General features: G+C 41.3%; 9 protein-coding genes across 11 annotated transcripts in view; 1 reads left to right on the top strand and 8 right to left on the bottom strand.

Moving 5' to 3' along the window:
• cyp21a2 (cytochrome P450, family 21, subfamily A, polypeptide 2) overlaps positions 1 to 2,886 on the top strand; it is a gene marked incomplete at both ends in the record, with an annotated part of 3,537 nt that extends 651 nt beyond the window's left edge. The window contains 10 exons of the mRNA XM_079227325.1: positions 1 to 60; positions 139 to 293; positions 469 to 564; positions 784 to 894; positions 996 to 1,082; positions 1,359 to 1,442; positions 1,584 to 1,697; positions 1,787 to 1,953; positions 2,444 to 2,547; positions 2,633 to 2,886. The exon at positions 1 to 60 is cut by the window's left edge and continues 30 nt beyond it. Of these exons, the coding sequence (XP_079083451.1) occupies positions 1 to 60; positions 139 to 293; positions 469 to 564; positions 784 to 894; positions 996 to 1,082; positions 1,359 to 1,442; positions 1,584 to 1,697; positions 1,787 to 1,953; positions 2,444 to 2,547; positions 2,633 to 2,886 (1,232 nt within the window). The remainder of the gene's footprint in view (positions 61 to 138; positions 294 to 468; positions 565 to 783; positions 895 to 995; positions 1,083 to 1,358; positions 1,443 to 1,583; positions 1,698 to 1,786; positions 1,954 to 2,443; positions 2,548 to 2,632) is intronic.
• Positions 2,887 to 13,811: 10,925 nt separating this feature from the next.
• On the bottom strand, positions 13,812 to 16,529 carry smpd5 (sphingomyelin phosphodiesterase 5; the record flags this gene model as incomplete). The annotated part of the gene is made up of 7 exons (XM_079227786.1): positions 13,812 to 14,179; positions 14,315 to 14,474; positions 14,604 to 14,667; positions 14,757 to 14,846; positions 14,944 to 15,084; positions 15,221 to 15,296; positions 15,408 to 16,529. 7 exons carry the CDS (start codon positions 16,527 to 16,529, stop codon positions 14,081 to 14,083), a joined length of 1,752 nt encoding a protein of 583 aa, XP_079083912.1. The 3' UTR covers positions 13,812 to 14,080.
• A 2,860-nt stretch (positions 16,530 to 19,389) lies between these two features.
• On the bottom strand, positions 19,390 to 23,867 carry grinab (glutamate receptor, ionotropic, N-methyl D-aspartate-associated protein 1b (glutamate binding)). The gene is made up of 7 exons (XM_079227938.1): positions 23,752 to 23,867; positions 22,575 to 23,153; positions 22,359 to 22,462; positions 21,860 to 22,060; positions 21,312 to 21,440; positions 21,071 to 21,214; positions 19,390 to 20,942 (listed from the first exon to the last, which is right to left on the bottom strand). The coding sequence occupies exons 2-7, from the start codon at positions 23,122 to 23,124 to the stop codon at positions 20,790 to 20,792; spliced, it is 1,281 nt and encodes a 426-aa protein (XP_079084064.1). The 5' UTR covers positions 23,125 to 23,153; positions 23,752 to 23,867; the 3' UTR covers positions 19,390 to 20,789.
• Positions 23,868 to 25,642: 1,775 nt separating this feature from the next.
• On the bottom strand, positions 25,643 to 33,602 carry rbm24b (RNA binding motif protein 24b). 3 transcript variants are annotated; one of them, XM_079227569.1, is made up of 5 exons: positions 33,473 to 33,602; positions 30,526 to 30,722; positions 30,043 to 30,214; positions 29,853 to 29,907; positions 25,643 to 27,182 (listed from the first exon to the last, which is right to left on the bottom strand). In XM_079227569.1, exons 2-5 carry the CDS (start codon positions 30,694 to 30,696, stop codon positions 26,825 to 26,827), a joined length of 756 nt encoding a protein of 251 aa, XP_079083695.1. In that variant the 5' UTR covers positions 30,697 to 30,722; positions 33,473 to 33,602; the 3' UTR covers positions 25,643 to 26,824. The 3 variants fall into 3 exon arrangements, with proteins under 3 accessions (XP_079083695.1, XP_079083696.1, XP_079083697.1); XM_079227570.1 differs by having other exon boundaries at positions 30,091 to 30,214; XM_079227571.1 differs by lacking the exons at positions 30,526 to 30,722; positions 33,473 to 33,602 and having other exon boundaries at positions 30,043 to 30,269.
• A 41-nt stretch (positions 33,603 to 33,643) lies between these two features.
• kif13a (kinesin family member 13A) lies at positions 33,644 to 67,579 on the bottom strand. The gene is made up of 40 exons (XM_079227568.1): positions 67,477 to 67,579; positions 67,152 to 67,242; positions 55,306 to 55,318; positions 53,263 to 53,323; positions 52,372 to 52,464; positions 51,517 to 51,697; positions 49,719 to 49,806; positions 49,107 to 49,241; positions 48,865 to 48,977; positions 48,654 to 48,765; positions 47,979 to 48,191; positions 47,787 to 47,897; positions 47,562 to 47,696; positions 46,356 to 46,486; positions 46,006 to 46,092; positions 45,744 to 45,919; positions 44,664 to 44,883; positions 43,884 to 44,046; positions 43,632 to 43,775; positions 43,391 to 43,537; positions 42,755 to 42,919; positions 42,471 to 42,644; positions 42,230 to 42,381; positions 42,014 to 42,146; positions 41,432 to 41,578; positions 40,833 to 40,865; positions 39,764 to 39,863; positions 39,522 to 39,648; positions 39,377 to 39,432; positions 39,161 to 39,285; positions 38,732 to 38,908; positions 38,528 to 38,620; positions 38,254 to 38,406; positions 38,081 to 38,158; positions 37,930 to 37,980; positions 37,141 to 37,228; positions 36,887 to 37,038; positions 35,817 to 35,972; positions 34,160 to 35,309; positions 33,644 to 33,788 (listed from the first exon to the last, which is right to left on the bottom strand). Exons 1-40 carry the CDS (start codon positions 67,529 to 67,531, stop codon positions 33,655 to 33,657), a joined length of 5,913 nt encoding a protein of 1,970 aa, XP_079083694.1. The 5' UTR covers positions 67,532 to 67,579; the 3' UTR covers positions 33,644 to 33,654.
• A 1,120-nt stretch (positions 67,580 to 68,699) lies between these two features.
• LOC306745227 (E3 ubiquitin-protein ligase NHLRC1-like) lies at positions 68,700 to 70,103 on the bottom strand (the record flags this gene model as incomplete). Its single annotated transcript, XM_079227981.1, has 1 exon — positions 68,700 to 70,103. One exon carries the CDS (start codon positions 70,101 to 70,103, stop codon positions 68,859 to 68,861), a length of 1,245 nt encoding a protein of 414 aa, XP_079084107.1. The 3' UTR covers positions 68,700 to 68,858.
• An 870-nt stretch (positions 70,104 to 70,973) lies between these two features.
• On the bottom strand, positions 70,974 to 79,239 carry ptdss1a (phosphatidylserine synthase 1a). The gene is made up of 13 exons (XM_079227490.1): positions 79,055 to 79,239; positions 78,429 to 78,520; positions 78,113 to 78,157; positions 77,899 to 78,023; positions 77,629 to 77,787; positions 77,239 to 77,390; positions 76,511 to 76,652; positions 73,731 to 73,843; positions 73,499 to 73,564; positions 73,235 to 73,334; positions 72,982 to 73,050; positions 72,648 to 72,705; positions 70,974 to 72,504 (listed from the first exon to the last, which is right to left on the bottom strand). Exons 1-13 carry the CDS (start codon positions 79,234 to 79,236, stop codon positions 72,389 to 72,391), a joined length of 1,419 nt encoding a protein of 472 aa, XP_079083616.1. The 5' UTR covers positions 79,237 to 79,239; the 3' UTR covers positions 70,974 to 72,388.
• A 2,908-nt stretch (positions 79,240 to 82,147) lies between these two features.
• LOC306744641 (uncharacterized protein) lies at positions 82,148 to 83,442 on the bottom strand (the record flags this gene model as incomplete). Its single annotated transcript, XM_079227324.1, has 4 exons — positions 82,148 to 82,267; positions 82,726 to 82,782; positions 83,057 to 83,155; positions 83,281 to 83,442. 4 exons carry the CDS (start codon positions 83,440 to 83,442, stop codon positions 82,148 to 82,150), a joined length of 438 nt encoding a protein of 145 aa, XP_079083450.1.
• Positions 83,443 to 87,422: 3,980 nt separating this feature from the next.
• plekhg4b (pleckstrin homology domain containing, family G (with RhoGef domain) member 4B) lies at positions 87,423 to 109,572 on the bottom strand (the record flags this gene model as incomplete). Its single annotated transcript, XM_079227111.1, has 24 exons — positions 87,423 to 87,794; positions 89,263 to 89,332; positions 90,344 to 90,570; positions 91,331 to 91,609; positions 92,040 to 92,156; positions 92,269 to 92,446; positions 92,542 to 92,712; positions 92,944 to 93,168; positions 93,871 to 93,960; positions 94,269 to 94,518; positions 94,875 to 95,746; positions 95,936 to 96,100; positions 96,207 to 96,329; positions 96,430 to 96,568; positions 96,693 to 96,835; positions 97,083 to 97,181; positions 97,556 to 97,672; positions 97,811 to 97,897; positions 98,406 to 98,499; positions 98,869 to 98,992; positions 99,590 to 99,793; positions 102,466 to 103,699; positions 104,701 to 104,898; positions 109,504 to 109,572. 23 exons carry the CDS (start codon positions 109,570 to 109,572, stop codon positions 89,288 to 89,290), a joined length of 5,250 nt encoding a protein of 1,749 aa, XP_079083237.1. The 3' UTR covers positions 87,423 to 87,794; positions 89,263 to 89,287.
• Between the last annotated feature and the right edge of the window lie 4,161 nt (positions 109,573 to 113,733).

Genomic DNA, 113,733 nt, shown 5'->3' with positions numbered 1-113,733 from the left:
TAAGAGAAGCACTAGTGAAAAAATGGTCAGACTTTGCTGGGAGACCGGTTTCATACACAGGTAAACAACTCAAACTTGTTTTGCGGCAACAGTATGAATAATGTGTTTGTCCTTATTACCTGTACTGATTTGCATCAGGTGATATTGTGTCTGGGGGAGGGCACACTATCTCTTTGGGGGACTATAATGAGGAGTGGAGGGCACATCGTCGTCTTGTCCACAGTGCTTTGCAGCGTTGCTGTCAGAAATCATTGCATGATGTGATCGAGAGACAGGCACTGCATCTAAGAGAGGTACAGAACACAAGCGGAACTAAATGAACACCAATGAATTATACCGTGCCTAATCTTAAAATATGTAACTAAACTAAAAAGGCCTGTAATGTGCTAGCAGAGATCCAAACCAAATGTTGGAGAATTTCCACAGTGGTCACATACAAAGATAAAGTGTGATTCGCTCACTGTTTAGGTTTTGATGGGCTATCAAGGCAGTGCTGTAGACCTCTCGGAGGATTTCACAGTGGCAGCCAGTAATGTCATCACCACTTTGGCTTTTGGAAAAGAAGTGAGTATCTCTCAGTGTCAAAGATGGATTACAAAATATGCTTTTCATCAATCGACAGCTGAGCTTGTTTGCTCTTTATCTTGGGGACTGGGAAAAGGTCACTGTTCATGTTGCTCTTCTTAGAAGCTGGCGTTACGTTCGTGCAATCATAATGTACTATTCTGGACAGTGCATGTCATTGCAATGATATGTTAACATATGAATATCTGTGTTTTCTAGTATGAGAAGAGTTCTTCGGAGCTGCAGCAGCTGCACAGCTGCCTGAATGAGATTGTTGCTCTGTGGGGCTCGTCCTGGATTTCTGCTCTGGACTCCTTCCCATTTCTCAGAGTCAGTTAATTAATATTCACTGTCTTGACTATAGATCAGAGAAAAGACGGGCAAACATCCTTTGAATGACATTTCACACATTGTCATTTGTTTTCTCAAAGAAATTACCCAATCCTGTATTTGCCCGTCTCCTGAAAGAAGTGGCCAAGAGAGATGACATTATAAGAGAGCATCTCAACAATTACAAGGTTAGTGAAAACAAATGCCAAAGAATAAAGAGATCAAATTATCCTAGATTGCTGCTTGGATATGTTACTTTAGAGTCAAACAGAAAGCAAATCAATTCCCATTGAAGATGCCTTTCAAATCCAAGTGAATCGTCTTTGTGTATGCATCCAGAAAAGGGATGAATTTGTAAGATGTCATATACGCACCGTTGTTTGTGGATATGTTAATCTCAGCTGCCCAAATCCCATTTCCTGCTGTGCCGATTTTAATCAGCCGTTGCTTTGTTGTCTGTGCAGTCACAAGACAATAAAAACAAGGACGCCATTACAGGATCCCTCCTCCAGGGCCTTGACAAACATCACAACACAGATCATGGAGTGGTAAGTACATTGAACAGTAAACACCGGGGGAGATCCGTTTTGAAGTAAATTTAATGGCATTCAAGACTAATACTGGAATTATACATTTAGTATACTGTAAGTAGCACTTCTGTACTAAATGATGTGTATTCATGTTTCCAGCGCCTGACAGATGTTCATGTTCACATGGCCATTGTGGACCTTCTCATCGGTGGAACAGAGACCACGGCAGCCTGGCTGAACTGGACTGTGGCCTTCCTCCTCTACAGACCAGAGGCAGGGCACATCATTTACTATAAAACAACCTATTTACAAACCCTGAAGTTTATCTCAGTGTCTCTCTCCAATTTCACTTTAATCTTCAGGTGCAGGGCAAAGTGTACGATGAGTTGTGCACAGTACTAGAGGGACGATACCCCAAGTACAGTGACAGACACAGACTTCCTGTCCTGTGCTCCCTGATCAACGAGGTGCTCAGACTCAGGCCGGTCGCCCCGCTGGCGGTGCCACACAGAGCCATCAGAGACAGCAGGTCAGCTGAATGGCAATATGAAGTTAGAATGAACGAATTAGAGGATTATTGGCTAACTTCCACTTGTCTAAAAGATCAGATATGGTTCAGCCAGAATTGGTACTGGTTGGTACTGAAATACTACACATTTGGCACTGCTTTGATGCAAATACCTACCTTGAACATAGCTGTATAGAAAGAGTTTCTTTAGAAACATTTTGCATACAATAATTTATGCAAAAAAGCAAATATGTTAATACTGGGAAAGAAAACAAATAAACAGCATGAACTGTTGCTCCGCATAATGAACCCCTGCTCTGATAAATGCTTGCTTCCTGCAAATCAACAACATCATGATTAAAAAAATAAACTAGACTAGAATTTGTTGTATAATGTTTATGTCTATAAAGTATGCTGTATTGATATACTGCTGTTGGTATCGGGTCTGTCAGTCAGCAGGTACACACAAACTTTGCATTAGGGAAAATGTATAACCCCCACCCATGTTTAGTATTGCAGGTTACTTCATCCCTAAGAACACAGTCATCATTCCTAATCTTTTTGGAGCACAACATGATCCTGCAGTTTGGGCCGACCCATACAGCTTCAAACCAGGTACAGCGCTAACTGTGAGGTGAAGCGCATTCCTTTTAGCTTGCTCAGCAGATCTCAAATAAAGTAGCTACTCTCTGGCTTTCAGAGCGCTTTCTGGAAGGAGGGGGAAGCTCCACCCGAGCCTTGATCCCTTTCGGAGGGGGTGCTCGGCTCTGCCTGGGAGAGTCTGTTGCCAAAATGGAGCTCTTTCTGTTCACTGCCTACTTGCTGAGAGATTTCCACTTCATCCCCCCTGAGAGCGAGGCCTCTCTGCCCGACCTGAGAGGAGTTGCTAGTGTCGTACTCAAGGTCAAGTCCTACAAAGTTACAGCACGTCTAAGGCCTGTGACTAATTCCTAAAATACAGAAGGTGTACTGCGTGTACAGCATTTATGTGCAAATAAACTTCTTTTTTTTTGTTAACAGAACATCCATGTGTATGTTTCTCATCAAGACTTCTTTCCATTTGCCTGAAATATTGGTTATCCAGATAAAATAGGCTGTTAATCAGTTACTTAATTTATACAATTATCTCTAAATAACATGTAACCCAGGCCAGATCTATATAGTTGTTTGTTACATAAAGGCAAAGCAAATTGCATTACAGTTAAATGAAAATAACAAGCCTCAACGTCACCAGTGTTGGGCTGGAAGTTACAAAGATGGACTGAACACTGTTCAGGTGGAGGTACATGCATAGATCGGGTTTGTCCAAGTTACCATACACTGAAACTGGTCAATTACTGGTCATTTTACAAGATGAATATATGCAATAGAGTCTGACAGCACCACCTAGTGGATAAAGACTGAACAGGCTCCAGAAAGTGAAGTAATGTTCTACTTAGGAAACCGTTCAAAGGCCCACAGGTTATCTATCGCTCTTCATTGCTGGTTTAGAAGCCCTACTTGTGAAAGTTTTTGCATTTACAACACCAATGGTCATCTGATGATAGGCGATAACAGGTGTTACTAGAGGGTATTATCATTTGTACATGTAAAAGACAGGTACTAGGCCTTCATGTAAAAGATTACATTTTCCAACATCGAATATAATTAAAAGGAAATGCGTACAGTACAATAATTAATAAAACAAAAGAATAATTCAAGATAAATTTGAACAACAATGTGAAAATAATGCATGAATATCAGGTGTGGTTATGAACAGCGTTGGAAAGAGCACCTCAAAAGTATACTCAAGTAAGAGTACTATTACTTTTAATAAGTTTTACTTAAAGTTAGATACAAGTAGTATGTTAAAATGCAGGCCTACTCTGTGAAAACATTTTTAAAAAGGGAGAGAGGGGGAGGTATGCATGATAAATATATTAAAGGAACAACAATTTTGCACGGTGTGTAGAGTGCACACTCGCACACAATGCTACTTTGCCTGGTGATGTTGGCGCTCTGCTCTGTAAAGAGTTGTTTTGATTCATTTTACCTCCTTTTTCTCTTTAATTGACATATTGTGTTTGTTACGCTCAAGCCAACAAAGCTGTACTGGATAGAATTAAATTACAACATTCAACGTGTTTGTTTTTGTACTCACCTGTCTGAGCGTTAGTGTTATGCACCACAAAGTCCTCCTAAATCTGCTCCAGCCAGGGACAACTACTCAGCTGGTTCATCCTCAGAGCATAAATATAACCAGTCAGCCCAGTCCAGCTTCTTTGTCCCACTATAACCAGTCAACTCTTTTGTTTCTCTGGTCTCACCAAAGGAAGAAGGTCATTTGTGAATGCAAAGGTCAAGTCACTCCACTGGGAAAATGTCAGCATCTTTACATGCTAGCCACACCCAGCATGCATCTGCTCAGGTGTGTTTGATTTGGGACAGGTCGCGTCCTCGCCGGGTGGTGCATTAAGGTAGCTGCCAACCTATTTTCTTCTTATAATTCAGTCCATAGTTCTTCATTATATTGTGGATGCAGATTATATTGATGTGACTTTAAATGCATCAAAGTACAATAGGCAATACAATATTATAATAATAATAATGACTGAATATCACATAGAAATACCTTGTTACAGTAACAAGAGTAAATGTAACTTGCTATTTTCACTCTTAGTTATGAACATGTTCAGTTAATGATGTAGGGGCACCAACTTTTAATTTGACAAAACTACCTCATGACTTGGAAAATTAAATAACTACGTTTAAATTGTCTATTCGGGATGTTTGCATTATTTCCTAGGAGATCATGAAGAGCTGAAGAGTTTCAGTCCATCACTAAAGTGGCGAAGGCTGGACAGGTGACATCTGCGAGTCTGAACGGCCTCAGCCTCGGCCTGCTAAAGGACTGCTCTCTGGACTCAACAATTTAAAGTCAATATCAAAGTGTCACCTGACTTAATTTTTTTAAGAAAAAATGCAGTTCCCTCAGTAAATCCCCACTAATACAAGTTTATTGAACATCATAAGTCATATACAAGTGAAATATAAGGTTTGCTACATGAAAAAATTCAAATGTCACAGATGCGCGAAAATATGCGCCAAAATGCTAATTTTGCATTCTCGCCTGAATTCTCTCTGTACTTTACCCAATCTGACTTTGTTCTGCTTCACTTTTTCAAGTGAAAACAGTGCAGAGAGACTGTTCACATATTGTGCTATGATTTGGGAGAGCCTCAGGGTTCTTAGTGAAGCATCATTTCAAGGAGATAATCATCCTGAAAGTGCTTTTTTCTATAGGCGGACCTGAAACTTCTATTTGTTCTGTGTTTCAATCTTTATTTACTCTTAGCCAGCAACATATATACTAATATTTACACATCTGACCAAAAGCTCACAAGGGTTGCCTTTATTATAACACCAAAATTATTCAAATAGCCCTTGTGGTTGCAGAGATACACCCTTTTTAGTTTGGGTATGCTATTTCGAGCTAAATCCTAAAAAAATGCCTTGGTGCTTAACGGGGCTTAAAAGGTTAACATGGACAAACTGCAACCAGTGCTCCCTTCCCCTCAGATAGCATAGATAGAGGAAGTGTTTGCTGCAGTGTGTGAGTCAGTGTCACTCTCTTGCAGCGACACTTCCTCTCTTGGTGTGAGTTTCAGAGTGAAGTGGGCTGTAGTGAAAGAACACTGACAGATGCCATTCTGTTACAACCTCATAAAGGCCAAGCAGAGGCATTTCATGTCAATGAAGATGCATCACTGGTCAATAGCAAAGTGAGTGCTCTGCATGCTGGGGACTACCAATGTTCAGACCCCACTGACCAGGCAAAGGTGTTCAACTAAATCAAGCTGCACACGCTCGATGGTAGCAGAGCATGAATTGTCCGATATCTATGTGCGTCACTGCTATTACAACATTTCCTCTCACCTTTTCTTTACAGTTACTTCAGAGCGTGGGCCAGGTGGAGACAATCTCATTTTGACTTGTGTGCTTACCTGCACTGAAGAATGTGGAAAAGATATAGATTTGACTTGGTCTGGAGGTAGACAAAATAGCTGGCAGAGCAGTGAATGTCAATAACTCTCTTATAAACAGGCTGTTTCTCCCACTTAATTAATTTGCTTTGTGCATTGAGAGAGTGAAGTGGCAAACTGTTAAGTGTAAGTATGCATAATACTATTGTGACGTTTTCTCTTTAATAAAACCAAAATGTGTAATGTTTCTGAGCAAGCAGAGAGGAAATGATTACTTTTTAATGTCAATAGCTCTGCAAACACCTGCATGGGTAGTCCTTCCCCTAAGCCGTCCTGATATGTATAACTGCTGGAGGAACCTATGCAGAGATGGGCAAAAATACATCAAAATGTATTTTGATATAAAATACAAAATACCCCTCAAATAAATGTATTAAAATAAAATACAAAATACTGTTGCCATAAAATGTACAATTCATGTATTTTGTATTTACTTTTTTCCTGGATTTTCCGTTTTCTCACAATTTGGTATAGCAGAGCATTCAGGTTTGGTATTATGTATATATTTTATTTTATTAATGGGACTTAACAGCCCATACATTTTGGCTTCGTATCAACAAGAAAATATTCATCACATATGAATAGCATCACACATTAGGCCTATGTATACTAGAAAAGACAGAAAAAAAAGAAAAAGAAAGAATTAAAACCAGTTGTACACAGGTAAAGAGCCTAAATAAATTACGGTACATCAAGTTCTGCACAGAAAAAATGATAAAAATAAAAGGTAAATAGTGAACAGGTAACTCAGGAAAATCGTCCATCATAGTAGCCTACTTATTTCTCTTTTACTGAACCTTGGCCAGTGGCAAAGTAGCCTACTTATTTCTCTCTTACATTGGCCAGTGGTGTGGTAGGCCACATAGTTCTATATGCAGTGTTAAGTGTCTCATACAGGTTCACACTAACATATTCATGACAAAATAATCCTTCATTTTGGTTCAGTTGAGACCCAACCACTGAGTAGCCAGTTTAGTTGCCTTTAAGAGCAACTAACTTTTCAAATATTTCTGGTGTTAACCGCCTCCTGTGCAGATGGAATATTATTCCTGCAAATGGGAACAGTCTCTCAACCGGAGCTAAAGAGAGGAGGGTTGTGTTAAATCAAACAAAAAGGAGCTTGATAAGTGGGTACTGCTGAAGAGAAAGCAGGTCTTTTCTGGTGTTCGAAGATCTGCAGACTGAACTTATGAGCTGATTTTTGATTCGATTTGTTACAAATTACGTTCGATTTTTTTATCGGCCCTATCAAATACAAATACTATACAAAATACTCAAAAGTAATTGAAATACGTATTTCAAATAAAAGTAATGTGTCCATCTCTGCCTACATGTACACCAAGAGGAAGCACCATAAGGATGCAGGTAGTGAAAGTGATTAAGGAACTAAATAAAAGTGTCTTTTAACTTTGCTTTCAACCATCAATACACTAAAAATATGTTATTCAAAGTCAGTTTCAAATGGAACATTTTCTTGGAACAGACAGAACAGTATCAGTGTTTATTACGTCTTCCTCAGATAGATATTTATTAAAATTGGATCACAGATTTTATACAAAGATTACACTGTAAACTCAGCTCCATTTCTTTTAAATAGTAATGTTGATGAGACACTGATGAACACAAACATATAAGGAAGACTCTTTTGAATAGAAGTAAAAACAGACTAGCATTTTCTATGTTGATCCATATAAGTCTTCATCACTTTACAGGTGAGTTCATGTTACATGTTTTTACAAGATTATACAGTAAGGACTTTGATTTTACGAGGAAAAATCTTCTTCTTTGTCTTGAGCAGACTGAATATTACTAATACTGGACTGCAATGACGGAGAAGAATTTGTTATTCGGCTATTTTGATATGTTCTAAATGAAAAATGACTTTATAATAGTAGTAGTACTTACAAGTACACAGGCTTTCATCCAGGAATTGCTGGTATAGACAGTTGACTTCTGTGTCTGTGAGATAAAGTTGAGAGTTTATCAGTGAAGTGGTAATGAAAGATCACAGTCGCTGGACTAAAGAAGATAGTGAGAGAGTATAATGTGGTGCTCACCCTCGAAAGGTGTACGATTCACAATCTCATAAACATCCGTAAGAGCATCTTAACAACAAGAGAAGACAACGTTATTCTATTGTGCCACTACACTGCATTGCTCATCCAGATTAATGAAGATCAAACCTGCTGTGTGCCTCTGGGTTTGCTGTGTAACTCTCTGAGCGTTACGCCTGCGGCAAATGAATAGTCCTATTAGTGCGACCATTATGACAATCCCCATAATGACTGAAGCCACAACACCAGCAATAAATGCTCCTCTGCTTCCCTCCATCTTGGTTTCCCAAATATCCTCACTGGTTGTCAGTCCTGGGCAAGACAGGAAGCAAATCTAAGCAATTACAACATCACATTTTAGCAATTGAATTAAGATATTGTAGTTTTTTGCTGCAATACCTGGGACTGTTGGGGTCACAACAACCTTTTCCACTTTAAAAAGGAAATAGAAAAAATACTTATGAGTTATGCATATTGTCATTTGTTGTCAGTGATGATACAAGATAGTTTAAAATCTTACCTTGGATCGACAGATTAATGTCAAAGCAGCGCTGAGTTTGTCCAAGCTCGTACATACACCTGTACCAACTACTGTCGATGTCATTCACAGACTGGATAGCTAATGATGTCCCATTCATTTCAAACCTTGTAGAGTTGAGAGAAACAGGGTTGCCTCCTGTCAGCAATAGCCAGGAGATATGTGGGGGTCCTTGTTGTCCTGGTGTTATGTCCACTGGACAGTTCAGGTTAACAGGTGTGCTGGGAGCTGCCTTTACTGCTTGAAGGATTTTGCAGTCTGAAATAGGTGAGATTTGTGTCATACATGAGTGGGATTTCTTTGAAAAAAAGAGTGAAAATTAGGAGACTATAATGTGTAATCTTACCTCTCACTTTTAAAGAAATGTTTTTGACATGAACACAGTCCCAGCCTTGCCAGATTTCACATCCATACAGTCCCTCATCAGATTGTTTTGTTTTTGTCAGAACAAGAGACACCCGTACATTTCCATCAGCCTCCCATTTCACACGATTAGCATCCTGGAAATTGGGAGTTTTTGGCCTGGCAAGGATAACCTCCATCTGACTGGCATCTGTGGCATACTTAATCAACTTGACTCTGGAGCAGCCCTTTGGATCCATCTCATATGAATCAAAGCACGGGAGAACTATATCTTCTTCTTTAGAAGCAAACACAGTCTCAACCACTGGTGAGGTGTCTTAAAAATGATAAAAGATAAAGAATGCCTTTAAGAATAAGACCCAGAGTATATTGTGTATAGGGGTTTAGATAGCATCCAAGTATAAGGCAGATAATTCAAGATGTTACAATAAACAGCAGATGATTAAAATATAATTTTACATCCTTTATTAAATAAGTGTATGTATGCCATCTTTCAAGTTAAATAAAAGTCACGGTTGGCATAGCAAATACTTCTTCGGTATACTGACTATCAAAAAATAAATGTGGTAAAGTAATACACATCTTTTTCGACTACACCTTGAATAAGGAAAGTAGCACTGTAGTGGCACTTTAGTAGCACTTAAATGGCACTTACTGATAGCACTTTGTGGTTTAACTTTATTGAAGAAATTGTACTTTCTTGATTCTTCTTGTTCTGAGTTTGTACTCATGGTTGAATGCACTTATTGTAAGTCGCTTTGGATAAAAGCGTCAGCTAAATGAAATGTAATGTAATGTAATAACTCAATGACCTACTCACCTCTGCATTCTGATGAGACTTCTAACAGAACAAATACGAGGAGACCGTGGAGATAAAAATGTGCCATTTTTTAAGTACTGTAGCCAAGTGAAGTGACAAAATATTATTCTCTTCGATACTTTTTTTTGGGTCTCCACCTATTCTTAGTTCCCTGACTCACACAGAAGTCTGAACATGAAACTACCTGCATAGCCAAACAGTTTTGTGTTCCGTTTACCTAAATGTGTGGTCAATAGAGCCCCCATGTGGCAAGAACATGACATTACATCAAATAGACAAATGGAACACAAGTGCACAGAGCACTAGCGCTCCTAGTGGTAGCTATTGTGTATTACAATGTGTTTACAGGTTAAAGGTCAAGCCAAAGAATTAACACTGAATGTATTATCCAAATATATTTATGATGTAACACAAAACAGCTTTTCTAGCGGACTATCGAACAGACTATAGACAACGGTGGTCTGCGGAATATTCTTTGTCGTACTTCAAAGCGCTATTCAATCTGTAATAGTGTTTTCTATACTTTTTATATCAATCCATTTGATAATAACTGGAACCATCGATTCGGCTCGATTTTGTTGACGGACCTCTTAACCAGGGAACTCTCCAGTGAGAAGGCCGGAGACCCCACAATTGTAATGTCAACTTTTTTTCTAAACTGGTGGAGATGCATCACTTTTCCACATAGACTGTATTAGAGCTCATAAATTACATCACAGGTACCCTGCATGACAACTACTCTCATTGAGTAGTAAAGCCATGTTTTTCCTATTATGTCGGGTCGATTTGAGGCTGTGTGAGTGTTGCACTTTGCATTCTGAGCTTTGTTTTGCTGTAGCCTTAAATACTACTGAGGAACCTCACTAATGCCAGTGGTGTATAAAGTACCCAAAAGCCGTACTTGAGTAAAAGTAAAAATACCTTACTGGAAAATTACTCCAATAAAAGTAAAAGTCACCTATTAAAATACTTGAGTAAAAGTCTTAAAGTATCTGATATTTTCTGTACTTAAGTATCAAAAGTATTTTTCTGATATAAAATGTACTTAAGTATTGAAAGCAAAAGTACAAGTACGTGATTTTAATAAAAAAGCAAAGGGTCTGAATTTTGAGAATTATGAAGTTTATTCTTTTAAAGCTATGGCCACCAGGACCAAGGACCAAGGACCAGGGGTTGTGTTGAAAATAACTGGGTTGGCTGTGATCCATCCACATATATTATGTTCAACATAATATATTGTACCTAAGTATACTTTTGCATCTACTATGAACTTATCATCATAATTCTCCAAAAAGCAATATGACACTATGAAGGCGTTGCAACAGTGTGGTTATAAGTATACTCATTCCGCCCGGTACCGGGCCGTGGGGCCCTTAGTACCGGGCCGCACAGAAAGGATGAATGAAAGATTAAAATTAAATTTAAAAAAAATCAAGGCCGGAAAGATGTTTTATTGTGAAAAAGGACCGGATACATCCGTCTGTGGTAACCTCAGACGGAACCTATTGACACATGTCAAGATGTTGCGTTACTCTAAAAATGAAATTTAAGTTTGTTTCAACTTTGTCGGTGTTCTGGGTTAAAACCAAGGCAGAGTATCCTGAGATCGCCAAAAAAGCACGAAAACATGCGTCCATTACAACATCCTGTCTTTGTGCAGCGGGTTATAAGTTAAGCAGTAGACAGGACAATAAGGTTTAGTTAGGAGTAGAGTCAGTAGACAGGACAATAAGGTTTAGTTAGGAGTAGAGTCAGTAGACAGGACAATAAGGTTTAGTTAGGAGTAGAGTCAGTAGACAGGACAATAAGGTTTAGTTAGGAGTAGAGTCAGTAGACAGGACAATAAGGTTTAGTTAGGAGTAGAGTCAGTAGACAGGACAATAAAGTTTAGTTAGGAGTAGAGTCAGTAGACAGGACAATAAAGTTTAGTTAGGAGTAGAGTCAGTAGACAGGACAATAAGGTTTAGTTAGGAGTAGAGTCAGTAGACAGGACAATAAAGTTTAGTTAGGAGTAGAGTCAGTAGACAGGACAATAAGGTTTAGTTAGGAGTAGAGTCAGTAGACAGGACAATAAGGTTTAGTTAGGAGTAGAGTCAGTAGACAGGACAATAAGGTTTAGTTAGGAGTAGAGTCAGTAGACGGACATAACGAACACACGCCGGGTGTCGTTGTCTCCCGTCTCCTCGAGGTCGGACCCGGTCCGTGAAAATATTGTCTTCACGTAATTGGTCCGTGACGCATAAAGGTTTGTGACCGCTGGGCTAGAGGATGTAGAGGGAAAATGCAGAATATTGTGATTCGCAAAACCTGCTTGGTGGAGTCTGTGTTCCTCCACTTTTTTTTTTCTTCTAAAGATAGATTTTATTTTGTAGCGAGTAACGAAGGTTTCAGGGGAAATGTATCCGAGTAAAAGTACCAGTTTTCTTTGCAAAATGTAGTAAAATAAAAGTAAAAGTAAACAGAAATATAAATAGTAAAGTAGAGAACAGATATCCCAAAAAACTACTTAAGTATAGTAACGAAGTATTTCTACTTCGTTACTATACACCACTGACTAATGCAAACCGAAACTTTGACACTTCACTTCCTCTTGTTGCTGAATTTAGAGAAACACCATCATAGTTTCATTAAATATAACTGTATTTTAAACATTATTTTACTACACACAAAACCATGTGACCTCTATGATACCAATAATAATAAGTCTGATTGATTTGTAATATTTGGTATCAATCCCCTAGGCTTTTCTCTCAGACCCCAAGTATGCAGAAGAGGACGGCCTAAATCATACATTTTGGTTACATTTGCTTGTATTACGGAGAAATTCATGGAGTTTGATCTTTAGACAACTTTGACAATTGAACACTTTAAACTGAACTTGGTCACTTTATCATTCACCTGGTGCAATATTACGTGCAATATTACGTGTAATACGTTTAAGTACTTTTTTATATATACTTTTTCTATTCAGTCTGTATATTAATATTATTCTCTACTGTTTTACTGCTTATTTATATTTATTTATATTAATTGTTTCTATTTTATTATTCTTTTATTCACTTGTGAGCAATGCTGCTGTAATCATGTAATTTCTCCACTGCGGGACTAATAAAGGATTATCTTATTTTATTTTAACAACAAAGGAAAAATACAATTTGCAATCATTGTTTTCAGTAGTGATTCACAACATCATCCCAGACTTTATATAGATCAGCAATTTGTACTTATTTTCTGTCTTTTAACTTAAAACGAATGCTGGAAAAACTCGGATTGGCCAAGACTCACTTACAGCTGAAAAAGATGATAGTTGAGGTTGTTGGAGGCACTTTGAAAGACACTATAGGTTACAATGACTTCCTGAATATGATGCTGGGAAAAGGAAATTCAGTTCTTAAGCTGTAAGTAAATAGATTTAGAGAATGGGTGGAGACCCAAAGATTGTTGTTTCTCAATCTCAATTAATACCTGAGAAACTACAATACAGGTCATATTGGCTCAATCATTAAAAAATACCTGAAAGTAGACTACAAGTTATGCCAATGTATGATTGTACAGGAGACTTTAAAGTGATGTTAATTAAAAAGTGATGCGTCAGGTTTAATAACATGAACGCTGTTCAGGTCTACAGGTATATCCTAAAAGTGACTTCAAGTATGGGGTTCAAATTAAATGTTGAATTGATCATATTCCAGATAATTATCAATAAGCCTAGACTGTTCTGGGCTTAACGACTTGCTGCTGAAACAACTTTTCTACATGAATTTAAAACAGTTTTGAAGATCCAACGACTCTAAATTAATGTCAAATCAGTAATCTAATCTGGATAATTTATCTCTGCATGAAGGGCGGGGCCCTGGTAGTGGGCTAAAACACTGTAAACCCAACACTTTCCTTCTAAAGACAATAAGTGAAAAGTATTTCATAAACCGGAATTGCATTAGACCAAGTTAATATGGCAAGTGATACCATTACTACGTGGACATTATGATAAATGATTAAAAAGTGTAACAACGTCAGAACATCACATGCGCATAATTGATGGGAATTAAAAGCAAGGGACACAGTGTAACATGTATTATATACATTTATTTCTGTAGGAAAAATATCGGAATGAAAAATCCTAAAAATGCTACAAAAGCAATGCATCTCCCTTTAATTGGGCATTATATATAAAATTGTAAACATTATATAATTTCAATAAATCCTGAGGCATAATTTAATTGGTCAGCACATTGTCATTGAAACCACAAATTCAAGTAAGTTAACAAACCATTGTTGTGATGGTATAGATAATTTTTGTATATTTTGGTCCCTTTGTTTGTATGCAATTGCACCTTTATTGTATTCACCATTAATCAGCAGGGTCCATAATGACATTCAGTCTCAAGCCCACAGGAATATGGTCCGTAAGGCCAGCCAGCTGGGTTATGAAGGTAACCTCTTCAACTTCCTGGATGGAGACAAAGACAGTGTATGTTTTTTTGTGGCATCTCAAAGTAACTTGAAACTTCAAGCAGACAGAAACAATGGAGAATAAGGAGAAGACTGGGTAGAGGAAAGAGTGAAAACACACACGGACACGTACTGTTCGGCAGTGCTTTGAAATGGAGTTTTCGCGGTATAAGATGTAGTCGATCCGACGTCCGATCCACGGCTGGCCAGTCTCAGGGTAAACCAAGGGGATGTCTTCTGCAGGAACAGGAGGGGAGATGTACCGCTTTCGCAGATCCTCTCTCTCCAAAGTTCTACACACATACAGAGAAGACGAGTTGATCTTCAGATCAGCTTCAGTGAATAAACCAGGAGTGAGAACTTCTGATCATTTCATGGTAGTTGTGCTATGCAGAGGTTTGAGAAAATGGAACCGAGGGTACCTTTGTAGATTTTCTGGAGTGTTTACGTCATCGTCATACAATGTGGGCTGCTCCAACAGAGTACCTTTTAGATGCAAACCAATGAAATACCAAATGAGTTGTCATTATTTGTCTTGTATTTGCTGTAGTGTCATGGTTTAAAATGGTACGCACCTATGACCCATGGCTTCTCTTTTCCAGGCCCTGCCCTGCAAGGATCTTTATATTCCTCAAACAGACAGTGATTTTGTTCCAGGGTGTCATCTAGACAAACATGTATGAAATACACACAAAAAATACTTTTTGGTTAAGGTGCCATCAGAATTTTTTTTAAATAAAAAACTAATTGTCGGAGACCCACCAGGTGAGCAGTTGTCAAAGTTGAAATCTCCACAGAGCACATCAAAAGCAACGTCCTCGTCGGGCAGTTTGTTGGCAGCTTGAAAGTCACCAATCCACTTGGTAACAAGGTTTAACTGCTCACAGCGGATTTCCCCTTCTCCTGATTAAAGCAAACACATCACAGACATCACAAACCTATCTTACATTTGTTTTTGTAAAGGAAAACACTAAACTTTAAATTAATTAATACATTTTGTATTAATTAACCCAAGTCCAAATCAGAAAATTTGTCTTGCCCTCTGGTGCATGAAGATGTGTGCAGTTAAAATAGCCAACCACTTTCTTCTGGTTCTGATTCTGCCCGATTAGCACCTAAAAATAAACAAGCATTACATATATTTTCATCGTGTTCATACTGTGACAAAAACATTATGAATATGTATTCTGCAACACAAGCCTAATACATGATATTAAGCAATCCACCTTAGCAGAGAGGAGGCCCTTGGCAGCTAGTGCGTCTTCCCCACGGCTGTTGGGAAAGCAGTGGTACTGGGCCTCAAGCACAAGGAACCGGCTGGCTAAGAACAGGCCACTGTTGAAGAACTTGAAAGAGGAACACCTGCATGGTGGCTGGCAGGCATACACGCCAATGTCATACAGTATGTGTCCAAACACGGGTTTTAGTGCTTGGGTGAGCTTCTGGGCCGCCCTCTTATCAAACACCTCTTCTAGACACAGTATGTCCACATTGGCTGGAAACAATGACGACACTTCCCAGGGTACATCGTCCTGTTGGCGGAGACCCTGCGACAGCAGAGCTCGGGGAGCACTCCGGTGACCTGCTTGGCCCTGCTGGTTGGAGTTGTGATTCATATTTAAAAGACGCGAAGGGGCGTCAGTCGAGGGTTCCTCTGTGTCATCACATGGCACAGAGACAACGTGACTATTGGATTTTGGGATTGAAACATGCACTTCAGCTGAATCGGAATGATAACTCGCTGGGGGCTGTGCATGTTTATCAATAGCTCCATATGAAGATGAGTTAACGGTGGGAAGTATGCTGTTGGAGGGGCTGAGAGTTCCACAGCTGCTGGGGGAGTCAACAAAGATGCGGATATTGGGTCGACACACACCCTGCACAATGTGCTGACCAATCACAGCCGCCCTGCGCTGGGTGTGCCCCAGGTTGTTGAAACGAGCCAGGCTGTCGGGCAACAGACATAGGTTGGCTGTGGAAAATCCAAATGATGCCTTTCCTCCCAACTCAAAGCCCCTGTGTGTCTCCTTCTCTGGTGAGGATGGCGTCTCTCTGTGGTAGTAAAAGGGCCTGCGGCAAGCCTGAAGAGGTGCCCAGAGAATAAATCCCAGGAAGCCCAAAGGGGCCGTTACAAGAAAAAGAATGAAAAATATAATGGAGCCAAAGAAGACCTTGAGGGGGTGGAGGTAGCATTCCTTCTCTAGTCGCTGGGTTCGCTCCGGGGTGGTGGACTTGATCAAAGCGATGATACGATCAAGAAACCAGAAGCAAGGCAGGATGAATGCCCATCCCACAGCATGGATGCCGGCAACAAACCCATTAGGAAATGGAGATTCCTGCAGGGCCATGCCTCTGCCCCTTTTCTAAGCAACAATCAGGATGAGCAACATCAGGACTTCTGTTCTAGCCTCATTCCAGTGCAGTCTCTCTCATGAGCTCCAGTGGACCCTAGTGGACAGAGGAAAGAAATTACAATGTTATGACATGGTTCTATTCTTACAAGCCATATTAACATTTAGATTGTGGGTAATCAGGAATAACTGCCTTCTCACATTGACTTCATGTCCGTACATGCAGTTGTGGAAAACATTAATCAATGAACAGATGCACTGACATAAATGCAATACAGTAAAATGCAGTCAGACCGGCTCACTGCTCACTTGTGCAATGTGATCCCTTTTAGGGAGGCAAAGAGGAAAAAACATGGTGCAAATAGCCCATAATCCAGGTGTCACCCTCTGCGACTGGCGATATGAGTCAGTCTGAACACCACACCTTTGTGACCAAGATTAATAACAGTGTGAAGTCATCGGGTGTGTCAGCATTAACACTAAACACCGATATTTTAGTTTTAGAAATAATGTCTAAAATAAAATAAAAAAAGATGTAATGAATACTATACACTTTACAGTGAAAATCCAAACAGAATGTCAACCTTGTTTTAGTGTGGATTTGCCAAGACTTTGGGCTCTGACTTCAGGAAGTTGCAAACCCCAACACCCTGACTATACATGCAAAGTCCTCATTCAAAGCAGGACAACCTAAATTGTAGTGATGTATTGTTAAGTGATGCACTTTCTGTGTCATAGTGCCTCGTCAGTCGACACCATCCCCCACCTACCTGTCAGAGACACTCAAACAGGTAGGTGGGTCTCAGCTATATCGGATCACCTGAGCATAGGTAAGCTATGCTAACAGTTTCACTTGATGAACGGTTCAGAAAAATACTGTGTGTATAACCGTATAACGTTGCTGTATCATTGCAGCACGTGGCTATGACACGACATATTTAATACATGCTGAATACAACATCAGTCTACGAACATTTTAGTTATCACACATGAAAGCTGTCACCTGTCCCGTTGCGTAACTTTAGCTAGCTTAAAGCACTCGGCTAACGTGGCAGCCGAGATGATCTCACCTGAGCATGAACACAGCAGACACTCGGACCTCCGCGGTCAAATCAGTAGACGCTGAAACGTGTGTGCACCGAGCAATATACTGATATTAATGGTAAACGCTCTCAAACGACCCAGATCGGTAAGATCCTTGACACATATCCGGTTTTCAAAATAAGATGTCAACAAAACGTGTACTTATATGAAAATGAGATTCGCACAACATCCGGATTTCAAAATAAGATGACAACAAATCACATACTTATGGAAATGATATATCCGACTGACTGACTCATATGTATGTATTCATGATCAAATATCCTAACTTTAGCAATTCAGATATTTTACTAAGTTAAAACTAAACAGATTTTGTACCTTTCAAATAGATAATTTCTGACATTTTTACGTAGTATTAAGATCATTTTCTCAATAATTCCATCCAATGACTGATTCACATGTGTTCAGGACGCCTCTCTAAAGTAAGAGATTTTTCAAAATCAAAGTCCTACTTTTGTGTGTTCAAAAAGCTTATTTCTGAATATTTGAGGTGCTACAAACATGTTTTCTCAATAATTCCAGACAATGACTGATGCGTATGTGTTCAGGACGTCCCTGACTCCAATCATTGAGGAACTCAGACATTGAAAAAACTCAAAATGGGACAGAAAACAAAATAAAAGTCCTATATTTGTACTGAGAGGAATATCTAATAACTGAATATTGGATGTGCTCTGAAATGTCTTCTCAATTCCAAATAATGACTGATACATATGTGTTCAGGATGTCTGATTCCACTCATAGTGGAAATCAGACATTTGTACTGTACCAAGTAAGAAATTCTTCAAAGTAAAAGTATTACATTCGTAACGAGGAACTGGTAAGTTAAAATAAATGAAGAAAAAAAACATAGCACCTGGGTAGCCCTATGGTTTTTACCAAAGCATAAGAGGCAGCATTAGGAGTTTCTATTTTTTTTAATTAAATAAATTATGAGAAAAACTGAATGCTGTATGGAAAATGCTATAATCATGGCCTTAACATGTGAGGGGCCTCATATTCTGCAGAGTGATCGACAGTGGAATTTCTCACCGTGAGATGTTTGAGGGCCCCCTACATACACTATTAAAAAAGAAATCATTCGAATAGAAAAGTACCTTGGCTCAAATGTGGAGCAGTAAATAAAGAGGTGAAGAGGGTAGAAATTGACACCCTTCCTGTGAAACGGCTTCTGGCAAACTCAACATTAGTTGTATGCATAATAGATATTAGGGTTCTTAAGTTTCACGAGCAGCGTTGTATGTCTGTGAATTAGCAGCTATACAAAACATTGCCACACATGACTTGTGTTTAGAGGATTGCCTTAACACAACCCACTACAGTCAAATTTGATTAGACAAATGTGCATTACAGCATCACTGTCATCATAGAACAATGCCACAAACTGTCAATTCCCTTCTTTTTTTCCCCTTTTCTTTTTTTAAATGGAACTTGTCATTGTAATATTGGTTGCTGGTAATTTCTCTGATGTCACAATACTCCCTTCTAGAAGCCTCAGAAAGTCTGGATTATTATAGTCAATAGCCGTGGTTCTGTTTTCACCAGGCCTCTCCTTCAGGATCCTATAGGTGTTGAACATAAATTCAATGAAATGAAGGTTAAGTGCTGTTTTATACCCAAACTGGCTCAACGTCTCAATGAGGTCATTATACCGCTGAGTGAAACAAAGCTGGTAGTCTTCCCTGTCAGTGGGTGTATGGAAAACTGCAAAAAAAGACAACAGCATGTTACTGCTTGTGAGAGTGGGTGAGAACTCACCACTTGTCCCCATATTTATTTATTGAGTCGGTGTGGCATTTCATTACTTTATCATATGTTTTGTTACTTACCATACCCACCATGTGTTTCAGAGCCTAAAAGGAGGAGGCGGCCAGCCATTTCCTCTATTTTATACACTGAATGTGTCAGCTGTGACATCCTGGGGTTAGTCCAAATAGTTTAAATAGGGGGGAGGTAGGTAGATTATGTAAAAGTATATATTTAGGTTGATTCTGATTTGTTATGAATGTTTGCAAGGTATACCATATGTTAGGAGTATGTAAAAGTGTTTCTACCTGAAGTCAAGTTTTGAAGTATAGCTTTTGTAACTTAACATGTATAAAGCAGTAAATGATTTCACCTACACTTATGGTGCAAACCAGATCTTGCTGATTTGAAGGCGGTATTTAATCAGATACCTTTGGATGCTACAGGGAGAAGAACTTTACTGTGTAGCTGTGTGCATGTGAGGCTATGTTACGTTAACTTTATTATACTTAACTTTTACTTTAACGGATTATTTTCCTGGCTGAGTTGTTCATAAAGTAGCAATGGTTTGCTTTGGGTTCATTTTGGAGTTCCCAGTTTCACAGCTAAGACACGAAACACTGATAACTTTCTGTCAGGATTCTTTCACCCCAAAGACGACAGAAATCAGGTTTAGAAAATAACTTTATACATAGCGTTAAAGGTTATTTCATGTTGGACATAGAAGTTTGACAAAACCCCCAAGGTCTGCTTACAGCTTCGTCTTTCAAACACATCACAGTCTTCAACTAATTATATTTGCTCAATTGCCATGGTGATGGATGTTTTTTTAAATGTTTTATATAGTGATAGGAAAAGTTCAATCTTGACCCTGGAAATAGTGGTTTCACAAAATAATCCCAACTCAAATTCCATTTAATAGCTTTTTCCCCAATTGTATTAACCACATAAATTCTTAATGGGCTAAAATTGCCAACCTCGCCAGATTGTCCTTAAAGTGCAATGTATGACATTGCAATGTTCATGTCTCCTGATAATGAAGAATGTGTGACACAGAGATTGTTGTGTCGAATCTTTATACCGTTTAATGATTTTGTATGGCATAAGTTTCTAAATTAAAATTAAGTTTTGTACAACACGTCAAATACCTGATAAAACCGTAATATCCCCCCCACCTCCAAACTACAACGTAGACAGTATGTATGTGTGTGTATATATATATATATATATATATATATATATATATATATTTATTATTTAAAAAAAAAAAAACATTTACAATGGGTGAAGCTAAATATTCTCAAACTATGTGATAAATGCACACTACAAGAGAAAACAAAAATATATTGTAACTCAATTCTAGACTTGAACTCAAAGCAGGATCTCTACCTGTGTTTTTTCTACTGCTTAGCCCCCCCTTGCTCTTCCAATGATAGCAAGAAGGTAGAGAAAGATGTTGATGATGTCTGTGTACAGGTTGAGAGCAGCAAAGACATATTCTTCTGGACTCAGGGACAGTTCCTTGTTGCCAAGCAGCATCTGTGTGTCCACTGCCAAAAACTGTAACATAAAGACATTCACAATGGGTCAAACGTTTGTCTTTTTCTTTAAAAACAAATTGTCGTAACTCACTTTCTTTAAATGTTTCAGCGCTGTGCTGTGGTCCAAATGGCAACTCAAGTACTTACACAAGTGAAGAGCATAGCTCCCAGTCCAGCATACACAATTTGCAGAATCTTGTTACGGATGAAGATGCAAAGGATGCCGAAGATGATCAGGACAATTAAGCAGACGAAAAGCACACCGTAACAGGAGGTGAAGTCGTACTTGGTCTGTTGGAAGAGGCCAAGAAAGACATTATGATCAGATTAGAGTATGATCAATGTACAATACATGCATACAAAGAGGCCAGAACTGACTGATACATACCTGCAGAGAGAAGATGACCACTGTGAAGCACACAACCGCTGTGATACCTACTGCCATGATCACTGTTTCAGTGTCATGGAAGCTGGCGATCATTCCCACCATGTAGGACATGCTGAGAGTCAGGACTGACTGAAAACAAGAAACACAAATACATCAGCAATCTTGGACGTTTGAGTAGAGGGCAGTTTCATGGCATAGCTAGGAAATGGCATTTCATTTTGTCGTAACCAAATCATTATTTATGAGGCTCAACCTGAATCTAATCCATGTAAACGTTTAAGAATAGGACTTTTATTGTAACAATAGGCTGAAATGTTAACAGATCAAACATGTAAGCTTTTGAAAACTGAAACAGCTCATCTCCCTGTACCACACCAGAATTCATTGTTAATTTGATTTATTTTAAAACAAAGGAAATTATAAAAAAAGACAGTTGCATGATTTATAAATCAGAAGGACTACAATTAGGTAGTCCAGATACGCCAACACAGTACTTCCTCCGCTCTCCATCTTTTATTTAGAAAAAGACTAAATCTGAGCAGACTTACTAATGCGACAAGGTTCCATGGATGTCTTCGGCGAACGCTCCCACAGCAGCTGATCACACAAACTGACACAAAGAATATGGCATATGACACCAAGTAGGTCCAGGCGTTCACCATGACAAAGCTCTTGACTTGATCCACAAAGGTGAAAACAGCCACAAAGGCAAATGTCACCATCAGCTGAGCCGTCAACACCAAGAATACCTAGGGAGAAGAGTAAATTATTGGGCAACAGGTTAATATTTCTAACAAAGAATATCTATTGTTTTATCTAAGTTATATCAAAGTACATGATTCCTTTCAAAACAGAGGTTATGTTTTAGGTTGTGTTTGTTTGTTAGTCAGCAGGTCAAAAACTTGATTTCAATTAAATAAAAAAAATACACAGAGAATGAATAATTAAATATAATAATATAAATAAAAAATATAATGGAAATACAATCCTGCAACACAGCCTGTGATGCCTCATACTCCCAGCTGTATTACCACACTAGCTCCTTACCTTTCGAATAAAGGCTCTTCTTATGGTCTTGTTATCTAATCCAAAATCAAAGTCTTGATTCTCATGAAAGGGTGGTGGGTCCTCCTCACTGTGGTAAACATCATCTGCAGCGGTGCAAACCAGAAACATCAAATTGATTCAATTACGCTATGAATGTTCATGTACAATTAGAAATATAGATATTCATATATGTGCAACAATGTTAGAAATACTAACCACTGAAGTTGCCATCAAAGCCCTGGCCTGGTGGAGAATACGGTGAGGATGAGGGCTTGGTCATTCCGAAAGCTCCAGGAACACCCGGTCCAAAAGCAGTCGGTGGAGGGAAAGGGAGACCACCAGGAGCAGGGAAACCACCAGGAGCAGGGTACCCACCAGGAGCAGGGAACCCACCAGGAGCAGGGAACCCACCGGGAGCAGGTTGACCACCAGGACCAAGGTACCCACCAGGAGCAAGGAACCCACCAGCAGCAGGTTGACCACCAGGAGCAAGGAAACCACCAGGAACAGGTTGACCACCAGGAGCAAGGAAACCACCAGGAACAGGTTGACCACCAGGAGCATCGAACCCACCAGGAGCAGGTTGACCACCAGGAGCAAGGAACCCGGAGGGAGCAGGTTGCCCACCAGGAGCAAGGAACCCATCGGGAGCAGGGCCCCCAAACATGTTCATGTCAAATGTGACAGGAAACGCGGCCTGGCCGTGATGCGAGGGTGGAAATGGTACCCCCTCTGCGGGAGCGTATGCGGTCTTCTCGGTGGTCATCTCTGGCTTAGATCGGGAGCACAGACCCGCTGGTAAGTGAGAAATAGAAAATAAAAAAGGCAAGGGAAAGTTATCCAGTGGAAAAATAGACAGCACTGTTTCGATGATAATGGTTGACAAAAGCTCGGCGTGATGAAGTCCATAGCGAGAGACGCTGTAACGTCACCGAGGCCACGTGACACGGGTCTCTTCCGGTATATATCATAACTCATAACCATCGACGGCTGAATTCAAACAACTATTTAGTTACATGCGTTGTGCAAACTGTGTGCTCCACCACTCACATCGCCGCTAATTTGAGGGTCAAACGAAGGCGTTGACTCCAGGTTTAATAACCTCACATATATTAAATTGGCCCGAGTTTCTGCCCGTTTCCTGAATGTAACGTTACGTTAGGCAACAGTAATTTCGCTCGCCTACTTGACACATAAATTCAACGGCATATTTGAGGTTGACACAGAGTTAACTAATAACTATCATAAAGAAAGAGTGCATGTGTTTTGGGTTACATCGTTCAACACAAGATGGCCATGTTTTTTTCCCACCAAACAATAACGTTGGGCAATACGGTTGGACAACTGAGATGCAACACAGTTGGGATAGTTTCAGTTTTTAATAACTACTCACATTGTTCGAAGTGTAATGTTTTAATCCCAGCCGAGCCTCTCCAAAATGATTTGTGGTATTTATTCCGTAGGTTTTTTCCCACTTGGATTTTTTTGTTCACCCTAACTGCCAGTAAACTGCTGTCTCCTCTCCGCCCCCACGATGCGGATGTCGCGTTCAGGACACATGGGATGGTTGGTAGAAAAGGGTATCAGAAAGAGATCGCCTTCTCTTCATCGGACTACTCGTGGTTGCATTAATACAAATTGGACGTGTGGAGAAAACAAACGTTACCCCACTTAATGTACGTTTGAGGAACATACTTTAGCTGATGTAAGACAGCCATGTTTTCTTAGTGTTCAGACAGTTTCGTATTAATATGGCAATGACTTTGGAGCGTTCAGAAAAGTCGCTTTTATGAAATCTCAAATTGTTATAATCCCGGTATTATTTGAACGCAGCACAAAAGCTTGTCTGTGACGTCCTGTCTGCTCGAAATGCGCAAAACGAAAGTGAAGAGCGAAACGTTTTGTTATCTGAAAAAAGAGGAAGATAATACCTCAGCTGCAGTGGTGGGAAGCATATTTACTGAATAATTGCAATTAAGTGAACATTTTAGGTGTTTTTCTTTACTTGAGTGTTTCTATGTTATGCAACTGTATGCTTCAATTCCACTACATTTGAGAGAAAAAGAATGGAGCCTACTTGTACTCCACTACATTTATACGACAGCTTAGTTACTGGATATTTTGCAGATTTATATTATGTATACACAATATAATCAATAAAACATCTTGATGTATTATCATAGACTAAGCTACTCAACTGTAGCATACATAACTAAAGGCCTTGTTAAAGTGAGCCCTCATCATTTACTAGCTGCAACTTTGAAGTGATATGAATGACTTTTACTGGAGTATTTCTATGTAGTGGTACTACTTTTACATGAGTGAAAACTTCTTCCACCACTGCTTAGCTGCATAATGCTTGGCAATAAGAAGTGTCTGGCATGAACCAGCAGGTGTCAGGAGGCCACCACAGCTATAGTAAAATGTCCTATGAGGGCCATCAGAGCATCACAAAACAGCTTTATTTTTTTATGACACATAAGTGGTTGGACTAGTGAAGGATTGTAAATGTGTCGGTTGTGAATAAAACAGGGAATGGACTGTGGGGTCGCAAACAACCATAGGCCCCAGAGAAGAGTTTGTTTCCAGTTGTTTAGGTCTGCTCAGCCACAGAATAGCCAATAAAGCGCAGTATAAAAATAAAAAAAATTAAACAGAATTTATCATAATTTGTACGCTCTAGAAATATTGAAAACATGTCCACTACTTTTGAGTTTTTTTATTTATTTCATTTCAGCAAGAAGCTTCTTTTCAACTGGTTGTAATGTGGGGTGAGGGACTTCACCTACTTACTATTTTAGAGTCACAGCAGGCCGGATTCATGTTACGCAAAATCTGAGTTGATTTCAAATGTATAACAGAGGCAAGCATCAAATTATGCAACAGTGTTCAAAGTGTAATCAATTACCTAAAAACAGGTCTTCACGGATGCATATCTTGCCCATTGGGCTTTGTGGGTGGTTTCTATCATGGAATTAGTTACGGATTTGACTATTTCATCCCGAGAGATGTCAATAAAAGTGAATTAGATTATAGGACTAAACAAATAATAGCTATGGTTTACATTCTAGTGTTACAAACGACTACTCTTAACAGTCCGACTGCACACAGACTGAACACTAAAGGCAGTTGTTTAGATGTACTGTATGAATGAATTATTTGGCCATCTGTTACATATTCTTCCTCCACAACAGAGAACATCACATGACATGATTTCACCAAAACAATTATGGTCTATGGGCAACAACTATATTTCACAAACACAGAAGAATAAAAGAGTTGAAGGTAAATTTCCTTTTATTTTACATATTAAATGTTTGCATTATTTTGAGTCATGCGTTACAAAATGCAAGGTGAAACAGGTGATGTCCTTGCATTAGAAAACAATTAATGTCAAATGACATCAAATGTAAAGAATAAAAAAGTTAACAGTTCTTACGCTGTCCTTTATGAAACTGGTCAAGTATAAAAAGGGACATTTAAGAATTAAGCATCTATTTGAGACAACATTAGGTCTACAGAAAATGCATTGTGACTTATTGCTACTTTTCCATTCATCTTTTGTTCTTTATACACAGTGTATCTTCAAACATCCATCACATGCTCTTGATCATTACGCAGCAGCACATGTGGACATGCTCTTTAGTAGGCTTCATACTAACACATGGACACAAAATATAGGGTTTATTACTGTAAGGCTCCAAAATAAATACATAAATAGCATAATTTAAAAGGCACATTATGAAACATTTTGTCAAAATGAAAGATTCACATTCAACAATGTTTCTTCCCTTATGCTGAGTTCACTTGAGGTGCAATTTAAGGAGAAGAAAAGACAGTGCTTTTACCAGCTTCAGCTGACATTTTGTCTGACAAACTATCATGAAAATATTTTTTTAAGGAAACTAGTTGACAGTGTCTAATCTATCTCACTCCAAACAATTATTTAAAAAAAGAGAACAATCTTAACAAAATGTTTACTTCTATATCAATGTCTGCATAGCTTTACCAAACAAAATGCTGGTCCAAAACTATGAAATACTGAAAACTGCATAATGACCCAACAAACTGTTTTTTGGTTTGTTTTCAAACACGTGGGGAAGAAACCTGATCATAAGACGTGAATGCACTTGGAAATTGGATACAAATTCCACTGCAACATATATACAAAATCCAGCAATGGTTGAGTGAGTCAACTTTAGTTAACATTAAATATTTTCCTGCTGAATAAATATTAAATATTCATACATGTTCAACAGTGACAAAATACTGATCTCACTTGAATAAAATATACAGTGATCCCTCACTTCTCTCCACATTGTTGCTGATTTTCTTCAGGCTCTTTGGTAGAAGGATTGCAAAGTTAAAATCTGGGTGTGACAACCATCATTCACCCCTTAGGATCTTCCCCCCCATAACTTTGTGACCTCCCTCTGCTTCCCTCCTTTACGGTCATTTTCATGGTTTTACTGCATGCGATCTGTCTGGAGCTGCTGAGGTTGGTACTGGCTGAAGGCGGCAGCAGCGGCGGCAGCTCCTGGGGTGGCAGCAGCGGCGAGTGGCTGCTGGACAGCGTATCCATACCCCGCTGCAGTCATGTAGCTCGTTGGTGCTGGTGAGGCTGCGTATGGATACTGCTCATATGCAGCAGCAGCGGCGGCAGCGGTGGCAGCAGCCGAGTACTGGGCATACGCTGCTCCAGTATAGTCAAGGTATGGGGAAGTTGCAGCAGCAGCTGTTGCTGTAGCAGCAGAAGGTTGTACATGAGACATCATCATGCTGGGTTGGACAAAGGCCTGAGGGTAGACGTAGTGTGCTGGGACTCTGTAGGACACAAAGACACACAGGGTAAAAACACAGCCAGTCATTCTTTCCTATGCTGAAATTCTGGAAAACTGAAAACCAAGCGCCTCAAAAACGTCAATCCAGTCCTCAGAACACAGCAAATCCATTCATTAACTGAAAAACCCTACCTAGAAATGAAAAAGTTAAGGAAGCAGCAAAAACCACAAAGAAACACAAGCGCAGCTTTTAATTAAAAAAAAAAAAAAACCTGAATCTGAAAGACGACGAGGCATTAAAAGAAGACACAGCCCAGCTCTGCACCCAATGTTCCACTGAAAACGGTATTTGACACAAATGCGAGCTTATCGCACAACACAACAACACATCAGGAAGAGAAGTGGACACTATTATGTCCACACCAACACCACACTTACAGGCATGCCCACACATGTTAATAGATCCTCCTGAAAATGGAATAAACTACAATGTAGCTGCTGAGTTAAATAATATAGTATGTATGTAACTACGTGGGTGGTTGGTTGTATTAGCTTCTGCCGAGGCCCTGTTTGAAAAATACATTTATTTTGTATTTCAAAAACTTGATTAGATGGAAGCTCTCCATTAGAAGAGCAATATTCCGTATATATAGACCAGGCAGGGTATTAATGGATGAATACAAGCTTGGGTATCTGGGTAAATATGGCCCCCACTTTAAAGTTGTGTTAAAGTCACCCTCTGTAAATATACAGAGGAGCAGGTGTGAAACAGTTATATCTGGCCATAGACAAGCTCCCCCTCCCCCGCTTCCAGACATACTCCCCCACACAAACATACACACGCCAACTTGACTGACAAGGGAGGCTGGAAGCATGCTATTTTTGCTCCCCTTGTCATCTCCAAAGGACAAGCTGATCTTCTCCTTCAGTAACACATGGCAGGGCACTCGTCAACTGTCATGGCCGCCTACGACGCTCTACTGTCTCAGTGACTTTCCTGAATATACCTCCATTATCAGACTGGAGGCGTCTTGGCGAATCAAAAAGTGGTGCTCTTGTGACAAAGTGGGACGCAAGAGCCACTGTTGTAAACATGAGCTCACCGTTTTGTGCTATAGCTGCATAATTATCACAGAAAATGTTACAATTCTTGTATTAAATGTGACAAATATAATAACAACATTTGTGGTTTTCAACTTGACAAGTCAGGAACCAACATGCTAGTTCACTTTATTTGTCATTTGACCTTATTATCAATCGTTCAAGAACTAAAAAAGGGCACAGCTGACTTAAGCGGAACATTTTTTGGTACTGCACGTCGAGTGCTAAATAAAGGTGCTTTGTAAATCACCAGGACACATGGGTAATCCCCAGCACATAACCGAAAGGCTTCATGGGCACATGGCTCGGCCCACCTGTTGTCCACAGCCGAGCGGCCCCGTCTGTGCCATACATTATTAACAGCGCTGCTGAGTGACTCCCATTTTCCATCTGAATTTGAGAGGCCGTGGAGATCACTGTAGCCAACAGCTGCTGCCGAATAGACCTACTAAGATCTCTGTCTCCACCCTATAGGGCAGTGAACATTTGAGTTTATTGAAACTAAATAATGAATTCATAATCACGTCAAAAGTTAGTTAAGATCTTAAAATTGCTGAAACAGAAATTGAGCCAGCTTTTATTTTAAGTTTCGACATTTTCAATTAAGTTACCGGTAGTTTAAATAACTTGAGCTATGCTAATAAAGTACCAAATGGGGGCAATTTAACTTATTCTTCCATTCTTTCCTTGTGGTGAAAACACAATGTGTGTGTTTAATGACAACCACTGAGCGAAATACAAGATAAAAAGTATGCTCAGTAGCATGTACCTGTAGATATAAATGACAAGTGAGAGCAATGGGTTAATGAAGAAAAAAACACAGCATAATGGGTAAGGAAACAGAAAAACTCCCACATGCAAGGCAGTGTTTGTTTTGTTGCGGGGGATGGATTTTGAAATTAACACTGTGAATGATCAACAACCCCCCTTTGACAACAAAACACGATCAATGTAATGTTAACAAGAAACTGGGAAAATAAAATAAACCACAGGCTAAAGCACAAATCAATTATTAAAAATGGAAAAGAAGCAACACCCCGTTGCAGATCTCCCTATCAATACACAAAGTCTGCACATAAACCTCCTGCACCCCCCCACCTTCCCCACTGCAAATAGAAATGAGCACACAGTTAAGCTGAACACCACGTCATACTGAAAACAAGGCACACACCAAATCTATTTACTATGAAAAACTGGGGGGAAAAAACAGAAGACTTCCATGCATCTAGTCACCATTTCAGTTCAGAGTATACAGGTAACACTTTAGCGCTCTGCCCAATGCAGACTCAGCTATTCCTCAAATCATCATGTCCCTTCATCAGCTATTTTAACCGTAACCGACCCTGTCAGATCAGAGAGAGATAGACAACATGAAGTCAAGTCCTGTATTGGCTGGGGACACATGTTTACTTCCTTCACCAAGCATAGGCGCATACATTCACAGTCACATGTCCTCAATAAGGATTCAATAGGTGGAGGCAATGCTGAATTACATTTTTTTACAACAATAAAAAACACTTTATATAAAATCATAAAAGACAAAAGCAGATTTCCTTACTTTCAGACGGACATATATTTGTGAAGGAAATGTAATTTCTGCATCTTAACATACCCGTAAGGCCTTTGGATGAATGCTGGATGGATCTGAGGCATGCCAAACGCAAATCCTACAATGAAAACACAGTGGTTATAGTTTCGTTTGAAGCAACTGACACTTTTATATTACAATGGAGATCATTTTCAATGATACTTTGCAAGATTGCTAATCATTTACAAGAGAAAATACTGTCTTTGTATGCCACCTTGATTATCTTGAAGTTGGGAATAAAAGCTGTGGTCCAGTCCCTCACCTGGCTGTATGACCCTGGGTTTAGCCCCCAGGTAGGCCAGGTTCACATTGGCTTTCCTGCCATCTATTATGGGGTTAGGGTCCTTGCAGGCTCGGTCAGCAGAGGCCCGGTCTGCCATGGTCACCTGGAGGAAACAGCACATTTTCAATTGACCTCATGGAGATTTCTTGGGGCACCTACAAATTCTAGATCTTTTTTTTTTTTTTTTTTTTTTAAAGGTCCATCTAGAGGAGTCTGCCCATATTTCACTGGGTGACTAAGGGTTCTGCAGTAAGAGCTACACGTCCTATTTCTAACTTGGCTGTCACACAAGGAGCACTACAATCTTCCAGCCTACAGGTGCCGACACTGGATCAATTGACCGTATCCCCGACTGTGCACGTGTGCAAGCAACTTAAAAAAAAAAAAAAAAAGGCAACTCATAACTATACTTACAAATCCATAACCTCTGGATTTCCCCGTCTGCCGATCGGTGATGACAACAGCCTCCTCGATGTCTCCAAACACCTCGAAATATTTCCTGAGACTTGTGTCCGTTGTGTGATAAGGAAGACCTCCCACAAAGATCTTGGTGAACGTGGTGTCTTTCTGTGCCGAGTGCATCATTTGGAGCTCTGTGTGAAAGCGATTTCCTGGAAGTAGTGAGGTCAGATAAAGTAAAGAGCAGCGTTCAGATCAGTGGAGGGAGAGAGCGAGAGAGTCTGCGGCGTGGACAGGCAGCCCCCCGGTGATGTGACTGCGGCTCTGAAGGAGGAGGACACCTGTTAGTTTGGTGCGGGAGGTTTCCCAGTTGTCAGCGTGTGACACAGATAGCAACTTAACTCCACCCAGATCCAGACCAGGCGGCCTACCGGCGCACAGCTGCTAAAACACTGGCCGGGACACTGACAGAAATGCGCAATTTGCCCAATAAAGTTTGGTAGAACAATATATTGGTTAAAGCAAGCTTGAGGAATACTTTTATGTTTTGAAACTAGATGGATCTGCTTTGTCCGGTATGTGCAGGCTACACTTTATTTTTCTTTTTTTTTAACATTCAGTGTAAAAGCATGTCATCCACAGGGTGGAAACTCCTGTAAGTTTCTCATCACTAGTAGGGCTAAATCCTGATTTTTACAAAACTCATAAAGGCTCCTCAGTGCAAGCCCCTGACTCCCTTTAAAAATATTAATTTGATCCTGTGCCTTTTGTACCCCAACACGAGGGCCTAAATGCTGTTTCAAAACCCCACACTGACAGAAATAAAACCCTGTTTGGGAATTCTGAATCCATATGTTTTGATCTGAAAGTGGTCAAATGTAGAAGTCTAAAAGTACTGGAATCAGTATTTTAAAATACTCATAATGTATTATTTTTGTAATTCTACAATATAAAGCTAGAAAATATACCAAGAACACAACCTCAGCGTCCTCAATAGTAACAAGTCTGAGCAGTACAGCAGTATCTGTAGCCTACATGTTGCTATGCCCACCCAAGCTGACACATGATGATTCATTTTTGTAATGTAGCACAAAGTTTGAAAGAAATACACCAGTTGACCCCATGGGGCACTATAATTAAGTTAACTCGAATGTGACATCTTGTGCACCACTGGCCCAATTATGAGGCAACTTGGAAGGACCATGCATTTAGTCATGGGTTTGATTGGCATTACTAATAATGGGTCAAGATTTGAAAGAATGCATCATGTTTAGGGGTCACCATATTTACATGTTTGTGTTGTTAACCTTTACATCAGACACAGACAGGACGATAAGTTCAAGGAGACATGAATCAGCCGGTGACAGGAGACATTTTTACCACACAACATGGGCACTATTGAGAATTGTGTTATGAAACACAATCTGTAATATAACCCTATTTAAGGTAGGATATGTTTGGCTACATATACAAAATAGTTGTTTTTTGAGAACTATCACACCAAACTTTGAAAGGACCTCAGAAAACAACTCTGATCATAAAACATGAGATTTGAGTAGATTTAAAAAAGAAAATGCATTTGAAATGACTATGAATGAACAGGTTTGTCAGTGGGACAGACAAAATTACTAAAATATGCAAACACGGTGAACTTGAATTAGAAAAATGAAGAGTCAACACAGTTTGCTGATTGTAAATGTTCTATTCTGGAACATTTTGTACCAAGTAAAACAGTTTGTGATACATTATAAATACAATTCTGTACATTATAATAGTGTAAATACTATGTTCAAATACATTTCTATTTACAACTCCTTATGAGGGAGAGCAGCTTTGTTCTCTTCTTTAAAATAAGGTCCTGGGTTTGTTTCAATTACAGCTCGGGTATATGACTAATCAGTTCCACAGTTCACCACTTCCATAAAAATAGAAGTTCATAGGACAGCACTTCTTCAAAACTAAACTACTTTTGCTCCTTCTTCTGTAACCTGATATCGTCAATCACCCATTCATCCAATCCTTCTTTTAATAAAATGCATTATTAAGTACCTTTAACATGTAGTGTTATATATCAGCGTACATATAAAATGCAGATGGACAGTCAATTAAACAGATAGTCTGTCAGTCAGCAAGCCTGGGTGGCATTTTGAATGCCTCCGGGCATCATAATATACATACACAGGTTTCAGGTCCATACAGTTAGTTTAAAACTCAGTGAACTTGTTATGGTGTTCATTGAGCAGTCTGGGGTTTATGTGCCTGCCTTTACAGAAACAGGGCTTTAAGGCATCAGTACATCCAGGCCTTGATCAAAGCTCAGCTGCTGTGTCCCCCTGATGAAAATGACGACACATGCTTTCTCAGTCACTTGTGTTAAAAACATCTCATCAGTCCAATATGGAAGACAGTCGGCGAACTCTCCAAGAATCCTTTCCAGTGCAAGCATTCAAACAGCAACAGTCTCAGGGATTATTTCCTCCACAGTGTTACAGTATTTCAACAGGATAATTTAACATGATACAACATGAAAGCAACTCAGGTTTAGCAGATTTATCCTCTGCTCAGGGTATGTGGCATTACTCCTAGAGATATGGCACTAAGCTTTACTTGGACACATAGATATATAGTGTTTAACTCCACATACACGCATTAGAAAAATAACATAATACTCATAACAGCAGATATGGAACCGTAGTTCTTTGGTTACCCCTGACTGATCATATTGATGTAAATATCAATGTTTATAAACAGTAGTACATTCTTAACTTTCATATCCCAGATAACTCCAACATGAGCCTCATGGAGGATGCTTTGTCTTACAAAAATATTATTTATAATGTTCAGAAACCAATGTAAGAAAATGTATTTGGGTAATATTTAAGTTCTCTATCAAAAATATCCCCTTATAGAAAACTCAGATATGTGCATAGTGAATTTTCAGTGAACAGTAATTAGGATATACCTTCATGAAATGCAGAGGTCAGATATGCAGGAAAGCAGACACGCCCACAGAATACGCAAGCATCTCCATCCCAAGGAGCGGAGCCACGCTGAAGTCAGTCTGCGGTTCACCCATAGGCACTGGATCTGAACAGCACCCTCGGGTCCCTGCCTTTCCTCAGAAAGCAGGTCCTTCTTTGGGTCCTATCTAATCAGAGTCTGGGGTTCTGTGTCCATGCAGGGCGATCCTCTGGTGAGACGGGATGGCTTCACAAATACACCGTGACCTGGGGGGCAGCGGAAATACACTCTGCCCTGGACAGTCCCATTGTGCTTACCTGTAGGAAGATCAATCATTTAGATATGTATAATAATTGTAAAACCTTTCAATTATGTCACATGTTGGACCTCTCATACAACAGGGAAAAATCTGCCTGAGCAATACTGGACTTTTCAGGGTGATACCTGTGAATTGGTTGCCCACAGTCATTTGGCCCCATTATGGGTTAAACTGGTCATACTGGTATTGATATCTATACGTGAGGTCTGATACTATTTTGGTTGCTATTGTTTTTTTCCCATGACAATTTAGATATTGGAGAATTGTGACACCATTTCTATATTACTTGCATGTCAAGCTAAAATTGTACCATGATATATATGTATGACAAATTGGGAGCAGTTAGACAACATTTTTAAAAGTGCTTACCCACTGCCATGTCAAGCTTCACACCAATCCAGATTCCCTTAGCAAACTCCACCCCTCCGACATAGTGGACTGTTCCTCTCCTCTTCCCCACCCACACCTGCTCGCCTGGTGCCATCCAGTCAGGAAGCTGAGCTACAGGGGTGCTTTCATCTCCACTGGAATCTCCGGAAGGCTCTGCGCTGCTGGGGTTTGGGCTGGGACAGGGACTCCCGTGGGGCAGGTCTCCCTGGGCCGGCTCCTCGATCGGAGGTTCTCCTCCTGCTCGCAGACTCGGGCCAGAGGATGGGGCTGTAGATAAAGGTGCGACTGGGGATGGTGCTGCTGTACATGGAGCTGTATCTATGTCAGGCACAGATGCTGGGGCTCTGGTTGAAGTGCAAACTACAGGTGTGTTAGGGCAAGACACGGCTACACAAACAGAGCCTGCATTATTTGGAAATGTGCATGTAGCAGTTGAATTGTCTTCAGCAACAGATGTGTTGGTAATACCAGAGACATCAGAGGAGTCTTGATTGCCAGAGTCGCATGTTTCTTTGTCAAAAACCCCCTGCACCCATCCACCTGTAAAATGTGGTAAATTACTATCTCCTATACTATCATCAGCCCCTTTAAAGTCAGTGAACTCCTGGCTGGCACCGATAACACAGTTGTTCGGCAGTAGGCATGTTTGCTGCTTGTCTCTGTGATTAGGGATACCGACAGGCGAGGAGGCAGGGTGGATGAGCACCTCCTGAACCCCGCCTGCTGAGAGGAAAGGCAGCTGGGTGTCACTCCCTGCAGAATCACTTCTGGTTTGTGTGCAGCCTCTTCCAGCAGGGCAGCCGAGGGGGTCGTGGGGGTCTCTGGAGGTGCAGCTGAGGTGGTCCGAGCTCTCACTGGCACTGAAATGCATGTCAGACAGTGTAGCGTTGGAGGCGCTGTGTGAAAAGTAGCCACTGGTGCAACTGCTGGCCGTGGGGCTTCGAGGCACCTCTTTCTCTCCACATCGGCTTCCCTTGAAGTCAGGCCGGGAGGATAAAAGCCCCTCGTGGTTCTCCAGACTGGCGTTGTAGATCTCGAAGTTTGCAAAGTCCTCTGGGATGTAAGGCTGAGGGGACTGGTCGAGATTCAGAGTCATGTCCACATGCGCCTCCTCGTCCTCAGAGTCCTGCTGATCAAAACAACAGCAGCAGGACAAAAGATAGATCCCACCAGACATGATGTCAGACATAGCCTGTATGGGGCATTAGCATACATAAACACTCTTTTTGAAGTAAAGGGGGAGAATGAAAAATGATGAAAAATGTGATAATGGAACATGGACATAGTGTATGAATAATGTGGCACATTTTCCTTTTTTTTTTTTTACTTAACTCAAAGGTGTTTGCTACTGTACCATTGTACTCATGTGTGGGTTTACACTTTATACGGGACTTTGTTCCCACTTTTTAAACACTGCAGAAACCACTTCCACAAATTATACAACATAAACACACTGGTCTCAAGGCATTGGTGCCGTTTGGGTTTAGAGAGGTATATATCATGTGAGGGATGTACAAAGTATAGGCGCTCCGAAGTAACAGCGTAAATATTAAAACAATGATATGCTATTTAGTACGCAAAAACAGCATGTGAGATATTGTTTTGCATACTATTTGTGGTGAAGTATCGCACTTACAGCAGTGTATGGCAGTGTGTGGCAGAGCTGTCTGCTGGTGGGAGTGGTGGAGGTGGAGGTGGAAGGCTTGCAGTGGCCCTCGCTGCCTGCCCTGGGCCGGCGCCAAGGGCAGGGAGGGGGGAGCAGTGCAGGGCTGTCCACACATGAGCGCATGCTCTGTGGATGGGTCAGAACAACACTTCACACACACACACACACACACGCACAGCATGCATGGAGCTGGGCAGGCTAGTTACACAGTTAGTGCCATGCAGTTTGATATTTCACAAAAAACAGTGCTTGAAGTGTCCTAAGTGTGAGCAACTGTACTTTTTACTGGGCCACAACTTCTTGTGATATATATTTGCAGGCTCTTGACCCTTGTTGTTCCATATCTACACACAAGTATAGCCCGTAGCAAACATCTAAGCTCTTGCTACATTTTGATATCAAATAGAAGATCATTTTTATCCAGACTGCAGCTATTTATGTTCAACTGCAGTCATACAATATAACCATTTGCTACTAGCTCTAGCTACCAAAGCTAGCTACTAGCTCCTGCTAGCAAAGAGACCCCTGCCTCTCAACACATGGACTGATTTGTAAAGTACCTGCGCCTCTTTAAGTCCACTTCAAGCACGGATGAAAAACATATGTAAGGTTAGTTTAAATGGTTGAAACAGCCACAAACTATCAGAATCCAATTATCACAAACAAAGTCCGACTTGAGACATAGCTTTGTCTAATTTAGCATTGTGGCTCTCCCCAGTTGAAGTCATGCTCCTGTGAGTCGGGCTCTTTCATTTCAATTCAGTGACATAAATACAGTGGATGTTTTGTTATTTTGGCCAGTCACACAAGAGCAAAGCCATTTTCACAATAACCTCATTGGGCAGCTTTGGGCAATTAGTAATTGTTGTCAATGTCAATAAGTTTATTATGTTGTGGAAATGTAACTTGATTTGATAAGTGACATGCAAAAATGTAAAAAAAAGAATGAGGTTTGACAAAACAAGAATATCTAACAACTCGGCAAAAACAAAGACATAAATTACTCCCCTCTTGAAAAAGAGTGACTTCATCCTCCTTACCTCTTGTCCCAGCAGTGGCCGGGCCTCCAGGACTTTCTTCACCTTATTCTCTTCTTTAACAGGCAGCAGGGACTTGAGGAACTTAGGCGGCTGAGGGGAGAGGACTTTGAACGGGCTGGAGTTGAAAAACGTAGGGCTCTCTGGAACCAAACCTGTGGAGCAACATCCAGAGGGAACTCAGTTATATTGTAGCAACACAGAAAGATGTTGAGAAATAATGCAGCTGCTGTACATTTGCTGTTTCTGTAGTTTACCTGGATTTTCCTTGCCTTTGATGGGTGTGGTACAAAGCGAGCCCTCTGGGGGATTGCAGTTGGTGCTGTCAACTTGATCACAGTAGCCCTAGACAATAATACACAGGTTCAATTGGGAGGTTTTGTGAAGTAAAAAGGCGCAAGAGGGCGATCGTGGATCAGTGGTCGTCCGTCAATCAAAGGATCGGCGGTTCGATCCCCTATTTCGTGTCATTGTGGCCTAAGGCAAGACATTTAACTCTGATTTTCCCCCGTAAGCTGTGAATGTTGTATGAATGGCTAGATAGTCCTGATGGGCAGGTGTACCTTGCATGGTAGCTCCTCCCATCAGTGTATGAATGGGTGTGAATGGGTGAATGATGACAAGTAGTAAAGCACTTTGAGTGGTCGGAAGACTAGAAAAGCACCATACATTACCATTTACCATTTAAAAGTAAATTTGCAACTAAAAGACTTAACCCTTTAAGCCCACACCTTAACCCTAACCCCTAATTCTATTTATTGTTTGAGTTGTGTTTAGAGGTTGTACATCGGGATTATATATTATTGTAGCCCTGATTTTTATGTTTAATTTGATACCTAACATGTTAGTTTTTTTTGGGGGGGAGGGAATTATACCATGATTTTTTTCTTGATTTTTCCTGATATAAAAGGCCTTGTGTGATTTTTACGACAAGCAGCATTTAGCTGCGATGTATTTTGACAAGACTATTGCAGCCAATACTAGTACATTGTAATTCAACATTGAAGTTTTGTGATAAACATGTTGTTAAGGCACACCTGACTTACCTTGCAGTCTTCATCCTCACAACCAGTCAGGTCCGTTTTACTACATGAAGACTGAAGAGCAAGAGACATCATGTTAACAACATCCTATTATTCAATAACAGTTATTTCCATATGGTCCTTTGGGCAGTGCAGTGAGTAATGTATTCATTACATGCTGTACATTTGGCGTGCTGATACTCCTTCTTAGGTGTCGTCCCTTGGTAGTGAGCGTTTCCTTCACTGTGACAGCCTTTAGGAAAAAAAACAACACAGGTGCATCTTTACATGTGAAACCAATCAGATTGTCTGTGTCTCAGTATGTCAGTGGGCTACTGTGTAAAATACCTGTCGTAGCCTCTCCAGACTAAGGATGTTCTCCACTTCCAGAACTCCCCGTGTGTACTTCTCTATGTAAGTTTCTCCATCGTGAGTCTCCTCGCTGTCTGCCCGAGCAGCCATGAGGGCCAAGGTTTCCCTTTCCTCTGGCTCCTCTGAGGCCTGGGAAGGAAAGAGAAGAAACTTACAAAGGGCTGTAGACAATACACACCAAACTGGTTATTTGTCACACGTTCTGAAAGCAGCAATTGTTAGATACAGAGGTAGTATGAACAAATTGTACCTTTGGTATGTTGGAAACAATCTCATAAGTCACACTACAGGAATAAAGCAGGTTCTTTAAGGACATTCTTCTCTTGAGACTCTGAGTGAAACTCTGTTGGAAACAAAACTACGTCAAACATCAAAACACAATCCATTGCTGCAAACAACCACCTCTGCTGTGGACTGACCCCCTCGGATTAAATCTGACCCCTCCTTTATAGACCTGTTTGTTGTAGATGTTGACAGCGATCCTCTTGCGGAGCACCAGCTCCATGGAGGCCGGGTGGCTGAGCTGCACAGTGGCTTTGATGATCAGATAAATGCGTTCGTTAGGAGACGTGATGCGGTTGAGGTGCACAGAATCGTGGATGGACGAGTCCCAGGAACACACTGCCGACACCTGGTGAATTTGGAATAGTTTTGTTATGTTACTGTAGCTCCACATGTGTGGGCAGAGAGAGAATCTGTGCAAATCGGCTGGGACTGAATATACAAAAACATGAATTACAGTCTTGTAGCTGGGCTGTAGCTTTGGGTTTGCAGCAGTTGGCTAATGAGTAGAAAACAAGCTATCTCATGACACTTAAGCACATGTTTCCCAGAGTTCCCTTTTTGGCCACAGGAAGGCAGTAAAATCAAACACATCGCTTACCTCCTCATCACTGTGCCTGATGATGGGCAGATAGAAGAACTGGCTCCCATGCTCTTTGGGCAGTATAGAGTTGAGGCCTGCAGCATGTGGGCCGGTCAGCTGCTCATTTACTGTCAGATTATCCGCTGGTGGCATGAAAGACAGTAAGTTTTTGTTTAGGCCTGAAAGGAGACCATGAAATATTAGTTGATATTATAAAGGATGTGGCTGCTTTACCATTTAAATCGAGGAAGAGTACAGGGACGTGAGCTTCCACTCCTGCAGGTGGGGTCCTATAAGGGGTTGAATATGATTAACTGTGAAAAAAGTGCTGCAAATGAAGTGAGTCTGACACATGCATGGCGGTGTGTTGGTGTTTTACCAGTCTGCAGGAGCTCCAGGGATGCCACTGCCAGGTGCAGGTACCAGCACTGCGTTTCTCTCTTCAGTCAGACCCACCCACTGCTCCACTAGTCGAGCCTCACGCTCAATATCCTCCTCTGACTTCTCTAATTTCAGAAATGTGGAGAAAGGTTTCATCACAACAAAATCACAAAAACAAACAGCAGTCATGCTTCAGGTCCGACAGCAAGTGGTAGCTGTAACACAGGACCTAGGACTCACCTTGTCTGTTGATGATTTTCTTGATTTGTTCATCAAGGTACTCCCGACGTTTGATCAGTGCCTCCGACCAGCGCTCACGGACAGAGTTGAGATCTTCCTCCTGCAAACAGGCAGAGACTAAGAGCTGGCTCGGTAAGGCAAAGGATGTGCTCCAGGGCTCAGTGTTGTATTAACAGGGCAAGGTGACGGTGCACAGGGCTGATCTGTCTGAGGTAGTATCGTAACTGCTCCTTAATACACCCTCTAGCCAAGCCAAGTGAAAGCTAATTTAAGCTAATTTAAGTTCCAAAGTCCCATGGTGCATTCTTTTCGTGAAAAAGGTTTATAGTCAAATTATATAAATACACACACACACACACACACACACACACACACACACACACACACACACACACACACACACACACACACACACACACACATAACACCTCCTTTTAACCCCTTTGCAACTCACACACATGCATTCACGCGTACAGTCTTGCATGCACACATCAAAATGTCCTCACATGCAGCCACCGCCACCCCAAAGTCCTACCTGGAAGTACAGCAGATCACTGTCCACAGTAACCAACAGACCTCAAAGCCGGCCTTATTACACTTGTACTGATGCTAGCACACATCCACCATGCAAAGTACTGTAAACCATGCAGTCATGCAATGCCCATGTAATTCAGTGAGGCTTATTATTCCTGCAGCTCTTCAGTAGTGAGGGGCAAACAGCAGCATTAGTGTGCAGCAACCTGAGGGGGAAGGCAAGGGTGAGAGCGGGACAGGATCCCTGGCAGACAGACTGCTGGCTGGGAGCTCAGCCATGGGTGGAACTGGGTTTTGCATAGTGGGTTGCCAAAGAATGGTTGGTTGGTGAGATTGATAATTACAGCATCAGAAATCGCTCACATGTGCAGCTGCTTTTTAATAAAGCACTAATTTAGTCGGCACAGCCCTCTGCCTCCTGCCTCACATGCCCTCAGCAACAGGCCTAGTCGCAAACACATGATGAATTTGGTTTCCTTCATGCTGCAGAGTGAGCTACAGGGGGAACAGCAGCAGGAGGAGACTGAAAAGGTACCTGATAACTATCCATATCGTCTTCCTCCTCTCTCTGGCAGGAGAGAATACACTCAGTCAAATGTGGGGAACCAGAAAAAGGCCCTGACATGACAGCTCATCGCTTACCATGCACTGCTCATGTAACTTTCTACAATTTCAGTAATGTGAAAGAACAATTTACCTTCATGTTTATATGCTTTTGACGAATGAATGTCTTTAGAAAGCTATTACAAACCTCAGGATGTACTCTCTTAATGATTCTGAATGTGGCAAATTAAAAAAGGAATGTATCAAATTGTCGCGTCCATTCTACATCAGGGCACATCAGTGCATGTTAACAGAACAAACAGGGCACTAATGAGTTTGTGCATTCCTTGGCCTTCTTTAGACTCACTGCCAGCAACCCAGATGAACCACTCATGGCACGAAACCAGAGATGGACTAATTTGGCTAAATCAGCATAATATTGTATATCACTGGCCTGGCACAAGCACACTGTTCCCAAAATGCAGAATCAAATTACATACAAATCATCATCCTATTATTTTTAATACAATAGGTTTATAGTCTAAGTTGCATGTGAGTATATGAACAAATGTGTATGTGTGTTTTACACACCTGGTAGCTGTCGAGTGGTCTCTGTAGTTTGGTGGAGCGAGCAGACACACAGCCGATAGAGACAGACATCAAAGCCTCCACCAGCAGAGGCAGAGTACCTGAGTTCTGGACCGGCTTCACACACACCTGCAGCCTCCTGGAGTGACCCTGCTTGTACAAATCCCCATAATTCAACATCAGAATAGTGCGGCCAGCGCTGCACTCTCAAGTTACAACATGTACACGAATGTTTATAATGACATAATTAGCCATGCTCCTTTTGAAGCTACAGTTGGTAACTTCATTGAAAATGACTTTTTCTCATATGTGCTCAAACTGTCACTATATCCTGTCAGTGCTACATGAGGCAGATACTCTGACAATATCATCCTTTGCCTCCTTTTAGTGGCATTTGCTAGATTTCACCGCGCCAAAAGAAAAACAACCAATTAGAGCCGAGGAGTCTCCAACGCAGCTGTCAATCACTGCTTGTGAATTCCAATTAAACTGTCAAACCAGAAGGAGGCAGAGAAGCCTGATTTTTTCACAGATAATCTGTCCCATGTATGACTTTCATGATGTATATATTAGTTTTTCTCTGACCTGTCGGAGTTGGAAGACACCTCCTGTGCTGATGTCTTTCCCAGGCTGCAGCTCCACAGACGAGTACTCTCCCTGTTCATTCAGCTCCTGGATGGAGATCACCAGCTCGATCCTGCGAGACACCTCACTCCACCTAGAACCAGCAATAGCCACATAGTTAGGTGTGAAATGTCAGCGTGTGTGTATAAAAGTCAGTGTGACATGTGATACATGTACCTGTCGCGGAGCGTCTGGGTCTTGGCCTCCAGTGCATCTAACTCCCAGAGTGACTGTCCGTTCCCGGCACAGCGGTGACCCCACACTTCTATGGCCAATGCTCCATCTGATATAAACTCCAAAAACTCATCCGCCACATGCACAATGTAGTCCTGCACAAAGACGAGAGGTTTGTACTGGAGTTAATTTGAATTAGAATTTAATTTCCAATGCTCCAGGGTAAATGATCCCTTTCATGTACCTTGCAGTGATCAAACTGGACAGTAAACTGAGCATCTGGGCTCCGAGGGGAAGGTATGTCCGGGCTGACCATGGGAGGAGCCACAGTGGGCTCGCCGTGCTCCCAGAAGGTGTACTGACAGAAGACAAAGTTGGACAGGTTGAGTGGCAAGCCTGTGGCCTCCCTGATCCGCACCTGCAGCAAAGAAACAAGTTTGTCTTAGAAAAATGTCTCCCAGTTAAATGCCTGAGCAAACAAAAATAAGTTCAACAATCCCCAAGGAATTTAAAAATTCCTATCTTTACCCTGCAGGTCAGCCTCTTGGCTATGTGAACGATCTCCCCGTTGGTGTCCATCACCTCATAGCAGCTACTCTCACTGGAGTTCTCTGACGAGTCGTCTCCCCCAGACAGGCGCTCTGGGACGACTCCACTGACTCGCATCAGCTCAATGTGCAACCTGCCTGCCACCTGTACACACAGAGCAAGGAGACATCATGTATTGTAGACTCATATATACCCCGTTACGAATCCCCAAAGGCAGGGCGGGTCGATATGGGAAAAATTTAATAACACAATATCTTTTACCAAATACCTCAATATCAATATTTCCGCGATATCGTAGGATGACCATTGGTGCTTTCACAAAAATATTTACACAATGGGATTTTTAATCAATATTATTGTGGATGTATTACAGAAAATAACATCACTTTATTGTAATGCAGCTTTTAAAACCAAGAAAAGACACTCATATATGCCAGATCTAAGACGATAGCTAGTCTCATATCATAAAATCAATATATTGCCCAGCTCTACCTAAATGTCTACATTTTAAATGTATGTGCATCATCATTTCATTTGGACCTGATGTAACACAAATATAAGAAAGCGGCACCATGACTTATTTATCTGTGCATTAATCCGTTCATGTTTCCTTACCTCTCCTTGTTGGCTGATGATGGGGACTGCATATTGCAGTTTCACATCATGGAAAAGACACTCCAGAAAAATGTTGGCCACTCCTATCAGGTTGTGGTTCTCTTGTGCCTCATAGAATGGATCACAGTGCTTACTGTTTGCTTTGTTGTACTGAAAAAATACAGAACAACACCTGAATAATCCAGTTTTGTTTTCACTTTTATACTTATCTCTTCCTGTTTTCTGATCCTCTGTTTCTTACCATCTCCTCTGTGCCTTCCTTCCAGTCCCTGTAGTGGTCCCTCATATCCACCAGTTTATTTTCCAGCCTCTCAATGGTCCACACCTGGGTCCCCTTTCCTTTTCTCCGCACCTGAATTGCCGGCTCGCTCACTATTGCTCCACGCTATATAAACACAGGTTGACAGATTAAAACACTCAGTTACACCGTGACATAATACAATCTGTACCGAGGTGAGGTGAGGTGTGATTGCAGGGGGTTCAGAGGTCTGACCTTGCGGTTGGCGCTGAGGTTGGCTGCAGGAATCTGAAGGGTGACCTGATAGTCAGTCAGTTTGTTCATCTCCTCTCCCAAAAAGTTGGCTTCTCGCACCAACGTGTTGGCTTTCACGACCTGCTCCCTGAGTCGAGAAAGACTCTGTCGAAAAAGCTCATCCCTGAGACAAACACACACACACACACACACACACACACACACACACACACACACACACACACACACACACACACACACACACACACACACACACACAGCAGAACACAGAGATCATTCATTCATGAAGATGACAACCTGCCACCTGTTATGTACCCTGAGTGTGGACTTAAAGAGGCACAACATCCTTATTTACAGGAACCGCTAGTGTAAAACAGACACAGAGTTGAGAAGGAAGTTACTGATTGACAGAAGTAGGACTTGAAACAAGATGTCAAAAAAAAAAAAATCAGTAGTATACATCCGAGAACCAGTCATGTTGTAGTTTACATGTCTGTTCAAAATGCCACTTCATCGTTTGATCTAACTTAAGTTGTGTGAGGTCGCAGTGACCTTTAACCCTCAAATCATAATCAGTTCAAGTGGCCCAAGTGGACGTTTGTGCCAAATTTGGAAGAAGACATTCCTTCAAGGCATTCCTGAGACGAGAATGGACCGAAAACAAAATGCCTGCGGCCACGGCGGTCAACGGCGAGGATAACGTCTCAAGCTAACTAGCTATCAACCAAACAAGTATCAGCTCTCTGCTTAGGGTCGAGAACACAAACACATTCCACTGACCGATCCTCCGTCCACAGGCGCAGCTTGCTGTGTGGCGTGTGCGTTGGGAAGGCGAGGCGCTCGCTGCTGCTGCGGTGGTGTTGCGGCATTTTCTCAGGAGTCAGCTGTTGCCGTAGCGACTCCAGCTCTCGTTCATACATCACTCTCTGCTCCTCCAGAGCCGTACGCTTCTCCTCCAGGTACTGCTTCTCCAGCACCTGGACCACATTCTGCATGGGGTCTAGAACATGAGACACGACACGTTTCACCATCCAATACACAAGTCCGGATTATAACTAACAGGATCAGCGCTGGTCAAAGCCTCTTCAGTAAAGGAACAGGACAAAAAACAACCACCACCGCTGGAATAAAGTTATTACATTATTGTTATATTGTTTTAATAATATTTTTCCACAAGAAGCTAAGGTCTTCATAGTACATTATTATTGTGATGGGTGTTGTCGCCTACCGGTATTTAAAAAATACCCCACTAAAATAATTGCTTGAACAACCATTTAGTCAATAAATTGGAGATTGACAACAACAAAAAAGACAAGAACTTAGCTGTTTCCATTATTTTGATTCTTCATTTTAGTCTTTTATCGAGCACAAATGCCAAGTATTTGGTGACTCCCTTCTCTGGATTGTAAAGGTTTGCTGTTCCTATCTGGATCATATTATTGTAGATCAAGCAATTTGAAGATGTGAACTTGGGCTCAACACAATTATAATGTCCAATTATCACCCTTTTCTGACATATTTTCTTATACATTATTGTGTAATCAAAAAAACTAATCAAAAGATGAACTGTTATGATTATAACCATTATATAACCAGTATTTTGAGCCAGATCCACCCAGGTTGCAACAATCAGCTGACAAATCGGTCAGCTGATTGTTGCTCTAGTGTTAAATACAACACTAGAGCCGATCTTTTTTTAATTAAAAATAAACAGAGCAGACTGAGGGCCTTTCTAAAAGATGTTATTTGGTCAGAGCATGCAACAAGCTGAAACCTAAGTGGAATACATACTGTACACAGCTGTGACCTAAAAGCCTTAAAGATCATGCAGATTGCAAAAACTGATTATCCTAATCATACCATTGTTCCCCAGAGTCTTCATTATGACCTCCATCTGAGCAAACTCATAGCTGTAGTCCTGCTCAGAAGACGCCTCGCTGGCGGTCTCCACATCTGCCTCCACAAAGCTCTCTCTGGGGGACACTCTGTCCAGCTCCTTTAAACGGTCCCGCCGCTTTCGTGCTGGCAGGTTAATCCTTCAGAGCAACAGGACTTCCAGTCAGTGACATTTTCATTCCGTGACTCTTCATACATATACATGTGGCCATGTCACGTTTTATACCTGAAGAAGTGATTGTTGCCCCATAAGATACGATCTCCATGCCACAGGTGCACCAAAGAATCAATCATTGATCCGTTCACACAGGTCCTGTAGAAAAAAAGAGTAATTCAATTCTGATAATGAAGATGTCAGATGGCATTAAAATCCGAATCTTTAAACAGGGAAAACTAATTGAGAAGGAACAATCCTTTTATAGTGGGAGGGAGACATGGCTCTGATATCAAAGCGAGGAGCTCAGATCATAGATTCCTGTACAGTGAGGTCATGTGAAACACTGAGGTCCAGTCATCCATGAAGAAGAGAGACACACAGAGATAGATAGAGAGTGTTGGAGCTGTATAGCAGCTCACCTGGCATTCCCTATGGGCATCAGGGTGACATCACCATCTGGGCAGAGCTCCAGGACGCAGTGCTCCGGCTGGATACCGATCCCAAAGAGCTGGATGTCCTGTGACGTGTCTGCGCCCACACGCGTGTGCTCCTACACACAGGTGGAGGACAGATTGAGAAAAGTACAATGACAGATCTGAAAATAATTGTTCCAACTCTCAGATCATAACCTACAAAATGTTGTTTACTGAACCAATTTGCTCAAGAGTTTGGTCATTTGCAGAAAAAAGAAGGGGAAAAAAGCCTCAAATTCAACAACAAAACCAACGAAAAATCCAGCCGAAGTGAAACAAACTTGTGTCTCTCTCATGTTGTTAAACAAACATCCCCGTTTCTAGAGGATGTCCTACCCTGCTGCACACTAACCCATTTCACATTCCCGTAGTCATTCCACACTGATATGCCAGAATAGCCTGCAGAACCCAGACAAAGGCCTGTTGTTCTGTCCGCTGCACAGGCTGCTTTCTCACATGCCTCTGCTCTTACAGGTCCAAGTAGCTGGTTGGTTGTTCCCCTTCGGTGCTTTGCAAAGACCAGACATGCTCTTACTGGACTCATCTGGATCACTGCGTCATATGTGCTGTGTTTCAGGGCCTCAGTCTATGGTAAATATTACCACGGTAATGGGCCGGTAGTGTAAACTATATGCTGTAACATCGGGGAGTGCATAAGCAAGTGAATAACCAGCTTTTTGGCAGCGACTAATCCCGAAAATGGCCTCTGTACAAACTTCAGCCATTACGAGGTGTTTTGGATTTGCAACCTTTCCAGCCACTATAAACAGAAAACCTCCGGCGTTTGCCATGAACAACTTTGCGACACGTCACAAAGTTCTTCCAAACTCCTCATGGCCTTCAACCATATAATTCTCTACACACATATACGCAGCTTCTTTTAGAGCTCCTTAGGTTGAAACATAAGGGGAACAGATGCAGGTTCAGACGTTAATAGAACCATTTAAATTAAATGCAGACTGGTAAGTATAAACTGGGAAATTCCTCACAAATGCATTGAACGGTTCATGTTATTTTTCCTCCCACAAATAAGTATAAATACATAAATGCTAATGTAAAACTTCAAAGGCAGCAGGGTGACGAGTATCAGATAGTATTAACTAGTAGTTATCTAGCCAGTATTGTATCATCACATTGTAAAAACTGTATTACCTTCAGATAGTAGACCAGCAGCTCATTTAGGGCAGGATCAGCATTGAGATTAACCAGGAAACACTTGTCTTCACCCACTTTAATCCCTGATGTTTCCAGAGAGATGCCCATGCTCTCCAGCTGCTTCTGGCGTTCCTGTAAATATGGATAATAACAGTGTTACCGTACGTATAAATAGGAATTAGAACGGAGGTTTTGGAGTCTGTTTATGGTGGTTGTGCATACAGTGGCAATCTCCTCTGTCTTTCTTAGTTTCTCCTCCCAGGTGACAGTCATCTCCTGAATGAGTTTCTCAGACTCGTGCAGTTTCTCCTTCAGCTCAGGAGCCTTCAATGACTGATGGGAAATATGGAAAAATTTATGACAAGATTGGCATGAATTAATTCATATAAATTGTGAGTCTCTTTGGCCTCTTACCTCAGCCTGAGAGAGTTGAACTTTGAGCTTCACCACCTCTTCCCGGAGCTCTCTTATGATGCGAGCGTTGGGATCTTCGTTCACCACGGCATGGTTGACGATCCTCTTGGCTCGGTCTGCATAGCGTAGCGTGGAAAGAGTCTCCTCGTAGTTATCAGCTGCTGGACTCACTGTGGCTAGCATGGCTGTCTTGCTGTTGCCGCCAAGGTTGTCCTGAAGAAAAGAAAACATGTCGCAAGGAAGCACAGCTGATACATGTTTCTTTTACTTTATGTGAGTATTTTCATTTATTTCCCACGTTATATTTGTATTTATACTTAGACACTTCAGAGGGAAATACTGTACATTTTACTCCACTACATGTATTTGACATCTGAAGCTCCAAGTTATTTTGTTTGTGAATATTTTACATTTAAATCATGTGAACAGTTTGTAAAATATGATATTTTTCAGTGCACTTAATCTGCTTATTGCGTAATTTTTGTTCTTAATTGAGTCTTTTAAGTCATTTTGTTTTAAGACCTTTGATACTTAAAGTACATTCTGCCGATAATACTTGTTGTGTTACTTTAAATGCAGGACATTTACTTGTAATTAAGTATTTTCTTTTTTTCAAGAACAACCACATACCATGATAACAACCAGTTATAAATATGTGTAATTTGTGGGTCAAACCTTCAGCAGCCAGGTGAGGACTGAGTCTCTGTACGGCACAAACTTGGCCTTCCCCTTTCCTGCAGACTGATCCGCCAGAGCAGAAATCACACAGCCTAACGTAGTGAGAGACCTACAACCACACGAAAAAGAATCAGCTTTAACCTGTCAAATGATGATTTTTTTATATATATTTTTGCTTGCCTTTCATATGGGAAAAAAATGTACCTACCTGTTAATATTGCTGCCCTCTTTGAGTCTCTCTCCAGCAGCTCCAGTCTTAGACACTCGCTCACTTCCTGCCAGGTCAACCAGGCTCATCTTGCTCACTTTCTCCCCTGAATTCTGTTTACCATCACAACACGAACAAATAGCCAGGCAGACCCATGATAAGACAGGATACACACAAATGAGGTAATATAATTCAGGAAAATCAAGGAACAATTCATTGTGAATGTTGGAGGAAAGACTGACCCCAGACTTTAGATCATACAGCGTTTGTGTGACAATGATACTGAACACGCCATGTGATCGACTGCTCTCCTCATTCATGTTGGTGGCCGCAACTGTGCGAGATTTGTTCCCCTCTGACATTAACACCTCAATGTCCTAAAAAGATGGAGCGTGAGATAATAAAGGGAAAACCGTTTGAGGAGAGTTTGGCATAAAGACACAATGTGAACACATTTCAGTGGATTTAGGTAAAGCGTGCACATTGAACATTATGACAACAGTAAAGTCAGCCGGTATTCAGATATGTCTGAAAACCATTGCACAAATATCAGGCAGAGCAGATCAGAGGAACAGGGTGGGGATGTTGAAACTTAATTAAGGAAGGCCCTGCCCAGGCTTGGCATAACAAGTACCCAAAACCCCATGACTACATCCCACATCAGGAATATGTGCACATGAGAGGATGTGAAACTAAATAGCTATTCTGAATGTAAATTAGCGACATGACAACTGGGGATATGCTATAAGGCATTTCTGCTGCATACTATAAATCATGTCTGGGCGTAAGTGACATATGAGGCCTGTTGAGGTTGTTGATACGAATTCAGCTCGACAGGAAGGTGAAAGACGCACCTCAAAGTTGGTCACAGCCAGCTGAGACAGACCATCCACGTATGGACCCAAGACTTTGTGTTCCCGAACTTTCAAGGACTGTCGGCTCCTTCAAAGAAAAAAGGGAAAGCAACAAAATGAGTGAAAGAGAGAAGAAAAAAGGGAGGAAAAAAATTAGGGACATATGTGCAAAAATAAAGACTGAAGAACATTTTCAACAGGGTTTTATAGCACACATTGTATTGGACATTTCTCTCTTTATGAGGTACTTGTGATGAAACACTTATTACTCATGACAGCTCAACAAATTCTCTCTGACCTTGAGTACTTGATCAGAATTAATTTTTCCATTTAAATGAATGCTTCAGGGTTTGGAGAAGCTCACGAGTTAATTACCCTTCTAATTCAAATTAATTTCTGAGAAATAAGAAACTGGTATTTGGCAAAAATGACATTTCAGAATGACTTCAATAGCATAAATATTTCTTCGTGATTTTACATTTTATAAAGTTGCATTATTCTATCACTCCCTACTTTCCGAAATGGAATGGCCTACATGTTTTTGCAATATTTAAATAAGTAACTCTTTGCATGTACCACAGCTGCAATAAAATGTTAACAGGAGTTTGATGCCAAGATGACACATGAAATAAATCATTCACATAAAAGGTTTCTGAATGTCTTAAAAGGACAAGGAAGGCCCTTTCTTATTGTCAACAAATCTTCTTAAAGACAACAAAACTCTTTAACTATCTCACCTCCCCAGCCTTCCTTTGGCTCTCAGCCCCAAGACCCCACTGATTCCTTCATCTTTAAAAACATTCACAAATTATTTTTAAATGAAAAAAGGCGTTCTCAAACAGGTGAAACACTGCTATAAAGGAATACAGAGTATTTGTAGGTGATTATTTCCAGCTGCGATTTAGGAACTCTAATGTATATTCAGGGCAAAAGGAATTGACTGAAAATAATCTACGGTGTTCATCATAATGGCTGCCTGACATGTGTTGAGGAGAAATCCTACAAATCAGAATGAATCACTGAATCCCTCTTAATGTTGGCACAGGCCAGGTTCCCGGCATCCACTCTGGTCATCTACCACCCACAGCAAACAAGAGGATGTAACCACTAGAAAGACCATGGCCACCTCATAGTGTGGGGCTGAGATCCTTTTCACGCTCAACTCCAAATCTCGTGTCTATAACAGAGCCAGTGTTTGAACCTAAAAATCACAGAGGCAGATAGAAGAGCAAGAGAGTGTGAGGCTTGTTATATGAGCGAGAGGAAGTTGCCATCGAAATGGCTCTGGCTTCATCTTCAGACATCTGCAGCACACAGAGTCCTCCCCTGTTGTCCTTCTCTGGGGCTCGGGCTCACAGGCTGCTCTGACTGCTCTCCTGGTCCCAGCTTCACGAACAGATGTCCCTGAAACCCACTCTTTCACAGTTCGCTCTCCCTTGCAGTCTGTCTGCCAACCCACATCAGACCACGCAGGACGAAGAATGCAGCAGTGTCAGAGGACGATGCTGGCCGCTGCTCTGCAGGAAATGACTGGGTTGAGCTTCCTACTCGCAGCGTTCTGCCGCCGTCCCCCATTCAGGCTACTAGACACAACAGAGCTATAAACAGAGACGCAGTGGGAGCTGACAGAGAGGTCACAGCGTGTGCTGGAGTTGGAGTGAATCAAGACTATTAGAAAATGTCGACACAGTTCGTGTCACCAGCTTTTTTCAAAAGCATTACCAAAGCATTGCATTCAGCGAGGTTGCACAGGTTACATGGGCTTATTCTGAAGAAAAAGTACACCCATCAGACTTACCCTTTGGGATCGAGCAGGTCACGGACCTTCTCGTTGTAGATCTCCATAAAAGACACCTCCACCTTAAAAGTATGGCCCTCGTTCTCCTCCTTATGGACCCTCTCGAACAGCGAGCAGCAGAGTCGAGGGATTAAACCCGGCTGCTCCCCATTCCCCATCATGGAGAAGGACTTGCCTGAACCTGGATGGACATCGCAGAGTCACACATGACTGTATCCACTTCACCGAGAAGCTCATACAATGCAGTGCTTCAATTACAGTAACAGTTCATTTGAGTGTCTACTATGACCTGATGATGGTGTTAGATGAAAAGTTAAGGCATCACCAAAGTTTCAATCCATCTTCAGGGGACCATAAATGCCCAAAATGTCATGGCAATCCATCAAGTAGTTGTCAAGACATGTACTAAAAAGTACATACATGTCAACCTTATGGTGGCGCCCCAGTACAAGTCAGATGATGACCAAATCCATCAGGGTGCATCCTATGGGAACCATGATGACTGTACAACATTTCGTGTCAATCCATGCAGTAGATGTTGAGATGTTTCTCTCCAAACTTTTCAGTAGCTGTGTCTCTTTAAGGAGTGATTCACTCTAAAACAGGAAGTGGGATAAAGGATCCCACTTCATTTGATCCAGGGTGAAGGAAGGATATGAGTTAAGTGATTCACCAGTGTGAATAGAAATACAAGTCTTCCTGTTTAAATTTTCTATGGACACATCTGGAGACAACTCAACCTGCAAAGATACTTAAAAACGTACGTGTAATAGAGGTAATTCATTATTTAGAAATGCTACATAGACTGGATGAAAAAATGGACTCAATGTAAATTTAATCTGGATTTTCAGTTACCTGTTTGTCCATAGGCAAATATGCAGGCATTATATCCTTGGAATGCATTTTCGAGTATTCCCTCTCCAAGGCATTTGAACACCACCTCTTGACCTTTTAGACAAAGAATCGCCATGGAGATTTTGGTAAACAGATAAACCATTCAGTTATACAAGTACTACTAGTTGTCTGGTTTGTATACTTAAATTAGTGCAAGCACATTAACACAGAGACATGTATCAACAAGGGACACTAAACAAGTAACAAGGGAGAATGAGAATTCATGAAAGATGACAGATTCCTGTCTGGTCGTGTGGAAAATGCAGAGCTGTGTAGAGAAATCTTGTGTGTTGCTCCCGTCATGCTCCGCTGAATGGGACAGCTGTTTAAAGAGCTAAATAAAGCCTCGGCCCGGGCCCTTGAGGCAGCCCTTCATTGAACAGATTGCCTTGTCGGTTCAGAACAAAGCCGAGGCAAGTGTTACATTTCCATCCCAAAATAAGTGTGATATGACAAGGAAAAATATCTACAATAACTATGGAAACCTTCATGGACTGGCAGAAATAACCGATTTTCTCTTGATGTTACAAAAACCGTAGCTGTGACCTTTTCTTTGCAGCTCTCATTTGAAAAAATACACATTTCCAATATTTTAGCATGCATTGTACAAACCCCATGGTAGTGTTATTGTTTTGAGACAATACAAAGACAACTAACTTCATTGCATATTTAAATGTGTTCGCTCAAAATGCAAATGACCTTACTTTGTTTTGCATGATGCAAAAACAGCTTTCCATTGAGGAGGGAATTTCCCTGCACTATTGCTGCACAAAGCTCAGCAGTCTTTACATGGGACGGGATTTGAGTTCTTTGGTGATGAGTAAAGGATCAGTTTCAGTGTTTATGACTCACCAGCATATTTGGGAACGTTGGACTCATCCATGGACCAGAAACAGTGGTCAAAGGCGAACACCTGCAGAAGAGTCAGTACAGAGAGCGTAAACACACAACTTCTCACACTTGTCGAGGCATGTACAGTACAACACAACCCGCTCTTTCTTAGTAGTGGTCTTATGTCTTACTGTGGTATAAAAAAAACAGGCTTATTGTGCCGTACCGTGCCACCCTGCAGTAAATCAGTAAGACTGAGCTTGTCTGAGTGAGTAAGATGAGGTCTGACCGAGTATTGTTCGGGGTAGTGCTCGTTAAGACCGCACCAAGACTGTCTGTACAAATCCACAGTTAGCTGGCCCCAAGTTTTGTCATAGTGGCTGGATTTAAATGAATTCATAAATCAGGGTCAGCGCTCCCCAGAAGAAATTCCAGCACCCGGTGACCCTCGTCTCCAAGGAAACGGGGCTCTAGCTGTTCCCGGTGGTGCAGGCTGGCTCTCCGCCTTCAGTGCTGGGTCTCACAACACAGGCTTCAGCAGCAGAGACCCCTTGTGTCCCCCAGGCACCTGTATGAGTGCTGGATGGATGACCACAAAGAAGATGCTCTCTGGGAAAGAGCAGTGGCCTCATTGACCAAGGACCCCTCCTCCTCCTTCTCCTCCTCCTCCTCCTCCTCCTCCTCCTCCTCCTCTTCCTCCTCCTCCTCCTCACAGACAGAACAGCTCCTGTTACTGTATATGTATATATGCTCTTTTCAGCAGCTTCAATTAGTTAGTATAGAAATGTATATATATGTATGTCATATAGATTTGGTTTCTGCTTATTCAAAACACGGCCCATGTTGATAGGAGATAACTTACCAAAGTACATGCTGAAGGAGGTAATAGGCTTTTATGTATGAGGCTCATGCAAACAATTGCTGCTGCACTGCCATTCTGCAGTGCAAGCACATCGCTGCTGCACATCACCGCTACTGGCTTTCAGTGCACTAGTGCCAGAGCACTTTCCCCGACACAAATAACCCAAATAATTGAACTCCCCTCTAATCATAAGAGGGGCTCTTGGCCAGGGAAGCACTGGTTGCACAGTCAGCATGGGAAGCACTGAGATCACTGCATGCTTTGAAAGCAAGACCTCCTCTTGTGACTTCAGACAAGTGAGTGGGTGCCATTCAAAGGAACAAAAGTGCCATCATTCCCAATTAGGGCTGGTTTGGTAACTAGGCCTTCAATCTGCTCTGGACTGCCTCTTTCCAGCCTAAGGGTGTGACTGCGCAACAAATTGTTCATGATTGGACAATTACTATTAATCAGCAGTGCAAATAATGATGGAGCTGAGAAACACAATGTCCTTTTTGTCATTTCTGGGATGAAATCTGGTCAAACGTGATTGGACTGCAACCCCCGTTTACCCTTCAGAACGCAGGGAGACTAATTTGAGTGCCACTATAACTTAGCAGACAGCCACGTGCTCGTCTAGTTGAAGGGTATTACGGGGGTAACTCAGGTTCACGGGGCCCCAGAAACCTGCGCACGCCTATTGCCCGCGCTAACGCTCCCCCGGTCCCGTCAGCGGGCCGAGTGCACCGAGCACAAAGCCCGTCCCTGGTGTGTGAAGCATCTCTGAGCCAGTCACCAGCGTGTTGTCAAGGGGGGAGGTGGGGGTGCACTCCAACAATGCAGCTTTGAATGCGCACACACACTGCCCTCAGTGTCCGCGCTCATCCCTCTCTCATTGTAGAGCCTTTGTGGGTAATCACAAGATCTTAAGAGTGCTGACACATTCACACGGACATCTATCCGGCTCCTGCTGGATTACCAAGCTACTAAATTATCCTCAATCACGTCCCTAGGAACAACGCCTCAACAGTAGATCGACCTGTGTGTGCAGGATGCTTCTCTTCCGCTCATCCCCTTGTGCAGCATCCTGCTTCTGGATGATTTCAGTATCGGTGACCGTCAGTGAGAAGTCAAGACAGACGACTGTTTCTGCTGACACTGTCAGCTCTGTTGATACTTTTTTTTTTTTTTTGTCGTAACAGAATGAGCTGAAGGTTACATACCTTAGATTGTTTCCTGTTGAATGAGAGGGGCAATCCATCATAATCAGGAGAAACCCACGAGTGAAGCGGAAAGAAAACCAAGAGAGAAGAAATAACATGTTAGGATTGATACAATGCAAGTCAGACCATGGTCACTGTACTTCACACAGTAGGAAACTTCCCATTGCCTGTGTCGACACAAACAGCATTTCTGAACTGAAAGGTGTGCATTTTAAACCGAATTCTCAAATTCCTGGTGGGACTTCCACATTCGCACATTTTTTTCCACACAGTGGTGTTTCCTGGTGGTATGTGCTGCTGTGATTTGGTTCATAATTGGGCCAGTGGAGCATGAGGAAGGGAAGAGATTTAGAATTCAATGTCCCACTGACTCTGTTGAGTAAATAGCTCTTATGCCTGTGGACTTAACAGAGAGGCCAGGTTGGGGAAGCCGCACTCAGCATATGCAGCTGCCGGAACCAAGGACAAAAGGGTAATATATATGGCACTAAGTCATGTCGGATTATTCTCTTAACCGAAGAGGGAATTCCCCAAAGCTGGTAAACTATAACAATAATGTAACAGATCTAGACAAATTATACAGACATCATAAAGCACGGCAAGGAAATTATAGTTTTTGGTACGTGCATGTTGCAATATGATGCAGTACAACATATACACCAGCCTAGTGCTTCTACATCTGCAACAGTCCTGTCCTTTAACAGTCAGCAGATCCCTCCTGGCACAGAGACAGAGGTGGACATCACCTTCACACAGTAACTAATACAGGGCGAGACTGAAACGCTGCACCAAAGTGTCTCACACACACTGAGCTGAGTCACCAACAATAGCATGCCTGGGGAGCTGCACGGCAACACCCACATGGAAATATTCTTCAGCACTTCATGTTAAAAGTTAACATATTAAGAGATTTGCTTTGAGGACTATACTAAAACCATAAACTGTGCTCAAGCTCATTATGATGAGGGACAGAAAGAGAGAGAGGAGTACAAATAGAAGAGGGCCTCGTTTGGGTTCACACCCCTAATCTGAATCTGGGTCACTGACAACCACTGCGACTGGGTCTCAATCAGAGCAGACAAAGACTGCAGCAGGGCCCCGTCCTCTAGTCGGGTCCTCCTTGCTGCAGAACAGAGAGAGAGTCTGTGAGGAGCTACGAGGTAGATTAGCATCAGACGGCAGGGAGAACACATGTAAGGCTTCCTATTGGCAGACCAGGAGGACCACTGGCCAGGTCACAAAGCTAACTCAAAAGGTAAAACTAAATCATATGGCAGTGCGACAAAGAGGATATGTGAAAAACATGTGGGCGAGTTATGACAACAAATAGACAGACGACAGTTACAAGCGCAGAATGAGAAATGGACGAAGGCAGAGAACAGACGTGTCCCGATGTCGAACAAAAGGACAACAGACACAAGACCGGAAACAGAGACAGACTAACAACCAAGCACACAGACAAAAGACGTGCAGTTATGGAATGTGTGTAGTCTAGAAACTATCAGTTTGGCTCTTGCTCATTGTGTCATACTGTATGTACAGTCCATGGCATGCTGAAAGACAATGAGGTGATAAGACCTCCCCCTCAATAAGTTAAAGCACTTTAGGCTCCAGTTCACCCACAAATGTGTACCTTGCTTTATATTTTTTTATGCTTTATATATATTTTACGCTTATGTTATAACATTTACTAGTAGTTGCAAAAAATCATGTATTTTCCAAGGTATTATGGTAAAAATGAATTGAGACTGTAAGACTCATTTGAAAGATTGACTTTCTATCAATACAAAACCATGACTATGATTAATGCAGTGGGCGTTGCATGTGAAATTAAATTATTTAATACTGTCAATGCGGCTGTAGCTCATGGGGAGAGTGTTTGTCCTGACAGCACAAGGTAGCCGGTTCGATCCCTGGTCTCCCCATAGTTTGCATGTCAAAGTGTCCTTGAGCACGACACTCAACCCCCGGTTTCTCCCCGGGCGCTTCACAGCAGCCCACTGCTCCTTAATTACTAAGGGTGGGTAAAATGCAGAGAATAATTTCCCCACTGTGAGATTAATAAAGGATTATAAATCAAAAATACTCAATATTAATGTGGATTGAATTTACCACTGCAACGAAGAAATTATTTTTTTCCAGAACAGAACTTATACAATGATTACACATGATAATTATTTGGTAATTACATATCTTAATTCACCCGTTAGGAAACGCTACTAGTGGAAGCTCGGCCACAAATGCTGCACAGTGCAGCTCCAAGTGATACAAGCATGAAGTCTATGGGACATTTGCTAAGTAATCAGCATGCATGCCGAGTCATGGCTTGAGGGCTTATTACAGGCGGTGTTGTGGTTGACCAAGTGTGTGACACACATGTACTGTATAACACAGAAGTGCCAGATAACATCAGATCCTTCCCTCCTCAGAGGCAGATACAGGCAGACCCTGCAGACCCATTGGGGGCTAGTTCTGCATGGCTTCATGTGTGAGTGTCATCAAGGGCACACTCAGGCTCCCACGCCTCCAGCTACCTGATGCCAAAGCACCCATGAATGGTTTCAACTTGGCCGACGGCGGACATCGGCCTCTGCTACACTACTACGACTCACCCCTCCGTTCTGGTACACAGATTTTTTAATAGGAAATACCGCCTCAGAGCCGTCATTTAAATTTAAGGTCAGATTCACAAACGAAAACATGTCATCTTTGTGATCCATGTTGCAGCTCAGATCCATTTAAGCTGGTGGCCAAAAGGGAGGTATGACGGATGGGTGAGCAGCAGTGGAATCTCCCCCCCCTGGTCATGGAGCAGGATTAAGGCCACTGGGTTATTATGCCACCAAAAACTGCGCTCTTCTAGCCCAGTAGGCAAAAAAACCCAGAATAATCCACTGTATCATCCACCTACTGAAGCATCCATCTACCCTTGAAAAAACAACATTGCACGGCCATGCTTACAGAGGTATAAGACGAATGGCTATTTCACATTTCCATTAATCACTTCATTTTATCTGACAAACTGACAGATCTGGAGCAGACTGGTTCAAATTATCTTCCAGAAATTATGCAAATGTGGTTATCGAAAATGTGTTTAAAGTCATAACTACAAGGAATGAGTCTAAATCGAGAAACACACATGTTGTGGCTCCCCGTTTTCCAACACATGACGAAATTTACTGTCAGATTCATCAGTGGGATTTAGCAGGCTCTGTAAGAGTTTCTGATGATGAAATCCTGCTGCTCAAACGGGATATGTAAGTCACATGGATGAGGTTAACCCCCCCGTGGAGATGACATTCATAACATTCATCTGCCCTGTGCAAGCAGGGGTGCACACCCCATGGATTAAAATACCTCTTCTCGACCTGTTGCTGAAACTATGGCGCCCCTCCACTCTTTTTACCTCCATTAAACCGCACACGTGACAATTACAATTCAAGAAGCTCCAGAGCCAAACACAAAGTTCAGAGCTCTCTGTGTGTGTGTGTGTGTGTGTGTGTGTGTGTGTGTGTGTGTGTGTGTGTGTGTGTGTGTGTGTGTGTGTGTGTGCACGCGTGTGTGTTTGCGTTCGAGAGAGAGCGAGAGAGAGAGTGTTGGGTTACAGTGCGCAGGCTAACATTTCAGATGGTCCTCCAGTATGTTTAGAACTGAACACGCTGGTCCCCACCCACTGGAAGCAGAGGTCACCCTGCTGCACAGACAGACAGGAGGGAGCAGGGAAATGCAAGCAGTGAGTTACAGTAAGAGAGGGCGGGTCTCTTGTCGGACTAATTCAAACTCAAGATGACATGACAAGTGGTTGAAGTCAGAGGTTTACACCTAGGACATTTAGATGAATTTAAAACAGCAGTGTTATCTTATTGATACTACCAGTATGCTACTTATTTAACTACTGAGACGTCACAAATGATTGCTGAAGCTTCTTCAGCTGGAATACGTAGCATATCCACTGGAAGTATGCAACGTCTTGGCCCGTGGCGGAAGAAGTATTTAGATCCTTTACTTAAGTAAAAGTACAAATACCTTCATGTTAAACTACTCCAGTCCAGGTGAAAGTCCTGGAATTAAAATCAGGCATTGTGCTTGGACCGCTAATAGAGCATGTGTATCGATTTGTGGGGTTCATTTATGGAATGGGTTTGATGAAGAAATGAAGCAAAGTACAAAGTTAAATCAATTCAAGAAAATAGACAAAAAAGAAAATGTTTTTGAGCAGTACAGGGATGAGGAAGGGACCATGTCTCCCTCGGCACTCGTTGATGTTGTAATTGATTTGTTCTTTTATTTATGTTTTATATGTTAAGATACTTATTTAGATGTATATATGATAACATTAAGTCAATTACTTGTGTTATCTAAGTGAGAGAAAGGGGTAGGTTTCTTCTGCCTACTCCTTTTTGAACATGTCATATGTATTTGCTGTTTTTAAATGTATTTCCTGTGAGTTGTATTGGTTATTTTAGTTTGTTACTGAAGCATCATTTTACTGATTTTACTACCTGGAGCTAGTCTTAACTACTATATTTACGGTTTGGTGGTTTAATCCAGTGGTCCCCCTGCAAAGGCTCACAAGGTCACTGGGAAATGAAAGAAGAAGAAAAAAAAGTTCTAATTCACAAATCTGTTTTCATTTTTTGAACTTTTCCCTTGCTTTTTTGAGAGATAATGAATCATTTGAACGGGTATTTTAATTAAACCAATGCGAGAAGTTTCGAGGGGAAAGGGCTCTTGAGCAGCTAACACCCACAACGTGACAGCGAGATAGACACAGCTTTTTGTACTGCAAGAGGACAGTTGGGGACCGACAATGTAATCTTTATATTATATTCTAAAACATAACTACACCATAAGTGTAGTGGAGAAGAAGTATGAAGTAGAATACAATGGAAATACCCACATAAAGTACCTCAAAATTGAGCAAACGTACTTTCCACCACTGGACTTGGCAAGTTGAACATTTTTGGAGCAAATGTGTTCAGGGTTCATTGTTCTAAATGCTAAACTTAGCTTCCTATGAAAATATGTGAGGAGTGGCTGGGGGATATCACTCATTAGGTCATCAACATAGCTCCAAAATGTTTCTGTAACTTGGCAACTGCTCTCGCTCGACAACAGTGGTAAACATGGAGGAGAGACAACCGACCAGCCTCATGAGTCAAAGTTCCAAAGTGAAAGCCAAGCTCAGGATCTCAAAAACAGCCGTAATGAACTGCACTGCCATCATCAAGCGCACATGATGCTCATACCCACTTCTGTGTGGGACTCTCCAAGTTTCCATAACAAATGTTAACAACACATGATGCAGACGGGGACTAATTTAATCTTCTTAGGTATTTCTGACACCACTGTGACAAGCCAGGTCAGCAGCAGGCTGTGGGTGCTAAAACACAGAGAGGGCTACTGACCACATTTGCTCTGAAGCCGTGAATCTGGTTGGGTTCAAAGGCAACGAATAAGACAGAAAGAAGTGAAGTTCATCAATTTGTTCAATATGGGAAGGCTTCCTCCCCGGGGGAAATAAAACGACACATTTAGTACCAGGACACACCTCCTTTGACCCGGTCTGTCACTTATCTGAATGCATGTGCCGTGTGGCTGGTAATGAAAATAGACAGCAGGAGCAAGAGCATGCTCATGAAGCGCAAAACATATCACAAAAAGTCTTGAATTGCAAAGCTGCCAAAAAAAGATGTTGGCAGTGATTACGTGCTTGGATAATTAAAAGTAATGAGTATTTATTTCCAGAGAATGAGGGAGAGAGTTAAAAACTTGTTTTTAAGCTGTTTTAATGTCGCTTGACTCCACTTTCCCTGATGGAAACTGAAAGTGAGGCCACAATAAACCTTCAATAAACCTATCCCACGATGACATTCAATTCATGTAAAAAGAACAAGCAGCCTACAAAACTGAAAAAAAGGCCTGATATGAGAGAATCACGCAAGAAGGCGGAAATCCAGTACCACTGTAGAAGAAATGTCAAGAGTGAATTTTCACATAAGCTGCCCTGAATAAGGAGCCACATCTGAGATTAATGAGACAAGCAAAGAGGGAGGGCGCCATCTTTTCTCAATTCCGGATCAAGATGTAAACAACGTCCCACCCTCTACACAAACAGGGAACAGTCCTGAGAGGAATACAATCGTTTCATCAGCCACACACAACACTTTCTCCTTATTACACGCATGAACAAAGCCGTATAGAGGAACAATGGTCTGATTTTACATCGACCTCTGAGAACAACATCTTGCAGAATGGAAAGGTTGATTATTGGCACATAGGGAGCGAAATGGAAAGACTAAAGGGAAACATCCTGTGGGCCGCCATTAGACAAGGCAGCATTGTCATTCAGTAAAGGCTTGCTGTGGAAGGCATGATGACACTTGGTCATATGTGACCAAACTTCAACAACGCAGAAGAATGTCATGGCAACATTAAACAGATGTGAAATCTGTGTATCATAAGGGTTAAAAGACGGACAGCATTTAAAGGCTATCTGTAAAGGCATTAACAAAACACATGTTGAACTCATTGGGTTGATCTCTGGCAATCACCAGGGAAAGACTGCAGATGAGAGCGCAAACTAATTTAAAAGGAATAGTTCAACATTTTGGCAAATATGCTTGTTTTCTCTCTGGCAGAGAGCTACATGAGAAGATTGATACCACTCTGTACGGTAAATTGTTAAACAGCTGGTTGCAACAAAATGTCCTACCAGCACCTCTAAAGCACTAAACCTCATAGTTTAACATGTTTGAAATAGCTTGCTTAAAAAGTGTAAACATTTTGAAAAAATTGCCATTTTACAGAGGTTATGTGCTGAATTGTTTCTTAGCTGGGAGCAGCCTTGCTGTTTGTCTGGCAACTTCCTCCCAGTCCAGAACTTGTGTGGCTCATAAAACAGTGAATTTGAATTGTTACACTTCTGTTATTGCACAGATTCAATGCATGTTAATTTTTACCTTTGGACATACAGTCATGTTTCCAGTCTTAATGCTAAGCTAAACTAAGCTAACAATCTGCAGCTTCATATTCAACATATAAAAGCGGTATCAATGGCTGCCATCAAAAAGCAAATTAGCCTATTTCAGACCATTTCCTTTTAACAGCAGCATTCAAATTACTTATTTGTTTAATATACAGTACCTTTAAGGTTGTAAGAAAAAGACATCGAGGACCTAACCACACAGCTATCTCTGAACATACTTCCCAAAGTATTAGTACAAGATAATTTAAAGATGAGGAGGCACAGTGCAAGTAGCACCATCCTCGGTCAAGTGGAAATGAACCCAATTGAGCTCTCGTAACCATTAGTGATAAACAGCCTGGTCACGAACATGATCAGATAAAGGCATACTTCCACTGATCCTCTTGAAAGGCTGGACTGCAGAGCTACAGTAGAATCGAGGAAAACTAAACAAATGCAACATTTTGACACCTCCAAAATTAGATGCTTTAGTTTGCCACAATAAGAGGAAAATGCCTAAAAAGTTAGTTCAGGTTAGCTTTTGGCTTTTAGCACAGCTCGTTATCTTTATAATGAAATATGCAAGACTTTCCAAGACTTGATGACCCTGTATTCAATTGATGCATGTTGATGGACATGCTGGGGCATGGTAGATGTAACATGGCCCTTTTGTGTGAGTCGAAGGGTATTTTCTGGTCACGATGCTCCACCACTCAATCCCTTTGCAGACAGCAGCCTCAGGTATTTCTCTGCCTCTCCACCCCCACCTTCATTGTGTCTGAACCCCAAAGGAGAATAGACTGCCGCGTGAAAACAAAACTCCCAGATTCCTATTTCAAATATGCCAATTTGTGCTAACTCAACAGGTAGATGAAAGATTCAACTTGGGAAACTTAACCTGTCGCCCTGGAGTCAACATTCCTGTTTCATTTGCCCACCACTGAGATTATTGTTCATTTCTCAGAGAAATAGGAGAGGGGGCTGTGGGTCACGGGTGTTGCTATAATGCTCGGCAGTGCAAAGAATGAGGCTTAACCATCAAAGGAAAGAAAGCCCTTATATTTCTTCAAATTCTTGAGGTGACTTGCATGTTTTTGTGCCCTGTGTGGTCTCTGTAAAAACATGATTCAAATTCAGACAGAATTTGGTAAGTTATCAATGTCTAACTGATTATAGAACATGAAAGTAGCTCCAAATTCAACCACGAGGGACTTCATGTTGTATCTCAACAGAGGAGAGCCATATTTAGTATTTTTAGGAATTGGGCAAAAGTATTGGAAAAAAAAGTTTCACTGAAATCGGAACAATGTTATGTAAAACCTATTTCTGCCGTCTCCTCTTTGAGTCTGTGCCCGAGCATTCCCATGAGAGAGAATAAGTTCCCATGATTCTGGCCCTGCAGCCATATTTGGCATGCTAATACCCACTACATCTGACACAGGAACAGGTGTCTCTAAAACAAGGCAAACTCTTCGTGATCAGGGTATCCCCTTCTGCGGCTGCACAAGAAGCTGAGAGGAAAATTATATTGTTTAAGAAAGCCATGGCAGCCTAAACACAGAGACCCAAAACACACACACACACACACACACACACACACACACACACACACACACACACAGCACTAGCACTTACTTAACAAGTAATTATATGCCTGGACTACACTATAGAAAAGAGATATGACATAATTCAACCAAACTGAACTGAAGTCACTCTACAGTTACAGAATGTACCACCATAAGAATTACAGTCGATATATTTGCTAAAATGTTGAAGATAGGTTGGATTACAAAGAGTATGAAGTGAATCCAACAGCAGTTATAAACATTTATGAATGATACAACATCAAAATCAGATCTCGAAACTGAATGAGACCCCGAATGAGAAATGTGGTCGTGTCTCACACAACACCACGGGACCTAGGTAGCGATGAAATATGGCACAGACTGAACAGACAAAACCAAGACTACGTTGAAGTCAGCGGAGGCTACAGTACATCTCGCAGAAGACGGGTACTGACCTGGCCAATGAGAAGCCGGCAATGGTAACAGATTAAATGAGGGGCCGACTATTAATACGATCAAGGTGGTAACTCGGCTACTGGCTTGGCTGGTCATTAAAAACTGAAGATGCAAAACCGTGGTAACGTCAGATGCCGTCTGAATTTGCGCCTAAAGTTGTGTTCTTGTGGTAAGCATGGCCTCAAAGAGAGGCAAAGGTCCTGAAAGACAAAGCTACATACTGATGTTTCTATCATGTTCTTCCTGAGTTATTCTAAGAACACAATGCTGACATCGGCATGCATTGCACTTTATCTTCCCGTTAGCCCTGGTGAGAGCTTTATTTTGCCAATGGGTTATCAGAAAAGTCTAAATATTGCTGTTTTTAATGCTCTTGCTGACAGACAGGTCTTAAAAGATATATATGTATATATATATATGCCCGTTATTATAATAATTATAGCAAACAGACATTTATTTTTGCTCATAAATGAACAAAGAAAGAAAATGAAAAAACAGAGTAGAGTGTTGCAGGTATTACATATCTCTGTAGGCCAGCACAGAAATTAGCATCGCTTTGGTTCCCACTACAAAAAGCCAATGGTATTTTTCTGTTGGATTTGGATAATTGCAGAAAATAAGCTTTGTGGCAAACACAAGTTTATGCTACGTACACGTTTTCTTTACAAGTAATCACCACTTTTATGATGTTTGAAACGTCAATGCAATGGACAGAAGTCAAAATCTAGCGTTTGGCTATAAACGAGCTACACCACGGTCGCATTACCTCCCGGCTGCGGTCCATCGTGACCAAGACCTCACGGACAAAAACAGTTTCTTCGCGTCTGCAGTTGGGTTCATCAATAAAGCCCGGGACCCCCGCCGACTCTGACATGCAGGACAATGCCTCACTGTTACACACCCTTGTACAACTCTTCTCTATTAATATAGACATGACACTTTAATAACATACTTGTTTTAACATACTCTTACTTGTTTGTTTACCATATTTTATTGTACATTTTCAGATTTTAAATGATGTCTTATACTATTGCACTGTGTTTATTTTTACACACTAATCACCAAGCAAAATTGCTTGTATGTGACATACTTGGCAAGAAATCGTTTCAGATATTTCAGGAAAAAAAGTTTAATTTAAAATGCATAAAAAGCTTCAAAAAATGCATAAAAGCTTCAAAATTCACAAAAGGAGTATTTAGTGTAGTGTTTTATGTCGTAGGACAAAACGTTAAAGTCTCTCCAGCTTGTTTTAACCAAAGACCTTATTATTTCACTCATCTAACCAAAAGCCAGAGTGCAAATATGCAGACTCATTTCCAGGTTTGAGGACCTGCACCACTCTAAATTGCAAGTGTAGTCCCTCTAAATCTAATCTCTGTACTCTCATTGACATTCCTCTGACCTCTCGCCCACGACAGCTTTGTATTCTGTTGTGTATCCCGTTCCAACATATGTTAGCTTTGAGCGGGATTTGTTTAATTGCCTGGAACGCCACCATTGTGTGGCAATTTCTGTTCTGATGATTGCCTTAAATACAGGTTAATGTGTGGACCCAAGCTGCTGCGGGAGCAAGCTCACTACCATTTATTACTGACTGTCGGGGGACATGGAGCAGCAGAGAAAGTATTACACTTTAACTAGACTGGATGGAGACCGTGAGAAAAGCCTTGACATTCTATGACCTCATTTTTAGGAGTCATGCTGTGGACTTTTACTGTAACAGAAGTTCACACTATTTCAGTGATAAATCAAAGGAAAAAAACAACTAGTCCTATTAGATTTATTTGTGCCTGTGGGTATTCAGGTCAGCTGTTTAATCATGTGTGACACAGAGAAGAAGAGCAATCGAACCAAGCGAAAAAATCTAGATAACAACTTCACCTACAAAGAGTGAAATATATTCAATTATATTCAAATATATATCTCAGACCATTAACGGTCACGACATTTCAATGACTTCCCAAGCATTCAGCCATCATTAGCCTACATGTTGTGCGGTCTCCTCATTACAATCTGAAAGCATCTCAGATGACAAGCAAGAAACTGCGGCTTTTTTTTATGAGTGTGAAACGTTAGAGGATGCTTAGCTTTTCCTTTTGTCACAGCTTTTCACCATACTAACGGCTGATAAAAGTGCGCAGCATCCTGCCATAAGACACGGTGTGGGCTAATACTGCTTTGAACGCTACATAAGTTAAATTAGTTCCGACTCCGCTGACAGCCTGAGGCTCGACATTAATCTGTTCAGTCTAATAGCCATCTTCCCGTGTCAAACAAGCTCAACCACCCCCTCTGGTCTTGAAAGTCAACTTATAATATACAGAATGAGGGAAATATTATTACGCTGAGGTGATTAGTATTGGAAAGTGCACGTGAATTGCATAACACAATATCACGTTGCAAGCAGGTGGGAGACAGACACCATGCATGTCCTCAGCAGCATGTGTCTCCTGCATTTATTTACTGCCATTTATGTAAAAAAAAAAGTTTTAAAATCGAATCCTCACCACTGTGTATCAGGTTCATATGTGCTCTCTTCATGTATGTGATGTATTTTCATTTGAGCTCGAGGGACACACTACTAGATCACCTTGAATGTTATTGTTACTGTAGTTACAATCAGGATGAGATAAGGTTTTTGCACACAAAAAGTGCATTGTGCATGTTTTTGCTCGTTCACCAACAAACATTCAGGCATAAGTTTGCAGCAGACACTTTTTTTTTTTTTACTCTATTGCACTCAAACTGACCACAGTAATGCTCCAACAGGCTCACTGCACCATACTGCCTGCTGTAATGTATTCTCCCTACACTCATTCGCAATGGCAGACACTTGGCAGTATTTCAGCTTTGTTTACCTGTTGTCTCCTTTTGCATTTGAGGGCGGTGGGTGCAGCACTGTTTGGTTGTCCTCCACATCCACGACACATTTTGTGTTCAGTTCAATTTCTGTGGAGAGAAGTTAGTGGCGGTGAAGTAAGAGCAGAAAGTAAAAACCCTCGACACTTTGAACCGACTTCAAACTGGACTCAAGTCTGACTTCAAGCTCATAACTCGAGCTGGACGCCGCAATGGCGAAGAAATCCAAACGTTACGATAATGTGGCTTATGAATCCGAGCAGACAGACAGACATGCGAGGTCGCAACAAAAAAAGAAAAATAAATCGTCGTTTTAACACTTACCCCTTCGGTTCATGGGCCGAACTCTCACTGCAACTTTTACCTTTGAATCCGACATCTTCGTCCACTTTTTACTCCCACCCTGTATGCGCAGAGCTACCAGTGTGTGTATATCTGTGAATCCCCGACAAGAAGCCCGGATTTCTGCCCGAAAAAAAGCAGCAGACTCTAGTTAAACAATCCCAAAAAGAGTCCGGGCCGCGAGGAGAAGAGATGGGGATATGTTCATTGTTTTCCCTTTATATCCATCCGGGTTCGCTTTTTGTGCAAATCCAGCAGTCTGCTGCAGCCCCGGACAGCATCCCCACCGCCATCTTCCACTGGGAGCACGACTGCTATCCTCTGGCAGACTGGGGACGGCTGTGCCAAAGAGGGGGAACGGATTTACGCACCGCGCAGCTTATCGGGGAGGAACCAGCGGACCAGAAATGTGAGGCTGTGTGAGAAGTTCATGTCTGCGCCCACGATAAGCGTCATTTCATTAGAGAGAGTCCGAGGGGAGGATGAAGAGCAGAGGGATTATTATTATAGAGGAAGTTTACTCAATAAACCTGTATGTACACACACACACACACACACACACACACACACACACACACACACACACACACACACACACACACACACACACACACACACACACACATTTATTTGATCATTAGCCATTTTTGGAAACACTCAGATACCACGCACACACTTTTTTTATCACAAGGCATAAACAAATATCTTTTTTTTTATTTTAAAAATTTGTTTTCAACTATATAAATACATAAATAATTTTTCTTAAATTGTGCATATGTGTTTATCAGCTTATAACAAATCCCCCCCACCCCCGCCCCCCCCAAAAAATTAAGTTATTTAAATGTGTGTGTGTAATTGTGTGTTAGTATACAGCTAACATTATTGTTTATATATATTGAATTGTGACCCCATTCAAATTAAGAAATGTCTATTTGTTTGACCCCTCCTCACAGGTTTATGACCTGGTGGACATGAATTGCGAGTAATTCAAGCAAGAGTGATTTTTTTTCTCTTTTTTTTACATAGATGGATGGTTTCATTGAAATAATTTTTGTGGCTCAAAAAGGTGAACGTATTCAGTATTTCACAAGAAAACAACAAACATTACAAAAATATGTTTTTCATCCTTTAATCCTTGTATAATTGTCAAAAATAATCACCTTTACAGTAATTTTTATATGCAAAACAAAGCATACAGAGCTAATGGCACACATTTGATTATATTCACATTTAACATTTTCAATGTAAAACTTAATTAATTTAATATTAAGACTTTATATTTACTGAAATAGCATCGCTAGGTCACCTCATTATTTCATAAAATGAAAGCTACATTTCACATAGGATACAGCCTGTTGTGTGAGCTATATAATGGGCCCAGCCTCAGATTTAGCAGAATAAATCTTCACCGTATGGTCTCCACTGTCCAGAATGACGAGGGTGTCATTCAGTGACACAAGTCCCACTGGGTTGATGAGGTGGTCTCCCAAAAGTGGGGTCGGGGCTGAGCCGTTCAGGAGCTTCCCCAAACTCCAAATCATCCCCTGATTGGAGTCAATCACAATCACATCTCCATCTCTGTCAAAGGCCACGCCCGACATGTTGAGCCTCACTGTGAACTGCAGGGTCAGGCTGAAACTGTCAGTCTGATAAAGGAGGTGGAAGTCTTCTGTAAACACTCTCAGCCTCGTGTGTTGGTTCCTCCCTGGTGAAGGCGTGTCATCAGGTAAATGCTCCATCACTGCAGTGTTCCCGGTCACCCGGCAGCAGGCCACCGCTTTTGGATGCTGCAGGTCTGCAATGACTGTTTTATTCTCTAGAGCGAGACTGTGAGTGTAGTCCACTTTTACCAGGGACAGCGTGCCCACCTGGATGTCTGAGACCAGGATGTGCCCAAAGCTGTTCGTGTCCACACCCCAGGGCATCTGGAAGGAATCTTTGACTGTCAAAACATGGTTACCCCTGGAGGAGAACACCTTCACAGCTTTATCCCCTGCATCAGTAACCACCACGTGGCCACAGGGAGTCACCGCCACATCCACTGGGAAACAGATCTCCCCAATGCCTTGTCCTCTTCTCCCAAAACTGTGCAGCTTCCTGCCCTGTGGACTGAACACCGCCACCCTCTTCTCTCCATCATGCACCACCACTGTCGTCCCTGACAATCCCAAAACGGCAATGCCAGTGGGATTGATAAGAGTCCCCCACCCTCCAAAGGCTGTGCAGAGGTGCAGCTCTGTGGATGTCAGACTTGCGGCCAAGCCAAGACCTGCGTTGGCTCTGTGAGGAGGAGTAGAAGATGGGGGCGTTTGGGACAACAGCAGCTCCTGCAGGTCACTAAGAGCCTGGCAGTGGGAAGTGCTGTCAACACTGCACAGCTGTCGACAGAACGGGCACTCCAGCTTCCTCAGGAGAGGGTGGGACAGAGCCCTGATGCATTCCAGACAGAGTACATGGCCACAGGAAAGGTTCTGCGGTTTGTGCTCCTTCTGCTGGGTGCTGAACTTCTCGAAGCAGACTTTACACTCCAGCAAGTTGATCTGGATCTCTCTCACGATCCCCTCAGGGCTCAGGTTGCCACGACTCGGGGAACCGGGACTCTTAGCCATGACTGAAATATCCTGATGTGCTGTAACCCTGGCGAGAGACCGATCAATCAGCTGATGAAGGCTGCAGGAGGTTCAGGAAACCAAAAATAGAAAGACTGGCTATGTAAATGAGATGGAGAGAAGGATGACGAGAGGGACAGGAAGGCAGAGCATGTAACATTTTTGTCAACACACTCATGTCCTGTGCTTTAGGCCCAAATGATCACGTGATATTTTGCACAGCATTGAGGATCTTTGCTGCCCTCTAATGGGAATAAGTTAATACACATGTTGGAAACGTTGTGAGAAAATAACAGAAACTATCCTTCTTTTATATGTATATTAAGTGTTCTAATATGAAGATATTTGGCTTGATTTAAAGCCAGGATCAGCTGTGACAGTGTACCTGAATACTCACTGTGGGGTGGCTGCTGCTGATGTCAGGCTTTTTCTTTCAGATTTTTTATGCCGCTTATACTGTTCATGTTTTGGACGATACAACATTCTTTGCTGTTCTTTTCAAAGGGAACATCACCCGTACCTTCAGAAACATGTTGTTATAGGTCAGCACCAGGCAGCTATTTCAGTCTGTGAGTTTCATGCTTTGCAGACTGAGTGAAATCTGATCCGAGACGGGCCGTGCTCGAGTCAGCCAATCCAGCACTCCTTTGCTGCAGGACGGCACTCTTCAGGGGTCGAGCAAGGTCATTCAGGATTTCCTATTGTTAAGTATTCAAACTGCTTCCTACTACTGTGAATGTAATAACTTAATTATTGAGTAATAAAAGGCATAATTGTTGAAAGTAGGGTGTAAGTGTAGTGCTACTGCATCTTTTCAAAAAACAAAAAAGGGCAGATACCTCCAATAATAACAACTCAAAAGGGTTTAAGAGTAAATGTAAAACATTTTATTATGTTTCAATATTTCACAGTGAAAAAGAACAGCCGTTTTTAGCCGAATAGTTTTTTGGCAAATGACATCTAAATCCAGAGACAATGTACCATTTATTGTGTCTACTGTAGCAGGGGAGCCTGGTCCATTCCACAGAGGTCAACGTCTTGATAGCGAAGGATTATGAGGGATATATATCTGTACTGAGATGATGCTGACAGAGCAAATGAAAATAAACGTTTATGAAAGCACTTGCGAGCGGAAGAATCAAAACACAAAAAGCGAACATTTAGTTGTAAAACAAACTGAGAAAAGTTGATAATAAAAAATAAAAAAAGAACATGCAAACAGGCACACAGGGTGAATTTAAATGTTCCGATGACAGTGAAAGACATAAAAATAACAATACTAGTGCCCTGGTGTGTGGTGTTATACGAAGATCTCTTGACTACTTTTCTAACATTTTCCTACTAAAACACTTGATTTGACACAGCCATGCAAATGCAATATATGCCATACCAAGACGGTCGACAGTCAAACAAAAACACACCTGCACTTAGACAGGTAGAACCTGAACCACATGCAGGAATCTGAATAATGGTCCTCTATTATCAGTAGAGTAAAACAAAAAAAGAAAAAGAAAAAAAGATAGCAGCCACAGATGAACAGGGAGAGTAAAATCACTCAAGGTCACAATGATTCACAAAATACTCAAGCGTTACAAAATGTACAGTATTTGCAAGAAAACATTCTGAAAAGTGCTTAAACTGTGTGCTTTGCTTTGTTCCAGGTCAAACACAATGCTCAGCAATGATCATGCCAAGCTAAAGCCGTCTTGCATTGAAATCCTGCCCACATTCAAGTTATAAACACAGCCCGTCTGTGCTATAAACATAGAGGCTTCAATTAATGTGATCAAGTCTACATAATGGCTTTTAACATTGAAAGGTGTTGAACCAACATACGAGTTAAGGCTGGTGTAAACCAGTCAAATGTACATTGACCATCAATGATATACTGTTGTGTAGAATAATTGTAAATTATAGTTTATCAGCTACAATGATCATGCAGTCACATCTACAATCGGCAGTTTTTATTGCCACCTCTCTCTCTCTCTTTTCACACATACATAAACCTGTGATCAGTGGTTTAGGAGTTTTTTTATGACTACAGCACACAGTTAAGTGTGTATCTCTATAGTCCAAGCCTCTGTGCACTCCTAATAACACCGCATGGGCCTGTTCATCCACTTATCCACTCTCCTGTCTCCACTCCCTCTACTGTAGGGGGGGCTTTTGACTTTAATTGCTCCAGGAAGTGGTTGTATCTTTACCCCCTTTTCAACCTGTGATCCTTCACACCTGGCTCCCTGGAGTGAGTTCAGGAGTCGCACACCAGCCTCTGGCTCTAACTCCTACTGGCTGTCTAGGCCGTTGACGGATTTGGCCCTCACAGAGCACGTCCCTCTGTGTCGGGTTGTAGGGCTGTCGCTGTCGTCGTCCGTCTCTTCTGAAACAGGAGGGTCAAACTCTATGGAATAAAATAATGTAGCTGAATTTGACTGTGTGAGGAAAACACCATTCCAAACACTAGAGGTCAGCCCTTTACAAGATTAATGTTGACTTTTTTGAGCTCGTTCATGTAGTTGATGAATTACAGTAAAGTCACTGTACCTTCTGGCACATGGTCAGCATATTCAGGGTAATTACTGTCGTCACATTCTGAGTGGCTCTGTGACAGGAGAAGAGATTCAGACACATGACACACATACCATTGACTGGACAGGGAAAATATAGCAGCTAGGGGACTATGCACAGCTTTCATAGTGATAACCTTTAAAGGGGGAAAAGGTCTGAAAGTCTATATTCACCGGAACTTTTCCTTAGGGTTTTTAGGTTACTTAAACAATTTGAGTTTCTATGCATCCCTGACCAGATTCAAGATAGATTTCAACTGAGACCAATAATAGTGACTTTTTGTTATGACAAATAAACACTATAGACATACCTTTTGTCTTGGACCATAATTTTCAGCACACCACATCATTCCAAACAGGCACAGGAATGTAATGAAGGCCTACAAACAGATAGCAGAGACTTTAATGATTCATGGAAAATGCATAATCAATAACTTACAGCACAGAAAGTTTTGCTGTTCAAGTGTTTGTTTTTTTATGTTGAAAGACTTGTGAAAATTTATGCTGTGTTGGAAGCATTCATTTTGACACAGAAATGCAGCCGTACTGTGATCCTGATCTTACCAAACACACCAGCCAGAGGATCACATAGAGGATCTGGGTTTTTGAGAACAAGTCCTGTCCAAACTTAATACACACCAAGGCCTCCAGAAAAGCTATTGCCCTGTGATTGAAGAGAGGAAAAATACGAACTGAATTATCTGACCTTAAGTAAACTTTTCATTTTACTGGGGGGGAAAAAAGCTAAGAAAAATACGCCTTTATGTGGCTTGTACCTGAGAGAAATTTAATTAGTTTTGTAAGGCCTACAATTTAGGTTTCACCTACCCAAACACCCAGCATTGGGTCCCAACTCTCTTGCACTGGGTGTCCGTGAGGTACGCATAATATTGCCTGGAGCAAAAAACAAACAATGCAAATATTAGAATAATTTAACTGTAGTTCTGATCAGTTACTTGCCAAACCGTTAATCTTTGTCAAAACAAGGAACTAGAAAAGAACATGTAAATATGTGAGGTTTCTAAGGCTCATCTCTTCACTAATAAAGTTGTCTTTTTACCGCACTGTTGGAGCTGTGATGATACCAACGAACAGGATCCGACACCAGCTAAGAGCATGGCTTGCAGGAAAGATGAAAATGTGCTTGAGGAAGAACGTGTTCAACTCCGTTAGCTATTGACAAAGAGGGAAACAGGTAGAAGAGAATACAAGACACATATTTATATGTAAAGGCACATTTGGGCTTTAGCCCTGTATCAAAGCACATCGAGTTTGAAATGATTGTGTAGGAACATTAGCACTTTTTATACACAATCCTTAACACAAATATTTTTAAATAAAGCCTCTGAGAAGAAATAAAGTATTAAGATTTACTGATTGGTTCCAAATCTTGGGCAATTGTAAATAGTCAAAATGAATATCTATGGTGACATTATTTGCTTCAGGGTATATTTTTGTTTTTTTAGCACCAACACATGGCGAGTTGGATTATGGTCAGCTGACCGTGTTAGACAGTCCAGAACATTGCACTGTTTGGCCCTAATAACCTACTGGTTGCTTTGGCTTTATCCTGCTGTATTGTTGTAAGATTATTGTTTGTATGAACAGTTTCTACTATATTTAACCAATATGGATGTTAACACCCATAAAGCTACACATCCAGTGTGTGTACAGTGCCAACACAATAAAAACTGTCACTATTCTACTACTCATGGACTTTCGACTTTCACAGCAGACATTTAAAGTTGTCATAGTAGGAAGGGCACATAACATTAACAATGGCTTTGTTCTAGTCTGTGGACAGGCTTAATGACACTTGGTACCAAAAATATTGTTGACACATTTTGCACGGGGATTTAAAGTATTTGAAGATCAAACTTTTGACTCCAACTGTCTATATTTTCAACTATGGTAAATGGTGCCTGTAGAACAAAGTGCTGTATTTTATACACAATCAAATGTTTTACCAACCTATATTCTAACTTTTAGATTATTTATCACACTATGGGCTCATTGGTGTTGCACTTGCTACCCTAAAGCCTAGTTTATGGTTCTCCGGACGTGCGCCGTCGACGTGACGCCGCCGTTGAGCATTCGAAGTTCTGCGTCGAGGGACCGCGTTGCTCTGCAATTAACCGCCATGCCGCCAGGGGGGTGTGGCTGTGTGGCTGTGTGGTTTCAGGGGTTATAGCCGAATTCCGGTCACAGTAAACAATGGCGACCAAGTTGGAGTGGCTGCATTTGGAGTTGGAGCTCATCAATATTGAAGAGCAAATGTTTATACTGCAAATGTTGAAGCGCAGGCGACAGAAAAGACGTTTGCAGAGGTGCTCTGTACGACCACTAAACCGGTCGAGGCTGGGAAAAAGCAACTGCCGGAAATTACGTTCTGACCGGACCAATCACAGCGCTTACGGTCCGCGTCAACGCGACGCGTAGTTAGGATTTTTGGAGGTGCGCGTCAGGCTACGACGTAGGGGTCTGCGTCGACGGCGTAGCTACGGCGTCGACCTGACGGAGAACCATAAACTAGGCTTAAAGCGTGAGAATATAGGTAAGTTACAGGTATATTTAAGTGAGGTACTGTTTGTGCCGTTATTTTATAACAAATAAAATCTATATGTTGATTATATCATACTGGAACTACATGTACTGCTCCATGTCTTTTCAGTTCCTATGTGGCCTTTGATTGCATGACTTCAACTCTATTTCCATAGTCATATCCATCGATATCCATGAAATTTGACCTCTGCATTTACCCAATCCTAAGCATTTAGGGAGCAACTTGGGGTTCACACAACATACGGATCGAACCAATTTTACAGCGAGATGATCATTAATTTCTTTAACTATTATTATGCTGCATATCTCTCATGAACAGACGTTTTTCTCATTTGATGATTGTTCAGCGGCTTTAACACACACACTTGTTTTTAGGTACCATAAATCTCTAACAGTAGATGTTATGATATCATCGCAGGACAAGCGCAGTTATAGCTAACAGCTCTGTTTCAATACATCTTGCCAGTGAGACTGTGTGCACGAAAGCAGAGCCCACCGACAAGGAATGCAGTCATTATTAATGTTTTAGTTACACTTGTGTTCGACTAGTCAAAATGTGCGCTTTAATTAAGATCTATTGCCAATGGGACTCAATTTGTGTTCAACCAGGACAGTAACAAACAAAGATTCTCCTACAATGCCAGTCACACTTGGATTCACAAATCGTCAACAATGCTCGCAGTTCATTTCAGAGGACACTCTTCCCTAATACCTCTCATCCGCTCTGGATAATGAGGGAGGCCTGCTGCCGTGTTACTCTTTCATTTGGCCTGGAGCCTGTGTGGTTGAAGCCAGTGAAGAGCAGCTAAACTGTCACCACGCTGAGTAGAGCTGAGACATCCCCCATCTCTTCAACTAATTCTCAAAGACTGGTAATGACTATTTATAGCCTCTAGAGAGTTGGGAACTGCCTGAGTGAGGGAGAGGGGAGGACAATGTTGTTTCATCGCCAAAATAAAATCGGAGAACGCTTTCATCACCATGGTTGCCGTTGGGTAGAAATTTGGCAGCCACTGTTGACTCTCCAGTGGAAAGCAATAGAGCTTCCGCAAGTTCTCCATCCACTGCTTTCTCAATTGCTCCTCAGTAATCTAACGTATCTTTCACCCGTATGGGATTAGCTGTTAATGTGCAGTAAACAGGACACTCATGCATTAGATGGATCTATGTGAGACAGGTTTTAGGAAATTGGATTAGCCTTGAGCACAGCGGATGATCCCCGACTAGTCAACACTTAGTCCCCGTGAGATGGCGAGAGAGGATTTCTTAGTGACTCACCTGCCAGATGATCATGAACAGATAGACGCCCATCACTCGCTGCAGGGAAGACTTTGGGTCAAGCCAGCGTACGTAGGTCCAGCTCGCAGGGGTGAACTGTAACGCGGCTCGCTTGATTTTCCCTGTGGTGGTGTGGATGTCCCTGAGTGAGACGCACAGGAGAAGGATTACAAAGACTTGCAGATAGATTTACAGTAAGTATTGTGTTAGTAGACAAAGCGGGATGAAAGTAATGCCATCACATTAATCATTCACGTCCACTCCGCCTTGATGAACTTGTAAGGTCATATTTCAAAACAACAGCTTATGTATCTTAAGATGGTTTCTCAAATGCATTGCTAAACACTTTTTTTGTTTTGTAACATGGTTAAAAGTTTTCAATGTGATTAAATGCATTAAAGACATTTTTCATTGGGCTCATATTAACAAGAAATATATTTAACTTACATAATAAAGCATAAAGGCAAAAAAATAAAAAGGACTATATCAAAATTATTTAGCTTGTGATTTCATCCTTTATGGATATATTTTTCACTTCAGTTTAAATTAAAAGGGATAATGTATATTAGATATATTATTACTAAGTTAGGGCTGATGAAACATAAAACACATACACCAGGCTCTCCATATAAACCCCATTTTCCTCATCACTAAAAACTAACACAACAAATCCAACAGACAAACACAAACTGTTACTTGTAGTTAATTTCCAGATTGTCGGGTCATACTTAATACTGGCCCAGTGGTAGGTCCTCATCTCCAAAAAGCGACAGACAGTCATGCCAAGCCAGATGCCTCCTCCATTACACAGCAGAATGTCCAGGATCACCTGGTCCCACCAGCACTCAGCAAAGTTAGGCAGCAGATGCATGAAGAATAGCTGAACAGGAGATTAGGAGGCCATGAGATTCTTCACTCTTCATCATATCTTAAAAACTGTTCAGTCTACAATATTGAATATGGGTTAAGCTAAGTTATTGAGAATAGCCATCAAGTCCACTGGATGAAACACTAAAATCACCATCTTAAAATAAGAGAGAAAGGGACAGAGGGAGAGACAGGCCGCGAGATAAAGTGATGCCGGGTGTGATGACCTCATCTGGGATGTGCTTCCTTACCTCAGTAAGCTCCCAGGTAATACTGATGGTCCAACAGAGGCCATAGCTTCGAATAAGCAGGGCTTTCATACCCCAGCCCCAGAAATGGCTAAATGCAAAAATGTCAAAATGGCTCACGATTCTCTCCCAGGTGATGTTGTGGCAGTTCACAGCATAATCCTGCAGAGAGCAGAACAGATTAGAATGATTGACAATCCCCCGCTAGTGAATGCATCTGGTGCATGTAAATCAATATGAAAATTATTTTCTGTGCAGGCTGACATCACTCACCATTATGTCTGCCTCTCTCTTGGCATAACGCAGGTTTGGGTCCAACCAATACATTAGCTGCTTCACTTGCCGCCAGTTGAGGAAGATGACCAACACCAGGAACAGGAAGTAGAGGACACTCAGACCTTAACAGCAGAGAGACACATGACATTCAGGAAATCTGAGGTCCAAACCAAAACTCTTTTCACCCTCTGAGAGTTGTATTAATACTCACCAAAAACTATTCGCCATATTGCTGGATGTGGTCTAGTGAATGGCCCTAAAGTGAGGCACATGAAGGAATGGAAAATGGTTTCTCATTATGCTGAAACAATTAAATAGGTTTTTCTTTGTATTGTTGTTTCACATATACCGCCTCTAAACCAAGACCTTTTTGCTTCCTTGTTTTGTTTTCACAGTATTAAAATGGGCTTCCTTGTTGGAACTAAGGGTGTCACATAAGGCTTACATATTAGCACAGTAAATAATAATGTTTGTGGAAAACGTGCAGGCTAACTGTAACATAACACCAGGGGCATTGTTTTGCTCACCGTTAGGAAATGCCAAAACACTGATCACAAGAAAGAAGGAGATGACCAGGATGAGCCCCACCCAGAGATTACTGTCGGGATTTCCATCATCTCTGCAGAGAGAAAACAGAAACAGAAATTGTTCAATTTAACAGCACATATCACCAGTGATACTCTGGTAAATGTTAAACAGACACTTTTTAAAAAGTAGTCTCTGCTTTATATCTGTGGTGAAGTGAATGTGCCTCACAGGTCTCTCCGTTTTTAAAAGGAGGCATTAGTGTTTTCATTTTTTTTTTGAGTCAAAACGTGGTTTGTAAAGCAGACGATCAATGTGAATGTGACGTGACGACTGGTTTCCTTTTTGATGCATTGTTGTAGCTATGATGTCAGCACAGGAAAACAATGTCCATTTCCAGAACAACGTGATACTACACATTTATTTGTCATTAACTTCGGTCATAATGCAGCCAGTCGTCAATGCGGAAGTTATCCCGGTTGCTTCACGCGGATAGAATAGTTTATTTCAGTGATAAAACCCCCTCCTGTAGAGCAGCTAGAAGCTAGCTACCCTCCCTGTTACCTGTCAGAGCATCACTGCTGCCGTTAGCCGAGCGCGAGCTAACCGAGCTAACCGAGCGACTTACCTCGTGAACGCGAAATACATCAGACTGAGCACCGTGCATGTCAGCAGCGTTATCGTGTGCGGCCTGTAGAAGAACTCGATGGTGATATCCTCGACCTGCTGCTCGTTTATCATTCGGAAATGCATCCTGTAGTTCGCATCATCCTTGCTCAAGGTGTGGGACCCGCTGTACACAGACGCCATATCAGGAGGACGCAGAGCGGCGAGCAGTAACATGAGACAGTGCTCCACTACCGCCAGCGACCACCACGCACCGTGGAGGGAATGCTTCAAATTAATACATATGCACGTTTACAAACGAAATATGCACGATTCGCAACGTGCAGATAATATTAAAACAGGCAGGGCACAATGAGCAACAGAGGGTTACAAGTGGGGAAGACAGTTTTGGAGAAAGGATTCACTTTTGGGTGTGATTGGTGTTACATGTTTGTAGAGAATGTCCCAACGCGGAAGAGTTCACATGCCCTCCTTCATTCATCGTGTGCTGGTTGTTTTTAGCGTGACCTCCGTCAAGGACTTTAAAGCGTGACAAAGTACAGAGGTTGACTTTCTAATTCTGCTCACGTGGAATCACTTTACTATCTTATGCTGTGACTTCCTGGATGCATATTTGAGAGAGAGAAAACATTGCAACCCTACAGGTTTTGGTAACTTGAACATAGTTACTACAGTAGAGTTATTTGAAAGGTTAAAATTAATGTTTTTCTTTGACTACATCCTGCACGGCAAGGTGAATTTACTTTACACTTAATTTTGTGTGTGTTTATCGCCCCCACGTGGCCGCTCCTGGCTTCACATGCCACTGAAACCCCAAAAACATCCTCCGCTCCCAGCAGGGGTCTCTGTCGCAGCAACAACCGACATGGGCACTAGTTTTCTTAAGATTCACTGTTCATGTTAATTGTGTTGGTTTAGGAAACAAGTGCAAAGGGATTTGAAAAGTGAATTAAATTGAGCATATTGGCCACCTATAGAGCAAATAATACACAAAAAGAATGATGAGAAATAAGGTTATAAAAAGCATGTTTTGTACTAGACTTATATATTTAAAACGAATGCTAGAAAAAACTCGGATTGGCCAAGACTCACTTAGAGCTGAAACAGATGATGGCAGAGGTTGTCTAAAACTGTATGTAAGTACATTTAGAGAATGTGTGGAGACCCAAAGATTGTTGTTTTTCAATCTCAATTAAAACCATAAAAACTACAATACAGTTTATATTGGCTCAATCTTCAAAAAGTACCTGAAAGTAAGTAGACACCTGATGATTGTTTAATAATATGGTTAAACTAAGTTATGCCAATGTATGATTGTCTAGGAGACTTTAAAGTGATGTTAATTAAAAAGTGATGTGTGTCAGGTTTAATAACATGAATGCTGTTCAGGTATGCAGGTCCTAAAAGTGACTTCAAGTATGGGGTTCACAGTAAATGTTCAATTGATCATATTCCAGATAATTATCAATACGTCTACACTGTTCTGGGCTTAAGGACTTGCTGCTGAAACTATTTTCTACATGGATTTAAAACAGTTTTGAAGATCCAACAAAACCAAATTAATATCAAATCATCATTAATCTAGATCTCTGCATGACTGTGTTATCTATGCATGAAGGAGAGCTGTGAGACTGCTACTCCACTTGATCTTCCTCATACACACGTCCAGTGTAGGTAAGGCACATACATAATTCATGTAATACATTAATTGTTTATATGCCTTACCTACACTTAACATGTTATATATTATGTTACATGCATTGAACTACAAATACGAGTATTGTATACTCAGAGTTGTACAATATTCTTTCTCTTTTTTCACTATTATTACCTTTGAACTCTATCAATTCTAGTACCTCCTTTGAGAAACTTGACAATAATATTTTACAGAATATTTGTCTGTGTTTACATACATGTTTTATATTTTTATTTGTAAGTAAAGTGTTCATTTTGTAATTTGATTTGTGTCATTACATTGAGAATCAAAAGCTCTTATTTAATTTCTATTCATTTAACAAATTAAATTCCTTGAAGTTTGTATTTGTTTTATTTTATTATTTTATTTGTATTTTTCTGAAAGCATTCAGAAAACTATCCATTCGTTCTCTTTACCACTATCTCATTATGAACTATCACAGCTCACATTAGGCCAGAGGTCACTCATAATATGTGTTAAAATGATCGGTTACGTTACGTGACGTCAGAGACAAGCGAGCTCATGTTATGGAGCCGCTGCACTGTTAACACCAGCTCGGCTCCTCGCGCCCGACTAGAGTACTGGAGCTGTCCAAAGTGGGACACTGTAGTAGATTCACACAAAGACAAAGAAGACATTAAACAAACTAAATATGCGTCTTTATTTGCCAAAATCAAAGTTACAAAGTGATTCACAGAGAATCGAATAAAAGCAAACACTGGTTACAATTGAACAAGTTTGAGAATATTAGCCACACTTCCAGGAGTTGAGACAAATGTTAAATGTGGAGATCAGAAACATCAATAACTCTTTTTGTCATTGTTGGCACTTCTGTCGTAATGGACACAAATATATGAATAGGTAATCTATATCCAAGAGGTGGCTCATTCACATGCTTGCATATTTTTAGCTACTTCTGAAAGAAAAACAAAAGCTAATTTTACATTCTTTGTATGTTGTATATATTGAAGGGTATTGTATATGATTGTCTGTTACACTTTTGATACAATAAAGATTTAAAAGTACCATAAAAAAGTGGTTGCTCGCTGGCTTGTTGCGCTCCATCAAGTCTCAGTCTCCATGTTTCAGCAGTATGATGGGCTGCAGATAAAGAATACTATTAGTTATGAATAATCATATTCCTCTTACAGTTCATGCAGTTGCTATGTGTGTAAAAATGACATACCAAAGTGTTGAAATGTTGTCTGCATACAGCTTTACTCAACCAGTAGATCAAGAAAAGGGCGACTAACTTTTCAACAACCAGCAGAGTCACAATCAGTCCCTTGATTCCTTCATGGATCTTTAAAAGTTGAGACAGAGGTGGAATAAATACACTTTGCTTTGTGCATCAGAAAGCAACAGAGGTTACTTCAGAGAGGATAAATGCTGTCATCTTTATACCTGGAGATTGTTCAAGCTCTCTTCTGGTAAATCATGAACCTTGATCAAGCATAAACCAACTGCTGCGATTGACCAGAAGAAGCTGGCGATGTTCAGAGAGAATGACAGCTTTGTCTGGAACGTGAAAGAGGCATGAAGATTGCAGGCATTACTGAAAATCATTAGGTTAAAAAAACAAAACAGGGTCAGACATGTGATGATGTTGTGTCTTTTAGACTTCATAAGAACAAAATTCTTGAAATTAAAATTTGTAATAATTATTCCTTTTTTGATGCAAGTTTACCAATAAGTGTCTAAGAGTCTTATTGGATTGCAAAAATAATTGAAACTTCACTACTCACTTCAAGTCCTTTTTTTTACTTTGTCACAATGTTTTGGTTATTCTGCCATACAACCACTACTAATCAATGTTTTTAAGGTATACAAGAGATACAAGTTTTGGTAAACAACAGTTGGAAACATTACAAATATTACTGTATCCAAAATAACAATATCCATTCAGCACATACTATTATTTTTTTCACATACTGTGTAGATGATGTTTCACAAAGAAAACTTAATTTTGTACTTACCACGTGCATGTTTGGATACTGTCCAGCTGCATAGGACAGGATGCCACATACCACAAACTAAGATATTGATAAAACATGTAAATGATTTAAGACAGAAAAATAATTGTGAATCTTGTGAAGTATTAAAAGAATGCAAGACAAGATAAATGTTTTTGATCCCATGCAGGGAAATGTAAATGTCACAGAAGCCAAAGGAGAAGAACAGACACATATGTACACAGTTCTCTGTTACACAATAACAATTAAATAAAAACAGCAATGTATTTTTACGTAGTTATCTGTATTGGTATCATATTTGTGGGAGTTGATTAAATGTGTAGTTTGTATTTACCAGAACACTGGGCAGAATGGAGATTATGTTGAAGTTTCCTGTCTTAGTAAAAACCAGACCGAGCACGAGAATGAACACACCGGCGATGGCTTGGGCTGCCTAATAAAAAAAGAGAGAAATATTGCATTACAACGTGCTGCAAGTCAAAGACAGAAATACAAGTATAAAGCTATAACATTTTCTATGACGATGACTCTTCTTGTGTGAGAAACAATTCAACTTACTCCAAGAGGTTTGGGTTTCCCTTTGATAGCAAAGACCTTGTAGGAATCTTTGTACACGCAATGAAATTGTTCCGGCATCAGTTGACCTTCTCCAGCGTTTCTCAGACTCCCAATTGGAATGGTGATGATCATTGAGTCATCACATACAAATGTCTTCTTCATTGTCCTGTGAACGTGATTGAAACAAAGAATGTTAAAGCAGTTTTTCTTTTCTCACTGTGGCGATCTACTGTTGAGATTTTCAGTAACTTACCTTTTTTCTTCTTCTATTATCTTGATTCAGACCTGAAATTCTCTGCTTCGTCAAAATGAGCTTGACAAGGAAATGACCTGCGACATTAATTGTCTTTGTCTCTTTACCCCCCACCCCTCCCCGACACACTTCTCTTTCTCTCACCCACGCACAAAGACACATACATCCACAAAGTGCTTTTGTGCAGACTGATATGGCAAACATTTAAATCGGTCAATATAATGATATTTTAACTTATTTTTGCTTTTATAAATATAAAGAAAAGTGTGTTTTTCCAATTAGAAATACTGTACCACGAGACACCACTTATGGCTCTGAGGGTTTAACATGATGATATTTTAGAGACCACTGGCAGAGTGAGGAAGTAAAGACATGACCTCATCTTTCAAAGTATTGGCAGGGAAGTGAAAACCATGCCTCAAGAGTCTGGTACTTGTTTGAGGCGAATACAGAGTGTGAAAAAGATACTTCTCAAGTCAAACAAGGTAAGATATTGAAATTATATTTAAAAAAATAGTTGTACATATGAATATAGAATATTAATTTGCAAGCAACTAAAATGTAAGTGGATTGATTTTTGTTTTGTGAATGCTCATTGTGTCATATAAGAAATTAAAAATATATAATCTGTAAGTATATGATAATTAGACTGTTGGGGGCTGCAAAAGCCCTGCAATAAACATTACCTTATTTAATATGTTTAGATTTTATTGACACTAATCCTTTAATTGTTTAGGTGTTAATTTAGTTCCATGATTATTTTCAAAGCTGTACTTTGTGGTGATATAGTGAAATATATCTCTAATATTGCATTAGCGATATTTACACAAAATATGTTTTTTTAAATATAATGTAATTTAACAACACAACGCCATCATATTATCAATAACAATTAAACATCTTCATTTTCACAACGTATCACAGGACTGTTGTCTGGCATTGCATTCGTGTTTCTACCTTTCTGGTCTCTCAGGACACATATCGTCACCTTCCTAAAATAATGGCCTACATTTTTTTAGACAAAAAATATTTTCTTGCCTAAATCATCTCCTCATGATAGTGGCCACCTCTGGTAAAATCGCCAACATGCTCAGTTGAACAGATCATGTGATTCTACCCCTAAAGTATAACGGCCTATGTCAAGAGTGTGACTTATGCCGTGTTCACACCAAACGAGTTGCGAATTTTTGCAAATCTTTTGGTGTGAACAGGGCATTAGGCCATTTTATTTTGCCTAAGTCAAAAGACAATGTGACTTAGGCAATTTCACAAGCTTGAGATGGCATTTTGAAGCTAGCGTTTAAGCTAGCAATTTAGTTAGCATTTTTGTCAATGAAAATCTCACTCGAACATAATATTAGTAATCATAACATAATTTGACCGGTATTATAGTATGCCTGTTGTGCAGAGGCAGCTTGTGCACTCCTATTACATTTGGTCAGGTTTTTTGTGTTTTTCTGAAAAACCTGAAAAAATGACTTGGGTTATTTAGGAAGGTGACGATATGAGACACTAAGAACCACCATCCCTCCAGGTCAGACAAACACCATGGCTTGTGCCGATGTCGACATGAACATCCGTGGAGGTGGTCAGGCGCCACGCAGAGCCCCGCCGACAGAGCCGCCTGTGATGCGACATTACCAGGCTTTAGAGCTCTTACCAGTCGACAAAGGGCCGCTGCATGACCTGCTGCAGAAACAACCCGCTGTGTTGGGGGTGAGCAGGATGTCATGCCAACAGGCAAACCCTTGAGAGTGTGTTATAATGTGTAGTATGTTTGTTTGAATGGAGAGGACTCCAAAAACATGACATAGAAAGATGATGCATTGCAAATGAACGTACCAAACAACAATAAGTCATAAAAACTCCTTTATAGTCTTTGTCCTGAACAATGCAAAGCTAAACACACGTCCACATTGCTAATGGAGCTGCTCATCAGAGGCAGGCGGGGATTGAACCACCAACCCTGAGAAATGGACAACATGGTGTCAGTCTGCTCATCAATCAGTCTTTACAGTAGCAGCCAATGATTGGTACAATAATTTGCAATGTATCATCTTTCTATGTCATGTTTTTGGAGTCCTCTCCATTCAAACAAACATATATTACACATATCTACAGGGATCGTATACATTTTGAGACTAAAACAAGGGGATCTCAAACCCTGATTCAGTGTAATGGAGTTAGTGTACAACACTAACACCTCAAAGACTGCAGAGACTGCAGTCCAGGCAATAGTGATCACAATATTTTACTTATTCCTCCTTGTCAAAACACAGTTTATGCAAGATATCACAAAAAACATTAGAGGTGTGGTAAAAGAGAAAGCCCATAATAACTTGTACCCATTGTGCAGCTTTGGACAGCAGCAACAGGAAATGCTTGGTTGAGGGTTTTGTGGTTTTCTACTTCTTAAGTGCAAAAGCGCACAAAATCCTATCTTTGTAATACTGTGAATATGTGCACAAAAAAAAGGTAAAATCCCTGTTGTTTTATATGCGTTAATATTATCATGATTTGGATGAAAACACATCTCATTTGGGCAGCAAGATTCAGATTTATTTCTGTATAAATGTTACAAAAATTAATGTGATGTCATGAAGTGTCTCTGTGCCTCTGTCAGTCTCTGCAGGTGGTGAGCGGTCTCCTCAGTGTTGGATTGGGGATACTTTTTGCAGTAACCCAGGATATGGGACAATCCTTTTTCACGCTGTTCAGACTTTCCCTCCTGACCGGAGCACTTGTAAGTCTCTGCTCAAATTGCTTACATTAAAAAAACTAATCGTAAAACTATAAGGTCCTTTAGAATTTGTTAAAACAAATGTTCAAATGTGAACTTGTCTTCAATATAGTGACTTTGCATCCTTGTCCTCTGCAGTTCATCATTGCTGGAGTTGTTTCCAACCTGATGTTCAAATATCCAGAGTTACTACATGTAAGTACAACTCAATCCAAGCCCAAGAAACAACTTACAACAAATTAGGTAATGAATAAAAAAAAGATAATAACGGCTAATGTTATGGCTAATGTTCCAGGTGTCCCTCATGGTCAACGGTGGCTGTATTATCATAGCTGTAGTTTCAGCTTGTCTGATAAGTGTGGACCTGGCTCACTGGAGTGAAGAAAACGAGGAACATTTGAGGGTAAGACCATGTGAAGAACAGGACACAATTAAACACTTCAATCTGCTTATTTAACAATAGATACAACACATGTTTGCTCATATGAAACTACTATATATGTAATCATTTTTGTGTTTCTGACAGATAGAAGCGCTGGAACTTTGTGTGTTGGGGCTCGAGGTTTTTCTCTCTGCGATCCTTTGCTTCTGGTTCTTAAAAGAGAAACACACCAACTCTCCATTATCAGGCCAAACGAAGAAGACATATGAAAATTGAATACTTAATAAATTAACTGTCTGTATATTAACTACCAGTAGCCTGTATGTTAGTGTGTAAAAGAAGTTAAGCGACTGCGTTCGCAGACTTTTTGTTTGTTTTCTTGTGGCTTGCTTTTCTTCTCGATTTCCTATATTAGAGCTGAAACCCTTGCTGAGCAGCCCGGGGCTGTGGTCTGCGTCTGGTGTTTGACTCGGACTGAGAACACAAGACTTGTGGTAAATGAATGTCAACTTCTCTCATGTGAAGGAAAAAAAAACACTCCTCACCCTCTGCGTCTCTCTTTGTAACGGTATAGTGAACCTCATCGTGTTGCTTTGTCGGTCTATATACCGGGGTGTCTGTGTGGTTTGACACGGCTCTGTTAACAGTGGAAATATCTGCAATGTGTTTTCAGATAAACTCACACACTTCCAGATGTGTGAAGGATTCATGCGTTATCGGCATTAGCCACTGGTGGAAATACCAAAGAAATGATTACAACAACAACATGTTTTGAACATTTTAATCAGCTGTACAATTTGTCATAACAGAAAACTGGCAATAAAAGAAAGTATTGTCTGGATAGATCTGCCTGCTATTTTTTGTTTGTATGTAACACACATAAAAAAAACCTCATCTACAGTATAAACACAGGTTCATATCTAGCTCATTAAAACAAATGTACAGACCACTGACGTACCATCATGGCAGTGTAAATGATGTGTCAATTTCCAATTTACAGAATCATAATGAAACGTCATATAATAGTTGAGCTTCATCCATTAAAGTCTTAGTGCTGCGAAGCTGGACTCCTCTTATTTGCATCTCCTTGTCCTGACATACAAACTACTGTTGCATCATTCCGCTTCAGGAACTCACAGCTATGAAAAAAAGAAGGAATACACAAGAAGAAAGGGGATTTAAAAAAATATCTTTTTGCACTCACAAGTTATTTTATTTCAGTCAGCATGCAATATTAAGATTGTCATTCAACAAAAGGGCCTATTTTAGTTGTAATACGGCATTATACAACACATACTAAAAGAATTCTAGATTTTGTCAAAACAATAAGTTCGGTTACCATAAATCAGTGGTAATGACTGCATAGCAGTGATGCTTTTGAGCAAAATGTAACTCAAACGGTATTTTGGAGATATATTTAGTTGTGGAAAATTTAACAAATTCAACATTATTATCTTATTATGAAACTTAATTGAAGCTATTTCTTCTTTAGATGCTAAAGCAATGTTATTGTCAAAATGTGTACGTATTTAAAGTCTTTCAGACTAAATAAAAATGTGTACATATTTAAAGTCTTTCAGACTAAATCAAAATGTGTAAGTCCATAACATTGTTAATACTTTCTATTAAATGTTTTAACTAGATTACTGCATTATTTACAAAGGAAAAGACACTGAGAATTTTACCACTGACTAGAGCCTGAAAAACAAATAAACAAAGTTTCTCAAAAAAGTAAGACTGAAATGTGCAGCGGCGGAGAGTTCAGGGAAGCATATTTGAATGCATTCAAAATAAAAATAAAAAACTTTATCAAAACATGTAAAGGAGCAAACAGACGTTTCTTTACTCTATTTGATAATACGATTTTAATAGACAAATTATGCATCTAAGAGTGTTTTTGGTTTATTACTAAAAAATGAAAAGTTGACCATACATTTAAAGCAATATCAACATAGGATACTTTTTTTTTAAAGTATAGATTGTGGGTGTTTTACTGTCATTTGGGTACTACAGCAAAGAGCAACACAGATGTTCTTATTTATTCCACAAAAATGTGATTTGCCTCTATGTAAGTACAGTGGGGCGGTTCAGGCCTGTTTTTATGCTGCCATTTGCATTGTAATATTTTATGCATATAATCTGGAAGTGTGCTATGTTTTTTTCTCAAAATGAAGTCCTGTAAAAGCTGATTTTGAAAATTCGAAACAAATAAAAATAACAAGTTAAACAGTTAGTTAAAAACACAAAACTCAGGCATCACCAAAAAAAACATGAATGCATTCCAAAGCCCCAAAACAAAGGTTGCTTACATGCGTGTGTTCAAACGTACATAAAACTCTTGAAAACACAAATTTCATCCTCATATCAAACAGATGCACAGAGGAAAATGAGAGGGAAACATGAACGAGAGCCAGACGTTTACAAAACAAACTCCCCATGGGGAGGATAGCCCCCCAAACCCACCGGGACACACTGCCATGCAGCACTCACCAAAGGCACCAAAAGCACATTTTCACACAGATTAGTAGTCAGTCGGGTATCTCACAGTGGTTAATGAGTCTGTGAAGGGAACAACAGAGATCCACTGCGGTGACAATGGTTACTTACTGAGCTAAAATCCCTCAGCTCTGAGTCACACCACAGTAGAGAGGCCTACTGCTATATGAGAGGCCGTGCTCTGGTAAAAACAAAACAGCAAAAAGGTGGTCAGTGAAACTGAAGCTTCAAATATTCTCTTCCACTTAGATCCCTTTCACACGTAACCGGTTTGGTCCATTTGGTAGTCTGGTGTCAGGTGTGAAAGCTGTTAATCAAACCCTGGTGCGGACCACCAGCCGGACCCGTCTGAAAAGGTGGGTTTTGGTCCGTTTGTGGTGTTCAATAAAATTGCCTCAGCGTTGCGTGGTTTAAAGCTCACACAGAGGGGATTTTAATCCTAAACCTCTTTATAACAACAATTACATGATAAAAAAAAAATAGCCAAATTAAGGGTATTATCAGGATTTAAAACCAGTCATGTTCCTGGCTTTAGGCTAATTTAAGCAAATAATCAACATGGTGTTAAGTGGTTTTCTAATCACTACCCTTTCCAATCTCACTTTTGTTGAGTAAAAGTAAAACTGCATTCAGAAAGCATGAGCACCTCAGAACAACATGACGATATGCAGCTTCAATTTAACTCCAAAGAGAATAAAGAAGTACGATGAATACAAATATATAAATGTACGTATTGAAACAAGATCAAATAAAAATGAAGATGACCTGCTCCGCTCCACATGTAGATATGAGCCGCTCATTCTAGGGATTATACATACATACACTTTGTTTATAGACACACACACACACACACACACACACACACACACACACACACACACACACACACACACAATCTGTCTTTCAATAAAGAAAAACACGTCTTGTCTTGTTTTGCTGAAAGATAGGAATTTGGGTAAAATATGTAAGTACTTAACTGTCTTCCATATCGAGGTAAGCTTAAGCTAAAAAACGGGCCTTAAATAAATTATAAATCAATTTGACTTGAGAGAGAGCAACGAAATATAAATGGGTGTCACCGCATCTTATGGTTTATCTGAACTGTGCTTCTCAAAATACGCACTCATAAAACAACGTGGTGTTTGTGGGACATTTTCCGTCACTGAGTATAGGAAGACAATCAAACACTCACTGCTGTGATGAACTTGGTGCCCTGGGGTTGGAGCTCTTCCTCTTCCTGGAATATGGAGGGAGATGCGATGGAGGAGGAAGTGGTGGAGGAGCACAGGAAAGTGGGGGGCTCGTTGTTGTTGTAGGCGTCCATGACGATGCTGGGGTGCCCGGGTATCGTGAGGGTACTCAGGCCTGTTACACTGTCACTGGAGGTGCACTGGGAGGATGTCTCTGAGCTCTCAGTGACTGGAACACAAAGAGGAAGTTACATTAATACTGTAACACTGAATAAAGCAACATTACATTCTCCATTAAAAAAGACTCCATGACTCAAGTATCCCCTAACCAGCGCAAAACATTTTGGGTTGAAAAAACAATATATGTATATAATACACAGCGCTTACATATACATCAGTGTCTGATTTAATATCAAATATATCAAATTCAGTTTAAGAACTTACACTTATACTATTGAATATTTATTAAAAAAAGACTCCATAAAATTTCTAAGGGCAGTCGCCAAGTTAGATATTTAACTCGGCGTTCCATATAGTTAAATCATTAGTGAGTTGGATTTTTTTGACTTTGGCAACTCCTAGTGGCAGCAGCAAAGATGACACTGTGGCAGTAATCAGTAATCCCCCATCTACCCTGTTAAAAATGCTACACATAGAGGCATTGTGTAATTTGTTAGCAATTAACATGGTAATTTATTTTGAAGCTCTTCTTCATTTTATTATTATCTTGAGTAGAGTACCATAAATATTGACTTGGAGTGGGTTAATAATGGGTGAAAATGGGTACAAAGGCCAAATGAGCTGCTGATTATGTACAAAAGCCCCCCCAATAAATTAAAATAAGACAAATAAGATTTAAATTACAGTGTTTAAGCTTAAAATCTTATTTAAACCCAGATTTTTTTTAATTAAAGTATATACAGATAAACTTCCTAGTGTTTTTTTTTATACTTAACTGAAAATAAATTGAAGATAAAATAGCCACTCACTCATTGAGGGCTGGCTCCCGGAGTCCTGCTCCAGCTCATCTTCCTCTATGCAGTCGTAGGGCCACTGGGCAAAGGAGGGAACACTGGCCACTAGGTATGGATGTGTGTGCGGGTGAGAGGGTGAGGAGTACAGGTGAAGGTTGAGCGAGCCCAGCAGGGAGGAGGAGGACTGGCTGCTGGAGGAGGAGGTGCTGCTGTTGGAGATTGTGGAGTGAGGTCTCTTGAACGAAGTGGCGTGATCGAACGAAGACACTGCAATGGATGCCCTGGTCCGAGCCTCTGTCGGCAGAGACAAACACAGTGAGCTGTGTGAGTTCATGGGAGGGATAAAAGGTGACAAGGATGTATGAACATTCCTGTGGTTGTTAATGACAATAATTGAGGCATGAATCATGTTGTTTTACAGCATGAAAGAGGTGTAATGTAAAATACTTTACTGCGGTTGTAATTACTTCAAATCAGTATGTTGTAGATTTCAGCTGGTGCGCTAACTTGAGAAAAACTCTCGTAATGTTTTATACTACTACAATAAAACACCTACAAGCAAGAGCCAAGTTTTTGAGGTTTCAGCAAAGACACATTTTGTGTGTTTGCATAATTGCAACGTGAATCATGAAGATGCAAAAAACTGTAGAGCAGGAGAAAGAGGGATAAGAACGATAAAAGCACACCGAGGCTCAACTACACAAAGTGTACAAGGACAGCTCACCTGTCCTTTTCATGATATAGTCAATGGCTCTGTCACTGATAGCTGCATCACTTGGCTTAATGTCCATAAAAGGCTTGCTTCCAATCCCCATGGACACCATCTCCTTCATGCGCAACTCTGGAATCCAGAAAGGAAATATTTAATGACAAAACCTTTGCCTTACACAGGATAAAGGGCCTGCATGTCACATATACATAGATATTCAGATCAAAATTACAATTAAATACACCTCTGTTTCTGAGCGCCTGCCTCCACAGAATCTTCCCTATGATAGCGGTCCACACAGCCTTGACCTCAGCGGAGCTGGCTTGGAGTATAAACGTGTCCTGTGACTTCCTCCGACGGAACCAAATCTCAAAGCGTAGGCCGCTGTCGCCTACATTTTCAGTCATACCTATTTCTGCTGTCTGAATAGAACAGAATAGAAAAGAAACATGAACTCAAATATTGGTATACAAGCAGAAATGTGTCCCAAAGTGATCCTTAAACAATAAACTCCTACTTTGAAGGACTGTTTATAGATGTAAAAGTCATATCCTCCTTCAATCTTCTTGGTCTTGCTGAAGAGGATGAGGTCTTCAAACAAGAAGACGTGGCGGAGGTATTTCCTCCGTCCGCACCAGACTATGAATTCATCCTGGCAGCGGAGTTGACCCTGCTCCTTTAGGTTCACCTGGAGAGGAAACATGGCCGTTCACATGCGTCAGAGAGAACAATACAGATCCTGGGGGGACTCTGACCTCGATCTGCTGCATACATAACAAGCTGACCTCCAACTCAAAAACAGTATCACGTCTTGCCAGTTTAAAAAATAATAAGAATGTGAAGAAGTGTTTGGTTTATGGTGACATCAACATATTCATCACAGTGGCACATGGCTCTGGGCTCTTGCATTTCCTCTTACGTCACAGCCCCGAATGGCATCCATAGCCAGCAGGTCGTTGCCATGGCGAAGCTGAAACTTGACCATCTCCTCTGCAGTGCGCAGGTCGCTCAGCTCCTGCTCCTGGGACTGACCGCACTCCTTGATCAGGTCTTTCAGTAACAGCGCATATTTACTCATCCTCTGGATGGGCTTCAGCAAGTAGGACGCCAAGTCCATCTTGTCTCCGAGCTCCATCTGCTTATTCTGAGGAGACACACAGTGAGGATTATTATTGTGTATTGCGTCTTTTGAATATGGGGACACACATATTGTGAGTGAGTCGTACAAACTGTAGGTCAATTCTGCTTATTAGCAGTTAAATGATGTTGACTCAATGCAGCTGTGTTGAGTGTTGGACATGCATTAATTAGAACATGACCAATACTACATTTGTTTGGCTCATATTTTTCAACATGAATAAAGAATCATTTAAACATGATTACTAAATAATTGTGACAAATAAATGGACTTTATGGCTCAGTTCACATTAGAAAAAAATAACCTTTCAGTACTCACTGGTGGGCAAACTATGTAACGGTGACACTGTGTCTGAATTAACTCAAACTTCCCAGTTCAAATCCTGAAACCACAACAGGGGTTACGGTCACTCCCATCATCTCCATGATAACTGAGCAGCTGCATCTGCTGATGAAGGCCATCAGAAGTGTTTAAAACACTCAAAATCATGAAAGTTGAGATCTTTCATGTCTTGTCATTATAATTCAATTCAGTAATATATTCAGATACTAATTTATCTGTGATTAGCTAACATCGGCCATAAAAATGGGCCATATCGAGGAATTGCTTAAAATCTAATATGTTTATATTTTTTGTGATCCATTTAGTGTACAACTAAATATAATGCCCTGTGACCTGCCACTCTATGAGGAATGTACACAGACGCACCTTAAAGAATTCGTTCCCATGGCTGCTGAGCAGTTCGTCGGACTGCGGCTTATTCTTGCTGTACAGAGCATACATTCCAAACTGATCCTCCTGCACACAAGATCAACAAGTTACAACACTGACTACAGTAAGAAGTATGTATTTCAGTATGCATTTCAAAATACATTGAATGATTCAGCTCCCAAGAGACTGAAAAGATAATTTCATGGGTTCATTATGACAATGAGTGGCTATATGGGTATCGGCACAAACAACGGCGTGACAGTGAAACCCTGACAGATCACTGGAAACAGATCAACACATCATTACAATCGCTGCTGTTGGGAGCCACTCAACCTGAGTGTGGTTTTTAGGCTGTCAGCGTGCCGCCTCGGGGGACTCTGACTGTCTGGACTCACGTGTCTGAGAAAACAGCTACTGATGGACAGCGGGGAGTGGGCGCATGACTCCAGCTCCTTCAGGAAATACTGACTGTGGAAGTCCCACAGTTTTTCAACATTCCCAAAAATGATGCTGCGCTTCCCCCGCAGGTCCTGTGGCAAGTCCGGGCGTTCCATTTCGGCGAAATAGTGCTCAATGACGTAGCTGAGAGAGCGAACATACTCCCTCTCTGTGGAGATCATCTCATCCATTATGTGCTGTACTTTACTGGACAACAAAAAGACATGATAAGCTGAAAGAGTACTCATGATGCACTGGTGATACTAATAATACAATACCAAACAAATTTAGAGAATAAACTCAACAATTAACAACCATTTCAATAATTGAATAATCATTTTTGCATAATTTATAAAGCAAAAATGCCAAATACTCAATAATCTTAAATTAGGATTGCTTATTTTCTCAGCATTATTCTATTATAAACTGGAAGGGAAGATGAAAATAATTGAAACGAAAAACAGTATATGAAAAGACTTAAAACAATTTTAAATCCTGTTTTACTCTTTTAAATAGGTGTAAAGTAATAATCCAGGTCTAGAATCAGTGGTTCCCTCCCTCACCTGCTGTGTTTCTTGCCTTCTCCGTCACTGTGTCTGTTGTGGGGCCTGGAGGGCGTCGACATGCTGCGGCTGCGTCCTAATGCAGGGCTCAATATGTCAGGTCTCTGCAGCTTCTTCTCCGCAGACACGTTATTAGCCACCTCCAAGCCCTTGATGTACACACCGGTGTAGCCATGGATGTGGCTGACGTCTGAGTGACCACTGTCCCTCGGGGTCAGCTCATAGCTCATGGTCTTCTTCATGATCTTCTTCATTGGCTGCTTGCGGAGGCGGGCTGCACCGGAGTAGACGGGCTCCGAGTGACACGATATGGTCGAGTCGATGGTGCAGTCGCTGTCTGTGTCGTCAAACATGGAAGGGCTCTGCCTCAGTTTGCTGTCGCATTCGGGGGGGAATGTGAAGTGAGAGGAAGAGGAAATTGAACTGGTTGGGCTCTTGGAGAAAGGCCCAGCAGAGTGAGGCTTGTTGTCCTCAAACGGTAATGGTGGAATTACCACAGGTAAATGCACACATGCTTTCGCTCCATGCAGTTCTGTAGCGGCAGTCTGGCTTTCGGAAATCTTTAAAGAAGCCACCGTGTCAACATCCGTGGAGTGAGGGGCTGCGGTTCTGGCTCGGGCCAAAGTCTCTTCCAACTGCTGTTTGGTTTGCTGGCATTTGTGCCACACTGTGTTCCACTGCTGCAGCTGCTGAGGACTCTCCAGGGAGAGCACCATGTTGTTGAGAGTGCTGAAGTTGTCCATGGAGAACTTGGACGCCTCGGTGTAATAATCCTGTAGGATCTGCACCACAGATGGCAAAAGTCCAACACCTGAAGAGTCTGGACTCAGGTGGCCAAAATAATCCTGGCAGTGCTCCATCCACTGGTTTGCCTAAAGATTTGAAAGAGTGATTCATCTTTATAACATAATAATAATTATGAGACACAGTATGGTTAATCCTGAAAAATGTCTGGCATATGCTTCGGTTGTAAAGGAGATTTTAAGTTTATGCTAATCCTTAAATACTCAAAATGTAGCATACCTTTGGACAGCATATCCACATTAGGTTAAAATACTTACTGAGTCATAGAATTCATACAGGTTGGTAAGGATGTCTAGCTGAGCCTTCCTCTTCTCCACTCTGCTTAAGATGGAGCCCAGATTTTGCTTAAAGTCAAGGAGAACCGAACCTGGAAGGGACTCAGGAGAGTCTTTCACCAGCTGCAGGCCGAGCCTCTGCTGGTGCTGTCAGGAAACGGACAAAACGGATCCATTTAGCATTGATTGTCTTCTCAAAATGACACATTGGAGGTGGAATTGGAATCTATTGAGAAATGGTGTCCATATTTACCACCGTCTCCTCAAGAAACTGGTCCAAGCTCTCTCGCATCTCCTTAACTTTGGCCACAGACAGAGTTAGCGATTTCAACGGTGTGAGCTGCTTCTCTCCTTTGACACTGAACCAAAGTTTGATCTGAAAAGAGAACAAGATTGTTCATTGATTAAATATCCCAACTGTTGAACGAGAAAACAGCATAAATAACAATTTCAAGAGTGAAATAGTTGAAGCTCACCTGTTGTGTTTGCTCTTCAAATGTGCGCACCTCCAGAAGGCTCTCCAACTGTTTCTGAGACTTGTTTGAGAGGATCACAAGCTTATGGACCTCTTCGTCTACTTGGTTGTACAGTGCATTCAACATGTCGACAGCATCTCTAAATGCACAAAGAAAACAATAACAGTGCAGAGCGGGTTATGAAATGTCTATATCATTATCACTACAGGTTTCAATCATATTGGCTCGTGTGCTTGAGAGTCCAATCATTCTTCCTTCAGTACCTGTAGTTTTCATTTTCACAGGCCTCTTCCTTCCTGATGCGGGCGAGGACAGTTCCTCCTTCTAGACGCAGTCTGTTTAGACGGGTGTCCTCTAGCACACACTTCATGAGATGCCTCTGCTGTTCCAATACCTCAGAAACCTCCTGAAATAAACATGCACAATGGGGAAGATGATCAAATGAGGAAAAGGATGTAAAAACAAAACAAGTGAAATATCTGTTTCATTTAAAACTCGAAAGAAAAGCACTAGGATCATGGAGAGTAACCATAAAACACACTCCTGAGCTGTTTACTCCAGTTAAGAGGACAGAGGCCAGCAGAGAGCTATTGTGAGTCAGTGGAGACACATAAATCAGGAGGCAAGACTGCCTGCAGGGGGTCGGGTCTGACCTTCGAGGTCTTCAGGTTGCCGCTGCCGCTCAGTGTGCTGATAGACTCCTGGAGGGAGGAGATGGATGCGCTACAACTGCTGGCAAATGGGTCAATTTTCTGTGAGAGAGACAGAGAGAAAAAGATTATCAGCACTAGCAATGTCAAAACATAAAAAATCTCTGTAGCCCGTCACCATTCTTAAAATCGGCAGGATGTTTTGGAGAAAAATCTAAAATGCAAGGGATTGATCCAAGAATGGCCACAAACCATCCATGTTTCAGCTGGCTCAGAGAAGCCATTTGTTTTAACAATACATAACTCATACATAACATAAAAAAACAAATAATATATATATTTTTTTCTTAGTAACAACGGACACCCAACAACTGAATTATTATTATGTTTTTAGAAAAGGTATCTCCGCCCTCGCCATGCTCTTGAGTAAGTTTACAAATATGTTTACAATGCCCAGCCCCCTCCGCCACACCCACCTGTCTGAAGTGGATCCAGTGGTTGTGGTCGTAGTGGAAGGTGCCCTCCAGGTCTTGTGTGAGCTGGGTTTGGTCGATGTGCTTCAGCAGGGCTTTCAGAGATGACATTGTTTCAGTCTGTGGCAAGAAAAGCACAAACACACACTCAGTGTGATACTCTGTGTCATCACAGCCTACAGCGACAACATTAGAGAGGAATTCATTAAATCTCAATCGAGTAACAACTAGTTGAATTAATTAAGAGTCTTTATTTACCTGTACATCGATGTCTCTCTCAGGTTTGGCTGCTGTCTCCTTGTCCACCAGGAAGAGAACAGTGTAAAGTGCATTTGGTGCCAACGCCTGAGAAAAACATGCACAATTATTTGCATTGTCGATTAAGATAAAGATAAATGAATAAACATACGCAGAGATTTTTTACAGATAAACTGACTTATAATGCATATGTTGTGGTTTACGGAATTATCATCCCGACATCAGTAAGACAACTCATCATCACAGCATGATGATATGTCTCTTGTAAGTCGGCTGCAGCCGGCCCACTCCCAGTGTGCGGTTAAAAACAGACAAGTGAGCACAGGCTTCTCCACTCGAGCCCTGAAGCCAGCCTTTTTTTCAAAAACATGTCTTGGAAGTGCAGTATATGAATATGAATTTAAAGGTGTGTCTCTTTTAACAAGCTAACTGTGACAGAAACTGAGAGGTAGAACATTAAGATATGTGTAAGGAATGCCATAGTGTAATAACCTTGAGACATAGCAATATAGCTTAGAAGAGAACAGAGATTCAGCCTGTAAGCTCTTTGGGTGTGTGTTGGAGGGTAATTACATGTTTTCCACTGAGGCCTCACCTGTAACTCAGACAGAGATGACAACAGAGCTGGAACAGGCTGCTGCCTCCTGCTGTCTATTACAACAGTTAAGCCTTGATCACGCCTTTCTTTCCTGAAAGCAAAGTATTACCGTTAGTGCATTGTCTTTGTCTTTGTCACCTGATTTAGATAGATTGGGTCAGAGACCATTTTTAATCCAATAATTCCAAATATACTTGAAAGATGCATTGAATATCTACCAGCAGCTACTAGAGAGACCTTGTGAGTCTGACCACGAATACGTTTTTCATTCTCAAGATAACTGGTAATGCTCTATATAAAAAATAATTACTTTTTCCATTCATCTACAAGCTCTGAATAACAACTGCACTGTGAAGGAACATTTGAAACATGCTAAAAATTCACCTAAAAAAAAAGACAGGTGTGAAAGTTACTGGAGTTATTCTTAACAGACACAAAAGCCAGAGTAGGTGTGACTTACCGCAGCGTGGAATAGTAGTAGCCCAATAAACAGGTGAGGTCATTGACTGTGCAACTCTCACCTGCCCACACCTGAGCTCTTGTGCACACCTGTAGCACTGCCCTCCCACTGCGATCTCTGCTTCCTGGACGAGAAAATACCAGCAGGGGGTCAACACTTTTCATGTCAGGAATGTTTAAGCTTTAGGGAACTCAGTGTTATCACTTGTGAAAATACTTTCACATCATTGTTATGTCATCATATCTTATGTATATTAATGTTGTGGTCTCTATAATATAGGTGGAGGCTTCAAAATAAAGCCAGTGGGTTTTCTGCCTCTTCCTGAACTGTAATATTATGTATTCTTTAAATTGTGCAAATAAATCATGTCTAGATCAGATTATAAAGCTACTTAGAGCATGAAAGTACTTTCTAAGTTTCTTAAATATCTGTTAAACTAGGGGGGCAAAAAGTAATGGCCCAAAAAAGAATACCCAGTTCTATATTTCTGCCTTTTACCACAGTCCAAATACGCTACAATATTATTCAGAAATAATGCTGCTGTTTTCCAGTAGCGGAGAAGACATGTGGTTCATCAGGATTTCAAAGCAACTTTTACAAAGTGATTATAAGGTAAATAAGCAATGGAAATGACGGATTGCATTTTACGTAAAAAAAAAAAATGTATCAAGATGAATAAAAGCAGCTAATATCAGCTGTGTCTGAATCGCTGGTTGCCTACCTGGCAGGATCACAGCACCCGATATGAGCAGCTTTTCATTGACCTCCGACACCAGTTTGGGGCGGGCTGAGTAACTCTCATTGGAGGAGCCTGCAGCTGAAGCCGGCCTGATGGCCGTCCCGTTGGCAGCTTTTGGACTGTACGACTCTTCTCCACTGTGCCTGTGCCGTCTGCTCTCACTGCTGATGGTGTCATCGCGCTGTCCTGTTGAAATAAGTATAAATAGTGGGCACATTTTGTCTAAGTGATACTTACTGAGCCACAACTATACAAAAATACAGTACAGTCAATATAAATGAGAAGCCTCCTTTCACCTTAGCACTAATCGTAATACGTCATGAAGCAAGTGTTTATTAGTGGTGACATAAGTGTGCTCTAGTAGTGAGTTCACCCTGACTCATAACAGAGCCCAGGTGTTCAGTCAGCCTGAGTCACAGGTAACTCATGGCATTATTAGATTCTGATGTCCTCACATCCTCCTCGCCAGCCATCCATACCTCAAGGCTCTGTTAGTAAGAATGCTCCTGACACGGATCCTATTCCTGAGGCAGCAAAACACAGTATTCACTGTATACCCAATGGGATACTTCACTGTGCCTTGGCTAAGTACCTGAAGGAATCCTTTCTAGAAATCCTAGTTTAGCATGCTAGCATGCCAGAATTTTCTATTAAGCACTCACACAAAGTGAATCTGAGGCTGACTTTTAATGCCAGTATTTGGTCATAAACCAAAAGTACTGGCCAAAGTGTTGGACTGACCAGCTGTTACTGACAGAGACATTCCTGTTCCGAGAGCCATAGTAATAAACTATGTCCTTTCTAAACAAGAAGGAAAAGCCATGGGAAATAAACATGAAATATTGATAGGCCATTGCTCAACCAGCTCTGCCGATAGATCTGTGACGATGGATGGATCTGTGTCTGATGGATACCTGTTGTGTGTGGCCTCTTGTATTGTCCTGCTCTGTTCTGTGACAGTAAACCCTCCCAGCTCAGCCTCTATTGTCTTCAAACAGTCGGTGCATTTCCTGTGCGACTGTGTGGCCAGGCTTGTGTTTGCTGCATGTTTCCTAAATAGCTTTGTTTTCAGAGGAAGTGACAAACGTAGAGTAAAGCCTCCTGAGTATTGTCCTGTGTGAAAGTCTGCTTTTTGTGTAGTCTGTGGGACACGTTCGCAGGTCGTCAAAGAGGCTAACACTGCACTGGTTGCTGGAGCTTTGAGTAACTGATCACATAAATTACGCAGAAAGTGTTTTGATATTGCAGTTTGCTGGCTCATATAATGAGTAATCTAACCCATCTTTGAGTATTTTTTTCAGAGTGGTGTGAGTCAGTGCAGGTTAGGTCTTGTGTTTCTGGACTGAATGGACTCTCCAAAGACAGAGGTGTAGTTTGAAAAGGTTTTTTTCGTGGATCCCCATTGGCTGATTTGATTCACAAAGGACACTTTTGTAAATGAGGCAACCCATCTGGGATCAGTGTAGCCCTCAGCCCCAATAACATTGGAGGGTCATCTCATTGTGGACTGCTGGGGTCCCTGTGGTTGGTTTACAGGGTTTACAGGATCCTTTGTTGCCTTTAAAATGTCGTTGTGGGAAACCTGCTTTGCAACAGCTGAAATACAATCCCGTCTGAGGTAATCTCAGGAACACAACATTGATGCGATCTAACTACAATATTTTTGCTGCATGGTTCGTATTCATCACATTTAAATGAACATACGTTTAATCGCCTTTATTTATAAAATCAGTACTAACAGCCTTAACTATGGTCTAGCCTTGTCCAAGGTTAGGACCGAGAGATTAGAAATAACTCTTCGCCGCGCATTTCAATTCACGGAAGAATCTGTGTTTTGAAAAAACAGCATGATTCCCTCGGTGGTACTCTCACACCGACACTTTCCTGAGCTACCCTGTACGAGCCAACACAAAAACAAAGACTGACAGTGGTAAAGAAAACACAGGGTTGAGAGTAAGTTCTGTTTCCTATGTAGGGCCGTACCTGTATACTCAACGTGCCAAAAAATACACAGTGGGCTTTGAAAAGCAATCTGTCACCAATGTCAGCGTTAATGCTTCAGAGTTATGGGCTGTCTCGATTCAGACGGCAACTGCAGCCACCTGATGAATAACCACTCCTGCTGCAGGGTATAATTACACACCCTGATGAGAAACCTCTATTATCTGACTATTAAGAGTGAAAGAGTGGTTAAGAGTGGTTTTAACACCCTGAGGTTATGTTACTTGATAAGCAAGAAAGTATGAGTCATGGACTGGTACGATGATTCAACCACTGTTGGAGAAACAACACATATATTATACAACACTCATTCCTACTGAAAATGTAAATCTTAAAAGTGTCAGTAGTAGTTTCGTTTCCCCCAAGAAATCCAACCAATCTCCAAAAATAGCTGACATTTAGTGTTTAGACACTTTGTGTTTATTGGGGACTACTATTACTATGAGTTTTTATGGAAGCACCATAGTGTATATGGGATAGACTTTAAATAAACCACAATCTCCATGTTTATTGTGATGAAGGAACATATCATCCCGTATATTAGTGTTGCTCATTGATGTGTTTTTTACAGTTTTGGGACCAAAATTAAGGTATATTTGCAGAGAGAAATAAGCTTTGGTTACACAGATAATACTTATGATTGCTAGCTAAAGCTGTGAAATAAATGCAGTGGAATAAATATAAATGATTTGAAATGCAGTCTGAAATGTACTTGGGGTAAATGTACTTTTGTACTTTCTACTGCTCGTAAAGCCAACATTAAATTAAAACGTATTTGCATGTAATATTAGCAACTTAAATGTGATTTTTGTTCGACGAGACATTGTGAAAGCAAAAGGTAGAACATCAGTACATACCTGACTCCTCTTTGCTGCTTCTCCTCTCAGAGCCAGGAAAAGCCGCCTCCACATCGAGCTTCCCAAAGCGAAGAGCGTAGCCATTTATAAGCTTTTTGGGGGAGGTGCTAGCTGAGCCTCCAGAAGAGGATCGTTCCCGGTGGCCTTTAACCTGGCCTGCCTTGTTAGTCCTCTCCAGTGATTTTGAGCGTCTTTCTGCCCGTCTCTCTGCGCTCCTCAACCCCCTCTGTAAGTAAAGTAAAGGTGTGCTGGGTCTGGAGTCATCTCCGCTGAGCCAGCTCCGGCTACCCAACCTCCGAGATAAATGTTCTCTGGAGGAAGACCGGGTGTCGGGGCTGCTCCCTGGGGTCACTGAGTCCTCTCTTAGACCAGCACCGTGCTCTGGGCTTTCCTCCAGAATGGATTCAGAGCTTGAGCCGAGGCTCATGGGGTTCTGCAGGGCCTCCATGTAAGATTTCCTGAAAAGTCTCCTGCTCTCAAATGCGACAGAGTCCCTTGGGAGGCGTCGTCGAGGGCCAGGGTTACTGAGGTCCGTGGTGAAAGATATCATCTTGGACCCTGGCCCTCTCTCTCTCCCACCACTATCCTCACTTCCTAGTCCACACTCTTCAGTGGGCCTTTCGATTGTAATGATAGGTGTGGTAGTGTCTGGTGAACTGACACTGTGGTTCTCACTGCTGGGGTCCAAATGGTGTCTGTTTGGGGAGGTGGGCTCAGAGAAGATGGAGTCAGCTCCCTGAGAGTGCAGAGACTCTCTGGAGCTGCGGTGGCTGTCAAGAGTCCCTGTGGATCCGCTGGTGCTGCAGGTGCTCAGATGGCCGCGGAAGCCACCTCTGCTGCAGCGCGCTTGCATGATGGCGTCCGCCGTGCTGCTGACAAACAGTGGGTTGACCACGTTCTTCCACGGCGTTCTGTACACAGCCGTACCAGTGGTAAGTAGACAGTTCTGTAGTGGGTGCAGGTTACGGTCACGTGTCACATTCTGTAAGAACTCAGCTGTGAAGACACTGCCATACATGCTCTCTGCGACGGTGACCTCTGTGATGGCCTGCCCACTGAACGACAGACATTTTATTACGAGCTTTGCAGTCTTGCGGCCTAGAGGAACGATCTGTAGGTAGAAGTCTCCTTGCTTTAGTCGCACTTTGTGCAGAGGGGCGAGCTGCAGGACGACTTTCTCGTGGATGCAGAGAGGCCACCCCTCATGATAGAACAGCAATCCTCTGAACCTCACCTGAGAGAAAAACAGAGAAATCAGTCACTCCCAAAAAAGATTATCATCTGTGTATCGTGGCTCAGCTGTGGTATGACTGACACCTGAAAAGCTGTGTTCAAACACATGTTTAACTTCAATGCAGTGTCAAGATGTTTTCATTGGACAAACTAGATGAATCACTGTCAGCGATCATTCAACGAAGGAGAAAAACCTGTCTGATCAGGCTTTGTTTTGCAGCAACCACAACACAAATCTTCACAAAAACATAACCTAAGAGCAAAGACACTGTGCTCAAGGGTTGGCTTTTTCATCTTGTATGAATGTCAATGCTCAGACTGAGGATATGATCTTCCTCTGAAGCCTCTCATATTGCCTGCAATACAAAGACTCCCAAGCACTGCAAGCTGGTCTCAGGGGCTAGGCTTAGGTGAAACTATTGCTATGACTATCGTCACAGTGTAATCACTGCGGAGATGAATACAGAGGAATAAAGTTACAGCGCTTTGGTTGTAGAGCCACAGCAATCAAAGCTTGTGAGAGAGAATATTGAATTTCGTTTTGGGTCCAAGAGTCTATGGCAGCCTCTCAAACAGACCACAGTTTCCCTCTGTTTCCCTATTCAGAGAAAGATGGCTGCTTTTCAGCTTGTTTTCAGAACAATAATCAACTCTGTCTCAGTCTGATACTCCCCCTTCCCACTCAGAAAATATATTCCCACTCAGCAGCACTGTTCTCACATTCTTTTGTCACAAACATTTTGTCTTATCACCTCAGCTGTTTATCTTTCAAGATATTTATAATTGAATGTTTGAAGTGTTTTGGGAAGGACATGAGTTGATATGTCCTGACACACGGATACATGTTTTAGTGGGACTACTGGTTTTATTTTTCATCGTTGAGTCCTCACTTCCCCATCACTACGGTTAGTAACTGGTCAATCTGTTTGAAGTGAAATCTGAAATAAATCACAGAAGGTTATATCGATTTAACTTGAGGTGCCACATCTAGCAACAACTCACACAGGTTTCTTGTTGGATGATCTGCAGGATTCTCTTGGCAGGAAGCAAGAAGTCGATGAGGCAGCGGAGGCCGTCTCCTCGGTACTGCCTTTCTACCACACTGAAGAGCTGCCACAGGACCGTGGCAGCGGTGGCACTGAAGGGGCGGTACAGGGCCGACAAGGTGCTCTGGATACAGCTGTCCAAAGACTCAGTGTCCTGCGTAAAATAATATCTGGATTAGGTTGGACATCTTTCATCAGATGAAGTTTGTGCTAAAAGTGTCATATGTGCTAGCATGTGCTAGTTAGAAGTAAACACAAAGTACAGCTCAGGTTAAGTGACATTTCCTAACAAATCTCATAGTAATCCATCTAATAGATGGAAAAATACTTTAATAAATGTCAACTTTCTGATGGCCTTTGAGGAAAAGTCAGGGGATCACAAATGTTGTTATGGTTCCTCCTCTGAAGACCATGAATGTCTGTTCCAAATTACTGTACCAGTGAGTTGAGATATTACAGTAGTGGACCGATCAACCGTCAGGCAGACCATCACAAGAGCCATGCCACTGCCATGGTTCAAAATACCATCCAAAGACTGCACAACTATGACCAAATAACAAGGCATCTGCCAACTGTACATACTTTCAGCCAGATAAACATACAGTTGCCCATGAGTTACTGAGCAAGATCCCATTTAGCCAGAAAGTCAGGAAGTTTGAACATGACAGGAAACGTCAGCCATGATGGTTTTTCCATCAGCAAGAGGGGAAGCAGCTGGTGGGAGTGACGTCACTGTCAGCGGACACAAACAGCAAAAACTGGAAAGTACAGACTGGACTCCAGTTGAGGATGGGATGGTGCAATGCTACCCATTAATAACAACAATATCACTGACTTTCATCTGACCCCCTACACGACCTGGGCCACCTCCACCTGTCCCCACCAGAAGAGATGACATGTCAGACACTGTCTGGACTGTCTGGATGAGAAGGGACATTTGGGACTAGAGCCGTCCTGGATGAGGTTGACCCGGTCTTGTAGTTATGCTCATGGTTCAGGCTATGACCTTCCTCTCAGCAGTCGGCGCCAAGGCCAAACATCCCTCGCCTATCTGTCCTTTCCGAATGGAACACAACAGTGGAATAGAGACATCTGCCTCCGATGATAACCACACAGATAGATAGCAATGCCAGGGAAAGTCCCACACTATGACAACTGTGTACCATGCTGAGGAACGTGGGGGTTGATGAGGACGCAGCTCCTAACTCTCACTTGAATGTCTTTGCTGCATTTACATGACAATAAAAGTGTGTAAAAAAAAAAAAAAAGGATGCCTAGAAATGCTCCAGCAAATTTAGCCTGTCAGACTGCCCATGTTTCACCCTTTGTAGGATCTGTCCTGTTGATCTAAGCAGCTCAGCACCATCAATTAGAGGAGAGCGAGTACAGTTCAGTGCATTGGTACACATGCCACGACTCTACTACAAGGCGCACATTGTGTACTCCGCCTCTCTAAGTGGTATGTGCTGTACAGTGTTTGGTGCCCTGAAACAAAACGCCCACCTCCATTAGCAGTCAGCCTGCTTTTAGTGAGACAAAAATGGCTCTGGGCATTAGTCACTGTTACACCCGGGAGGAGAAGAATAACATGATGTTTTATTGGAGGACAGCTAACAATGGGAGGAAAGCCCTCGCTACATAGTTTGGACACACCAGTTTCTCTTGAGGTTTCCAAGACAGAAAAAAAAACAGTGGTGACAGAAGTAGTGTTTTGATGAACGATTACTCAATGATCAATCAAATGCTATTCAACCTGCTGCACAGGAGTGGCTGTCCACGTAATCTGATGCTACAATATGGACAAAAAACAACACAATGTTTACAGTGAGAGTAATAGTAGTCGTAGAAATAGACATTACACCATCACCCTGTAGAAAACATCTTCCATAAGGTACAACATGTATTGCTTTCCATTGTCCGGAAGCGTTTGAAACTTTTCCAAAAAAGTGTCACCTGGCTAGTGGGAGACATATCTGCAAGTCTCAGCAGAGCTACTGAGCTTACAGCCACCAACGCTGAGCTTCCCATCCGCTCTGAGCCACAGAGGAATGCAGTGTGTGTGTGGTTGTGTGTCTCTAGCCTCAGACCCTCAGCCAGGACAGGAACAGATTGGGAAGTCCCACCCTTTCTGATGCCAGGTCTTTGTAAGAGGCCGCCTGTGTGATGGAGGACTGAAGTGATAATTAATGGCTTCAAGCTCCAGGTGGGACACTTTTGTCTGCACTGTCAGTAAACCAGCTGTTCAGAAGATGCACGTAGCGGGTAAGTGGGCTGAGCGATGTGGGTTATGTCTCTGAATGATATTTACTCTTAAATATGAAGAAACATTGCAATGTAAGTAAATGTTTGTGAGCCACTTGAGACATTAAATATTCCATGTGAAAATATAATATTAGCTAGTAACTCTAAAAGTACAGCACCTTTTAAAGCATGTGTCAGACTGCAAAGTGGAAGGAGAAACGGATCAAAGTCAGAGGGATAGAAAGGGAGAATGGGTGCATCACAGAGAAAGAAAGAGCGATAGACCTTAAGAGACAGAGATAGAGAGAGAGAGATAGAGAGAGAGAGAGAGAGAGGTGGTCACTGACACATTTAGTGGGTCAGGGACACAAAAGGCGCTGCCTACCAGGCCTCCAGTGGAGCATGAAGCCACCAGGGGAGTGTAACAAGAGAGCCCTGGAGCCCCCATACAGACTGCTCACTAACCAACCTGCTAACAGCCTCAAAGGCCACAGGCTGACAAAGCTCAGACCTGCCCCGCCGCCAGGTGCCAGGACGCCAACAAAAGAGTCTAGTGAGACCTCACCATTGAACCTGCAATTTGATTCAACTTTTGATTCGTAGCAATAGAAATCCTATCTTATGAGAGGAGGAGAGGCGAGGAAAGGGGCTGGGATATAAAGTCAGAAAAAATATCTAAACATGACATAAACAATTCTCAATAAAGTCAAGACGTAACATTACTAATATTGCCTGACAAAGCTCTTAAATCAAAATACAGTTTTGTTAAATTGAATATATTCGGAGCGATCAGTGCAGTTTGCAGATTCTTTATCTCACTACTGCTCTCACACAAGTACTTCTTAACAACTTAACAAGTGTCTCACCTGAAGGCACATACTAACTTACTTTTACTAAATAAAACTGAATTGTACTTGAATAGACACACAAACACAGATATGTAAGACACAAATAAACTCTCTCTGAGTATGAACACTACAGAACGTGTTCTTTAGTAGACAAAGTCACAATATTAGAATAGCAATGTAAAAAGACACTTTAGTAAATGTTACAATGTTATCTCAGGAGATAAACTTTAACCCAGAGAGGCCACACTGATTGTGTGCTATACACAGCTGGGGTTGTGGGGTGACAGCGGGATCAACAATGATGGAAGTCTGGAGGTGATAAACTGACCCAAAAGTTACTATTTTTAATTTCCCTAATTCACATCTACATTCCTATGGTTTGACTGCAATATAAGATAAAGATAGCTGCTAATCATCCGGCTATAGAATAAGATGTGAAGTGTAAGCGCTACATGTTTTCTTTTCAAGTACTGCACAAAGCAAAATGCAAATTATGCTTTTAAAAAAAGACAAAATTAAACTGTATCCCAATGGAGTAGAAAGAAAGATTCCCACATCGGTTATTAGAAATACTGGATTTTTGTCGTCAACTAATGACTTTGTCCTACAGGATGTAAACAACACTGGCAGGATATTGTTCCTGGGCCCTGACAGACCCTCTGGATAGATGTTGCACTGTATACAACAAACATGCACATTCTCACGTTTGATTAGGCCTTTGCATAAAAGGAAAACCCAACAGCAAGAAGACAAAAAGTGAATGGAGGTCCTTCAACCAATCACAGCGGTGATGGGCAATGACAGGAGAGACAAAAGAGACTAACAAAAGGCTGTTGATACCTCTGCAGAGTAAATATAGCATGGGTGCATACCAAAACAAGTGGGAGGATGATAAAAGGACCTGACTTATCCGAGAGGATACAAACTTGTGTATTTCACTGACCCCATTCTTTTTTTGGTTTGAAGATAAAAGCCCACAAATGCTGATGATGGCCCACAGCTTAAAAACATTAATGTCTGTATCTACTGAAGAAAGACATTCAAGATTTGAAATATGTTACTTATCTGGTCTTCAATTCCAGTGTTTAGCTCCCTGTCAAAACTGCACACCTAATGTGTCTTTAATCCCGTAGAGAGCCACAGCATTCATATTGTAACTGTTATGCAACAGTAGGAGAACATGTTGAGGGGCCATCAGTAAAGAATTACTAGAATTGCCAATGTCCTTCGAAGGGAACACAGATTACTACAAACATCCCGGTATCTGAGAGCAGCAGACACAATGTTGCTGAAAAGGCAAACATTTACACACGGTGTGACGTATTAAGTTATCTTACTGAAACAAACAAGAATATAAAGACATAATATAATTGAAACTAAAATAACATTAATATAAACATAGAGTGTACCGATTGATGGATCAGCACACACACACACAGACACACACACACACACTTTATGCTTGTCTAAAAAAACTACCTGCTATGTTTTGGCGACATAGCAAGATATAAAATTATCAGCCATTTACAAGCTGAGACATTAAAAACATTCATTGAATGTGCACAATAAGACACATTATTACAGAAGAGTTAAAACACATAAATGCACAAAACAGAAACTTCCAAGAAGTCTCAGTAAAATTGCAATGCAGACATATTTAAAGCTCGTACCTTAATACTCAGGTAGTTGTCACAACTCCGGGACTTTGCTCTGGAGTGCATTTTGCCCAGTGACAGCATTTAGGCACCAGACGAAAGACCACACTTCAACAAATAAATAAATGTCATCGACTCCAAAAATCCAGTGTACAATCCACTCTGTAAGTGCTGCAAGTCATTGCTGTGATAACAACAGGTCCCGTGCCTTTTCTCTCTCCAGCTCTGTGTGTGTGTGCTGTGGTGAAGGCAGCTGGAGCAGAATAAACTCCTGTCGGAGCGTGAGAGAGGCAGTGCGCTGGCTTCTACGTCACTCACCCTCCCTCCCTCCCTCCCTCCAGCATAACCTCCCCCGCCCTGCTGCTGCTCTGCTACCGAAGCCTCTTCCAGCTGGATAAATGCACACTGCTGCAACTTCGGGCTCATCATTCAGATAGAGAGAGAAGAAGAAGAAAAAAAAACACACTACCTGACCTGCACACCCCCACCGCCCCGAGCCCCCAACACTCCACCCAGCATGGGTCGGACTCTGACTAACTCCTCTCTGCCCCCCCCTGACCCCTTGCACCCCTACCTCCACCGACAGCTCCCCTCCACCCCTCCTGCCACAATGGTCTCTCTTTGTCCTGACAATACAAATGGACTAGGGTTTCAGCTTATTCTGCTGCTTTTCAAAAGGAAAAAGAAAGGAAGACATCAGCATAGGCTTGGTTGCTCAGGTCACTCTCTACAATGGCGTTCCCCTTAAATATTGCAAGGGGAATACCCAATCCTTAAACTGGCCCTTACAAACCACTGTCATATGCGTGACATCCTCCTGTTTTATAAGACAGATAGGACATCTTGAGTCTAAAACAATATATAAACTGTTCTTTTATTAAAAAAATTTCTCAGAACAGAGTGTTTTTGTTGTTTAAGACACGCACATAAACTCAATTATATCATTAGCTAACATTCCTCGACGATGACATCTGACAGGCATCAAAAGAAAACCCTCATGAGGAGACACCAAAACAGAGGAGAGGTGAGCATGTTTTTACTGCTGGAATGCAGCAAAGTGACAGTTTGTAAGCTCCTTCCCATCTCTTCCTAAACACAGGAAACCGTTGTTCAGGGAGAAACATGCTTGGTGAGAATGCACGCTTTGAGTGAAAATGTGAAGATCATATTAAGCCGGCCTGTGTAAACAGAGGCGGTAGTGAGGATCGGTAATTGGGTTTAGTTTATATTTGGAGAGAGGCACTACTTGGTTCACAATGACCCCGACGCAGACAAGAAGACCTGACTGCAGTCTCACAGCACACGCGTGCTCGCACAAACACATTGTGACACCAGAGACATTTACACTTGTCACAAAAAAGAGGGAAAACCATAAACCAGTGAAAACACCTATTGTTATATATACAGTAGATCTACATTTAGTCTTATGTATATATCTACTGTATAATCTGCTATATAAACAGACGCACACAAACCTTGCGTATGCACTATGCAAATATACACTCCTCTCTCTCTCCAAGTCCCATAATGTTGGTGCCATGTCTGACCCTATAATTTCTGCTACTGTGGCCTCTTCCACTGGGCTGGTTTCACTGTCAGTGCGAGCAGATTTCCTCCTTTTATGTCTCCTCCGTTCCTTCTTTTTTTTCTCCTTTTCCTTCTTTTTAATTCATACTTATCACATTGGGTTGAAATTACGGCACATGAGCAACAAAACGGTTCAACTTGAAGTCAACAAAGGTCTCGGGTAGGCTTATGTCCAAGATGCCGACGCCTCAGCCAACTGAGCCAGCAGGATGCCCACTTTTAGTCAGCCCTGTGTGATTTTGAAAAGTGAGGCTGCAGCCCTCTCTGTCATGGCCACATGGTGAGTATGTTATGTTTCAAAGATGTAGAAGTAAGTTAAATGAAGCTGACAGGAAGTGAGGGAGCATGACATGCAGCAAAGGTCCCCTGAGGCTCTCGTACTGGGAACGTTGTGTTCCATGGCCAGCCCCGAAAACCCAGAGTCCACCAGGGCACCCCTCACTGTAAACTTAAAGTGTGTAGTTTTTAGAGATTATCGAACAATGTTTCAATTTTTTTTAAGTAAAAGTAAAATATCTAAATGATTGTACTACTGTACATTTTAGATGTGCACTGTGTGTTACTTAAAGACAGGAACTATTTTAAGAAAATTGGCATAGTCACAGACTGTGGCTCAGTGACCCATTTATCATTTCAATATCCTTATGATTGTGATGAAACTGTATATCAAGAGAAAATCTATGGAGACAAAATGTATGTATTTGTCCAGGTGTAAATTCCAATATCAGCTCATGTCAGATGTAACATTGTTTGAAGGACCACAGCTTGATCAAAATTAAATTAAATGATTTAGGCTCCAAACAAAGATGACATTTAAGACATCCAGTAACAGGTATTCAGTTTGAAGTGTCTCTCTCAGAAAGGAGTTTTGGTTATGTGACAAGCAACAACTCCTTCCATCTATAATTGCCCCTCTTTATGTAAATGTCCTGTTTGAGAATGTAGACATGTTCCTCTTTGGCCACTAGAGGAGGCATCAGCATGCGTGTGTGTATTGCTGGTGATGACAGGATCAAGCCCTGCTGCACTGGGATAAAAAGTAAATGACGTAAATGAGTAAATGATGTATTTGTGGAGCCGTTAGCTGTTTAAATTTGTGGTGATTTTGTCCACAGTGCTGATGTCCTTGTGCTTAAAATCAAAATAAATCCTTGTGTGAGCTTCATACGCTCTTATCTTCTGTATGTTCTGATTCAAATCCAAACAGCAGGAACATTGTTGACAGTATCAACAGATCATATCCATTACAATTAATATATTACTAAAAGAGTTCAACTTTTTTTGCATTTTTCTTTTTTTAATGAGCAACCAAAAGGTTTAAAATAGCTTTGTTTACCCAGACCTCTGGTAAACAATATTTATGCGATCTGAAAATGCAGATAGGGCAGTCCCAGGGGTGATATGTCATCTGATAAAGCAATCAGAGAAACAAATTAGTCAGATGACATGAGGGCTGCAGTTTCATAATTTTTCATCGTCATATCTTACAGTAAATCTACAGATAAACGAGACAGATTTAAGGGGGGAGGATGGACCCACTAGTTGTTTATTTGTTTGGATTAAGATTGAAAGATGTAGCAGTCCATTTCAGATGCACACATCTATACACATGTACATGCACATTTACACACACACACACGCACACACACACACACACACACGTTCAACCAAACTTTAACCAGAATAGGTAGGGATTCATTCAGGTTGAACTATATTTCAAATTTAAGCAAGATTAGATCATGTGCATGCTCTGTCGTAAATAGATGGGTGGTCATTTGTGACACACACACACACACACACACACACACACACACACACACACACACACACACACACACACACACACACACACACACACACACACACACACACACACACACACCAAACTGTGGAATGTGACACCTTGGTTCTACCTCACTTCGTACCAACCTCACAGTGCCACACAGGCCAGGCCACCCAACAACAGTTGTCATAAAAACCTCAAACTTCAACCCTTTTCTTCCTCTTAATCTCTAGCAGGATATTTTAAACTGGGGGACAGTTGTGGAAATATGTTGTCAGTAATTACAGCATTGTAGAATCATCTACATTTACACGTGTGTCTTGTTTTTTTCTGACCAACAGCAACAACTAACCATTATCAATTTACTAATAGACAAAGAAAAGCAGCAAATTCTCACATTTGATGAACTAAAAACATTGGCATTTTTGCTTGTGAAATTACTTAAATATTTAATCAATCATTAAATAGGTTGCTAATACATATATACACTAGCTCTAACTCTCAGTGCATGATAAATCAAATATTACGCAATTCCCATATCCAATTCTTCTAAAAGGATAACGCAGAAAGTCCCAGTTTAACCCTTGAATAACACAGAGAGACTGTGGGCATCTGCAAACAGAATTAAAAGAACAACATTTTGTAAGAAGCTTTATACTTACAGGTCAGACTGTAAAGCAGCTGAATCCATATAGAGGACAGAGTTAACGAGTCATCACTCTCCCTCTGACTGCCTCACACAGCCATGGGAACTCACATCACCATCCAGCTTCACACAGGCTGAGCTACTGTCCCCTCTGCCCCTTCCCCAGTAGTCCCAGCAGGCGGGTAAAAACAGTAACTGGGGGCTCTGACTAAAGCGTTCCTCCTCTCAC

The sequence above is a fragment of the Taurulus bubalis genome (genome assembly GCF_910589615.1).
Source record: "Taurulus bubalis genome assembly, chromosome: 12".
Taxonomy (NCBI): domain Eukaryota; kingdom Metazoa; phylum Chordata; class Actinopteri; order Perciformes; family Cottidae; genus Taurulus; species Taurulus bubalis.
The sequence above is the reverse complement of the archived record's forward strand: the minus strand, read 5'-3'. Positions and strand labels throughout refer to the sequence as shown.

Coding starts and splice junctions, on each gene's coding strand:
- grinab (XM_079227938.1), bottom strand. CDS start 23,124: ATGACCACCGAGAAGACCGCATACGCTCCCGCAGAGGGGGTACCATTT. Junction 22,463..22,574: donor CTTTGATGGCAACTTCAGTG/GTTAGTATTTCT, acceptor GCACCGCTGCAG/ATGATGTTTACCACAGTGAG. Junction 20,943..21,070: donor GAGCTATGCTCTTCACTTGT/GTAAGTACTTGA, acceptor TTTATGTTACAG/TTTTTGGCAGTGGACACACA.
- rbm24b (XM_079227569.1), bottom strand. CDS start 30,696: ATGATGCACTCGGCACAGAAAGACACCACGTTCACCAAGATCTTTGTG. Junction 30,215..30,525: donor AATCCAGAGGTTATGGATTT/GTAAGTATAGTT, acceptor TGTTTCCTCCAG/GTGACCATGGCAGACCGGGC. Junction 29,908..30,042: donor CCAACTTCAAGATAATCAAG/GTGGCATACAAA, acceptor TTTTCATTGTAG/GATTTGCGTTTGGCATGCCT.
- kif13a (XM_079227568.1), bottom strand. CDS start 67,531: ATGTCGGATTCAAAGGTAAAAGTTGCAGTGAGAGTTCGGCCCATGAAC. Junction 37,039..37,140: donor CAAAGGCAAGGAAAATCCAG/GTAAACTACAGA, acceptor GTTGCTCCACAG/GTTTGGTTCCAGAGAGCCCT. Junction 35,310..35,816: donor ACACACTGCCATACACTGCT/GTAAGTGCGATA, acceptor TGTTTTGATCAG/CAGGACTCTGAGGACGAGGA.
- ptdss1a (XM_079227490.1), bottom strand. CDS start 79,236: ATGGCGTCTGTGTACAGCGGGTCCCACACCTTGAGCAAGGATGATGCG. Junction 73,335..73,498: donor ACCCAATGCTGGGTGTTTGG/GTAGGTGAAACC, acceptor CTTCAATCACAG/GGCAATAGCTTTTCTGGAGG. Junction 72,505..72,647: donor TGCTGACCATGTGCCAGAAG/GTACAGTGACTT, acceptor TTTATTCCATAG/AGTTTGACCCTCCTGTTTCA.